At 48.7% G+C, this 143231-nt stretch overlaps 1 protein-coding gene and 2 long non-coding RNA genes across 18 annotated transcripts; 2 read left to right on the top strand and 1 right to left on the bottom strand.

The window, feature by feature from the left end:
* The first annotated feature begins 40541 nt into the window (after positions 1-40541).
* On the top strand, positions 40542-131705 carry BCAS1 (brain enriched myelin associated protein 1). 15 transcript variants are annotated; one of them, XM_079127966.1, is made up of 14 exons: positions 40565-40672; positions 49134-49210; positions 51594-51669; positions 63515-64062; positions 87018-87176; positions 88085-88129; positions 90292-90423; positions 95807-96019; positions 102892-102933; positions 109977-110150; positions 116683-116748; positions 121728-121991; positions 128444-128514; positions 131551-131705. In XM_079127966.1, exons 2-14 carry the CDS (start codon positions 49139-49141, stop codon positions 131612-131614), a joined length of 1926 nt encoding a protein of 641 aa, XP_078984092.1. In that variant the 5' UTR covers positions 40565-40672; positions 49134-49138; the 3' UTR covers positions 131615-131705. The 15 variants fall into 15 exon arrangements, with proteins under 15 accessions (XP_078984096.1, XP_078984087.1, XP_078984097.1 ...); XM_079127970.1 differs by lacking the exon at positions 90292-90423 and having other exon boundaries at positions 40542-40672; XM_079127961.1 differs by lacking the exon at positions 102892-102933 and having other exon boundaries at positions 40542-40672.
* Positions 129392-132182, bottom strand: LOC306654422. The gene is made up of 2 exons (XR_013761963.1): positions 132075-132182; positions 129392-130872 (listed from the first exon to the last, which is right to left on the bottom strand). It is a non-coding gene; the product is annotated as an uncharacterized lncRNA (long non-coding RNA).
* Positions 132183-132918: 736 nt separating this feature from the next.
* Positions 132919-135978, top strand: LOC306654421. Of its 2 annotated transcripts, none has more exons than XR_013761961.1 (2): positions 132919-133049; positions 134397-135978. It is a non-coding gene; the product is annotated as an uncharacterized lncRNA (long non-coding RNA). The 2 variants fall into 2 exon arrangements; XR_013761962.1 differs by having other exon boundaries at positions 133042-133058.
* Positions 135979-143231: the final 7253 nt, after the last annotated feature.

Raw genomic sequence — 143231 nt, 5'->3', positions numbered from 1 at the left:
GTTCATTATCTCTTCAATCTTCACGGCCACCAAGCTGTGAGATAGGATTGTCTTCCTTCTTCAGATGAGGAAATAAAAGTTTGGGGAGGTTAGGAGTGGGTCACAGAGCTAATGAGGGGTACACCTGGCCTTCAAATGCAATATTCTATGTGACCCCAGACTATGAGCTCACAACCACTGTGATTTATGCCCTCCAAAGAGCATCTGAAGACAAATGTCAGAGTAGTAGACGCCAGTGACGTTGCAGAAGGGGAGAGCTTTATTTACTGAGGCAGCAGACCTCGTTTTAGACGGTGCTGTGTAGATGGAAGCCTATAATGCCCTCGCTTTGCAGGATCCAGGGGTACAATGGTCTGAATGTTGGTGCCCTGTCACCTAACAGCTGGAGTGACAGTTAGGAGGTAGGGTAGCAATGAGGCCTTGAGGAGTCCATTCTCATGAACAGGATGAGTGAACTTATAAAAGGCTGCAGGGAACCACCATGTGAGGACAGCAAGAAGCTGCCTCTTTGAAGCAGACCAGGGCCCTCCTCAGCCACCAAATCCATTGTTGTTTTATTCCTGAACTTCCCAGCCCTTCAAACTGTACGCTATAAATCTGTTGTTTATAAACTCCCCAGTATAAGATATTTTGTTACAACAGACCTCATGGACTAAGGTGCATGGCAAAGAGAGCAGACATCTGTCACCATAGAGCCACGCAAAGTGAGGGTGCACTTCCTGTCCACGTGAGTGTCGGGCTGCACAAAGCAAGAACTGTCTGCAGGAAGTGGAGGGAAGCCTGGGAGCAGGTCGCCTGAAGTCTTGGACAATCCCAGCCAGCTAGTGAAGGGTTCTCACGACTGAGAAGGTGTCGGCCTGTGGGATCTGCTTCTGGTTCTGAGGTTGACGTTAAGGTCACCTTTTAACTTCCATTTTGTTCAGAGAAGACCTTAAAAATATTTGTACCTGAGTGTAAGACCACTTACAACCACCATTGTGATTCATCTCATATTTTGCACGTGGTTGTGGTATTTCTCAGTGCTGTGTTACAAGCTCTGGGTGCTGTAGATAGGACAGGCTAGAGACAGCAGGACCAGAGACAGTGAGAAACCCTGGGGATGATCACAAGGGCCCAGGCGGGGCTGGGGTGTCCTCACATGCTCCAGTGGTTATTGACGAAGATGGTGGACAGTAGGGTTGGGGGTGTATTCGGAGATCAGAGCAAACAGGATTTGCTGATACCTCTGCATGTGAGGTATGAGAAACAGGGACAGGTGATCTGGGGTGACAATGCTGACGGCTTGGTCTCTGTAACCAGGCCCTGGGGCTCCCTGGCATGACCTCCTACTCCTCACGCCACTGACTCTGTGGGGCTTCTGCCATTCCTGAGTAAACCAAGCTCCTTCCCACCTGAGGACTTATTTGCAACTGTGATTCCTTCCCAGAGAACATTCTTCCTCCAGATCATACTGGCTCCTTCCCATTGTTGGAGTCTCTGGATAAAAATCGTGTCTTCAGAAAGAACAGCCTCATCAGGTGCCCCCAGCCCCCAAAGCTGCTCTGTGACATCATCCTAAGCTACTCCCTGTCCCAAGCACGACCTAAAACTCTCTTGCCTGTCTACTTACTTATCTCAACAAGAGCGCGTCTTGTGGTCCCCCTGGCTCCCTGCTGTGTTCCCCGGCATCGTGAGAGTGCCTTCGCCCTAGTAGGCTCATAAGTCGCCGGGTGAATAAAAGAAGCAAAGGGTGGCTTGGATCTGGACCTCCACCAGCAGTACGAAACGCGAACAGGAAACGCCAGTCGGATCCCAACCGGGACGCTGGTGAGCGGCAAGGGGAGGCTGAGCAAAGACACCTTTACCCTGCAGCGTTCTGCACTGCCAGCTCTGGGAGGCGAGCCAAGCCCCATGAAACTGCACCCTGGCCCTGGAAGGAAGTGGCATGCTGGCCCATCCAAGGACTCAGAAGGGACAGGGAGCAGGTGGGAGGCATCTCATCCTGAGATGAGCTCCCTCCATGTCTACACCACATCCAGTCTGACTCAGAAACACCCATATTTAAGTCTCATGACTGAACACAGCCACAGGGAAAGCCACGTCGCCCGCCCCTGATTCCATAGAACGCAGCGCACATCAAAGAAAATTCCACCAAAACATGAGTGAGCTTGTCTCCCTGACTACCCACACTGCTCTGCGTTCCACCCTAATTGGGACCTCTGAACCTAATAGTAACACTTTACCGGCAGCTAAACCCCACAGCAGCCTCACCCCAATTATGAGTTTAGAAACTGTCAAAACACCACAGTCAGATTTTTTTTTTTATACCAGGAATTGAACCCAGGAGTGCTTTACGACTGAGCCACATACCGAGCTCTTCTTATTTTTTATGTTAAGACAAAATCTCACTAAGTTGCTGAGGCTGGGCTCAAACTTGCCATCCTCCTCTCTCAGGCTTCTGAGTTGCTGGAATTCCAGGTGTGAGCTGCTACACCTGGCAAGGTATTTTTAACCATTAAGGACCAACCCGGGAATGGTTTGGATGTTCTTCCCAGCTGCAGGCTGATCTGTGTCTGCAGTTGTGTGACTTTAGACTTGGAAGGTGTGAAGCCCCAGTCTTCCTCCACGTGTGTCACACAACCCGCAGTGTAGATCTCAGCAGGTCGCAGGGCTGCTGAATACATACTTCATGACACAGCCAGAAAGAGGAGAGACCATGTTGTTTTACTGCTAAATCAGTCGCCCTCCGGACATCTTTCCTCTGTGTTTGTAGTTGTGCAGGAAGGCATACCTTCATTTAAGATGCTGAGTCACTTCTTCGGGTGTTGGTGGCCCAGTTCATCCTGACGCAGGACTTGGAGGATGGAGAGAGAAAGAGGGAAGAGCAGGAGAATGGGAGACCACCACGGTAGACTAGTTAAATAACCCTCTGCTGGCACCATGCTTGGGGTCATGTGCTGCTTGGTCCTCACCGAGTTCACCAATGGCAATCCCCTAGCCTGTGCTGTTCTGGATGCGGGGGGACATCTTTATCTTGCCTGACATGATACGCAAGGAGGACTTCTAGCTGGCTCCTAGGAAAACCTATGTGCTTTAGATGTCAGAACCAAAAGAAGAAATATTTCCATGTGGCTTTCCTCAGGACAGCCCAGGGCTGCACTGGAGGGCCATTCCCTCATTTCTCAGCCTCCTTCAGCGGCCGGGGAGCAAAGCTCAGTGCACACAGGTTTAAGGAAGGCGGGTTGTGGAAATGCAAGGTCCCACTTCTAGATTTCATGCAGAAACCAGACCACGGACCCCTGGTTCAGGCCAAGAAAGGAAGCGAGCTGGGAACAGCAGCCAGGAGGCGCAAGAGCCCTGCTTAGCGCAGCGTTGGCGCAGAACAGAAGCCCCTGGTCTCCAGCATTGGGGGGGACTCCGCCCATGGGTCCTGGTTACAGAGCTCAACTATTGCCCAGGAGTCACCGTCCCCAACAGAGGTGACAGAATGAGTGAGTGAGCACATCAGGAACTTCATGGGGGGGGGGGGTGTCAAAATGAGGAAAATAGTGCCCCACCATGGTGGAGCCAAGTTCCTCACTGTGAACAATGTCACGGGACACATTTCCTACTTCACTCGCAGCTACACCCTCAGCTCACCCTGGATCTGAACCCCTTTGGGAATGGTTTCTCTCATGCTTATATTTTAAGGAAGAACAATACAAATAAACAATTTTTTAAAAAAATACTCAATTGGCCACCAGTGGTAAAGGAAATGGCGGAGAGATTTGAAGAAACGTTCCTGGAACACCAGATATGCCTCTATGTTGAAGACTGTCAGATGTCACACTGATGAGATAAAAGCTACAAACCCTTCTGAAGTGACAGTAATCCTATTTCTCTTGAAGAAAATGATACACCTGGACGTCCTGGAACCTCTGAGGCCCACTTGCTGAAGCCAGCTACCATCTGGAGGGAGCTGAGAGGTCGTGGGTACCACCATGGAGGCTGGAGGTATTTCTTCAGCACAGATTGGAATAATTACAGAATACTGTGGGGCGTCCTGATGCGCCCAAGGAAGGAATCCCTGCAACTAGAACCCACCCCTCCAAGAAACCCACGTAAGTGACTCATGCCTGGCCTCTGAACATCCAAATCCCTTTGTCCCTTTCCTCTCCCGCTTCCCTGGGGCTCAGTAGTATTTCTGTGTGGAGAGGAATCCGCTCTTGACCCAAAGATGACAGGTTCCCAGGAGGAGACATGCCAGATGGGCATCCCTGCACTTTCTCCTCCTCCCACCTCCCCGCTCTGCAAAGCACCATGGGTGACAAGCCGGAACATGACCTACCCTGCTGCAGCCCGCACCGAGGCGGGGGCCACTTTAAAGACGTTTTTCCTTTCCTTTATTCTCCGAGTGCTCTCTGAGCTTTGGGCACACACTGGCAATAATTAGAATACATACATCGACATGTTCTGGGGCATAAAAATTAGAAGGTATTAAGCTGAAGTCAGGCGTCTCCTCCTGTATTCAAAAGTCATCCTCTTTCCAAAATCCAATGCTGTTAAAGACATCACCAAGATACCTTTTCACATTTAAAAAAAAAAAATGTGGCTTGTTTCCTCAAACTAAATATGTGCAGGTCACAAATAGTTGAAGCTTGACTGGACATAGTTACTAGCAATTTAAAATTTCTCTCTCTCTTTCCTTTCCTATGATACAAATTTCTGGGCTACTTATTAAGAAGAGAAGAAAATCACAAAAATCACTTGTATTTTAACTCGAAAATTACAAAGAGCAGAGTGCATTAAAAAATAATTAAAAGCATGAGGTCAGCATGAATCTAAATAGTATTACATATTCAGAAAACTGGTACATAAAAAGGAAGTGCAGTCACCCTGTGAAGCAGATACCTTCATTTCGCAGATGAGGAAACCCAGGCACACGCAGAAGTGACCACGCGGAGATCTGCAGTAGGTGAGTGACGTGGCTACAGTTCATACTCTGGCAGTTGGACTCCAAAGCGACACATAGTGACTACACTATAATGTCCTACCTCAGAGAAGTGGTAAATAAGAGGTTTATTGAACACCTACTGTGTGCCTGGCCCTGTGGTTGGTGGGAGGGAAGGACTCCACCAACATTACCCAACCGGGAGCTGGGCATGGAACTCCTAGTGCCCTTGTGGGGCTTTGTTCCAATCAGGGGTGAAAGTCTCTTGTCATTGGGAGCTGCTTCTAGGAGACCTGGGGATGCTGGATGTCCTCCTTTGAGGATGGCAATGCCAAGAGCACCCGTTTGCCTCAATTTGCGAACTCTCTGAAGCCACACTCCTTTCAGGATCCCAGTGCACATGCAGTGGCCTGTCCATTTCTTTTGTAGCATGTAGATCATGGGGGAGTTCATCTCACCCTCACAAGCCCCAAACAGCCTTGTCTCCAGATACCCAGTGGAGCCACCTGGATTTATCAAGGGTACAAAGTCCAGCACGTAACCTTGAGGATTGTTTAGCTTCAGAACAACCTCAGGAATGAGTTCATTTATTGATGGAGCCATAAAACATGTACCCTCCTAAGGGTGGCTCATATCAGCCACGGTATGACTTGAATTAGGGTCAGGTTTTATCAGGGTCTATAAAATAACTGAGATCTGGGGGAAATGTTGCTCATGTATAAAAAAGAAATGCCAAAATCACGTGCAATAGATATGAACTACGTATCTACAAATAGAAATCTATCTCAAAAATCAACTGTTAAGCAATAATCAACTGTTAAGCAATAATCAACTATTAAGCAAAGCAGTGCTTACATGTGTTTATATATGTATGTGTGTATATATATATATGTTAGTATGATTGATGTAGGATGTGACTGAAATTAAATCTGTTGTGGGATGTTGTAGAACATCCCAGATCTGAGAGGAACTTGAGTTGGAGGAAAAGAAATTTGTGAAAAAGAGTGAGAGAGTCTAAGGTTTAACTGTGTGTTGGATTAGATTTCTGAAGAGCAACCAAGGCTCACCATTTTATCTTTACTATTCATCCAATTTCTTCATATTTCTTTGAATTAATTTATTTTCATTCATTGCCTGAACTTATCTAGTTTAATTAACTGTGGCCCATCCTAATGGCGTATCCCTTGAATCCATGCCCCAGGTACTTACTGAGCGCCTACACTGTTGAGTGACGGTCACATTCCTCTCCGAGGCTTCAGCTTACTCAACATTTTCAAAGCCATTTTGGGTTTGCTCTGGCACCAAGAGCCGGAGCCAGAATCCACAGCGTCTCCTTACCTACTGTCTTTGGCAAGAGGCAACATGACTTGGCCTTCCTGGGGAGGAATGTTGCCCGTGTGGAGCATGAAACAGGCCCAGTGAACCTGGTCACCCCACCCCTCCCGCGGGTCGGAGTGACTCAGAAGGAGACACCCTTGTTGGGCTTGGAGAGTCGGATAAATAGGCAGCTTATCCTTTGATGTGTCTGGACAGAATGATGGAGAGGGCCCTTCTCCAGAGCACCATAAGGAGTGCTGGAAAGCTCGAGAAGTCCCTGACTAGACCAGTCCCTGCTGTGCTAACAGGCTCAGCCCAGGATACATATCTTCTCTCCTGACTCCTTCCCTTCCCTTCCTGAAGGAGCCACACGAACAGTCTCCCGCTTGAAAGATCCTTCCTCCAAAACAAAACTCTGAAGCCCCCTTTAAAAAGGAGCCTGGCTGCTTCCCTCTCCCTGTTTACCTGTTTTTTTTGGTAAAGAGATTTAAGGTGTCCTGACCAGGACTAAGGTGGTTCTTGTAAGTAAACACACTGTTCTGTGTCTCTTTTGGGTGTTTTCTGGAACAGAGAATCCTAACTTGAGGGTGCAGGGAGAACCCCTAAAAGATCAACAAATTGTGGGTGTATGTATGCATTCGAAGGACCAGGTCTGCAGCTTGGGGCTCAGAATGTATCAGCCCTCTGCACCGACTGAGCTCAGGCATCTTGAATTGCTGTGCAGAGCCTCGCACTCATTCAGTCCTCCCAACCAACCAAGTCAGGAGCTGGACCATCATCCTCATCATCTTGGCTTTACCAACCCGAGTTAACCGACCAATGAAGTTGGCAAACCAGAACTCTACCCCCGGGCTCTGCGGTCCCTGCCTCCAGCTGCCTACGGAACGTCCCTGAACACAAATCTGGGGAGACCATTTCTTCCCTTGAGACTCTGATAATCACCATTTTATCTTTACTCTTCATCCAATTTCTTCATATTTATTTTCATTCATTGCCTGAACTTATCTAGTCCACAGATGTCTGATCCCCTCTCATCTTTTCACAGAGAATACCTGCTTTCCGGGTCACACAGCCAGCAATATGTGTCTCCATTGTCCTCGGCTCACAGCTCATTGCGATGCGAGTGGAAAGCAGACTCAGGTTACGAGTTTTGCTACACCTGTCCTGGTCATGGGAAGAGGGTGAACCTGAATTGAACAACCTCCTCTGCCTCACTCAACAGCCAGAAGCAAGGAAGTGACAAGGAGCTGGGCAGGGCCAGCCTCAGTGGCACCGGCTAGCCATGCACAGGCCTCCGGTTGGTGTGTGGGATCCCCTGCCAGGAGCACCCAGCGTTTTATATCTCTGTACCTTCACTGCGGCTTTTGAAGGATGCTCTGTCATGGCCCCCGCTTTGTAGGTGAGGAACAGAGGAAACGATATAAATGGGGAAGGTAGCTACAGCTTCTCAGTGAGCAAAGCACAGAGCTAGAAATGAGGTGATATGGTTGCTCTCACCGAACACCTGCCCACTACCTGTGTCTTGGAAATATGCATGCGTGTGTGTGCATGCGTGTGTGTGTGTGTGTGTGTGCACACATGCTCTGTGACTTGTGAGCTAAATTTTAATGGATGAAAATTCAGATTTCTCTCCCCATTTAGCAAATAATAATACATTTTCCTACTTAAATAGCTTGAAGCATGATAACATTTTTAGTATTTCTTGAAATGATGATGTCTGACCTTATTAATTCGTATTTTCAAGAAAAGACGTGTGTTCACCAAATAGGAAAAAAATTGAGTCTGGGGATGTTGCCTGGTCTTAACGGAAATATCTTCACCTGAAACTGAAGTTCATAGTCACAACTCAGATCTGACTGGTTCTCCTGGTGTGCGTGGAAATCTGGGAGAAAGACTTATTGTCAAGCCAGGTGTTGTGGTGCTTTTTCACTTGTTGCATTACAAATGCTCAAAAAGAATCAAGAAATAGAATCAACTGGGCATAAAAAGTGGAATTAGCCTCCTGGTCCACACTGTGTCCCAAAAGCAGAGGCAGGAAAAGTTCCAGCGGCTGTGTTAGTCAGGGGCACAGTAGTATTTGGCATTAAACATTTACCAAATCGTATTTTTTAAATTCTATTTTTGGCCTCTGCTGAGGAAAAAAAAAAAAAAGTAAAAAACCTGCACCTTATGAACCTGGACTCTGAACATCCTCTTTCTAGTTTACTATAAAAAGAAAATTCTTTAATAAAAGATAGTGCTGGCATGAGAGTTTAAAATGTGCTTAACTCTCAACAGTTCCTGAATCTCTGCTGAGTAAGTACGAATTGGTGAATGGTAGCGAGAAAAGAGGTAAAACACACTCTTCCTCTAAGTTCACGTCAGGATGAGGAGGGAAAAACGATCACACCAAGGACGTAAGTGGGAACCGCACACCTTGCCAGGAAAGGCTAGGTTCCAGAAGGTTCTTTATCACAGGTCACAGGCTGGCAGTGGTTCCCTATCAAATGTAGACGAGGCTTGTTTGGCTTGCATGGTGTGTTTCAAACTTTTGAATTCATCCACGACTTTTAAAGAGCTGGAGATTTCATGTTCAGAACCGTGGATTTCCAGCTTGGCACAAGAGGCTACAGCTGGGTAACCGGCCAGCCGGGCCTCGCTGGTGGGTCCAGCCTGTGTTTCCCCTCGTCCTCCTCCCATCCCTTGCCTCTTCGTCTGCATACGGGATGTCAGCATGGCTCTCGTGCAAGCTGGCTTTTACTCTGGTCCCCATTTCATTGATCTCTAAAATGCAAAAATAAATAAATGAATAAATTTTAAAGTTTGATAGAAATAAAGGCCTCTGAAGATCTCCTCAACAGTAAAATCCTATGAAAGAAGTATTTCCCTGCATTCATGAAAAATCTCATGGGAAAGGTAGGAAGAGAAGCTTGGCTCATTGTCCTAGCATTTCTGGGTTTAGGGATCTTCTAGGGACCTGGGATTTGCCCAAGTTCTGCGTTATCTCACTTCACCCTATCACACTTGACCCTTCAAACAGAATCTCCGTTCCCTGGAGGCTGCTTGGTCCCACTTAACATCTTTGTCCTGCCTTCCTGCTGACATCTCCAGGTTTCCAGATTGACCTCTCCAGTCACTCAAGGACCCAACTGGTCGAACAGTCCTGTTTTGCTTCCATGAGCCTCAGCAGAAAATGACAGGAGCTGGTCCCCAAGAGCAGCTCCTCTGAATGCCACCAGGGCTTACATTACACAAGGCACTCAGGCACTGTCTCCACCCTGACCTCTTATACAGAGGAGGCCATAAATGACCACAGGGCCTCATCCAGCAGACACATAGCATTTGGCTCATTTTGCATTTTAAGAAAGTATAATCTGTTGTTAGCATTAAAAAGTAACATTTCACATGAATTCTAGATTTCAAATGGGAAGTGTGAAAGGAGATGAGATCAGCATATCAGATAACTGCATGCTCATGTTTATCGCAGCACTATTTAAAATAACTGAGGTATGGAAATAATCTCAGTGTCTATCAAGGGATGACTAGATGAAGAAAATGTAGGTGCATACATACAATGGAATATTATTTAGCCATAAAGAAGGACAAAATCATGTCATTTGCAGTCAAAGGGATGGAACTCAAGGACAGTAGGGTAGACAAAGTAAGCAAGTCACAGAAAGACCTTTCCCATAAAAAGTTGATCTGCAGGTGGACTAGTAATTACTAGAGGTTGGGATGGGGTGAAAGAAGAATGGACACAGGTACCAAAACCCAGATAGATAGGAGGAGAAAGTTCTGGTGCTCCTCAGGGCAATTGGGCAACCATAGTGCACAGTGGCCTCTCATTTATTTTGTGAGGCTTTGGGAGAGAGAAACTCAAAGAAATGATAAGGAGATGGATGTGCTAATCACCCCGGTTTGATCCATGCACACTGTATGCTTGTGCTGAAATGCCACACGAGACCCCATTGATATCTGCGGTTATTACATGCTAAAGAATGAGATTGAGAAATAAAATGAATTAATTAAGGGGAAGGTGTGGACGTCAGGGGTGCACTTCCGGTGGGCAGGGAGAATGGTAGTCCCCCTCGGTGGCTCTGCCCAGGTGCCACCCGGTGCCTCCACTCGTTCTTGCCACTTTCTAGCTCCAGAAAGCCTTGGTATCTATCTGATCTGCAAGTCCTTAGGTCTGGCCTCAACCGGGGACTAAACTTTAATCGCAGGAACTCAGTGAAAGGTCACAGCTGGGGAGCAGAGACAGTGGGGGTCTGCCAATGATTGCCAGCTAAACCGCACCACCTCCGCCACTTGCTGGGGTCACTCGGTTCACGTGTTGCAACACTGAATCAGGGGAGCGCTCTCAGGTCCTTCAGCCAACAGACAGCAAATGCCACTTGCTCCCCAAGAGCTCCCAAACTCAAGGAAAGACATCCCCAGCCACTTGAAAACTCCCGTGTGCCTCGGCAGGCGTCGCTGGTCACAGAATAGTTAAGAGTTCTTTTTATAAATTTACTCAAATTTTTATTTATTTTTTCTGAAATCGAGACTAGAGAAACCCAAGAAACCCTGAGATTAAGAAGTAGTCGAGTTCAGCTGTGTGTTCGGGTTCGTCCAGGGGGGATTCACAAGGAGTGACGGAGAGGGGTGACCGGGCGATGGGCTCATACTCCTGCTGGTGTGGAGTCGGCAGAAGCGGCAGCCCAGGGGATGGGCGTGGAGCAGGGGAGACGGGCAACACCCCGCAAACTCCGTAAGGCCCAGAAACCGTGCCACTCCTTGTCACCTCTGATCTCAGGCGTGTAAGTGACCCTCACGAGCAGCTCATGTCTCACCGGTTACACAGGGGCCTGGACCAGGACGCAAAGACCAGAAGGAGTCGCCCCTCAGGGGACTCAGGAGCTGTGGTCAGAGCCACTGTGGGTACCAGTGAGGCCAGCTTGCAGAACAGGGACGGCTACCGGGGGCCAGCAAAGCATTGGTTCTATCCTGGCCTGCGGGGTGCTTAAAAATGCCTGGCACCCCAGCTGGGAAACGTGGAGCAACACCAGGGCAGGGCATGTGGCCCGCCTCAGCCAAACAGACCGGGTGGTGGGCAGGGCGGAGCCCCTCACCCGGCACTGAGGTGATGGACGCTGACGGGCGGCTTCATCAGGTCACCCCTCACTTACAGATACTGAGGGTCCCATCTCAGGCTCTGCGGAGACGGTGGCAGACAAACCCGGGTCAGCGCCCTTGAGCCTCTGGGTGCTGATGGCCCTGCTCCCTCTCACCTCAATTCCTCCACAACGTTGCCAAAGTGATACTTTTAAAATACAATGGCCCCAGCTCGCAACCTCCCTGTGGCTTCCTAGCTCACTCGGGGGACCATCCAGTCTCCTCGCCATGGCCTGCGGGGCCTCCGTGGGGTCCCTGGCCACCCCTTGGTCCCTGTTTCCTCCTGTTCCCTCTGTCCCCTGCACTCCAGCCACGCCCTGTTCAGGCCACCACACTTTCACTCCCTTGCTGCAGCAGGCCGGGCCTCGGGGCTGCTCCTGGCTCCTCTGCCTGGGCCCCCTCCCCACCACCTCTTCATTTCCACCCAAATGTCACCCACTAAGCAAGGTCCTGCCGTCCACCCACACACAGAACTCAGCCTACCCGTGCATCCCTCTTCCTGGCTCTTCTAGCCACCTGACTGCTCCGTGTTATCCGTCTGGGTCCCCCTGACCTCCCCCTGCGGGGGACATTCCAGGAGAGCAGGGGCATAGTTCTGTGGATGGTGACTCTCACTGCCCACTCTGGCCATTCTCTTCTTTTATTTCCATCCCAGCGTTTGTGACAACCTGGCACTGACTTCCTATTGACATCACGCTCATTGCCTGTCCCTGCTCACTAGGACGCTGGCCCTGGGGGAGCTAGGAGGTAGCCTGACTGCTGGCCCCATGTCCCTTGATGAGGGCTGGCTGAGACCTTGCCCTCACGCAGCGTGAAGAAGGGCTTCCCTACCTGCACCGAGCAGGCTCCATGCCCGTGGAAGCAGTCTCGGCAAGAGTTCATTCTGGTGGATCGCATCTTAATGTCAAGGCCCGACCTGCGTGACAGGGTGACATCCTTACCCCACCGTCCGATGCGCTAAGGGCACAGCACTGTTCCTGTCGTTCCTCTGTCAAAATGTTTCCCTGGGATCTAATCAGGAGGGAGCCATCCGAGGAGCAAACCTGAACTGAGAACCAGTCCATAGAGCAACCAGCCTGGGCCCTCAAAACGGCCGACCTCAGAAGAGGCAGAAAAGAGCCAGAGACCCAGCCTCGCAACGTAAGTCCCTGGATCTTGGATTGGAAATTAATCACATCGAATAGCATTTGGAGGAAGAATTGGGGAGATCTGGATAATACCACAGTATTGACTTATACAATATTGAAATATAATAGTATTGCTCCAATGTCAACTTATCTGATTTTGATGGTTCAGCCTAAGAGGATGCCCTTACTCTTAAAATATACTTACTGAAATTTTTAGGAGGAAAGGGACCTGTCTGCAATTTACTTACAGATGTTTTAACAGAAAAATCACATATATATATATATCGTATATTATACATATTACAAAATAGAGAGAAGACCAATGTGGAAAAATGTCAGCAATATGGAGAATCTGGGTGAAGGGTAAAAGGATGCTGGCTCTTGCTATTCTTCCCACTTTTCTGGAGTTTGAAATTTTTGAAACAAGAGGTTGAAAGTTTTTTCAAAACGCCACGGGGTCTGAAGAACACCAGTGGCCTTCGTTCCACGGTGAGACACCTTGGGCCAGAGTCCCAGACTGGATCCCGAGCTTGGCTGGCAGGGAGCAAGGGACGGGCTGGCGGTGGGTGTGAAGGGGCTCAGAGCTGGGGGGCGTCACCCTGGCAAGCACCACACCAAGCCCAGCCTCCGTAAGGAGAGAAACCCCGGAAGGAGCAAAGCAAACACTCGAGTTAAAAGTAGAACATTCAGAGGAACCGCTTCCCAAGTCTTGCCTGGCTTTGGAAATAGCAAGGACACCCCAGTTCCCAGAAGGATTTCGCCCAAATCTGACAGAGGTCCAGGTGCCAAATGTATCCGTGAATTTAAGGCCACTCGGCCAAGGATAACACCTCTCGGCTTCTTACTCAGGCAGGGAGCAGACCCTTCCTCTCAGTTCACCTGCTGCTACCTGCATCCTCACCCCTGAGGCCCCGACACCACACATATCCCTCAGTTTCTCAAGACAGCTGCTCTCTTGCCTCCCTGGGTGGAACTCTCCCCACACCACCTGTGGGGAAGAACCAGTTTGCACATTTTTGCTTGGCTTCACTTCCAACCCACCAGCACAGATCCATGATCCATGACTGGTCAGTAGTGTGTGTCCCATGTGATGCCCTTGTAAGTCCACTGAGGGATCCATGGATCACCCGGGGAGGTCCTGACACTGGCAAATGGCCACCCAAGATTTCAACACTGCAGCTCTGTAGCTACCTTGATGTGGACTAGTTATGGGCGGATTGCAGACAGACCCCAGTCTGTGGGCTGCCTTTGTAAAGTTTTACACTGTGGGCCACGTTTGTCAAGTACAGCTCTAGAGATTTTTCTTTTTCTTGCAGAAAAAACTCATACCCATCACTTAGATCTCCGCTCAGCTCTCACCTCCTCCAGGAAGCCCTCCTTCACTTACCCTAGTCTGGTGCTTCTCAAAGTGTGTTCCACAGAACAGTCCCACCAGAATCCTTTGTGGTACTTGTTTACAATGTATCTGGGTCTCAGCATAAAGATACCTTATCTATACCACTGAGAGTGGGGACCAGGCATCTGCAGGTTAACAAACCTTGCAGGAAAAGAAAGACTCTCTGAGATGCAATGACCCCTGCCCAACACATGTGTGCCTGTAGGTAATGAGAGCATGTGGCACAATTAAAAATCTGCCAGGAGCACAGATCTCATGGCAAGTATTCTTACTAAAATAAAATAAAATGACCCGCACCACATCTGGCTTCCTGGGAATGGTGCTCTCAGAGGGCTGCACTCTCCCTCCTACCTTCGATGGCCATAGAGCCACATTTCATGAAGTGCTGAGCTGGGAACTTGAAAGACAGCACATTCCTGTTATTTGCTTTAGACTTAGCGTGTGTGTTTCAACATTCCGTTTTGGCTGTTCCCGCACACGCCCGCGCACGCCCAGCCACCCTGCTGGACTTGCTCCCGTTGACACAGATCTCATCCCTGAACTCAGTGCCCCTCGTCCCCTTGGATGAAGTCACACTTTAACAGGAAAGTTGCAAACATCCTGGCCTCTCTGAACCCTTCTTCAGTAGGTCAATGATCACTCCGGACACACCCGATTTCCTCCTCAGCCCAGTCTGGCTGTTGATTAGTTGAAGCAACCGCAGAAGGCAGTAATTGGCAGGAGGGATTCTGTGGCCCAGCCCAGACCTCCCCTCTGCACCCCAGCCATCCAGTCCTGGGCTCCATGAGCTGGACTCCACGAACTCAAAACCATCTGCAGAAGGCTTGCAGCTGCCCCCCCACATGCATCAGTAGCTGTCCTTATTTCTCTGTTCAGTATTTCTATTCGTTAGGAATACCATTGGTCTGGAGTTGGGGCTCAGTGGTGGAGCGCTTGCCTGGCACGTGTGAAGCACTGGGTTCCATCCTCAGCACCATAAAAAATAAATAAATAAAATAAAGGTATTCTGTTAAAAAAGAATGCTACAAATAAAGATTAACATTAAAATGGAGAGCAAAGCTTGGAAGCCTTTGCTGTCACTACGGTTTTGTTCTAAGGCCCGTCTGGTTGTGACGGCCACAGTGTGGTCTTGCCTTCTCTTGATCAGTGCGGGATCAGTGCTGGCTTTGAGGTTGGCTTGTCTGTGACCTGCACCGCAGGGGACATCCAAGAGCATCGCCACCTTCCGCTTGATTCTAAAATTAAGGGTGGGCCTTTTAAACGCGCAGGAACAAAGGGCCCTGGTAAATGCATATCCACCCCAAAGTGGGAACATCAGCAAATACCTGCAGATGCTTCCAGAAGAAAGAGTCACGGGGCTTGGCTTTACCTGCCACCTGAGGTCATGGTTCGCTGTCCTCTGAAGGACCGGCCCCTCAGCGAGACCAGAATACGGGAATCACAGAATTGCAGGTTGAGGGAGCTTCAGGGCTGACGCGATAGAAGGCTTCCAAAGTGTCTTCCACTCTGCTGGAACACTCTGCTGACACCATCCAGAAGTTCCTCCACATCCACGGCACGTCAAGGCCTCTGAGAAGTCCCACAGTCACGCTAATGAATCATGGTCCGCGTGATCTTTAGAGCCTCCTTTCCCTCCCTCATGGTGTCACCACATGCTGTCGTATTAAGACCCCTGTGTCCATCCTCGGGGACCGACTGATCTAAAGAAACTTACTTCAACACCCGAGAACCCGGAAGCCTGCAGATGAGTGTCCGCGGGTGAACAGGGCCCTCCGTGGGAGTCTGGAGACGTCTCCACCAGCGCCTGCAGTTCCCTCTGGAAGACAGGAGCTACCCTTCCCCACCACCGCCCAGGGCAAGCAAGTCACATTGCTGGCTGAGGTTGGCCTCCGAGGGTCGGATCCATTGCTTTCTTCCTCTTCTGCATTAATGAGGATGTGACAGCCACCATCTGCTCAGCGCCTCCTAAGCACTGAACTTAAATCACCAATTTGATTCTTACCAGTCAGAGGTCATTATCCCCATTTCATAGATGAGCTAACTGAAGTTTAATGAGAAAACCAGCAGAGCCGGCATCTGTCTCTACAAAGCCCTGCTCTTCCTCCACGTGGCAGGGAACTGGCTCAGCCTGAACTTCAGTGAGTCGGAAGATTGACAGAAGTACTCTGGAAGGGACAAAGGACTTTACAGTGTTTATCACTCGTTCTTCCAGCCAAAGTTACGGCATCTCAGTGAACAGACGCCGTACCAGGCTAGAGAGCGTAACTCAATTCCGGGGTGTCACAAAACGTACGGGCCCAGTGACTTGCATATAACTCCTGCTCAAAAATACCTCCTGCTGCGCAGCAGGGAATACTTAAACCACCTCGTGGCCATCTCCGAGGCCAGTTCTTCGCATCCCGCAGTGAGAACCCCTGGTGTTTGGTGCTAGCTCTGGCATCCTGGTGCCATTGTGTCCTGACTGTGTGCCCTGGGGTGAGCTGTGGAGCCCCGAGGCTCAGTTTCCTCATCTTTCCAAGAGCACAATGTGCAGCCCTTGGAAAATACCCGATGCTTCTCCTCTCACACGCCCGGCGATCCTTGCCTCCTCGTCCCCCCACCTGGCTTTGCGCTCGGGGCCCTCCCAGCTGGCACGTCCCTGCACACGTGAGCACTGAGAAAGGGCGTGCCTCTTCTCTATCAGTCAGACCAGTCACGGGCTGGAACACGGTGCCACCCACACCTCAACCACAATGACCTGGAGAAAGAAATTGCCCCAAACACTCGGTGACCCTGTGGAGATGTGCCATGCTCCCTGCTGCAGCACATCAGGAAAGCCCACTGACCTCGTGACCACGCTCCTGCAGAAGGACAGTCAGACTCCGCTTCCAAAGGCCACAGCTGTTCAGTGGTTTCAGGTGCTGATCATGCTTCCTCGGGAGTTGCGTGCTGGAATTTTCAGGAAACCTGCCCTATTTTATATTTTTATTTAGAGACAGGGTATCACTGAGTTGCTTAGTACTTTGCCTTTGCTGAGGTTGGCTTTGAACTCACTCACGATCCTTCTGCCTCCACCTCCTGAGCCGCTGGGATTACAGGCTTGCACCACTCACGACTGGCCCACCAGTTTCTAAGCATATCCAAAGGACGCATGCTGAGGTGTCCTGTTGGTCTCCTTTGCTCTCAGTTTGCTCGGCTTGAAGCTCCCTGCAGATATCACCATGTTCAGCTGCATCTCCACCTGGGGGTCTGTTAATCGGACTAGTTGTACAATTGCTAAGCTTTGCTATGAGAGGGAACTGGGGATAAGGAAAGGGGAGTGGTATTTACAAAGTGGCACCAATGGGTCTCTGTGCCAGGGTGTGTGACATGGGCAATCCTCACATTAACCCACCAAGGCAGGTGCTACTAGCTTCATTTTGCTCAGAAAAGCCAAGTTAAGTGTCAAAATGTGCAGCTAGTACCAAGCGCACAGGTAACAAGCAAGGATCCGGGATTTGGCCCCAAGTCCATGTGGCTCAAAGCCAGTGCTCCCCGTGGACGACCAGTATCAGAGGAGGCCATTTATGAATCGGGGCCTTACACTGAGATGACGGGGATGCTGGAGCCCATACAGGGGAGCACTATTCAGTCATGACCCTGTGGCTCAGTCCACAGGAGTCACAGGACCCCAGATAAAACCTGTCAATTGAGGAAAATTCTTTTTATACTTCAAGGGTTTTTTTTATAGCAAATGTCTTCACCACAACACAGTGACATGCAGTCATGACACCTCTTCAAAATTCCCTTTTACTTTCTCATTCCATAGTCACAAAACGCCACCAGTTCCGGACAGCTTCCTAAAATACTCCACTCGCTCCTGGTCCTCTTCCCAGATCCCGCTTCCTCTTCCTGCTCCCAGGGATTCACTTTGAAGCTCCACCTGGTTCTGCGGCTGCCATCACCGCCTCCTCCCACTCACACGGCCTCCTCCTCGCTGAGCCTCTCACCTTGCTTCATGAAGGCTAAGAGCAGCTCCGGATGCCATGCACACCCTCGCTCGACCAGGCACATGAACAGACGCTGCTGAAAGCACCCAGGACACCTGCCAGCTCCTGGTTCTCAGGCCAAACCTGCATCCGGGCCTCCTTCCTGGAGGCAGGCGGTCCCACTGCCCAGTGTCTGAACCGGCTGGTCTTGGGTTGGGTGGGCCCAGCAGTCTGCATTTCTAACCAGTTCGCAGGTGATGATGGGTAACCAGTCTGAGACCCAGGGATCTAGACAGAGGAGCAAACCCCTGTTCTCATGGGAATGACTGTGTAGTTAGGAGATACAGGTGAGCACAGGAACGTTTAATACACTGTCAGGTAGCCAGAGTGCTATATGGAACGACGGAGCAGGGGAGAGGGCAGGAAAGCTGGTGACCAGAAGGGGACATGACTGGGCAGGTGGCTGGTTGCAGAGATGACATTGAGCAGAGGCCTGAACGAAGTGAGGGTCGGAAGTACCTGGGTGGGAATGTTCCAGAATCTAGGCAGGGGGCTGAAAACAGAGGGAGGAGAAGAAGGGGGGTTTCAGGTGGGGAAACTCAGCTGGGAATTAAAGGTTTGCTGGGACAGGCGGGGCGGCGGGAGGTGGTGACCAATCCCACACCCCTGACCTGAAGCCAATCTAATTTTGAGAAGAAGGAAAAAGAAGTTTTATTGCTCTGCAGGCAAAGGAGAAGCACAGGGGATTCCGGTCTCAGAGGCTGTGATTCTGTTCATCAGGGACCAGGGTTGTTTTGTTGTTTTAAAAAGAGGTGATTCAAAGGCTACCTGTGTTCCTCAGAGTTGTAACTCACCAGTTAATTTGGGAGAGAGCCATTTCTGAGACCATCTAGTGCCACCCCAGGTCCGAATTACTCTGCTCCTATGATGGGCGCAGGCTCCAGGGCAGATAATGGCCTGGGCCTGGGATGGGAAGACAGGTAAGCCCGTTCCCGGAGATTAGGGAGGGGGTGAGGGAGGAGCAGGGAGAGAGGAAGAGGAAGAAACATGTCCTTTTAAAATTAAGTCAAGGTGGCAGAGCAGCGATGACGATGGCGCAGCAAGACCTCCAGAGCCCCAGCTGGGTGGAGAGGGCTGGAGGCAGGTCCCAGGGCCCTCCCTGCTGAGCATTTGCTGGGATGCTGGCGCACCCTCACCGGGAGGGGCCAGCCTTGCTCTGCAGGGCTGGGTGGACAGGCTGCCAAGCGCCCCTTGTGGGGTGTGTGTGTCAAGAACTCTCATTTGCACACACAGAAATCTGCACCTCACGCAGGCTGAGCAGTCTCCATCACAGGCCCGCCTGAGCTTCACGCCGGGCCTCAGGACACCATGCAGGGGACTTGGGGTGAGGCCCTCTTGATCCAAGCTTTGGTTTTCCAGGAAGCCCCACAGACTGGGGGTGCAGGGCTTTCTAGTAGGACACCGTGCCTCAATACAGGATGTGTCTCCGGCTTGCTAAGTCTCTGGGCTGCCCTTACACCCGGGGCCTCTCCCCAGGCACACTGGGCAACCGTACAGTATCCTGAGGCCACCTCCTCTATTTAAAGGGAGGCGCTTTCTTAACCAGACCAGGGACACCAACCAAGCTGAACCAGCCTTGACTGAGGGCCCAGAACTCCACAGATTTTCCAATCACAGATATTATCAATAATGTAGAAGAACACTCAACCCTCAAAGCATAAACCAGGGGACATTTGTCTTTTACTTAACAAAAGTAGTCTGGAGCCAGCTGCCCCCCCCCTCAGGAGATGCAGAGAGTGCTGATAGAACAAGAGCACTAGCCAGTCACCGGCCCCTCCCACACTGTGTGTGTGTGTGTGTGTGTGTGTGTGTGTGTGTGAGTGAGACAAGCAGAGCCTGTATTTATACCAGATGCTGATAGTTCTGGGTGTTAAGAAAGAAAAACAGACTATCATCTATCTATCCATTCATCCATCCATCTATCTATCTGTCTATCTATCCATCCATCTATCATCTATTTATTTTTCTTTTTGTTTCACAAAACCCCAGGCTGGAGGAGCAGGCGGTGAACGTCCCAAACCTAATCCCACTCCGCCACCTGCTGGCGCCTTTGGGAAGTACATGTGGTGTCCGAGCATCCCTGTGAAAAGAGCCCTTGCCAAGTTAACCCTGGCAACAGAGATGCCAGACACTAACCATCATCATTCTGTTTCTTTGGGGAATGAATATGATTTGGGTGGTGGAACTCAGTGCCATTGTTCTCACCTACAACGGGGCCTGGCACATATTAGCTAAATTAATGGCTAACATTTGCCATGTATCAGGAGTTCACATTTTGGTCAATAGATAGGTGTGAACACCATTTTCCCAGGGACACCAGGTGCAGGGAGTTTAAGTAACTTGCCTAAAGTCAGGCAGCATAATAAGCCAGAACTCTTCCCCCATTGTCCCTGTTCTAAATCTCTAAGCTCTCCTACCTCACTAAAAGGAAAAACTCGTGAGAGGAAGTGCCCACTAGATAATTTTTGATTATTTAATACACCTCTTTCAGAGCCAGCTCTAGAACATGCTTCAGATGAAGACTTTCTCATCCCATTTACTTTATAAAGAAAAAAATGAGGACACAGAGAGATGATGTGGTTTGCCTGAAGTCACACAGCAAGTAAGTAACAAACCAGAGAGGGTACCTGGACTCCTTCAGCCACACCAAACTTCTGCCACACATTCTGTGTATCTATGAGGTCTCCAGCACTGGCTTGTGTCCTGTGGGTAAAGCATAACAGTGACTGTGCCCTAAGCAGTTAGGGATTCTGCTTGTTCTGGGGGACTATGATTCCAGAAATAATGAATATACCATTTTTTAAAATATATTATCAAGGACCCACCTCTTTCCCTATCCCACAATTTAAAAACTGTCTCCTAGTCATTCAGATAAACTCTTAAAAATTTGGACAGGTACTGCCTGAATTATAATTTGTGTAAGATTTCCCCTCTCACCCATGTAATTTGCTTTTATTACTCCTTGCTCCAGGTTGTAATGTTTGCCAAATTGTGCGTATGACTTTACTTGATAAATTTCTTAGATTCGCTCACGTAAAACACATGGAATTTATTTGTGTGATGTCCAAAAGCATCCTATTCTCCCCAGTGACATCTCCCCAGGCTTTGGGGAGAAGTCAGGGCCCTTCCTTGCTCTGGGACCCATGTGTCCCTCTTGGCAACAGCATGTCCACGTGTGTGACCTGGCGCTGGTCACTAACTTTGCTCAGGCCCGACGTCACCATCTGAGCAGTGAACTAAGGTCAAGTCCCATCTCACATGGTTATGATGGGGACAGGACAAGATGAGCCCTTGCAGAATGACAGGAAGTCCTCCCCAGCAGACGTGGCCAGACATCATAACGTATCGTTTTAAATGCAGAGCCACGAGTCTCCAGGTTAATCATAAATTTGGCATTCACCGTTTCCTTTGAAAATCTGGACCTTTCTCTGGAAGAGGGTTTTCTCACCCATTTAACAGCCAGACACACGGAGGGTTGCTAAGCAGTCATCCAGCCGAGCTCCCCAAAGCCACTGCACAGTCCACGAGAACAGGGCATTTTTACATCCAGAGCAGTAAAAGGTGTTCATTCCTGTTTGCCACCTACATATGTGGAGTGGGGGATGCTGCTGCTAAGTGACTATTTTCTTCCTTATCAGGGAGCAAACTAACCATGAATTCTTAATGCTGCTGCCTGGGACGGAAAGGGACTCTGCCTCTCGGAGGGCGTCTCCTTCATCACTCATGAAGGGCAGTTCTCTAGCTCTAAGACTAAACGGCTCGTGTGGAGAAGCTGCTTAGAATTCATAAATTCTTCCTTCTATTCAGAGGAGGAGATTCAATTCGATTATATTCTTTGGGCCTTTTATGGCAGATATGAGCTAAGTCCCCACCCCCAATTTCAAGGTCGACCTCATGACCCCGGGCATTTAAATAATTACACACAAACAGAAAGCGGGATTATTAAAGCAAATTCACATTCAAGCCATAAAGCTGGCTCAATGAGGGTATTGTTCCTCTCTCCTGGAGGGAAGGCGCAGGGAGAGTGGACCGTTCCAGACAAATCGGGAAAGTGCACTTCATTTTTTCCTCCACAACCGGCTATGCAGCGGAATTACAGCCTCCTGCACCCACCAGGGAGGAAGGGAACAATCCTGCAGTTGAAAGAGCGCTGTGTCTTGCACCATGCTTGCTTTAATAATGTCTGTGTTTCTGCTTGTACATATTGTTTAATCTTTGGTAATAAATGCCCCAGTCAATTAGCTAGCCTGCTTTGCAATCTCAGCCCAGAGAGAAGAGCAAGTGGGAGGCTGATAAGGCTTTTTCCCTTCAGAGCTACTGTCTCGGATGCACAGCGAAATTACCCGGGGAAACTTAAAATCATAGGGTACCACCACCAGGTCAAATCCAGCAGGAATCTTAATTGCTGGGAGGAAAGCTGAGGCGACTCCATGCAGCCAGCACCAGGAATCACTGAGTAAAAGGCAGATGGGTGGAAGTGACAGCTGTCCATCATAAAGGAAGCTGGGCTCAAGCAGCACACGGGTTTGAGCCACCTGCCCCACAGGGGTGCATTGTGGGAAGCAAAAGGGCATCGGGGTCAGCGCTAAGGCATCAGAGGAGTCACTGATCAATTCCAGTTCTAGCATGACTGCTTGGGTTTCTTTAGTCCTGTCCGTTACCTCTCTCAACGCTTTTCTCCCTATAAATTGAGAATACTAATTAATCATGATTCCTGGAATTAACATTGTGACTCAAAATAAATATTTTTATCAGATGAAAACTGGATACAGTAAAATGGAATCAAAATGGAGAGTGACACAGAGTAAACAGAAGCATCATTTGCCGGTGTGTGAGTCTGTGTGCGTGTGTGTGCACGTGTGCACTCTGTGAACAGAGTACGTCCTGTTACTTTTTCCTGCTCAAACCTACGGGGTTTCTGTGATGTTCAATGGGCTAACACCACGGGGCGTGTCAGATGGAGTACCAGACAGGTAGAAAGGTGGGTGAAGAGATGGGGAGGTCATCTGGTTAATCCGCAATGTGGCTAATTTGGTGTGCAGGCGACAGGACAGCTGGATACAAGTGTGAGGCCTTGGCCCCGGGTCCTTGAGCAGCCGCCTTGGCAGCTTAAGAGCATGACTTCCACAGGGACTTGGAACGTCAACCGATTCCCTGCTGTGAGGGAAGGGAATTTACTCTATGACATTGAGAGTCAAATGTCACACCTCTTCTTTTCTCAATGAAATGAATTCAGCTCCAAGACATCTGCAACCCGCTTGCTGAGAAATTCAACTTCAGTTTCCGCCCTGTGATCACGCAGAATTAGAAAGCAACACTAACCGTGTCATAGCTCTTTATTTATCGTGTGCCAATACTAAACTAAGCGCTTTTCAAAGCATATCGTTTATTCCTCCTTACGAGAGAGATTCTCTTATGACTCCCATTTTAGAGGTGAGGAAACAGACTCAGCCCCAGGGATTCACGACAAGGTCACATTGCTTTTCTGCTGGTTGTCTCTGTTCCTGATAGGCCCTGGCACCGTCTGCAAAATCTGGATGCTGTGCAAGTCTCCGAGTTGCCCTGCTTGGCGGACTTTTCCCAGGACGTGGGCTCAGGTCCAGCCCTGCACTTCTGCTCTACAGCCTTCAATTCAGAAGCTGGATCCCTATGGCCTACCACAGCTGACCCCTCTAGGAATACTGAGGGCAAAGGGGGTGCTGACCTCTGGACCTCATGGAAACAGCAGCCCCCCCCATTAGAAAGGTTGTCCCTTTGGTGGTATTGGACATCACCCTGTGTGCCACAGTGGACTCAGCTCCCACATTCCCTCCTCTGAGCCTCTGTATACTTCCATCCCCCAGGAAAAGCCTAAATGTTGTCTGTGAATGTTCGGAAACCTCTGTCTTTGATCCTGAGACATAAACCCTGATGTCAGGGAAATGCAAACCTGAACAAGAAGGACCCTCTCCTTGCGACAAAACTCCTACATCGAAGCAAGTGTTTCAATACAGATTCTTACCGAGGCAACAGAGAGCTGGCTTCCCTCTTCTTTGCAAACAGAACGCTGTTTATTTTTCCAGGCAAGGATGCATCTGGCCCCAGGGGATGGGTCTGGCTTGCCTCAAGCCAATGCTAACATGTGAGGACACATTACAGTTGTCATTAACTTGTCTGCAGGTGGGCAAGGAATGCAGTAAGTCCAGGTGTGACCATCAAGAGAAGGAAACGCGGTTAGGTTTCTAAGAAAGACTCCTTCCTGCATCAGAGAGAGGGACCAAGGGACCTCCTTCCTGCTTTGGATTCTGTCAGCAAACAACATTAGATCAGTGGCCACCATGGCATAAGGACAAGAGCAAATGCTGAGCTCAGTTCCTTGGAAAGGCAGAAAGGTGTTCCCTCCTGGATAATGTCACCAAGTCACAACTATCATCCCGGGTTGCTCATCTGTGGACTTCTTCAGAAAAAGATAAGTGGCTTTAAGGTTTAAATAACTATTTCTTTGGGGATGGGGAGCATTCTGCTACTTGCGGCCAAGAGAATGCCCTACAGACACATAAATTTTTCAGGCAAAGTGGAGAAAGAAATCATTAGAAGGGAAAACAGAGCAAACTTCAGGGTGCCATCGCCCTTGACCTAGTGTTCTGGTCTTTTCTGCCTTTTATTATTTACTCATTTCAAGCCTGACCCTCAACTAGTCTAGCTCCCCAACTCCTTCAAATTTAAAGACTTTGAATAACATGCTATTGCCTCTACAACGCTCTGTGATACTCTGGAAACTTCAGAGATTTGTACAGCATTCGTTGTCTGCACAGAACACAGCAGAGGATGTCCGGCAACGAGGTCATCAGAGTGCATGAGATGCTCTTCAGTCCTCAGGGACCTGACTAGCAGAGACGGGCATGGGAGGAAATAGTCTCAAATCTCACAGCAAGTGGAGAAACGTCCTAGCAAGCAGAGGAGGGAAGCCCTTCTCAAAGTTCCCATTGAATTCCGCGGGGAATTTTAAATATGGCAGACCTGGTGAGGCAGGAAGGACATGTCCCACCCTTGGTACGGACCAAGGAAGAGATTTCCCTGGTGTCCCTGCAGCGCAAGAGGGGAAGGAGAATATGTTTTTGGCTGAAAGGAAAGGCATTGGAAGTTGTCTGGGAATTCTCTGCTCTGTTTCAACAGCCCCCTCTGAATAGAAGCTACAGTCTTTCTTTAAAGCCCCACCAGGCAAGAGCATGGAAAGCCAGCATTGGCTAGAAGGGGACACAGGGGATTGTGGGGCAAATAACCATATATTATAAACAGAACCTTCCAGAGCCCAGGATTCCCCACTTACGGTCGCCTCTTTCACAACTAATTTGACAGCAGTTATTTTTTAATGACTGGCCTTTGCTGAGGTTCATTCCCCCAAAAGAACTTAGCTGAATGTTCATTGATGCAACACCTTTCTTTATTCGGGTCCTTAGAGTTTGCTGAATTGTTTATTTATTTGAAAGATCACCAACAGGTGCTGCAGGCAGAAGCAGACAACTGAGTCCTGTTAAGAAAACAAGATTCAGCTGGGAGAAGGAAGGGCACCCAGCGGGTGGAATCCCCACCGCCGGTGCGGCCGCCCCTGGGGTCCTCTGCTGGACTGCAGGATGTGCCCAGACAAGAGTCACATGTTTGCAGATGGGATGGAGATGTGCATCCAGTGGCCCTGTAAGGAGAGATGAATAAAAGATCCGTCCTACCTGAGTCAATCATTCTCTTATCTGGGCTTTTCAATATTCTTCCTTACAAAAACGGTGTTTCTTAGATTGCAAGGCAGCCTGGTATACTTGTTGTTTTAGAAGGTTTGTTCAGTTTTCATTGGCACCTGGAATCGCTAGCTCAACAGTCGATCAGCAGTATGGTTGGTCGTATAGGACCAGCTTCTCCAGCACCTTCCAATGCAGGCAGCTCACTGGCCTCGACCCTCTGGTTGTCCTTCCTGGATTTGCCCCACCGGGTCTGTTTTCCACCCATCTCCACCTGCCCTCTGCTTGCCCTGGCCAACCCGAATAGAGCTACCAACACACAGGATGCCATCTTTAGACCTTGGGCTTCCCACTGGGGATGGCCAACGGGGACCCCAGGCAGGAAATTGGAGGACGGGCAGCAGCTGAGGGTCCTCAGGTTGGCAAATCCTTCAACAAAAGCAACCAGCCTCCTGGCACTCTCTCCAGGTGCAGGGCTGCCAAGGGGGCTCTCCTGCCACCCTGTGTGGGCACCTTGGCCATCAGCCTCTCAGGAAGCGGATCTTCCTCAAATCACCTACTCACCCAAATGTGCCATTCACTTCCCTTCGACCCTCGATGAGATGCTGTAGGACAGCAACCTGGATGCCTTGCTGGCCAGCACCACAGCCGTGGGCGGAGGAAACACCAGGGGGGATCCAAGTCCCCACTAGCCCTCCTTTCAGAGTGGGTGTGCCCGAGAGTCCAAAGCCGCCCTGCAGAAAACAGACCAAGGGCATGCCAAGGGCATGTGGCCACCAAGAAACTCCTCGCCAGGCTTGGTCCCTGAACAGCTGTGCCTGGTGTCCCAACAGGGCGGAAAGAGTTGACGCCCTATTCCCTGGAAACCCACAGCCATAAACATGCCACCCCCCAGGGTGTGGGAGGACGGGAGAGGTAGATCCTGGCTTTGGAAAGGCCTGCTCTGGAAAGCAGGGGGGCGCTGAGAACCTGTGGACTCTCGGGAGCGGTGGACACTGGGGTCGGGCTATCAAAGCTGTGCCGCACTCCCCTGGCCCCACAGGGCCCCACTCACTTCCTCCACTTGACCTTCACAGAGCCCTCAGCGCAGCTGGCCTTGCTCCCCCAGTGCAGATGAGGAACCTGAGGCTGACGGAGCTGAAGTGACTCAGGACCCATCAGCCAGCCAGAGGGTCACACGGCGAGGATTCCAAAGCAAGTTTGTCAGGCCCAGGGCAGGGCAGGCAGGACCAGCACCGGGCTTCTCTGCACACAGCCCGTCCCTTGGTGTTACTCAGGTGTGCAGCAGGGTTGGATTTGCAGGAGTCCTGGGTCTCCCTGCTTTTATACATCTGATTTTGTGATTCTTTGCTTTGGCCAACCAGGTTGGGGCACAAGTTGAGGAATAATAACGATGCTCAAACCCACCGCCATTTGTTTTATGGCAACTCTGTGCCAAGAGCATGCCCTTCCTCATCTCAGCCCACCATCCTGACAGGGATGAACTACTGGAATCCCCACTTGAGCAGAGAATAAATGGAATATCAGAGACCTTAAGTAAATGCCCAAGGCTGCACAGCAAAGAGATGGCCGAGTTCACATTAGACCCCAAGTCTGCCTTGTTCCTACACATTTGCCCTTAAGCACTGCATATACCCCTTTCTTATTTTTGTTGTATTTAACAAATATTTCCGTGCTTACTCTATGACAAAAAGTGTTCTGTATACTTCAAACATTACCTTTTATGCTCTTAAACTCCAGAATTTGGCTACTCTATCATGACCAATGTTACAGGTAGAGAATATGGAGGCCCAGAGACGTTAGTAAATCCAAACTCACTTTCTGAGGTTTACAAACAAAAACCAATGCCAGAGACTATAGCATTTTGAAAGCAACACATCTGGATTGCCTGCAGAGTTGCTGATGGAAATAATAAGTCCATCACACTGTAAAGTTGTGGGCTTCTCAGGGTTGAAGGAAACAGATGTTGGTTTTCCACCCTCAGCCTCAACAGAAAAAAGTGGAGATGGATAATGACCTTGGAGGAGATGCCCAGAAGATATGGAAGAAACCCTACACGGTTCACCTCGGCTTCCTCAGGAGCCTCCATGCTATTTGTCTGCAGGCAAAATTCCCTGGCACGAGAAGACTACCAGCAGCCAGTCCCGGGCCAGGAGAAAGCAGTCGGAGGAAAGCCCAGGCCCCTGCCCACCTTGGTGGGTGGATACACTGGGCCGAATACTAAAGGTTAATTGCTCTGAGTAAGATTATGGCATTTAATCCTGGTGCCAAACAAGCTGGGACAATATTGACCAAGAATCAGCCAACATCAGAAAGCAAACAGAAAAGAAAATCCAACTTCTCAGGCAGGAAGGCTCCAGCGAGAATCTGAATATCCAGGGGGTTGATCAGGGCCAGGAAGTCCCCTTGGAACCTGCGACTGAGGGCACTGTGCCACCAGAAGTGCTGTGTGACCAGGCCTCTGCCTGGGCAGCTCCCTGTGCTGCGGCGACCTTCCTCCCTGTGAGACCTGCCGTCTCCCCGACCAAGGCCGTTGTCTCATTTACTAACTATACAGGGTGTTCCTCGGACCTTCCACCCCACCCAGGCTGCAGTAGGACGGCTCCTCCCCAGCCTCGGAGTCCCCCTGGGTTTCCTGCTATTCGAACTTGTTGTCTTTTCAGTTATACACAATCTTTCTCTCTGGAAGCCAGACGGGCGATGGACTCTTTTTATCATTGTTTCCTTTTGCACTTTTAACACTTGGTACCTGGCACATGATGAGCACTTATTAAGTGTTGGAGGAAAAGATGGAAGGAAGTATGGGTGGATGGTTGAGTGGATGAGTGGATGGGTGAATGGGTGGGTGGATGGCAGTTGGATGGATGGGTGGATGGGTAAAAGAATAGGTGGGTAGGTGGGTGACTGGGTGGTTGGGTACCTGAACGGATGGGTTGGTAGGTGGATGAATTGATGGTTGAGTGGATAGTCAAATGGATTGATGGACAGACAGAGAGATGCTTCTAGGAAGCAGTTGAAAAGTAACAGGAACATCCATATTCTGAAGTTCAAAGAAACCCAGGCTTCTCCAACTACCATTGGTCCAGATAATTCTGCAAATCCATCATTGGAGAATAAGGAGTGAAACACACTTCCCCTTATTCAGAATGTAGGTTGTCTTATTTCAGGCATCTTGGTCTCATCAAGATAATCCTTTTGCTAATTAATCAAATTTCCTCTGAGAAAAATGTAGTTCAGTGCACATCCCATCGGTAGTTGACACTGAGTCTGAAACCACACTTCCCCTGATTGCTAGACAAAAATAATCCAAGGCTAGTTCTCTGCCAGGAGAAAGTACGGAAGCCCCAATTGCTTCTTAAGCTTGGGGGATTGGGACCAGAGGGGCAAGACCTCAGTGACTTTGATCTATTACAAGTGAGGTCAGAACTTGACTCGAGTTTTAAACCCAGCAGTTACTAGTTGTGGAAACTTAGCTCCATCTCTTGGGAGCTTCTCTAAGCCTTGATTTCTTCATTTTTAAAGTGGAGAGTAGGATAAGTGAAGATACTTTGAATAGCTCAAAAAGTTGTGTTGAGATGCAAGAAAAATAGCACAGTGTAGAGATTGACCCCAGTGAGAAGCTGGCACAGCCTCTGCTGGATGGAATAACCAAGTAGAGACGCAGACATTCTCGATTCAGGTGACAAATGGTCAGCTGCGCTCCAGGGCAGCGTCACACGGGTCCTGAGATACTCAGCAACGGCGATGGAGATTTCTCACATGGTCCGTAGAGTGAGGGTGGATGATGGTGAACCACCCCACAGGAAAGGGGAAGCACATCCCTCTGCGATTTCCTTTCAGTGGCCAACCCATGTTTCTGACCGTGTGAAAGACAAAATCTGGGCTTGAGGCCAGAATTCCCTTAACATCTTCTTCCCGGAGTGAGCTGGGCTCTGGCTCTTGGGCAGGCAGCAGAGTCTAGCAGGTACGTGAGAGCTTCCTCTGATGTCACCGCGGGTTTGTATTCTAAGATCACTTTCTAACTGTGGGAAAGAATGCCGTTTTCCATCTATGGCAGTCGTGTCCAATTTCTTTTTTAAATGCACAAAACAGAATTGTGAGCCGACTTGCACAAAGTCGTGGCTTGGGTGGCAGGGGGCGTGGCTAAGACTGCAAGTGAGTAAGTAAAGTTTGGGGAGCTGCGTGGTGAGGGACACCAGGAGAGATCTCTACATGATACCGATGCTGGGATGTTGGTAGCGATCAGATCCACCTGTGAGAAACTTGCCATCTTTAGTCCAAGCTCCTTCCTGGGTCTGTGGGAGCAGCGCAGATTAGTCTGATCCTCCGCCTTCTCTGCTATAACTTTTGAGAGAGGCTAAGATAACCCAGCCATCCAAGCTGGGGAATCTCCTTCTCCCATGGGGAGCAAGCACACTGCAAAGCCAGCCTAAAACTTGGACCCAAGGACTTCAGGAGGATGAATGGACGCAGGTGGGCAGACTTGTCAGGACTCACAAGCTCAAGCGTCCGTCTACAGGGCTCTGGAAGGCACAGGGCATGTGACGGAGACCTCGGCTCTGACTTTCCAACCAAAAGACCTGGCTCCCTAGGTTGTTTAAAGGTTATTTAAAAAATCATAGTAATAGAAATGTATTGGATGAAAAATTCATGCTTCCTGTACCGTATTTCGAGTATATACAACTACCTTTATATTAAACAGTATAATTATTGTGCTGCACTCAATATGTAGCATGTGTGAAACAGATGTAGTTTTACGAGGACACTTTTTTTTGGCACTAGGGATGGAACCCAGGGACACTCAACCGCTGAGCCACATCCCTAGTCCTTTCTGTATTCGACTTAGAGACAGGGTCTCACTGAGTTGCTGAGGCTGGCTTTGAACTCTCAATCCTCCTGCCTCAGTCTCCCAAGCTGCTGGGATTACAAGCATGTGCCACTGCACCCAGCTACAAGGATGCTTTTGCATTTTCACAGAGACATGGAATCTTTTTTCATACTTTTGATAGAAGTTTTCATACTTTTGATAAGTCATTGAAGATGCTTGTAAATTTATCCCCAAAAAGAAGATAGCGGAAGGATAACTGACATGGGAATGTGGGCCAGGGGGCCCGAGCTAAACTGAGAAAGAGTGTCCCTTACAAGGACACCCAGTTCCCTTTTCCAGTCGATTGTGACGGGAGAATATTGCCAACCCCTTTTACTTCTTAATGAAAAGTTAGAATTCTGACTTTTTATATGAGGTGCCCTAATTATTAGATATCACTCATTAATCCCTTCTTTGTAAGAACACTCCCCCAGTAACATTGCGGAAGATTCCTCACAGACACCTGGCCCTTCCTGCCCAATCTTTCTCTCTGGCTTAGCGCAGTAATGAGAACTGACCCGTAAAGAGGCTGAACTCTGAGAGACAAAAGGATTTGGTGTCAAGACTCCATGGCTTTGGCAGTTGACACCCCAGTAGAGACAAATATCCAAGAAACGTGTGACCACATTTTCAACCTCATGATCACCAAGGAAATAGAAATTACAACAGAAATCTCAGTGGGAGAACTTTTATAAATTAGGCAAATAAAAAATAAATTTTTTACTAATGATGCCTAATTTTAACCTGAGAACCAAGAAACTCACACATTCATCCATCCATTCCTGCACCCATCCATCCACCCAGCCATCATCCGCCGGTGACAGAGACCCCACCTCTGACCTGGCGGAAGCCAATCAGAGGGAGGGGAATTGGGCCACAGGCACCCAACGCCTCTACAACCTGGTTCCTCTTTGACCCAACAGAGTAACATCTTCCAAGGGAGAGAAGCCAGCAAGTGACTTCCAAAACAAGGGTGCTGGTCTCCGTTGTGGTTGTGACAGCAGAGGACATCAAGCAAATGCCCCGCAGGGTCAGGTAGCTAGTTCATCTGGGGAGCTTAAAAGAGCTCCCAACCCCTATTTCAAAGGACATATTTGGCATCACATATAGCAAGAAAAAAGATATTCTGGTTTTAAAGCAGTATTTTGGAATGAGTTGTTGTGACTTATATTGACATGGAAGGAAAGAAATATTAAAGAGAGTGCTTCTTCGTGACAGGATTACAGATTATCATTCTTCTCAAATTTTTGTACATTTTATAATGAGCACCTATTCCTTCCGTAATGAGGGATAAGAAGCAGATTAAAAATTTTGTTCTCTGGAGCAAACACCTCTACCCCATTAGGAGTTCCTGAAGACCCAAAGATCTTCTGCTTATGTAGAGTAGAGCTACAGATATTCATCATGCTGGAAATTACAACAAAGAATTTTTAATTTATATTTACAAATTAAATTCATTTTCAAAGAATAAGAAATCCATGTCATGTTTAATAAAAATAATATTTTATGAAACAGAACTATTTTTCCAATGGCCTTCCAATACAACTATTTGGTTTGTCCCCAAAACAGAAAAAAAAAAAAGGGCCAAAATATGGGCACAGATTTGCATCTTTGCGAATCTCCCGAATGATGGTCTTATCAGAGGACAGCTGGAGTCTCCTCCCTGCCCTGCCTTCAGTCTGTCGCTGTGTATTATTCTGCTAAAGCACATCAAGAAAATCCAGCCTCGGACAGGTGTGTGGCTGGAAAAGGGAGAAGTGTTTAAATGGCCTTTTCAAGTAACTGAACACCAAAATTTGGTATGCAATATCCTTGTGGTCAGCAGCCACATGTAATCTGAAATTCTGGCAGATCTTGTTGTTCTCTCTACCCTTGAAAGAGCCAAGGGAAACGGCAGGTAACACCAGAGAGTGATCGTGAAGATTAATCGACCTCATGAGCCCTCTAAAAGGTCAGGGACATCCAGGGACCCCTGGACCACTATTTGAGCATGGCTGTCTTAAACTATTCACAAGCAAGCATGGAGCTGTCAATCAGGGAAATGCAGATCACAGCTGCGCTGAGATTTCATCCCACGTCAATACCAAGGCTGTCCTACTCCTTAGTATTCGTCCAACAGATCTAAAATCGTAGGGATGCATGCAGACCAACGTTTGCAGCAGTGCGGTTCACAGCAGCCACATTACGGAACCAGCCCGGTGTCCGTGGACAGACAGATAAAGAAAGCGTGGCACATATACACAATGAAGTTTGACTCAGGCATAAAGAAGAATGAAGTCATGGCATTTACTGATAAATGGATGGAACTGGAGAACATCATGGTAAGTAAAATAAGCCAGACTCAGAAAGTCTAAGTTGAATGCTTCATCTCATCTGTGGAAGCTGAAGAGAGCTCTAGAAAGGGGGGGGGGGGGGGGGGGGGGGGATAAAAAAGGGATCTCAGGAAAATTGAAGAAGACCAATAGAGCAGAGGCAGGGAGGAGGAGAGGACATGGGAAATGACTGAGAAATGAAATCTGCCACATTATCCCACTTGTAAATACAACCATAATGCACTAATTAAAATCACAATAGAGGGGCTGGGGAGATAGCTCAGTCGGTAGAGTGCTTGCCTTGTAAGCACAAGGCCCTGAGTTCGATCCCCAGCACCCCCCAAAAAAAAATCACAATAGATGGGAGAAGTGCAGGATAGAGGAGTGGATAGGGAAGGAAATGGAAGGTTCTGGGGAAGGAGACCAATCAAATTATGCTATGTGTATGCACGAGTATGACATAATGAATCCCACTGTTATGTATAATTATAATGTTCCACTTTAAAAAAAAAGAAAGTTGGAGTTCTGGGGATGTGACCTAGGATAGACAGAATGGGGGCTCTAGGATTCTTGTTGCTATTTTTTTGGATAATTTTTTCAGCTGTCTATTTCATTTTATCCCATGTGCATTTCCATTGAAAAATGGAAAACCTTTCCTAGGACCATGGCAGACTGGTTTCTGAGAGTGAGACTCTAAGAAGGAGATCTGCCTGCTAGGGGTTTATCTGGGAAACCAGCCCTGTGAAAAGTGGAGGAAGCAATCAGGGCAGAGGGACACGGTGGCCGTGGTCACCTCCACCCAGGCCTCTGACAATCCCACAGGGAACTCTAGAGTCTATTCACTGCAGCAGGGACCAGGTCCCCATCTGCCTGCTTAAACCAGTCACCAGATGCTGGGAAGGAACTTGAACTTGGAAGAAGGCACCAGGCTAGGGGCAAGTTCAGGGAAAGGAGCCAGGTGTCCACAATCAACACTTCTGGAAGCTGGGACTAAGCGCTCCATCCTGGGGGCTGACTGGGTGGCACCCCAGCACCCCAACGGGAGCTGAAACTGGAGCCTGTCCCTCTGGCCCTGCAGCCTCCAAGAAGCCGCTATTTGATGGCTCTTGTCATCGATGCCACCTCTGTTCCTAGATGCTCTATGCAGGCAATCACACCGGATCAGGCCGATCTGAGCACACTTAGTCCCACACGAAGACAGCCACACCCTGCCCTGCTTCTCTGGTTGAGAACACCCACTTGCAAAGACCACCACTGTGCATGGCCATTCGCTTTGTGCTGGCCCGGGTTGCATACTGAGACAGTGGAGGACTTCATGGGATGAGACCAAGCCAGGTGACCGGGAAGCGGGTAGGAACTCAGAAATGAACCTTAGAGAAAGCATCGTGGATCTGAAGCTAATGTGAAAAAAGAGATGCATTTGGCATCAAAATGCCCACAGCTATCATGCAAGACCAGGCTGCTTCTGGGGCACAAGGCCTCTCACCCACGGGGCCACACTGACTGCAGAGACTATCCCTCCCCTCTGACGCAGTAAACTTTACGTCCACATAGAAAACTCTCCAACAGGCTTCTGTGCCTCGTCTGTGCTCACACCCGGGGGAAGAACTGAAGCTTTTTTCTGTTGCTGCCTCGTCAGGGGACTCTGCATGACCTCCTGCAAACAGGAAAAGAAAATGAAACAAACACTTGCCAGCCCTAGAGCTTGTATTTTCTGCCTCTTACTCCATTCATCACAGAATAAAAACATCATGAGAATTCACATGATGAGGGAAAGTTATTAGCACCTCGTCAGACTGGATTTCCAATTGCATTTGAAGAAGTATTTGCAGATGCTTCTAATGTAAAACAGCTTTCTGAAGAGTCTCCCTAGAGCAGGGAACGTGGACCACATTGCAATATTTATACAGGTTTATTTTGCCCTATGTTCTCCAAAATGAAGTCTTGGGACCAGCCAGGAAAATGGCAGAAAATAGATCCCTTCCTCATCCACCCTTGGCCAGGCCTGAGCCATCCCTGCTGGGGGCGTCTCTCCCTGCAGATGCTGCATGAACACAACGGGCCAGACTCCCCCTTGAAGCCGGTCGGGGAGCTGGCCTTGACAACTCAGGTCTCTTTACTTAGGAGAGTTCCCTTACCCAATCCAACCTTGAAAATTCTAGTGTCTCCGAATGGAGGCTGAGAACCGGGAGGTCAAGTTCTCCTTTCTCTGACAGTTAAAGCTCATGAGGTACCTTCTTTTCCAACCCTGAGCCCAAAATGACAGGGACTCTAAGTCAAATCATGTCAGATATGCAAAAAAGTAAGCCACCCCAATACGAATATCAAACATTGATTAGGACTGATTTAAGTGCTTTGCATATGTGAGCTAACCTAACCATCCTGACAGTGATACGAAGCAATTCTATGGCGTCCCCCTTTTATAAGAGGAGAAGGTGGCTGCATTTTTCCTGGCCATCAGTCTTCTAGGTTAGAAAACTCCTAAGATGCTGGGCGCAGTGGCGCGCACCTGTAATAACAGCAGCTTGGGAGGCCGAGACAGGAGGATCCCAAGTTCAAGGCCAGCCTCAACAACATAGTGAGACCCTAAGCAACTTAGTGAGACCCTGTCTCCAAATAAAAAAATTTAAAAAGCTGGGATGTTACTCAGTAGTTAAGCATCCCTGGGTTTTATCTCTGATACCAAAGGGATGGGGAAAAAAAAAAAAAAAAGGAAGGAAGAAAAGAAATCTCATAACCTGCTCCTCTCTCTCCAGTGAGCATGCCTTCTCGGTTCTCCTTCCAAAGCATTTTTGCTTGGCTATCCCTCTTCCCCAGTCCCTTCCTTTAAGTTAGTTTCCCTCCTTCTCTGGACAGCACCGTGTTAGAGCTGCCTGCTAACCTGCGCACGCCTCTCTCTTTGAAGGCGGGACCATGAACAAGCTGAGCCCCAAGGCCTCCCCAAAAGGCCTGGTAAAAGAAGGTGCCCTGAGAGCATCTATGGCTGAATGAACGCCTCCTGGGCGAGGTGCCCACAGAGCGGTGTTGGCCATTGTCAGCCATTTCCCACTGTCCATGCTAAAGAACAAACCTGGACTTTTTCCTTCAGCCATGAGTTTGCCCCACGAGAAGAATCACGATTTGCTTAAATGAGCGACTCTTCGCCCCGACACTTCAGAATCACCTGCATTATTCAAACTCCCTGTCCCAAAGAGTGTGTGGGTTATGCTCAGCCTGTTCTGACACAGAATTTGGAATCACTGGAAAAAGTATTCATTATTTTATCAGAAATTCAAGCTTTAATGAGGCATCTGGCATGGTAATAAAATAGGCATAACATAAAATTTACCACTTCGATGGCTTTCAAGTGAGCGCGGAGTATGTTTAACGTTGTGTGATCGATGTTGTCACCCAGCTCCACAGCTCGAAGCCAGCCAGGCTGTGAAGAGGCCTCCGGTTCCAGGCCCTGCTCAGCACCCCCAGCTACCCTGCCCTCCTAGGCAGCACTGGTGACAGAGAGCCGGGTGGCGGGAAGGGGAAGTGACGGCAGCAGACCCCTCTCTCCGGGGCTGGGGAGGGGATGGGAGACCACTCTCAGCCGAAGCGTCCCCGAGCTGCCCTGGCCCGGTGTTCTCACAGCCCAGGGTGAGCTGGAGGGTCGGACCAGCTGGAGAGTGTGAGGGTGCATCACCGCAGTTCCTGAACTATCAAGTTGCAATGGGATGCAAAGCCAGAGAGCTCAAACGTCGGCCCTCAGGGCAGTCCTGAGTGGGCCCCACTCCTGTCCTCCCCAGCTGTGCGCTTGTGTGCCTTCTGCTCCTGCGGGTCTGTGTCTGCTGCATTTTCGTGTGCGTACTGAGCTTCTTATGGGGGTGCCCGTTCTGAAGCCAATGGCACGTGTTTAATTCCCAACTCTGTCCCTTCGTGGCTATGACTTACTGCTCAGGCTGAGTGCCGGGCACCACGTCAAGCATTTTTGTGAACTGTCTCACTTCATTGCCACAGCAACTCTATGATGGCGCTGCTGCCAGTAGACCCGCTTTATACATGATAACACTACAGCACAGAGAGGGCAGGCAGTCTGCCCAAGGTCACACCGCTCATCTGCAGTCGAAGCCAGAATTCTGTGTTGGGCTGAATGACTCCAGACCCTTGGGGTTCTTCCCCGAGACTGAGCCTGGGTTCAGCCTTGAGAGGTCAGAGCCCAGCACTAGCCATGGTTTGAAATGAACAAGCCATTGATCTTCTTTGAACTTTTGTTTCATCCTTACTCAGATACTTAAGTCATAGGATAATAATAAGGAGCACATCAGATAAAGTGGAGGAAAGTAATCTGAAAGATGCCGGGGACGAGAAAGGGACGCGTCAGGTGTCCTGTCTCAGTTGGAGCAGGGTGGGCTTCCTGACCCAGCAGCTGTCTCCCAGCCTCAGGCCACCTATGCATGACCACGCTGTAGCCTCTGGGGGTGCCCCTCGGGCTGAAAGATGGAAAACATGGTTGATGTTAGCTCAGCGAGCGAGGCCCCAGGTCTACGAGGAGGAGATCGGAGCATGAGCAGAGCACCCAGGGACCAGCCTCGCAGAGCCCACTGGGGACTTCAGAATTCCACGACCCCCTCCACTCCACCAAGGGCTCCAACCAGAGGCCCAGGAAAGCAGTTTGATAAGAGCAACTGACGGCTTCATGAGTTTGCCAATATTTGAAGCAGGGCAGAGAGGGTAAGGCAAGCAGGGTAAGAGGTGGACCAGATTGGGGCGTGATGGTGAGCCACTCAAGCAGGGGTGCAGAGGGGGCTCTGTGAGGGACCCCGCTGCCGAGGCCACACCAGGAGGCAAGTTCTCCCCCACATCTGCACTCTGGAGACTCCACCGCCTCCACCAGGGCCTGGTCTTGGCCAACCACGCTGCGGCCACCATCTTGAGATTCTCACTAGTGCTTTCTTTGAGCCTGGATGGTGAGAACAACTGATGGGGCGTTGACCGAGGGCGTGAGAGGCTCACAGCACACAGGCCGGTCGGCCCTTGCCACGTCCACACTCAGCCTTCATGATGCCACCAGCACACAATTCCAGGGGGTCTCCATATGGGGCGCTGAGCAAACCTGAAGGCAAGTGAAAGGCTCAAATGTGACATTAACAACTGAGTGTGTGGGGCACCCAAAGCCCTGAGAGGCCACACTTCCCCTTCAGTCAGAAACGGTCTCCAGCATGGACGAGGGCAAGGCACCCAGGAGCCGGCCCATCCTTCCTTTCTCCCGCTGCCCACTTCTGCTGACCACCATGACTTAGACAGAAAGGGACTGGAAACCCAGAGGCTGCTTCCGCCGGGCTCCCTTAATCATGCAAAACCCAAGGCAGACAGTGTGGGTGGAAGGCAGGGCAGTCTAGGAGGGAAGGAGAAACGCCGCAGCAGTCTTGTGTGGCACTGACGCTGTTTTGTAAGAGCAGAATACACCTGTGCGTGCCAGCCTGATGCGTGGGCCAGCCTGATGCGTGGGCCAGCCTGATGTACCAGTGGTGATGGTGGTGGTTCTACACGGGAGTTCAGGGCAGGTCAAGTCAGCAGTGCATGTGGTAAATGCAAACAGAACACTTCATTCTGATAACTTAAATTTTTATTTTTTATTCCTTGGAATGACTTAGAATAACAGAAATGTGAAAAGTACAGAGGGCAAAAATGTGGACTAAAGAGGAAGCTGCTTTGCATCTCTCAGTAGGACCTTCCCCTGTGTTTAGAAGAAGGGGCTTGTCTTTTTGATTTTGCACTGACTCCTACACAGCCTCCACCTCTGCTCCCAACTCCTGCAGGTGGTACCTGGTGATGGTGTGCCACCTGCCTGACACACTGCTAAGCGCCCTGCCTGGACAGTTTTCTTTCACTACCTAATCACTCCTAGCCCTGAACCTCTTATTTCATAAAGTGGGTGCAAGAAAACCCCAATTATAAGCATAAATGAGATGGATGGATAGATGGATAGAGGATAAATGGATGGATGGATAGATGGATGTATGGATAAAGGATGGATGGATGGATGGATGGATGGATGGATGGAGGATGGATGGATGGATGGAGGATGGATGGATGAATGAATGGATGGATGGATGGATACTGAAGATTTGCAAAGAGTAAAGTGACAGCTCTTGTCATGTGTAACTTGAGAGTGAACAGCCAGTGGCCCAGAGACCTACTCCACAGCAGACAGATCACCAAGCTGGTTTACAGTGAGTCAGAGACGCAAAAACAGGTGCAGAAGAAACACAAAGGAACTCCCAGCCTGGGAGCTAACAGAGACCTGGGGTTCATATAACCTGCTCAGAATCACAGCTGCTCTTGTAAGAAGAGGATCTGAGCCCAGAGCCAGGCCCAGCTCCTGAACCTCCAGGCCGGGCTTCCTCCGAGGCTTGCGTTGGCGCAGTGCGTGTACACATCCAGCCGCCTAATAATTGCGTTTGTTACATTCCAGCTTTGAGTGCACAGCGCTGAGCTGGAGTCACAATTACAGCCCTAATTTCGGTGCCTGGTCCTGACTGGCTTCTGTCACTGAAATAGTATTTCGCCCCGTAAAGTCGGTTTCTGAAAGACGCCTCCTCCTCCCACGGCCAGGCTCTTCCTTCACCATGAGGACGATGCTCTGCCATGTGTGTGTGTGCGCGCGCGTGTTCCATGACAATGCACCCAGGCCGAGTGGTGACCCGCCTCCCTGACTCGCCTCTCTTTGCCTTGGCCTATGGACAGCCGGAGGTCCCCATGTCCTCAAGGTGAGTGTTGGGCTGAGCAGGACGCTGGGCAAAGCCACGGTAATTACTAGCTGCACTTCCCTCCGATGTGTTCTCGAGGGCCGAGCAGTGGAACTGACCATGCTTTCCTTTTGCTTTGGCTACTAGGAAGCTCAGGTCATGCTGTGCAGCCTCAGGGCAAGTTTGTACTTCAACACGTAATTTATTTTTGATCCCGTTCCCATTTGATGTCCCCAACTTGTGTCTCTATATTCTTTTGCTTTAATGTTTGGGGTGCTGGGGACCCTTAGGGTCCTATGCATACTAGCGCTCCCCACTGAGCTACACCTCCAGCACATTTTAGTTTTTTTATTTTGAGACAGGGTGTCACTAAGTCTCCCAGGCTGTGCTCAAATTTGCCATCCTCCTGCCTCAGCCTTCTGAATGGCGGGGATTACAGGCGTGCACCACCGCACCCGGTTTCTTTTGCTCTACTTTAATTTATGCTTTCATGTTCTCTATGTTCTCACAAAAGCCTTGAATAAACATCCTTGATGAAATTAAATTGATTAAGTAACCTGTCTTGAGCTTCTGGCCTGCAGAGAAAAAGAAGGCCACCCTCCAGGTCACCTGCCTCTCAGTGTCCAAAGCCCTGGAGGGACACAGATTTCAGACCTAGTGTGCAGCAGGATGTTATTTCCTTCCACTTAGGGGTCAGGTCAGGGTGCAGAGGGTGCTCTGGGAGACAGGAAGGTTCAAGGCGGGCAGAATGGCCAGCGCTCACGGACCATGTTTTCCCAGGTCCGATCAAGACCCACAGCTACTGGGAAAGGGAATTAGCTACCCAAGTCTACCTGAGCATCGTGGCTGGCAAGGGGCTCTGGACAAGACTCTTGCAGTGCCAGGGAGGCATCAGAGTGTGAGAATTCAGAGCATGTTGTTCTTGGAGAGGTGAGGGAAGCTGAGTCCAGGAAGAGCTCCTGCTTCTATAGGACCTGCAGGGGAGGGGACGACTCCACCCAAGCCTGTGTTTGCCTGCTGTGTGTATTCAGCAGCAGGCCCCAGCAGACCAGGAAGCAGAGGGCTCACCTGCTAGCCTGGTTTTGGGCAGCACCAGCTGGAGACGCAGGACCCAGGGCAGGAGAAGCACCAGGCGACTCCCAGAGACTGAAGTTACTCCCACCGCGGATTCCACAGGTAACCCTTGCAGAGCCTGCAGCAAACACAGGAGGATCTGCTGTTTGGTGATGGGTGGTAGACTGTAGAGGTGGGGGCTGGGGGCTGAGTTTGACCCCTGCTCTGTTGCTTATTTACTGCGCGTCTTGGGTACGTGGCTCAGAACTTGGTTTTGCCATCTGTGAAATGGTTTCAAAGACTGCACTTCCCAAACGTTTTAGTCTTGCAAGGACTCAGTGGCAGCGTGAGCAGAGTTGGGCCCATGGCTACAGAAACTGCTCCTATCTGCCTGGAACCACCGAGGGTCGTTGCTGGACACGGGGCAGGACAGCAATCAGGAGGGGAGGCTGTGTAATTTGGGGGCCTCTGTCAGGGCAAGAATTACCTGGAATGAAGCCGATTTTGAGTCTGCACCTGTCTAAGAACCAGGGGAGACAGGAGAAAATTCAGTGTCTCCTGTCAATCTGGTTTTTTCTGCAAATTATCTTAATTGCCTTCAAGATCAGCCCGTGAGGCAGGAGCTGGTATCAAACCCCAGCTGCGTGACCACGGGTGTCTGCATTGGCCTCTGAGCCACTTTCCTACCTGGAAGAGCCAGAGCGAGGAGATCTGGTGCCCTGGAGGCAGACCTCAGGATGCCAGCCTCAGCCCCACCACAGCGTGGCCAGGCGCCTGGGGCAGATTCCTTCAGCCCTCTGGAGGGCTCCTTGTACAGTTTCCTCATCTGTACAATGGGTGTAACGTAGGACTGAGCGACTAACGCCAGGACTGACACCTGAGCCTTAGTAACTTCAGCTGCTGCTTTGGTTCCTGAGGTCACCCTCGGCTCCATCTTATAATCAGGAGGAGCAGGCTGGGCTGGGAGGGTGGGGAACCCGTCCCGGGGTCTCCTGGAAAGGAAGTTGTGGGATCCAGTCAGGCTGGTGGGGAAAGGGAAGCAAGCAGGCAAAACTGAAGAGCCACCAAAAAACACAGCCATCAAGATCCATTCTAAGACAAATCTACAAAATAAACGTTAATGTCAAGCTATCCATGATGAACAAAATCTTAGTAAAAATAAGATGAGTGACAACATGAATTTTGATTTGCACCCACCTCTGTAACTGAAGTGCTGGGCACTCCTTCTGTGCCTCACCCAACCCCAGCCCTGCTGTGCCCCAGCTGGCTTGAAGCCCTGGTGTTTATGTACACCACGCCTTCCCCCTAAATAAAAGACAAGACAGGTGCAACCTAAAGTGCTTTCCAGTTTCAGGAAGAGTGGAAGAGACAAACCAGTGCCCCATATCACAGAGGATTATTTTTTCCAAAGAGGTCTGAGACCCCAGGATCATTTTCTCTTTAGAAAAAGGGTCTGTCCTTTGGGAAAGGAGAAGGCCTGTGCACCCCTTCCCTCCTGGCTGAGGTAGGACAAGATGCATTGTGAGAAGGGTGCACAGGTTTTCGGGGGGCCTATTCCCTGTTTGGGCTCCACTGTCCTGCTGAGTGTCCAGTGTGTGCTGACTATCAGGGCAGCTTCTCTTGCTCTGTCAACTGTGCTGTGGGTGGTTAAAGGTTAGGGTTTGAGTCCAGAGGCACGAAGTCTCCATCGCTCTCTGCCTGATGTTCTTCCTTATCCACTGAATTGGCGAATGGGATGCGAGGACTCCTGTGCCCGGGCAAGGCACTGCCCTCGCTGCCTCAGTCTTTCCATCTAGGGAATGGGGTAGTGGGCTTCTGTAAGGGAAAAGGAGCCCCTGCACCTGGCGTGCCTGGCACCAGGGCCAGGACGAGGGTGAAGTGAGGGAAGACCGGAGGCAGACAGTAGAGAGGCGCTCACTCTCCGGGCTGATTCTGCTCCTTCCCCGTCCCAGAGGGGTCTTGCACTCTGCGTCCTGCTCATGGGTCTGGCCCTGCCCGGCACAGGCAGGCCTTCACTTGGTGCTCACCTCTGTCAAGATTAGCTTAAAGATGTCAGAATCAGATGGAGAGGGCCGAGCCTCCTAGGATCAGCCACCATTTATGCTAGCACAGTCTAGGGTTCCAGTAGCTATGAATTCATCAGCAGGCGTTTCCAGAGTGCGCAGCAGACTCAGATGGAAGCACCCCTTCCCTGGGCTCAGCACTACCCCTCCCAGGGCTCAGGGCTGGAGGACCCAATGAGGGCTGCATTTCAGTCCTCTGCACCCCCGGAGCAGGAAGCAACCTGCTCCTCTGAACAATTGCCACCAAGTTCCTGGTTCTGTGCTGTGGCTCACCGGGCCACAAACGCAGGACGCAGGCCCTGGCAGAGTGGATCTGTTCTCTACTCATCCACATGCTGACCTTGCCCTGGGGCCAGTGGGCTGGTCTGAGGGGCGTGCCAGCCTTGCCATGTTGGCATGGCCTCGGCTGGGAGGGCCCACGGTGTGCCTGCATTCCGTCACCTTGACGGAAGGTGTTTCCTGTTTACCTGGTGACTCATTCTGTCACCTTTCCACCCTTCAAGAACCTCCTCCTTCCACTCGACAGTCACTTAGCCGCCACTGAGGGAGCTTGGAAAGGCTCTTTCTCCAGGCTGGCTTAAATGGCACTGGTCTGCTCCCAGGAGGATGGCTGGTTGTCAATCTATAACTGAGGGGACAGAGGCACCCCCACTGGTGTGGAAGAGGCGGGGCTCCAGGCGACTTCCAGAGTGGCAGATTGACTCAGGAATCAAAACACCAAGGTCTGATCATAAGGCTACCAACAGAAACAAATACTGCTAGCGATAGCTAACGTTTGCACATCTGTCTCTTGCCAAGCCCTGTGTCAAACATACCATCACCAGGGAACTTTCCATTTTGCCTTCCTCACTTTAGATCATACCATACTCCTGGATTAGTTATAATTTTCTTATCACCAAAAAATGGATATGCCATGAATATTTTATATTCTATGTTCTACTGTATTACATGCAAATATTTTAAATTGTTACAGCATAATTTGCATGCAGGAGAAATAGGAGAAGGGAGGAAAGTGAAAGCTGAAAGTCTGGGACCAGGTCCCAGAGGTTTAGGTCTTGACTCTCCCACTTAATAGCAGATGGTCAGTGTTAGTCTATGGGGGCTGCAATAACAAAAATACCGTGGGAGGTAGAGGGATGAGAGGAGGTTTAAACCACAGACATTTACTGTGGCAAAGTCCTGGAGGCTAGAAATCCAAGATCAAAGTTGGGTCAATAGGTTCTGGATGGAGGCCCCTTCCTGATTTGCAATAGCTGCCTTCTAGCTATGCATTACCGTGTCAAAGAGAGAGCAAAGGGGAGCCCTTGGGTGTCTCATCTAGGGACACTGGTTCCGTTGGAGGGGGGATAATTTCATTCCACTTTGATTGACTGGTTACAGGCTGGACCTTCAAACTCAGTCACATGTGCGTTAGGTACACGCCAGTCTCACCTAACCCTCCCTAAAGTACCATGACATTGGAGGACAGCATAGGAAGTACCGAAACCTTTCTTGCCTCAGTTTCTTATCAGAAAATTAGGAAAATAAAGTAACCCAGAGGGTTACCCGGAGGACCAAGAGAAGGCACACCTGGAATCGGGACTGCATGCACCTAGAGAAGCTCCCCCACACACGCTCCTGTTGCCACCATTTTCCACAAGGAAGGAGCAGAGCAGGACTGCTGGAGCCAGGCAGCCCGGCTTCCTCCCTCAGGGCCTGTCCCATCTCTGAAGCAGCAGCTGGAAGGGCAGAGGCCTTGCAGTAGGCATGACCCACATGCCCGCCCTGGGTGGAGGGAAGCAGAGGCGGATGTTTCTCTGGGTTTACAGGCTGACAAGATGGTGTCCAGAAACACAGTCAGCTAGAAAGGTAGTAGTGGATGTTTCCAGATGCCCAGGCCGGCCACAGTTTGTTGTCCTTGAAGGCCAAGGTCATTATTCCTTTTGAGAATCCCTGAACCTGGCTCACTGTGTCAGGGCAGGCAGCATTTAGAAAAGAGCTCTAGCCAGGAGGATGCTTGCCTGCTTACCCTCAAATGTCCACAGCAGTGACAATCAACCATAGGCACCAGCTAGAGAGCTTGGTGTGGGACCCCAGGCTAAGAATCCACTGCACTCAGTCTGACTGAGGCCTGGGCACAGAGGCCTCAAAACTCCACATGCAGGTGACTCTATGTGCTGCCTAGTCTGAGCACCAGTCCCAGGGGGAAGGGAAGAGGCTTTTTCCCCTGAGCCTCAGTAGTAGCTTTAACACACTCAGACATGGATCCAATTTCAAAAACCAAGCGCCACCATTAGGTGACTTACTGGGCTGAATGTCAAATCAGATTATAAAATTGAAACAATGCGTACCATTGCTTCACGAGGAAAGTGCATTTAAACATCACACATTTAATTTGCTCTCTCTCTCTTTCTTTTCAAAATAAAGCCAGATCTTTCTATTGAATAAGTTTATCTGAAAAAACTCACTATCTGGTTTATTTTTCTCGTTTTGGGGAGGGCTGGTGAGAACTTCATCACAGATAGGAACTATCGTCTAGGCTGCCTGTGTCTCAGTTTTCCCACCTGTGTCATGGGCATAAAGAGTGCCTGCCTCACAATCCTGAGTGCCTCTTGTGGTACCCAAGCCATTCTGGTTTCCCAGGACTTTGTGGTCTTAGCAAGAAAAATCCTGTAATCCCAGAAGGTCCTCCTTCCTGGGTCAATCTTGAATACAGTCCCCATTCCTGTATGGTCTATAGGTAACTGATAACAAGAATCACTGCAGCATTTGCTACAAGTACATCTTCCAGGACCCAACCTGACTCGGGTGAGAGGCTCATGGGAATCAGAGATGCTGCCAGACTCCTCAGTGGGTTCCTACTGCCAGGGAACTTTGGGGCAAACTGACTGGAAACCACAGCAACAGTAACAACAATAATACCAGCACTTGCAGGCCTTGCTTGGGGCAGCTTGTGTATATTAACTGGCCTAATTAGCACGACCCCTTGAGATGAGGCCTATTCCATTTTACAGAGGAGGAAACTGAGGCCCAGAGAGGCTCAGAAACTTGCCCAGCGGCACTCCTTCAACATGTGGTCAGCAAGGATTCCAAACTCCGGAGCCCAGATCTCTAACCTTAGTCACACTGTGCTATACCAAGGGTGTCCGGCGGTCCGTGGGCGGCTCACCATGCCCATCAGCTGTGGTGATCATTACTGCTTTATTAGGCAAAGTACCTTCTGGCATCAGAGGACTTGGGGTCCTCTTGCCAAGGGTTAGCAGAGGACATAATTGCCATTCATCACCAACCCCCTCCCCAGGGCCCACCCCATTCAGTTCCACCGGGTAAACTCATGCGTCTGCCAGTAGGTGGCAGCAGCAGCCCTCTACTTTTGTCCCATATAAATCCTGCTCTTTAAAAACTGAAGGTGGGGCAGGAGCAGTTTCCCAAGTTGTAACAGTTGGTGAGAAGGGGTGTTACCTGATTCCAGGTGATCCCTGCAGAAGATGTGGGGCTGGATTCTCCTTCTTTTGGTCCCCTTGGCCCTGAAGTTGCCGAGAGGCTACTTAAATGCACAGTGATCAGGATTATGTAACCCCAGCTCTGTGGGGGGAAAAGTTCTCTCCTACCTGCAGACATTCCCACCTCCCAGCCTCAGGTACGTCATAACCTTAAGGAAAGGGATCGAATTCAAATGAGTAACAAGAGCTTATAACACTTGTAGGCTCATTGTTAAGTAATCACGTTTAAACTTGTTAAAAGCTAAGTTTAGGTGGAGACACTTGTGCGTATAAATATATTCTTGCATGTGTACATATGTACGCACTTGTTTATGCATGACCTTGGCTGAAACATTTAACCTACAGGCCTCAGTTTCCTCATCTGAAAATCCGGAAGGATAATTCTGCTGCCTTGCTGATTTGTTACAAGGTATAAATTAACTTTACCACAAATGAAGCTCCTGTCTGGACACATGGCAGCTCTCAGCAAATGATGTTGCTATTATTGTTTTATTATGACTATGCTTGCTAGAGTTTTCCTGCCATTATTTTTGTGTATGGTATGTTTAAATCCTGGCCGGTCTTACCAAGGGCAGCACTTAATCTCTCAGATATCTCACTTGATCCCCAAGGTTGATCCTGAGCAGGGTCAGTAACCTTTCTGGAGAGGACTCGATAGTAAATACTGTAGGCTGTGAAGACCACGTTTTTGGTCATGACTTGACACTTTTGTACCACCGTAGCATAAAAGTGTCCTAGACAGTGCATAGATAAATGGGCAAGGCCGTCTCCCAATAAAACTTCACTTAGGGATGCTGAAGTTTGACTTTCTCATGATGCTCATGTGTTGCACCTCATGATTCTTTATCTGACTTGTTTCAACCATTTATAAATGTGAAGCCCATCCTTAGTTCATGGGCAGTGCTGGAACAGTCGGTAAGCTGAATTTGGCCACAGCTGTTGTTTACTGACCCTGGACTTGAGAGTTTGGCATTATATTCATCGTGCCCCATTTATAGATGGAAGTGATGGTCCTTTGTAAGTATGCACATTGTGAAGTTTATAAATGGGAAACGTTGCAGAATAACAAGATGCTGTGAGTTCAGCCGTGCTCCGCTGTGTGACATGGTGTGATTAGAAGACACATAAAGTCCCCAGATGTGATCATGTGCCAAATTCCCCTGAGAGAGCAGGTGGAGGGATCCATGTCCCTTCCTTAGCCTCCCTCATTTCCGATTACTTGATGCATCGATTAACGGGAAATAAAAACTCATGTCCAGAGGAAGAAGTCACGGAATCCTCGTGGACACATTGACTGCTTTCAGTCAGAAACCAAAATTCCTGCTTTTTATTCTGAAAACCACTGGAGCACATAAGCCAGTGCCCAACTTTGGAGAAGGGCTTACTGGAATCTTTGCGTGTGTGAAAAAGAATGTGAGGTAATGAGACGGCAAAGTGGGGCGGGGAAGGGCCCCTAGTTCTAGGATCAGCCCCGCAGGGCCACACCGTGGCTGTGTCCTTGGTAAGCTCTGGGGCTCGATTCCCTTCTTTCCAAGGGGAGCTAATAATGTGCAGAACATTCTGGAGCAGACAGCACCCATTTCCTGCCTCTACCCATTAGCTGTGGGAAGCAATTTAATCTCCTTGAGCTTTGGCTTCCTTATGTCAAGAATGAGATGGCGGTGATACCTGTTTTGCAGGTCTCTATTGGCCTCGTTGTCTATTTGCTGGTTGTCTGTCCACCTACCAGAGCTCCGGGGCTCTGTAGGGAGGAATGAGCCATGTGGGCCAAGCACTCGGAAACCACGCTTGGAGTCCCCACTGGACCAGTGGGTTACATCGTCACTACGACCTACCAGGCTCTGAGGGGTCGGTGATGAAGTGGCATTGCCTGGGTCAGTGTCTGCCCCAGGGGACGGTGGTTCCTTCCTCCAGGCAACTCACAAATAATTCCCAAGCTCCTAATAAATGCAGACACGCTACTAGAAGTAGGAGATAAAAAGCCAGAGAAGGCAGACTGAACCCTGTCTTACGGGTACACACAATGTATTGAGGAAAGAGACATAAGCACACCATTTAGCACTCCAAGACTGGACTGCGACCACACCAATAGCCACTCCAGAACACTTCTACCCTATGCGGCCACCCCTGTCCTCTACCTCGTAACGCTGATGATTTGCTCTTACTCATAGCATAGGACCCTGTGTTTTTGTCTCTTAAACACATGTGTATGGTTTATTATGAGCCTGACAGTGTTCTAACCACTTTACAAGCATTAACTTGTTGAGTCCCTGTGGCAGTCTTATAAGGCACAGAGACACTAACCAACTCTCCCAAAGACCCACAGCTAAAAGGGCAGAGAGGACTCAAGCTGGGCAGTCTTGCGATGAACTCTACCTGTAACCAGTACAATGACCTTGTGTGTAGACTTACTGTCTGTTTGCTTATTGTCTGCCCAGCAGATTTCAACTCCGTGACGTCAGTGAGCCCTGCCTGCTTGATGGGCAGCTAGAGGCCCTAATGCTGGCTCTGCTCACTATCTAGTTCTTGAATCAGTAAATGAATGAAAGTTTACCCAAATAAATATAAAATCACCAGCAGCGCTAAGTGCTGCAACACAGAAATGCCAACACTAGGAGAGGTTTTAATGGGGCTCGTTTAGTGAGGACCAGAGGAAAGTGAAATCATAAGTATTAGTTCAATTAGTTCAATCTTATTCTAAAGTCTCCTTGATAGAATAGCTGGAGTCCCACGACAAGCGGGTGAAAATGTCTTTTGCCCCTGACACTTTGCATGGTGATAAATAATTTTCCCCAGCAAGGAAATGCAATTGAAAATGAGGGCTGTATTTGACTTTAATTCTGTTGTTCACGAGGGTCCAAAATCTCCCCTCATTCCATAAGCAAATGTAAACAGTCCGTTCTAACCTGGGCTGATGGTGATGTCCCCCAGCAACCTGTTGGGTATCTGCTCTGGGCCTCCAAGTGTCCATATAAGATTTTGGTTTGGTTTTGGTTTGATTTCTTTCCTCTCCCCTGTCTCTTTCTTTCTCTAATACAGGAACGATGGGTAACCAGATGAGTGTCCCACAAAGAGTCGAAGACCAAGAGAATGAACCGGAACCCAATGCTTACAAGGTACAGAGCCATTGCAGACACAGGGAAACTGGCCACTCACTAGTAGGTAGCCGGGGACAGAAGAAGCAACGGGCTGCCCAGTGCTGACCACAGGGCAATGCTGGAGGAGGACTCCTGTCCTCGTTGCTGTTCGGTTAGTCAGACCTCTGGAGTTGGTTAAAAATGCAGATTCTGGGGCTCCATTTAAGACTCAGTCAGAAATTGCAGCGATGGATGCCTCTGTTACCGTGTCTTTAAGGCCACACACAAGGGTCCTGAGGAGGCCAGTTTGGTGCCTACTCCCAGCCGGGTTCTCAACTGTAGTATCTTCAGCCACCACTCCTTGCAGGGACACCTATCAAGGTCTGGAGGTATTTTGGGCAGTCACATCTCAGGAAGGTGTGGTTCTGGCACCTAATACACAGAGACCAGGGCTGTTGCTACACACGCTACAATGCGCAGGCCTTCCCACTCTATAGCAAACTGTTACCTGGCCCAACACGTCCCAGGGGCAGAGGGCTTACATCTGCGCCGGTGGTTCCAGATCTCAGCTGCACGTTAGACACCCCTGGGCAACTATTAAAGCTTGCAATGCCCGAGTTGCCCTCTATACCCGTTAAGCCAGAAGCTGGGGAGCTGGGCAGGCTGGGGGCTTTCAAAGCCCCCTGCTGTCGGAGTGTGCAGTCAGGGTGGAGAATGCTCGCCAGGGATCCCCTTACAAGGCTGCTCTCAAGAGCTGAGGCCAAGGACATTCAATGTTTCTCCTTGGATGTTGGATCTTCTACTTCCAGAAAGTAAAGGACCTAAATTTCTATGATCAGTGCTTTTTACATCAATTCAGCCTCAGACAGAGAGCCTTGCTACATGAGTCCCTCCAGGAGAAACACCCGCAGATGCAAGTTGATCATAGAGGAGGGGCTTCCTCCTCAGAGCAGAAGGCTGGACTGGAAGGAAGCCTGGGCAGGAGAATGCTGACCGCACGGGACGCAAACCTGCACGCGTGTTAGCACGACCTGGGGTGCGCGGAAGCTCCTGATGCCAGGCCCGCCTGAGGCCACCTGACATCGTGATCTCTGGTTGTGGGGCGGGCACTGGGGGTTTCTCAAGTTCTCCAAGTGGTTCCAAGTTCAGATAAGCTACTTACCTCCAGGAGCCAGGCCATGAGAAAAGCAGCGTAGCAGGGCGGTGGCCGAGGAGCACTGGAGGCCGAGGCCCCCGAAGACGGGCCGGCCAGTGCATCCCCAGGATGGCCACAGCCCCACACAACGCACACCGTCAGGACGGCTGGCATCCTCAGATCCTTGTTCTTCATTAGGAAGCAGTAAACAGGGTCAATGAACTCTGCTGATTTTAAAAATTGGCAATTGATTCTGAAATACTTAAAGCAGACTATTGACTCAATACACCAAATTCACACAAATATGAAGCTGGGGAAGCTGGTGGCAATGTCTGGGCCACATGGTCGAGGCTTTCTTGGTATGATAATGATGAATTTGAGAACTCAAATTAAACAATTGTTACCATTACCAAACATAAATGAAGGAAAGCCTTCTGTCTCCCCCTCCTGAGGAGGAGATTCCTACCTTTAGAGTTGGCATTTAGTCTTTTACTTTCTGTGTTTACTAACATATGTTCTTCCTGTTAATAGTAGTAACAAGACACTAAGTTAAATACTTATCATGAAATCAAAATTCACCTGATATTAATTATCAGGTTATAATTTAGATTATTAGATCACAAAATGGCATTATATGACTCGTTTGCAACTCTTATCTTCCCATGTGAATATGAATGTTTGTGTGTACACGTGTCTTCATAATCTTTTAGAGTTTCTATACTAAATAACAGAAGAGGAAAATAATCAGGGCAGGGCCTGTAAAATTAGAAAGTGTTTACAACAGTGAAGATGAAGAGAGGGAATATGGAGAAGAACACACAACACACACAATACACAACACACACAACACAACACACAACACACGCAACACACACACAGAGCAATGAATTTCCTGTACCTGACAGGTTTGTTGACTAGAGTCCTGGCTGATGGTTGTGTTTGTGTGCCTGGTGGTAGAGTGAGCTAAGCCCCCAGGTCTGGGAACCTGGATGTTAAATTCTTGCCCCACCCTGATTAGGCAAGTGTCCGTGCGCCTCGATGCCCCTCGGCCAGTGCCTGCCTGGCTGGGAGGCTCGCTAAGACAGGCATAAAGCAGAGAGTGCATGTGAGGCAGGAATCCAGGCTGGAGAGGTGGTTTCGGTACTCTGAGGCATGACAGAAAGCTCAAGAGTAGCTAGAAACCGCCCTGAGGTGAACTGGACTTTGTGATGTGCTCGTCAGACTCTTCCTTGCGAGCTTTCAGCTTCCCCTGAAGATCCTCCCATAACAGCCACCTGTCTGTTCCAGGCATCCGACAGCGCATGCGATCAGAACGGGATCCCAGTGATCATATCGACCCGCACGGTTCAGCACTATGATGAAGGTCAGTACCCCGCTGGGTGGGCTGCACCTCTCAGTCTGGGGCATCTCAATCCCATTCACAGCCAACAAAATGGAAGGCGGAAGCCGTAGGCCCCCGTGGGAAGCCCACCTGAATTCCTTTCCTGGAGTTGCTGTAACAAATTACCATAAACTGTGCCACTTAGCCAACAGGAATGTATGGTCTCGGTGTGGAGGCCAGAAGTTTGGGACTGAGGCACCGGCAGGGCTGGGGTTGGGGCTGTTTCAGGCCTGTGCCCTGGCTTGTGGATGCATCCTCTTCCTGCACCTTCACCGCACCCTCCTGTGGTACACTTCTGTCTCTGTGGCTGAATCTCCCTTTTTAATAAGGAAGGAATCATGCTGGATTAGGACCCACCTTCATGGCCTAATCATCTGCAAAGGCCCTGTTTCCAAATAAGGTCACATTCACAGGGTTAGGACTTCAGTATCTTTGGGGGGCGGCACGCAGATACAGTTCAACCCAGAACAGTCCTCACCTCTTCTGAGTAGATATGACTGACAGCTGGAAGAGCCCAGGAATCACAGTAGATGAGGCAGCAGAGGAAATGCTAGGAGTTTGGCTTTGGAGGCAGAAGACCTTGGTCAGACTCCCTGCTCCAAACGTGTGACATGGAACCTGTCCTTTCACGTGGGTGACGTGTGAATCTATTGCATCTTGGTGACTCAGGCCAGCTTGGAGGGGACCCGCCTCGCCCGCTGACCTGACTACAGGGCTCCCAGTGTGTGTTCACATGCAGACTTTGGGAACTGAGAAGGAAAAGCAAAATCTCTAAAGGCCCAGAAATCCCAGAGTTAGAAGACAAGAAACGTGCTGTCCCTCCCCCTCCGCCAGGCCAGACCCAATTAATCATCCTACAAAGAGAACACAGCGTTCCATTTAGAAAGCCGTGAGCCTGGAGAGGCCACAGCCCCTGGTGACATTCAGCGATCACTTTCTGGCCCCATCTGAGATGACAGCCACTCACCTTTCCACCTAAAGCTAAAGGGAAGAGATAAAGACTAAGCCTGGATATTTCAGGGAGGAAATACCCCAGAAGGCTTTCATCTCCCAGAAGATAATTGTTTTTCAGCTTATTTTTACAAAAGTTGCCACACAGCCCCCTGAGAGCAGTATGGCAAGGATGAGCATAAACCCAACTCTGAGTGAGAAGATAAAGTTGCTGTGATGGAGCCAGCGTTTTTAGTGACAAAAATATGGCCACTGAGAGACTTGGAGTCACCTTCTCCTTCAGGCAGACCTGAGGAGTGGGCAACAGGGCAGAGGGGACCAGGTGGGGAGGACGCTGGGCCTCACAGGAGACCTCCAGCACTCAGGGAGGCAACGCACTGAGAGCTCACGGGACGCTGCTAGCCACATTGAGGGGCGCATCTGGGCTCTGTGCACAGGAAGAGTACGATTCCTCATCCTCCCTGAGACCCCGTACTTGTGCCCTTGGGATCACCAGCACCCACTGAGCATGTGCACTGGGGAACTCGGCTTATTTATGCAATTTCCGTATTTATGAGGCCACGGAATGTGATAGGTGTGGGACATACAGCTAGGCCACTCCTCCTCCCAGATGACCACATCTGAGCTCCAGAACCTGCGACTGTCACCTTAGAGCAAAAGCAAACTTTGCAGATGTGATGTGCAGATCCTGAGATGCGGGGATGATCCTGGGTTACCAGGTTGGGCCCAATGTCCTCACCAGGGACTATGAGGAGTGAAGCAGGAGGGACAGAGCAGGAGAAGAAGAGGTGAAGAAGGAGCAGATGTCACACAGAGGCTTAAAGATGCTGCAGTGCTGGTCTTAAAGACGGAGGAGGGGACTCTGAGCGGAGGAGTGCAGGTGACCTCGGATGCTGGCAAAGACAGGAGGCAGGCTCGCCCCTCGAGCTTCTAGAAGCTGACCCATCTTATACTTATGACCTTCAGAACTGGAGGTTAACTTATCCAGATGTGTTCAGACACAACATCTGTGGTCGTTTGTTACTGTAGTGCTTGGAAGCAGCAGAGTCTGGTGGACCTGGACACGGGTCCCTGGACGTGGACCTGGACAGGGGTCCCAGCTCTGCCACTGACCCCCCAGGTATCCCAGGCAAGGTTTTCATGCCATCGAGAGCCATCTGGAAACGGGAACGATGACGTTGACCTGTTAACCTCGTAAGGTTACTCTGAGGACCGCAGCTGCACGGGGTGAAGGGGATGACACGCAGGAGCCAGGGCAACCGTGAGCAGTCTGCTGTCCCCCCCGCTCTCTGCTCTGAGGTCCCTGGCCTATCACCCACCAGACTCCCCGCCCTGAGTACTGATGCCAAAAACTTCTCACATCTTTACAGAAATGCAAATGCCTCCAATTTTTTTCTTTCTCTATTTCTTTTCTAGCAAATCCAAGGTGTTGGTCCCCTCTTGGGGAAAAAAAAAAAAAAAAAAAAAAAACTGCCCAGTGCTCACTGCTAATGGATGGCAGAGACTAACGTGCCATTTATCTGCTGGGATGCCGGGACACGTCATTTTTCAGAAGCAGAAGAATGTCTCTGTTTCACTGGGATAAGAAGTCTCTAAATTAAAATCTTCCCTTTTGTCCACAATTTTTTCTAAAAAGAAGAATTGCCTGAATTTACTTTTAAGATTCCATATATATACCTATGTGTGTGTGTGTGTATGTACATACATATATGGAATTTTTTAAATTGCAACTTCTTTCTTGAGCAAAGTGCTCCTGCTGATGATATAATGAGTGAGAATAGATGCAATTCCCATTTGTGCAAAGTGTCGTGGGAGACAAAACATCATAAATCATTGCTACATAGACAGGGAAAACTAGGGGGCAGCGTCTCTGGCCTGGATGGGAGCAAATATGTGTGTTCTCTTAGCATCTGCTGTTTCCCCTATTTGCTCTCCTGTTCTTGTTGTTGAGACGGAGCTTCTCAATGTTGAAGATACTGGCCTCGGACTTGGTATCCTCCTGCCCCAGCCTCCCTAGTAACTGGAATTACGGGCGTGTGCCACCATGCCTGGCTGCTCTTTAAAAAGCAAACCAAAAACAACAACAAAACAAAACTGTTTCCACAACTCAAATAAAAGGAGTGTTTGCATCCTTTTGTTGTAGCGACACAGAACTCAGCAAAGGGTATCAGATATACAGGGCTTTGGATGGCTCTGTTCCCTGAACCCCAGGGGACTCCGAGGCTGCTCACCGGTGCTGAGAAGCAGCACTCAGCGCTGTGGAGGTTGCTGCCTGTTTCCAGGCCGCTCCAGCCTCGGCTCTCCGTGAGAATCCCTTAGCAGATAACGAGGCTTTCAGTGACAGCCTGATCTAAGAATTTATTTTAAATTCCCCAGTTCTAAAAAGCCTCCACCCTGTGCCGGCCACACTCAGTGCTGTGACATAAGCAGATCTCACGGCTGGTCCCCTCTGATGTTGCCTTGTTCCTCCCGCTGCTGTACACGGATCAACAAAGACAGCTTAAAAAAATCACCCCATCACCCTCAGGTTACCGTAACTGGAAGGAACTAGCCTGATGTTCTGTGGCCAACTCCAAGTGGGCTGGTGGGGTGGCCGGGCTCACTGGACATCCTGCCCATCGTGTGCGCTCCTCGTGAATGTTTCCCACCACCAGAAATGGTGGACACTGCCAGAGGCTGGCTGGCCTCACAGCTCTTAAGTCTCATCCTACACCATCTAGCTGCCTGCCAGGTTCCTGCGTTGGCCTTTTAGAAATGACCTCTGGGGGACACATTGCTCCAAGTAACTTGAACCATTCAAATTCCTGAATTTTCCAAGCACAAAACCAGATGCTGGAATATGGAGATGTCCTCAGGGCCACTGCACTCACTCCAGGACACAAGGTCCACATCAGGACTCCGGATCAGAGCTGCCTGCTCATTAGGTAGAGCTGCCCCTGCTCGGCGCCCACCTCGGAAATGCAGGAAATGGGTCAGCTGTTCCCTCTGTCGGCTTTGGATCCTGCCTGTCCTTTCTGGAAGTCTCTCCTGTTACTTTGTTCTTTTCGCTATGTGGACGTTGCTTCATGCCACGACATGCCCTGGGAGCAGTCCAGAGAAGCCCTGAACGGTCTCAACAACAGACTCCAGCGCCAACGCCCCAGCCTCGCCCCAGGCGCCCTTGCTGAGCGGGACCGTCTTCTCAATCCTAGGGCAGTGCTTGGGGTTCATCCTGGGGCAGCCTGTGCCCGTGCTTTGCCACTTGTTGGCTAGATAATCCTCCATTCCTTGGGCCTAGTTTTGTCTATTCATCCTCCAGGGGTTGGAGAGGGGCTTGTTTCCTCTCTGGGCTGTCATGACAAATTCTACACTGAACTTCCGCGCACAGTTTCCCCCCGAGCGTGTGCGCTCATTCTCTCAGGTGCACCCAGGATGGAAGCGCAGGCTCACACTGGGTTTCACTCTGAGGACCAGAGCGTCCGAGCCCTCGCGTTCTCACCGGCACTGTGTGGGGGTGCCGCGTCCCCCATCCTCACCAGCACGGTCGCTGTCTGCCTATTTGGTTTGGGCCAGCCTCCTGGGTGTGATGTGGCACCCTGCGGTGGTCTTCTCTGCTCTCCTGACGAGCAGCCATGCTAGGCCCCTTTCTACGTGTCCATCAACCATCTGTGCCTCTTCTGTGGAACAGCAAGGCCATCCTGATGTGGCTGCTCCCTGCGCTTCTCCCCGGAGCCCATGCTCATTCTGTCTCCTGGCCAATTTGGCAGTCTTCTTGCATCTTCACCAGACAGGGGGCCCCCTGTCTGCAGCTGGGGGCTCCAAGAGTGAACTGCTTTCCATTTGAAGGTGCTTCACATTGTGTCAGTGGGAAAGAATACACCGTCGAAACCTGCTGGAAATGTGAGTCTCTAGAACCTTTCATGAAAAGTAATCTGGCTTTTTTTTTTTTTTTTAATTATCTGCTCATTGCTATAGCAATTCAACATTTCTGCCTCCAGTTTATAGGGAGGAAAACACCAGTTTAGAATTTATGAACATGGAAGCCCATTCCAGCACTGTTGGTAGTAAACTTGAAAGGAACAGTGGAGAGAACAGAGTATCCACGGATCAGGCAATGGTCTAAATACTTTTGGTAGATCAGGAAAATTATGCAGCTCTTAAAAAAGAAGATGGATTTGGCAGGTTGACTATGAGGAAAAACTATGATGTGAAAAAGCAATTGAATATATTTCTCACATGATCCAATTTTATAAAAATGACAATGACAAATACAACCACCATATATGAATGCCTTGAACCCTTGTATGCATTTGCACATCCAAGTTTGATAAGGCACTTCAGGTTGATTAATCATTTTCAGTAGTAAGCACATGTGTTAAATGGGTATTATTATTATCCAAATTATTAAAAAGAAAACCCACAAGACCAACTCAAACATCTGAGTGTCTTTCACGACCTCTGCTCATGCTGAGCAGAGGCTAGTTTGAATTAACTTTGCACATTGCAGATTTTGGAGGCATGTGAATGATAGTGAATGCGTACGCCAAGAGGAGTGGGGACCAGGCATGTTGCTTTCACAGTCCTGACCCACAGTGACTGATACCCATGGCCGCCTCTAGCACGTCTGTCTGGACAGAGTGGGTGAGCTGTTACCCTTCACTCCCGTTCCATTTTGATCCAGCATTTTCTTTCCTTAATATCCAGATTAAGCTGATAGTCAGGAATTCTTCCTCCTCACCCAAACCAATTCCCTTCTTTTATTTATGGTAGAATTTCTTGGCAAAGACAACTCGGCTTTTAATATTGAGTTGAAAAGCATGAAATGCGATCATTCAGTGAAACGTTCAAACCCAACGCCTTCCTCCAAGCCCTGAGCATCTCCCACTTGAGTCCTGACTGAAGACTTACAAGAGCAGACACATTTGTACAACACAGAAAGCCACAGCTGTTCAAAGTGTCATTTGACTCTTGCAACATGAGCGCAGAAGGGTCAGTTTGCAAACTCTTTGAGGTCTTCAGCAGTCTCCCCAAGGGCCTATCAGAATCCTTTGATATTCAAATATCAAATTCAAATAGAATTCTCTTCTGAAGAGCTCATCACGACTTTCCCTTGGTCTTGGACTAACTGCTCTCACACTGCCAGATCTTGCCCAACAGTGGCTCCGTGTCTGATCCCAGCAGCTCACCAATGTGAATTCACATGAGTCTACCAACTCCTGTGTCTTTTGCAAGATTTATAATTTCCCTTTGCAGTGAGCGTATGGGCATTCAATCCTTTATCCTGACTGATCTGTAGAGTGACACATAGGACAGTGTAGCATACAAGAGGACTTTAGGGAAATACTTTTCTCAAGTAGACACCTTTTTTTGCAAATAAAATTATAAGTTTCTGCTTCCCGCTTTTACCTTCAGAACCAGGAGGATCTGGACAATAAGTTCTCAGACAAAAAGAAGCCCGTCTCCAGCAGCACCCTGGTTATAAGGGGGGTTGTTTCTGTGGTCCGTGGCCACGTGCTTGTGAGGCTATGCTCTGGGTTCTCTGCCCGCTGCCTCACCACCTTACCTGACTTAACCCTACTGCCAAGCACTGCTGGGGGCACTGGGGCTGTAATCAGGATGCACCCAGGCCCTGTCCACTTGGGGCATCCGTGCGAGTGGGGAGGAAGCAGGGAAGAAGGAATTCCAGTAGCACTTCCTTATCCATGGTGACATGCTCTTTGATCAGTGGGTTCCTCAGCGGGTTCCTGGAACCTCCCATAGCACCAAATCTGTTATTTCCCGTGCATGCATACCTATGATGAAGTTTAATTTATAAATAGGCACAGTAAGAGAGTAAGGATAAAACAAGTACAACAGCATGCTGTACTGTAATGAAAGTCACGTCAATGTGGTCTCTCAGAAGCTATTTTAATTTCTCATCGCACTGTGCTGTAATCATGTTTTTGGACTGCAGTTGACCATAAGTTACCGAAACCATGAAAATCAAAACCGCAGACATGGGAACTATAGTTCTGAAATCAAACCAGAGAGCAACGGATGTTCTGTGTACTCCAGAGAATGAAGGAGGGTGAGCAGGTGGCTTTCTTCAGGTAGGCGGTGGAGGAAGGCTCAACCTGACTTGAGGCCTGAGTGACTGGGAGGGAGCCGTGGGAAGCTCTTGGGGGACAGCATTCCCGGTTGGAAAGAACAAGCAGCATCCGAAGAGCTTCAGGTGGGAAATGGTTGGAGTGCTAAATGTAGGAGGAAGAACACGGTGTGACCTGAGGTTCTAGAAGCTGGGGCCCAGGGGTGTCAGGATTGGATTTTAGGCAGGGTGAAGCCCTCTTTGTATGATTTTTGTGCAGGAAAATGACTTGACCTAATTTCTGTTTAAAACAAAAATCCCATCCCAGTATTTCCTGGATGTGAGAGTGCACAGCCCCACCTCCATCCAGGTGGATAGCTTTCTTGGAAAGGCACTCATCTGCTCACCAAAAAATGAGCTCACTCATCAAGTGGCTCACTCATCAAGCCACTCTGTCTGCTTCACCCTCCTGCCTCCGTTCTCGTTCTCCTGCCTTCCTGCTCTTGCTGCTGCTGTCCCTTGTCATTATGAGTTTGAACTTGGCAACCAGGCAAGCGTGGGTCTAACCCTGACTCCACCCTTGTGAGCTGGACAATGTTGAATACTCGTCTCCTCAGGCCTCAGTTTCCCCACCTGTGCAGTGGGAGAGCAACAGCACCCAAGCTGTGGAGATGCAGAGGTGCTTTCGTTAAAGGCCTCTTCCTGCGGCACCTTCAGGTCTGGTTGGCTCCCAGGGCTCACAGAACTGGACTCATGGTTTTGCAGCTGCACGGAGTGAAAATTTCAGCTGTGACACATGAAAAACAGCAACGACAACAGACAAGCCTTCCCCAGAAGTTCTGAACACTGTAAGACTAACGTGTGTGTAAATGCACCATCAGAGCGCGGGTGAAGCCCGATGTCTAGACAAAGAAGACCCGGTGCCGGCAAGTGATGGGAACATTCTGGAAACTTCTGGCTCAAGAGTTCTGCACTTCTGATTCATATCATCTTACTCTTAAAAGTCTTTCCAGACTTTTCAAGTTTGCAGGTGAAGTCACTTGAATCATTTCTCCCCTTCTGGCCTAGATTTAGAAATAGAAAATAATAATCATAGTAAGAGAATAAAAATAGAACAAAGACAACTAGTGATTCCTGAACATTCACCACCCACCAGCGTGTGTCAGGCACTTGATAGGAAATAATTCACTTAATTCTCACAATTGGCCTTTGAGGAAGGCTCTCTTGCTTTCATGCCCATTTTATAAGAAAACCAACGGAGGCATAAAGATTCGATGTCACTTACCATGTCACCTAATTCATGAGTGAGGGATTGAGAGTCAAAATCATGTCCCTCTGATCCACAATCTAAGTTCTTTACAGTAACCTGAAGATGCTCCTGGAAATGTTTTCAATCACACATCTAGATAAAATTACTTCCTTTAAAAGAACACATGCACAGTACAAACTACTTTTTCTGCACGAAGGAGGTCAAATTTTTCAACTCCATCTTCTAAGTATTTGGGAGCCGCCATTTGCAAGTATTCTTACTTGATTTCCTTTAATCTTCTTTAAACTCTTGTACTTTTTTTTCTGTGAAAAGTAAAATCTCTTTGCTATGTCATCTGTTTGTCTGCTTCACAAGCGCACTCTTTATTGAAGCCAGATTTAAAATGAGTTTCCCCCAAAATTTTTCATAGGAACTGAAAGCTTAGCTCCAGTCTTCTAGAAGGAACGTACTCTTTCGGTGATAACGTGGGGAAGCATGTCAATAGGCCCCATTTTGGCAAAAAGACAGTCTGTTATTCCAATGGCTTTTCTCCCAACTCAATGCACACAGTTTGGTTGTGTGTGTCTGAGTGTTTTAGAATCTATTTTATCCGTTTTTAGAGTTTATCCAAGGTCTCAGATGGCTGTGATCTCTCCACCATGGATTTTTCTCCCTCAACTTTTATTAAGATGAAATGTTAGTGAGTGTATTTCCTAGACTTCCCAGAGCTCACCCATTCCTTGCTATCTTTCTCTGGTCCCAAATGCCTGTGGGACACATTTGAAGAGCTTGGAGATAGTTCCCCTGGGGGAGAGTTGATTCTTACTGAATAACAAGAGAAACCGGTACTAACCAGTTCCCTGAATTTCTCTCCAAGTCACTGAGCATGTGCTCAATTTAAACTAGCAAGGAGTGGGGTGTAGGTAATGTTGGCTCATACAACAATAAAATCCAGTTTCAGGCACAGCTGGATCCAGATGTCTAAATGATATCATTTGACATCTACTTTCTGGATCTCCCGGCTCTGCCTTCATCTGTGTTGATCCTTAATTGTTGGTTACCACCCCAATGTTGTGGTCAAAGCCAGCACCACCTCTAGATGTATGACCTGGTGGCTTGCTGACCCCAACACAAAGGGTACAATTCTATTCTAGTAGGTGCAGCAAAAGTTCCCATTTTTGTTAATTTAGCTTAGGTCAGGTACCCACCTGGGACATGAGCATCTTAGCAAGGGAAATGGAAACCTGGGTGATGGACTGGGGTGTGCATCCCCAAGGTTGGAGTTGGCACTTCAGTGGTCACGGAACGAACCATCTAAGGACACTGAGTTCTTATAAGTTATTGAAAACACTTTGCCTGTTCTCTGATACCAAGAGGTGTTGTCTACATCTGCTAACATACATGGGATTCGTCCTTTGGCAAAGCAAAATTCTGGCACTTTTTTAAAAAGTCTATCCATGAGAAGTTGGGTTTCTTTTCCAAAGACTTTTTCTCTGGCATTAACACGCTTACAACCAGTTCTTTGGTTCCCAGCCAGGGGGCGAGGCGCAGAGAGAAAAGCCTGAAAGGAGTCAGTTGATGCTCTTGGCATTTTGAAAGTCCCTTCCTTGTTCACAGCCTCTCCCTTTTTGTCAACTGTTTCCTCTGCTCCTGGTGTGGCCGTGCCCACAAGTCATTTACATCCTCTCTGACAGGTCAGCTGCCCCCTGTGCTCCCTGCGTGCCCTGCGTCTGTCTGTCACTCTTCCTCTCCCTCTCTGCTTCCCTCCCTCCTACAGCACTTACCTCCAGCACCAAGTCCTGGGCCACAGGTAAAGGTGTGACGAGCCAGAGGAGAGCAAGGGGCTTTGAGGCTGGGGCGCAGCACTTGGCAGCCCCTGGCCTGGTCTTGAACCACTTCCTGCTCCTCAGTGTTGAGGGAGGAGGCCGCCAGGCCCAGCAAGACTCCAGCTCTGTCCTCGTGTGTGTTTGCTCCTGTCTTTAAACACTGTGGGATACTAGAGTTTGGTCAAAACAATTGCCAACGAAGGGCAGGGGGAGGGAGGCGGGGGGGGGGGGGGAGAGGGCGAGAACGCTGATCGCCACAAATTAATGTGCAATATAAGCAGAAGAAGGGCATCTTCCCTTCCCTCTTCCCTTCCCTCTATCTTCCCTCTATCCTTCTCTGACTTCCTACCAACATATTAAGAAGTGTCTCCTTACAAGTGTGTCATACACAATGCTCCGTCGAAGGAAGGGGAGGAATCTTAGTGGTAACCCGGCCATTTGTCACTTTCGTGTACAAAAGGCGTTGGCCAGGTCCTTCATGCAAAGTTCCCCGGGCCTCCGTCACGACAAGCCTGTGAGGAAGCTACTAATGTTCCCATTTTACAAATGAGGAGACACAGCGAATTTTAGGGACTTGCCCAAGATCACACAGTTCCTCAGGAGAGGATCCAGAAGATCTTTAACGGTGATTCCAAAATTCTCAATATCCTCCTCCCCGCCCCACCCTCCCAAATCACACTGCTTTATGGAAAGGGTCTGGGGAGGGGGGAGGCCACTCAATTAAGTCAAGGCAGAGGGCAAAGCACCAACAGGCGGGTGTTGGAAAGTGCGCCTCCAGGCGGAGGTGGAGCCTATGTCCACTCACATGGTCTCCCCAACACCAGGTCTGATTCCACCGTCCACCGTGCCTTCCTGGGCAGACCCCTGCTTGGCTGGCCTTTAAAGAGCAAACTTTGCCAGTATTTCTGGTATCAATCTGCAACACTCCTAAAGTTCCATGCTAACATGAGAAAGCAAGAGAAAGCAATGAAGTTAGGAGCCGATTTCTGCCTGTGCTAGGCTTAGCTACCTCCTAGCTTGCTGGTCATCCATGGGAAGGTGGATCAACCTCTCTGGATGTCAGCTTCTCACTCCTGAGTAATGACAGTAGCTAAGGTTCACATCATTCATGGAACACTTCGTCTAGTCCAGACGCCCTCCTGTGTACTTTACAATATTATCTCATTCAATCCTCATAACAAAATTATAAGGCAGGTTCTATTATTTGCCTTATTTTGCCAGAAAATAGAAGCAGAGAAAAATGAAATAACTTGGATTTAAATAGAGTCTAACTCAGTGGTTCTCAAACATGATCGTCCCCCGCCCCCAGGGGACATTGGGCAATATCTGGAGATGTGTTTGGTGGTCACAACAAGAGTACCCTGTGATGGATCCCCCACGATAAAGAATGGTTGATTCCAAAAGTTAACATTACCAAGTTCCAAAACCTGATCTATTCTGCAGTTCCAAGCTCTTAACCACTGTCCCATAAATGCTTCTTCTCGCTTCCTGTGGAGATAGAGGACAACTGAAGCTGAGTGTCACTCATGCAGTGCCTGGCAGCCAGGGACTTTGCCTCCCCGCCAACCTGCGGCCCCGCTCTCGGGAAAGGCAGGTCAGTGGACATCTGGATGGCTAACTTCTGCTCCACAGCGCAGCTGGAGAAAGCGAGGTCCTGGTTTGCATCGTGGCCTTTGTGTATCAACAGTTTGGAGTCCATTATTTATCCTGGAATTTCCTGGTTTGCTGAATAACCTCTGTTTATGTTTGTGTTTACAGTCGATCTGGGAATAAGCATCCAGAAGGATAATGTGACCACTTCTTCCCCCAAGACAATGGAGATGGGCGCTGTGGCCGATGCCAACGGAAAGAATCTTGGGAAAGAGGCCAAACCCGAGGCACCAGCTGCTAAATCTCGTTTTTTCTTGACACTCTCTCGGCCTGTACCAGGACGTACCGGAGACCAAGGCACAGATTCATCCAATGGACCCGCGAAGCTTGATGTCAGCTCCAATAACGCTCCAGGGAACAAAGACCCGAGTGAGAAGTCTGCGCTTCCGGGCGCAGCTGCACCCGGCGGGGCCGCGGATAAAACCCCAGGGCGGACCCCCGGCCCGGACCAGGCCCTCTCTGCCCCCGGGGCACCTGAGTCAGGGGCGGCCCCCGCCAAGGACTCCAGCTTTTTCGACAAATTATTCAAACTGGACAAGGGACGGGACAAGGCAGCCGTTGACATCCAGGAGGAAGCCAGGAGGGCCGAGTGCGGGGACCAGGCCGAGGAGACCCCTGGATGCCCGGGGCAGGGCGATGCGGTCCCTGCAGGGAAGGTAAGAGCGCGCCAGGACCCCGCGCCCCAGAGCACGCGGCAGCAGGCCGGGCCAGGACGGGGGCACGTGCGTCACCTTGCTGTCACCCAGTCCTAGCCGGGGACCAAGCCGCACACCCCCCTAGGACAAATAGCGGTGGCAGTGCAGAGGCTCCCGGGGCAGAAACATCTGCTGTCAGAACAATAACAGCCGTGACATCTGTTTTATGTACAAGAAAAGAGGAGGTGAGTTACATACAGATGAACCCGTCCCTCCATTTATCAATGGCGAGGGAGACAGGTTGCATTTATGATCAGTGGAGTCTGGACAGAAAGGCATTAGTGGAATAAAAATGGTTCCTAAAAGACTTAAATCCCCTGCCTGGTCTCAGCAGCGTGTTTGACATACGGTGTGGTTACAGGCATTAGCTGGGACACATTTCATGCCTTGCTCAGAAGATCCCGGATTGATCTTTAACTATCTTTTGCGCGAAGGTGTAGTTTACACTCTGCAGACTATTTTATGTATTGGTTATTTTCCAACAAGCTAGAGTAATACTTTGTAAAAAATAGATTAAAAAAAAAAAAGCCATATCCTGAATCAGTTCCTTTCTTTCCCTAGCAAAGAAAAGCAAGCTTTTTTAGACAGTAAAGAGAGCATTTAACCTTGAAAGAGTCTGTTTGTATTCTGAGCAGGAAAATAACTCCTTGAATGTGAAAGGAAATAGAAGTTGATACACTGTATTTTTAAAACACTCCTTTTCTTGGTTAACAGATATTTTAAATAATAATTTTCAAAATTTAGACATAAAGTAAGAGCTTCTAGTTAAATCTAGAACAAAGAAAAAATTAGTTTTTATGACATGGTTAAATATCGCCACTGTCAATATATTTGTCTTAATGACCATGTAATGATGTACGGCTAAGATGCTAATAACACTTGCTTTCATCTTTTTAGCACTTAAAATATTCCAGGCTGTGTTCTAAGCACTGTGCATATATTGTTTTTCTTAGTGAAAATGAGTGTCACATTAATCAGTGGTTTTAATGCATCTGGGGTGACGTCAAGAATTATATTGTGCCTATTAGACACCAGCCCAAAATTCTGGACAGTTGAAGTTGAGAAAACCTAGTAAAGCTCACTGTGGGGGCTCTACTCTCAGCATTTTGCTGTCTCTATAAATTTGGGGGGAGGGGAGCAGTATTGAGGATTGAACCCAGGACACCGGAACACTAAGCCCTTTTCATTTTTTATTTTGAAACAGGGACTCGCTAAGGGGCTGAGACTGGCTTTGAACTTGAGATCCTCCTGCCCCTCAGCCTCCTGGCTGGGATTACGGCCATGTGCCACCATGCCTACTTCCTTAAATTTTGACCAAAAGAAGTTATTTTCAAAATTTTTTTCAGAAGTTTTTTTTTTTTTTTTTAAAAAAGTCCCTTCAGATGGCCACTTCCCAAGCTGTGCCAGTTCAAGGAGTCACTTGAATAGCTTTCGTATAGTAAAGAGTAAGTCTTCAGATGTGTCCAGGAGCAGCCTGAGGCACAGAGCCACCGTGGTGGATAGGGTCAGGGTTTTTCTCCCTAGGACCTGGTTGTCCAGTGAGAAAACACGGCTAGATAAACCTGGGATTGCTGGGCAGGGTGCCCGGCGCTGTCCAGGGGAAGCGGGGCTGGAAGGGTGCCTGACGCGGGAAGATGCGCCCCACTGAGCCAGGGAGCAGTCTGTCCGGTGGACATACCAGGGTCATGCTAAGTTGCTGAGGCTAGCCTTGAACTTAGGAAAGCTCAGCTCAGCTTCCTGAGTTGCTGGGATTACAGGTGTGTGCCACCACACCTGGCTCCGAGTTGTGCTTTATTAACTCAGCCTCCTTTATTGAAAAAACCCTCCTGGGGACAGTGACTCTGAGTGGATTTCAAGGTGAGATCTGAGTCCAAAGGTGGGACTTGTGTTGGAAACATGAAATCATAGTAATCTCTCAGGGTACCCCAAAATCGTAACCTGCTTTCCTTTCTGGATAAGTGAGCTAACGCCCTTCGATTTACCAACAAAGTCTCCATCGGCTTCTGTTACAATATGCTGCAAATTTCCACCTTGGGTTGGTGGTCATTTTGAAATATTTTGTGCCCAACCTGCATTATGTACACATAAAACATGCAAATTAATAAGAAACAGGCATTTCTCCATCGACCTGGGAACTTGTGGATTTTCAAATACATACGTCTGTGAGAATGTTTAACCCCCCAAATCGGCTTCTGATTTGTTAAGTTTTCTCATCTGCTCGCTGGCTACACGGTCCTGTATTTGGGGGAAACCGATTGGTCTGTAAGTGCATTGAGAGAACACAACCCTCAGACAGTGAGGTGAATAAAACTTCCCAGTCAACTCTGGGTGGGAACACTGCACTGGACATAGATAGGCAGCGATGTATTGATTCGGAATTCTTAGGGTAAATTATGCCCTGGGCTCATCAGCTGTCCCCCTCCCCCTCTCCCCTGCCCTCCCCCTCCCCCACTTTCACCACTTGCTCCTCAGTGGATTGGAATTCCAGCCACAAAGCCACAGCGCTGTGAATTGGGAGAGAGATGCCACCATTTCATTCTGGGGAAAGCACACAAATCTTCTGTGTTTGCAGAATGACAATCTTATTTTTGTGCCTCATAAAACTACATTCAGAGCATAGCATCATTAAAACAAGGCAAGAATTCACAAACAAATGAAGCCTTTACTACACAGACCAAAGAAAAGATAAATTATATGCCTGAAAGATTCCACTGAGCTGTGACTCACACAAGCCAACGTGCTGGCAGAGCTGAGGTTTTCCCCTCTCCCCTACTGAACCAGGGCTCTAAGATAAGCATTTAAGAGAGTCATCATGCGTGCACACAGTGACCATGTCATGGAAATTTGACCTTTGTGGTTAAAAAGAAAAAACACACTCAGTTTCTTTTTCTTTTCCACGTGGTCCTTCCAGAGGTGTCTGTGCCCGGTAAGGGTGCAGAAAATGTTGCCATGTATCATTGGACAAAATTAAAGAGAATGTTTCTCTTTTTAAAAAAATATTCTTAATCGTTGTTGATGAACCTTTATTTATTTATTCACATGTGGTGCTGAGACTCAAACCCAGTGCCTACACATGCTCTACCACTGAGCGACAAACCCAGCCCCAGAACACTCCTTTTCTTTTAAGATTTTAGCTAAGTTCTGCAATTGTTATTTAAACGCCTACCTTGTGCAAAGCATGAAAGATAAGTCACATTTCTAGTCCTTCAAGAAGCATATCACCTAAAAAGAAAAATCATCTCTTAAGTGACAGATGATAAGCACGTTAGACCTCAAATGCGCTCAGACCACGGATATGAAGAGCAACACTCAATGTTCCTGCTTCCTCTTCTCTTTTCTCCCTTGAACACACTCCATTCAAGCTTTGGTGGAGCCTCCCATGATGCTGCGCCTGCCCCCTGCCCTCCCGGCAGCTGCCAAATCCCGAAAGTCTCAGCACTTATCCCAGAGGATCCAATGTCAGCTGACTCTCTGCTGCAGGCCTCGCCTTCCTTCCTGAAGCATCCTCCTCGCTTGGTTTCCAGGTCCTCCCCCTCCCTGGCCCTTGCTCCTGGATTTCCCTCTCAACTTATCCCCCAATTGTCAGAGCTCTTCGTGTTCCTGTTCTGGGGTGCCTTCTCTAACTACACCCACTTCCTTGAAAATCCCCTGGGTCTCACTGGTCTGAATGCCCTGACCTGCTGACAAGATCTACCCCTGAAGTCGGACCTCTGTATCCAGCCGCCTCTTCTGTCCGTCTGCTTGAACTTCGGCACCTCCCTGTGAATATGCTCTGCAGCCCGAGCTGCACTCACCACCCACAGCAGCTTGCCCTGGGCCTGGTCCACAGCCTTGCTCATCCGAGTCAGTGGCAGCTGCCCCCACCACTGCTCTTTAGTGGTCCAATGGGGATTGAAGGGCCAAGGTTCCCAGGGTCCTTTTCCACATGGGATTTAGTACTGAATTAAAATGTAGGCACTGAAGTCAAGTAACCTGAGTGTTCTCTCTGTCACCTGCTGGCTCCGCAGCCTTGGGCAAACTACTTAACCTTTCTGGGCCTCAGTATTTTTATTGATAAAGTGGGGATCATGATAGTTTTTAGCACGTTTTCACATGATTCACACTTGCGCACATTAAATGAGATAAGTTATATATTTAGCACAGAGAAATTGCAGTTTGAAAAGGAGAAAAGCTATTATTAGTATATGGGTTTTCTCCCTGCCTACTGCTCCATATTTTATACGTGTTACCTTTCATGTCTGCAGTTCTCAACCAGATCTCTCACAATGGGATCTAATCTAAGAGCTGTTACTAAATGCGTGAGGCTAACTGGGGGTCGTGAAGTCACTCTGGAACTTGAATGCCCGTACACAAAGGCCCAGTTCCCTAGTCTGACATTCGGGTGTTTCCACGACCTTTTCCTGTGCCCGTTCTCCCAACTGTGTTTTCCCCTGGCCCCTTGAATTTCTCCAGTCACTGTGGCCAACGAAGGACTTGGGTGGTGGCATCTGCTTCCCACGAGTCTCTCTCCCTTGCTTCCCTTTTCAGTTAATCAAAAATTTACTTCAGCTTCAAGTATAAAGTTCTTTATGAAGTGACCAGATGTCCCCATTCCCAGCTGGGTTTTGACAATATGAAGCCCTCAAATATTTTTCTTTCTGCTCTATGTTAAATCAAATTCTGTGATAAAAATCTCTTTGAAGGAATTGTCTCATTAACCTATCAAAACTTACAATAAAATCCCTTTATTTTCGCCATTTTACAGACAAAGAAATCAAAAGTTCAGAGAAACAAAGTCACTCACTCCAAGTCACACAGTTTTAGCTAGAATCACCTAGTTCCAAAGTCTGTATTCTTTTTCTTTCTTCTTTCTTCCTTTTTTTAAATACTGAGGTTGAACCCAGGGATGCTTAACCACTGAGCCACATCCCCCGCACTTTTATTTCTAATTTTGAGGCAGGACCTTACTAAGTTGATTAGGGCCTTACTAGGGCCTCAAACTTGAAATCCTCCTGCCTTCGCAAAATCTGCATTCTTAAACACCTAACACTAATGCTTTTACTAATTATTTGAAATTTGTGCAGTAAGACTTCAACTTATACAAAATTGAATAATATTAATTTGAGGAAGTGTGATTCGAAAAAGTTAATATATGCGAAATTGGAAATGCCAAGTTAATCCCAAGTTTAAAAATTAAAAAATGAGTCGCCTAGTTCCCACATCAGAAGGCCAAGTGTTATATATTGTGGTTTTTAATTTGTTTTGCTTTATACCGTCTGGCCACCAGGCTTGACATTTTGATGAGTAAAGAAAACTATTCATCTAAAGATTCATCAGTGCAAAAGGAAAGTCCGTCTTAAATTAGGCAGGTTGGGAGCAAGCAGAGCCTTCTGCATAACTCTATAATTGTGATGAATTTAGCACCAAGAAACATTTTTTCCCATATTTTTATTGGTGCATTATAGTTGTGCCTAATGGTGGGATTTGTTGTTACATATTCACACATAACACAATAGAAAGGTCTAATTTAACCGATGCCATCCCCAGCACCTCCCCCCTTCTCCCTCTCTCCTCCCTTCCCCACCCCGTTCCTTTCCTCTACTCATCTCCCTTTGATCTTCATGAGATCCTCCCTTCCTCTCCCTTTTTCCTCTCTAGCTTCCACGTAAGAGAGAAAACATACATCCCTTGACCTTCTAAGTTTGGCTTATTTTACTGAACATAATGTTCTCAAATTCCATCCATTTTCCAGCAAATGACATCATTTCGTTTCTTACAGCTGAATAAAGTTCAGTATCTGTACCACATTTTCTTTATCCACTCATCCACTGATGGACACCCAGGCTGGCTCCATAGTCTGGCTGCCGTGAACTGTGTGCTGTGTAAACATGGGTGCGCGTATCCCTGTAATAGGCTGACTTTAATTCTTTAGGATAAATACCGAGGGGTAGCATAGCTGGGTCACGCGGTGGTCCCATGCCATCTTTTGAGGACCCTCCATACTGCTTCTCCGTGGTACCTCCGGGAAACCTTAGATATGAGATTTTCCTGCAGCAGAGGTGACGTGGAAATACTGGGAGCCGAGTGACCTGAGCAAGTCCAAACTTTACCACCAAATGTGGTGGAGTTGGTTGTAATTGTCCTTCTGCTTCAGAGTTTGTAACTTGCAGGCTGTGCTGCAGGCGCTCTGCACCCGTTGCCTGCTCTGAGCCTTATAGCAACGCAAGGCAGAACTTCCGGACCCAGCTTGGTATCGGGAGGTCATTAAATGCATGGAGCTGCTGGAGCCCCCAGGAACAGCTCCAGTTCCCTCCCTAGACTAGCTTCCACCATGAGCACGGCCCTCAGTAAGAAGCAGTTGCCACTTCTTCACCTGATGCACACGCACGTGCACAAACAAAGGGTCACCAAGTACTTCCACTTGTCCAGCATGTGACCCAGGCTAGTATTTTCTAATTTTTCTGCTTTATTCTGTTTGATTTTTTTAATGCTGGTTTTGGCTCACTAAATCATTTTCCAGTCCACTAATGGTAACAATTTAGAGTTTGAAGAATGTTGTTCTATCATAACAACCCTTTGCACATACCCAGATGGTGATCTTAAGGGGTGCAAGTGTCCCTTATGCAGCTGGCGCTCCCAATGGTTATTACCTTTTGAAGAACATCAGGCTGTGCTATTGGAATATTATGTTTTGCCTAGCATAACTTTAAATAGAAAGTGATTTCAAAATACATGTATGAACAAATAAAAAAAGATATGTATCCAATGTGTGTATATATATATATATATATATATATATAGAGAGAGAGAGAGAGAGAGAGAGAGAGAGAGAGAGCGCTCAAAAAAAATGCATGTATGGTATATATGTTTTCCCTGGGATTAACTGCCCTCATACATTGGAACTCTTCATTTGATCTTTAGCCTGTTATGGTGTTGACCAAGTTGAAATCTAGTGAATTGAGTCATTTTTCCCTCCAGGGTTAGCCTGTCTGGCTCATTCCTTCAAAGGTTATAATAATAGTGAATTTATAGAGTTCACTAAGTCACAGAAATGTGAAATACCTTGAGGGAGATCATTTGACTGGCAAGTGGCAGAGATGGAATTTGTTACCAGTACCCACATGCCTAACCACTGTGTCTGGAAATTCAAAATGAGGAAATGCCTTGAAACTTTGGAAATATCATATATCTTTTAATTTTTCTAAAGTCCATATTCCCCAGAACCTCCATCCAATGAGATTGGCCAAGAAATAGGGCTTCACCACCAAAACCTTTCAGGAAATACTATTTGCTTTCCTCCTGAAGATGCACAGGAGACACCAACCTTCTAAAAGCTCTGAGAAGTCCTGCAACAAGCACATCTGTTTAACTTCTCACCAAGTGTTTTCAGACTTAACTACTCATTTGAGCAATCTAACAAGTAGAGCAGACCTTCTGGGGGGACATTCTAGCTAACACCAGTCAGGCATTGAGAGCCAGCTGGGAAGTGAGTCTCTTGAAATGGCATATTTACTCACCACCTCACCCAAGTCCCCACCCCTCCCTAGTGCTCCCTAACAGTGCAGCCATTGACCCGTCTTTTATTACAGCATTCAAATGTGGTAGAGTCAAGGGTTGAGTAAAATACATCCATCACAAACTATTTCCCAATACAGCTCACCACAAGGTGAAGCTGCTTAGGAGCGTCTACTTACTAGCCTGCAATTCCAGCCTGAACAGCCATCCATCAGCAGATGTTCAACAATAAACAGGAGGGGAGTACTTTCACTTAGTCATTCAGCAAACACATGAGTGCTTTCTTTGTGTCAGAAATATGAACTCTAGATTCCAACATGGGCAGGAATTCAGTGCAAAGTTCAACAATTAAAAAAAGGCAATACATGAGCCAAAGAACAGGAGTAAAATAAAGTAAGTTTCAAAATAGAACACAGAGAAAAGAGGGGAATATTGGCTAAAATTGGTAGGGTGGAGTCAGGAAAGAGATTTACCTAAAAGTGCAGGGAAAGGTTGTGATTTCTTTCTCCTTTTGCATCAGGCCAAACAATTCTAAGGAGGTCTGCAGCCAGATTCTGGCAGCATTCAAAGCTGCTTTCTCGCTATTGGGAAGTGTTGGCTGAACAGAAGGGAAACATGTTCTAGCCGTGGGGAATTCGCTTTTGTTTTTTGAGGCAGCTTTTTAAAATGTTGGGTGTTTTTCCTCTAATAAAGGTACAGGCCTTTGTCAGTGGCTGCAGGTGTTGGGCAGAGGCGTCTTCCACAAACCCTTTTGGCCAGTGTGGGCCATCCTGGGAATCCCTCTGGGCCCACCCCTTGCCAGCAGCAAATGTATAATTTGATCCTACCTCAATGGACCGTATTCAAGAGTGTGCTCACTCATGTATCCCGGAACATCCCCCAAAGTAGTGACTGCTGCCACAAAAGGGGGCACAAGAGGGACATTGCCTGATCAAGTTCTCTAGTCACTTTCTCAAGTCACTGTAAGTCAGCCCCTCAAAGAGGGAATGCTGAGAGAGGACATGGAAAGTCTAATTCCTAAGGCGTGCAAATAGCTTTCTTAGACAGATACTGTCTGTCTTCCCCCGTGCCCACACAAGCAACTGGTTTATTTAATCCTACAAATACAACCTGTCCGTGTGGGTTGATGAGGACCTACCCTGTAGAAGCCCCAAGCTGGACTTCCGCTGAGAAGATATGAGATGAGTTGGGGTTTTGTTTTATGATCAGAGGGATTGAACCCCGGGCCTTCCACATGCTAGATGAATGTGCTAATGAGTTTCGGTGCACTCAGACGAGGCCTACAGAGCGGTAAAATGGCAGTGATGTGATTTACAACAAAGAGCCCTGCTCTGGGTCCTTCAGCCTGTCTTGGCTCAGTGAGTGCAAGAGGCTACATTGAACAAGATCGTGTCTCTCCTCCCACAAAAGAGGAAGAAAAATGGGTAAATGGAAAATCTTAGATAATGTGTTCTCGGCTGTAAATTCCCTTCTTAGAAAACATAGCAGAGGGCAATGAAAAATCTAGATTTTATATTTTAATATTTTATTTAAATTTTCCCTGAAGTTTCTGATAATTTCCCAGTTAGTACCTGGATCCCACTGGGAATTTCGTTTCAACCACGGACTTCACCAATACAAAATTTTAAAGTTTTAAAACACACATGCTTCTTGACTGAGACAGTCTACACTTTAGAGTGGACTGAAAAGTTAAGCAAAATGTTGTCCACAAGGCCAAAAATCAAAACAGCAAAAAAACCCACTTCTGTATTGTTTGTAAAAGAAAATGATAGGGCTTTCCTGAGGGTTACGGTGCACCATGCGTCAGACCCCATCAACAAGGCTGGCGAAGAGACTGAGGCTGACGTGTGAGTGCAGTCATACATCCCAGGTGCGACCTCTGGGGTCGCAGCAGCCTCTGCCCGCCTGCCTGCCCACGTATATCCACGCTTCCCCCCAGGAGGGGTGTGGAATGCAAAGTTGCTAACTGTTAATAGCACTTGTCCTTCCATAATGGCATGATGGATACACTTTCCCACTTTTTATTCGTGGATATTTTGTCTCATTTCTGTAAAAGGAGCCCCGGAGTGGACCATCTAAGCCGAGGAACGCGCCCCCGTCTAGGCGATTCCCCGACTCCGCCACTGGGCGGCGCTGTGAGGCTGACACATCCCGTAGCCCCAGGGACCGCGGGCCTGGTCACAGTGGCTCCGACGGGCTTTGCCTTGTCTCCGCAACGCCCAACCTATCGCTGCAGAGTGCGCGCGGCAATTCCTTGTCACAAATAATGCTAACCCTAAAAATCACGTTGATGGCTGCTGAGAAACCATCCCCAAGAAAGGGATCCTGTGCCGGAGGGGCGGCTCGGGGACCGCCCTCTCAGTTGGCCTCTGCTGCGGGGGCACGACTCGTGTTCTGGGCCTGTCCTGGCCATGGGCTTAAGAGACACCGTCGCATTAGGTGGGCACAGTGGGGAAAGTAAAAGTGACGTCGCCTACGTCGTACACGTTCACTGACGCTCCTCAGGTGGCTTAGAGCTTTGTATTAAAAAAAATGTGAAAAATACTCTGTCTGTTTAGGAAAGGTTGGGATTCCACAAAACGCTTTCAGCGTCTGGTCTTAGGGTCCCTCCTGCTTGCTGACTTCCCTTCCTTTCTAGGCAAGCTGGAGGACGGATTCTAGCTTGGAGAACTTACAGAACTTTCTCCCTGAGTCTGTGACAGTGCTCTGCATGGAGTAAAGTGGAGCCTTAGTGACCACCAGCCACCAGGCAGGTCCAACCCGGACGTCCAAGGGGGAGGGAGAGGAAACAGACCCCTCTTTCCTTTCATCCCAGAAGCATGTGATTGGAATTTCCAACAGATGCAAAGGAGGGTCGGGGGACTCTGCTCTTCAGATGCGGGCAGTCTTGGCCCCATCTTGGTCTGTACTCTGCCCTCGGGCTAAAGGTCCAGAGGGAGGCGGTGCATAGGAAATCCAGCAGGACGTCCCAGCAGGCCCAGACAGGCGCTTCAGCCTGGATCCCCACCTTCCCTGTGTTTTCAGGCTGCTGGCCTGAGGCCCTGCCTGACCCGCTCAGTCCAGTGGACCTCCCTAGCTGAGTTCCACACGGGCTGCATTAGAACCTCACATGGTCAGGCAGCGCTCTCTTTCGCATGACAAGCTGTGATCACTTAACCGGCGTTCCCGTCTGCCTGCTCTTTGAAACCAACAGAAAGAAAAAGAAAACACATGAGATTCTTAGAGAGGAAATACAAATTGACACCAGAACTCCTGCATCCTCAAAAGGAGTTTCTAGTATTTCTTGAAGAGCGTTTCTGCTTCGTGTGAGATTTCTGTTTGCTGAGAATGATCTGAGGACCCGGTGAGACGAGCAAAGTCACGTTATTTGCAGTCAAGGACAAATAACACTTTTTAAGGTACAGGCTGCGAACGGGCAGACTGAAGACTGGGTCCTCCTTCCCACTCTGTTTAGCTTGGCCCTCTGGATGTTTTTAGATTTTTTAAATTAGCCATGCACATTCTGTTTTAATTTTAATTTTAGTAGGTAGTGCATTCACTTGAATCAAAACAAGAAGTTAGAAAGCGCTATATTTGTCCATGCGCATCCCTCCAATAGATAATCACTGGTTTATATTTTTTTTAAATGTATCTTTCTAGGAGTTCTCTAAGCATAAACAAGGAAATAAATCACAAATTCTTATTCCTTCTTTTTACACAAACGATGATATAACATGCACTCTCTTCTCCTCTGTTTTTTTTTTTTTTTTTTTCCCAGTTAACAAGACTTTCTATATCTGCACATAAAGCACTTCCTCACTGGTAACATCTCATACTTCACACATATGAATTTAGGTACAGCATCAACTCTTAGAAGTGGAATTGCTGGGTAGAAGAACACATCCTCTTTAATAATGTGTGGGGCAATGCAAACTGCCCTCTTTCAGGACTGAATTAATGTGCGCTGATTCCCCGCCCGGGAGTGTTCTCCACCCACCTGCCCGGTGCCCAGCACGTCTTTGTGTAAACATTTCCTATCTTCTCCTGACTTTCAGATTTTGAGTCATAACTACAAAAATCTTCTCAATTCAAAACTATAAGACTTTCCCCATGTTTTCTTGTAGAATTTTCCTTCGTTTGGATTTTGTCCTGGTGTAGGGTCAAGTTGACACCAAGTTAACTTTTCCCCCAGATGGCTGCTCTGCTGTCCCTACATTTTTATTAAAAAGTCCTTCCATTCCAAACCTTGAAGGTGTCATCTCTATCGCCTATGTTGGGTAAAATAGGTTAGAACGTTCATGGTAACAATGCGGGAAAGTATTGAGCTGGGCAGAGGGAGGGAGGCTGGGAATTCATCGCAGAAAAGCTCCCAGCAAGGAGGTGATGGGCAATGAGTGTCGGAGGGCAGGGACGTGAGCTGCAGGGTAGCGTGGGTCTCACCAGCCTCTCGCCTCTGGGCCTAGACTCTGCCCCCAGATTGCTCTGCAACCTCAGGCAAGAATATATTCTTTTACTTCATCAAGAACTAAATGGGCCCAGTCACAGTGGCCACACCTGTAATCTCAGCAACTCAGGAGGCTGAGGCAAGAGGATCGAAGGTTCAAGGCCAGCCTCAGCAATTTAGCAAGGCCCTAAGCAATTTGGCGAGACCCTAAACAATTTAATGAGACCCTGTCTCAAAATAAAAAAAACAAGGAGAGCCGGGGATGTGGCTCAGTGGTAAAGCACCCCTGGGTTCAATCCCAATACCAAAAAAAAGAAAAAAAGAACTAAATACCAAATGGGATCCTTTTTACCTAGCTTAGTGTTGAGCCCAACATATAGTTTGGTCGTTTTTATTATCATGGACACTTTCCCCTTTCATTTCACATTCCCCAAATGATTCCCAGCTGGCCCGTCACTTGGTGGCAGGTTAATTTTACCTGTTGACACCACATGCTAACTTACTGAACTACTCCAGACTTCTGGAGTGGCTCTTCACTGTCGCTCTCCCGGCACAGTCCCATAAGGTTTCTATTTAACTGTGTAATCTCAGCGTCATTGCAGACTCACATGCAGTGTGAGAAGTAGCACAGAGAGAGCCTTCTGTCCACTGTCACCCGATGGTAGCGTCTTAGAGACCCGTGGCGCAGCACCACGACCAGCTATCGAAGCTGGCACTCACCGCCGACACCACCGGGGACTTCTGGGGCCCTGCTGTGGGCACATCCACTCGCCTCCAACCTCCGCCTCTTCCTGAGCCCCAGTACCCCTGGTACACATGGCCTCCATTCCCGCTCTTCCATGGAGGTGTGTAAATAGATGGGACTGGGGCAGGTCACTGAGTTCATCAATAGAGACTGTTCCCTTCCTTCCTGTGTCATTGCTGGGTGGTATTCCATGCTTGGACATCCCCATTCCTTTAACCTCTCATCCACTGCAAAGCATCTGGTTGTTCCCACGTGGGGCCTGTTACCGACAGAGCTGCTGTGAACATTAATGAAGAGATTTTCTGTGAATATAAGTTTCCGTTTCTCTAGGAGAAATACCCAGAGTGCAATTGTTGGCTTTTCCGTGATTGCATGTTTAGCTCTTTTTTTTTTTTTTTTTTTTTTTTTTTTTAAGAAACTATTAAGCTCATTCTGTCCCAGCCATATCACTCGCTTTTCTACCAGGAACCTACAGGCAATCTAGTTTCTCTCGTCCTTATCAGCCTTTGGGATTGACGTTATTCTTTATTTCAGTCTTTTCTAAAATCGTGCAGTGATCTCTCGTTTGGTTTTATTTGCATTTCCCTAGCGAAGTCAGAAAGATTCCGGAATGCACTTGTTTGCCACCTGTCTACATCCCCTGCCATGAGACGTCTCTTCACATCACCTGCCCGTTTTCTGACTGGATTTTTGTCTCTGGTTCTGCTGCTGAGTTTTAAGTGTTCTTTACATACTCTAGGTGTGAGTTCCTTGCCAGATCCATGGTTTACAAATATTTCCTTCCACTCTCCAGATTGTCTTTTCATTTGTTGAACAGGATATTTCCCAGAGCAGAATCTTTTAATTTTGATGAAATCCAACTCACGAATTTCCCCTTTTAAGGATTGTGCTTTCAGTATAAAATCTAAAACCTCTTGCCTTACCATAGAATCCTGGAAATTTTATCTTATTTCTTCCTAAAAGTTTTATGTTTTTCATTGTACATTGAAGTCCCTGGTCTGTCTTGAGTTAACTTTTGCACAAGGTGTGAACCGGGTCAAATCCTTTCTTTTACTCTGTGGCTGTTTGGTGACTCTAGCGCCATTTATGGAAAAGAGCCTTTCTGTTTTGATTTTTTGCTGGTGTCAAAAACCAGCTGGGCATACTTGCCTTGCGTGGGTCTCTTCCTGGGTTCTCGGTTCTGCTGCTTGCTCTGAGTGCTGGGAGTTCCCTAGCTTCCTGGAGTGCCCCTGTCTTTTACCGAGAACAGTCTGGGAGGCCTTGGGGGACTGGCACACACTGGTGTTTCCAGGTTGCCAGCTTCTTTCGCTCCAAGTCCAGGATGCACAGAAGAGGACTCAGGGTCTCCCTGCTGGGTGGCTCCTCGGGTCCCCAGCTGGTCTGCCTGCTCCTTCACGTCTTTCATTGTCCCTTGTAGGAGGAGCAGGAGAAACTGCATATCCTCCTCCAGAAGGCTTCCGCTGCTGTCCGGAAGGCCAGGAGAAACCACTGCAAAATAAAGGCTCAGGTTTAAGCTGAGAATTTCAACTTGAAGGGCCCTAACACTTTCACCCAGGAGGAGCCCAAGGCACTGAGCCAGCAGGTTCTCTCCGTCCTCTGTTGTCCAAACCATGAGCCAGGGTGATGGGTGGGCATCAGGGAAGCACAGGGGACCCCTTTAGAGGGATCTTCAGAAGGTGGCACAGGGTAGAACATGAAGTTGGGGGCCCTCTGTCCCTGGGCCTCTGTTCACCGTGTCCTTTCCGGTCAGGGTTCTTGGAGGTGCACATCAACCCACTGTTCAGATGCTCCCGGCTGCAGCTTCCTCCTGACAACTGAGCCTTGCAACTCATTCCCGTTAGTCAACTTCACTGCCTCCCATTTTACTCCCAGGAGGTTTAGTGACTGTCCCTGTGTGTCCTGCCCTGGGATCACAGAGAAGAATCCCTGCTTCCTGTGACCTTAGGAAGGTCCAGGTCTGGGCAGGAGCTGGAGGCAGCCTAGGTGAGCCCCTTCCATTCTCGGTGACACGTGGTGGGGAGCCTGTGGAGGGGACAGAGTGGCTCAAGCCGTGGACCAGCCCACCCCAGCTTCCTACAGGACTCAGCACTGTCTCAAGTAGCCCGCAGTCCACGGCCCTCCGTTCCCTTTGCCTCCGTTTTCCTGGATCAGGCCTCCCACCTGGACTCTGCTGCACTTACTGATTTATCTGTATAAGAGTCTGGTTGCGTTTCCTCCTTTGCTAGAATTTCGCTCCCAAGCACAGGAATGTGCCACCCCTCTTCCCAGTGCCTAGACCAAGGGGGTCTGTATTTGATAAATAGCTCCTCTGCTCACCTTCCTGGTACCATTGCAGATCCACTTGCCATGATCCCAAAGTCCAGCACATCCGACGTCAAAATGTCACCTTCGCGTGCATATTGACGTGGCTTCCAGTTCCTTCTGGAACCAAGCCCTGGCCTGACCAGGGGCGGGAGCTCCTGCCCTTTCCCTCCTGTCCCTCAGGCCTGGGGCTCCGGGAGGAAGGATGAGGGGAAGGACGAGGGTCATGTCTCCCTGCCTTGCCGGGGCTTTCCCCTGACTTCGGGCCCAGCTCCGTGGTGCACACCCACCTGGGGGCTCTGGGGCACAGCTGCTCCACTCGAACCTCCCTGTGCCATGTGCTCTTGGGCCCAGACACCTCCCCCAGCTGGCGCTCAACACCTCCTGGGTCCAACTCCAGATTGTCCTTCCAGCCACCTTGCCTTCATACCCTGTGGCTCAGCTGCCCTGAAGACCCTGCCCCCAGGACCCCCGGCCCCCAAAGCCACGCCTGCCTGTCCTCTCCACATTTGTGTCACGCCCCTCTCTCTGCCCCACCCACCTCTGCACGTCTACACCATCTCCGGCTCCACGGCCCAGGAAGGTGCTCGGTCCACAAGCTTTCCCTCGTCTGTCTAGTTCAGTCATTCTCAACCTGGGTGCACGCTGTCCTTGCTTCCAGTTTTCGACCCCAAAGGCTGGGGTCCTTTTTCCATTTTGGAATCATGGAGCAAAACAGAGCAGCCTTTAGGCAAGGAAGGAGCCTTTTAATCCTGGCCAAGGACAGAAGTGGGAGATAGACTCACAGAGGGACTTCCCACCCCTGGGAGTCTGGGAGTGATAGGTACAGGGTATAAGAGATGAGGAGGGGTAGGCTAATAAAAAGGAGAGACTCTAGGCATCTAGAGGGGAGGAACATCTGACTCTTCCCTGCAAATCTCACAGGGCTCAAAAGAGTGCGAGTGGTTAAAAATCATAACAGCTAACATCTATTAAGTGCCTACTGTATGCCATTCATGGTTCTAAGTCCTTGATGTGGATCATCCCACTTGCTCCCACGGCACCCTTAAAAGACAGGTGCTCCTCATTTCCCCACTTTTACAAACGAGCAAAGGAGCACAGAAGTCAGGACACTTGCCAGGACGGCACGGGGCTGAGTGGAGGCGCAGGGAGTCGAGTCTGGGCCAGCTGGATGCTCAGTCCTGCTGAGGCTGTGTGGCCTCTGCACAGCTTGCACAGAGCTAGTGTCCCACGCAGGTGTGGGATGAAGATGCACGACGGATGGTCGGGAGCGAGGTGTGTTCCCAGGGACACCTTAATCAGGCCCCGGGGGGGGGGGGGGTGGCTCAGCGCAGATTTATTTCTTGTCTACTTCCATAATGGCTCATTTTCAAAACACCTGTTCAACTATACATGATATTTTTATTTAAAATTTACTTTATACTCAGCTTCACTCGAGCAAACACGTTCATATTTCGGAGGTTTGACGCTAGAAATATTTTTCTGATGCCCGTTGCCTTAGTTTAGGCTGCTGTCAAAGTGCCGTGCCTGAGGAATAATGGAAACCCATTTCTGCTGTCTTGCAGGCAGGAGGCCTGAGAGCAGGTGCAATGCGGGTGGGTTCTGGGGAGGCGCCCCCCTCGGCTCGCAGACTGACGGATTCTCATCGTCTCCTCAAGAGGCAGAAAGAGGAGTGGCGAGGTCTCTGGGGTGTCTTGTTGTCAGGACCCTAATCTTATCCATTCCTTGATGTGGATCATCTTCCAAAAGCTCTATTCTTCCTAATGCCGTCACACTGGGGGGTAGGATTCCACCATGTGAATTTTGAAGGGACACAAACTTTCAGTCTGTGACACACAGTTGAAGAGTAACCAGAGGTGTCCATGTACCACCCAAAATAAAGCGGGGCCCACCAAGCCTCATCAGCTCTCCACAGAAGCGTCAGCATTGGGTCCTAGTTACGGCTTGTAATTAGAAAAAGTGTAACTCCCATTAGAAGCTGTTTTACAAAAGCGCCTCTCTTCAAGCAAAATGCTCCTTGCACGGATTTAACAAGAAAATCTAAAGAGACCGTCAAGGCCCTGGTTTCTGTTTGCTTGTAGTTTTATGACGCTCCGCCTGTGTGTGAGGCATTTCACAAGAAGTACGTCTCCATCTGCAGCGGGGCTCGGAGCTGGAGGAAGCCCCGTGGAACGCGCACACTGGGATTGCTTTAAAATACTCACCAAAGGGCGCTTCTGTGTTTTGTAGCACAAAAGCCCTGTTTTTAACGCAGACCAGCAGCAGTAGGCTGGCCGAGGTGGGTGAGCTGAGTGCCACGTGAGTGCAGAGGGGACAGTGGATGGCAATTCAGAAAGGAGACGGATCACTAGGGGTGGCGCTGCCCACTGGGCTTCCCTGGGAGGAAGCGGGAGCCAGGGCTGAAGGATGGATGAACACAGGTGTGGGAAGCCAGGGAAGCCAGAGGAGGCAGCACGGCGGGGAGGCTGGGGAACGTCTGCCTCCAGTTACAAGTGTTTCTCGCAGATTTATTTTGCTTCAGGAACTTTGCAGGTCACACAGAATTTTCACGTCGTCGTTTTAGCTTTTATCCAACACTGTTAGGCTGAGCTTTGTGGGAAGGAATGCACATGCATTATTTCTCATGAAAACTCAGAACAAAGTTGATAAGGTCAGGTTTATTATCAGTCCCATGTGAGATCAGGAGACTCTGTCCCAGAGAGGCTGAGACCCTGGCTGGGCCGGGTCCCTCAACTTGCAGGAAGTGGGCCAGGTGACAAGTCCACCTGGGTTCGAGTGAGTGCTTCTGTGGACTTCTTAGTCCTGCTGTGAGGAACTCAGGCAGGGTACCAGTCCTCTGAGAGCTCCCAGTCCAGCCAGGAGTGCTGACCGATCACCCCAGCTCCATGAGCTGGTGGTGCTAGGGCCCAGGCCCCTGCACTCTTGTTTCCAAATTTCCTTGATCAACCCCAGTCCCTGGGGGAAAAGGCAGAACCAAAACACTGACCACTGACATTTTTCATCTGTTCATGTATAAATAGTGTCAGTAGCTGGTCCACGATTGACAAAAGCAGAGTAGAAGCTGTCTGCCAAGGTGTAGTGACAGGAACTGGCCTCACCCTCCTGCCTGGAACAGAGGGAGCCTGGAACCAAAGACAGCTCCCCAGTCACTGGGTATCGGGCAGCAAGCCCCAGGGATCTCTGGGAGTCAGGAACCAGGCATGCACCCTGACCGCCCCTTCCCACTGCTCTGAGAAGCCCAGCAGGGTCCCCGAGACCAAGCTCTTGGTAGTTCCTGGGGTCACACTCAGGAGGAAGAGACCGCGCAGGCAAAGGCCCCTGAGGAGAGCTCCTCCCTCCACTATTGTGCAGAACCAGGAGCCAGCCAGGCCAGGCCAGAGAGCCTGGTTCTTCAGGAGGCCTGGGAAGGCTCCTTACCCTTGGAATTGCCTTCTCTAGACCAAAGCCAGGGGGCTTTGGTCCTGCCTGACCAATCTTAAATTCAAGAACTGAAAGAAGATGCTTTCAACTATTTTAACCATACCCAAAACAAAGCTCAAGATGTTTCTAGAAATGCCAACAACATTCAGAACCCAGTCAGGTAAGATTCAAGTTATCGAGCATTCACCAAAAATCATCAGGGAAGCAGAGAAGCAGGAAAATGTGTCATGATTCGAGAAAAAGTCAACTGAAACCAACCAAGATCTGTCTCGGGTGTTAGAACTGGAAGAAAAGGACATTTAAAAATCATTATAAATGTATTCTGTGTGTTTAAAAAGTTGAGTAGAGGCATCGAAGATATATTTTAAAAATCAAAATCAAACTTCCAGAGATGAAAGCTGCAGTGTGTGAGGTGCAAGGCCCCGAATGAGACTCACAGCAGAGGAGAGAACGCAGAAGACTCGAGATTTAGAGGCACAGCAGCAGAAGCTGTCCAAAAGCAAACGGGAAGGATTCCAAGAAGAAAGAGACATCAGTGAGCTGGACAGCGACTCCACGCAGACTGACTTACACGGACTTGGAGTCCTTGAAGGAGAGGAGGGAAGACAGAATATGTGAAGATGCAGCGGTAACAGCTGCAGACTGCTCGTCTCATTAGCTTCATTCATTCATTTGTAATTACTGAGCCTCTGCACGTGCACGAGTCCAGGTGTAGGAGACACACAGGAGAGAAAAAAGAACAAGCTCCCACGGTCATCTGGTTTTCTATTGTGGGAAAAAGCAATAGAAAATGAGCATGTGAATGTTTTATTCAGTACAGCCGCCGCACCCTCCAGCTGTGACAACCAACATCTCCAACACTGCCAAGGGTCCCCCGGGGGAGGGGGACCCGTGACACATTAGAAGTAAAGTTTGCTAGGAGAAGAAAAATAAAACGGTGGGCACCAACAGGGCCTTCTGGGATGGAGCTGTGGCTATTTAAGGTAGAAGGTGAGGGAAATCTTCAACAAAAATGTGGCATTTGGGAAAGACTTAAAGGACGTAAGGTAGAGTGCGCCAGACAGGCAGAAACTCAGATGCAAAGGCACTGTGGCAGGAGCCCGGCTGTCATGTTTGAAGAACTGCAAGGAGGTTGAGGCCACGGGAGAGTGACCCTTAAGACCAGGTCAGCAGAGGCTTGGACTGGGAGGAATGGGGACCGCTCCCTAGGGATGAGCAGGGTCCTGGAGTCACAAGGACAAGGAGTTCCAGGTAGGCAGAAACACAGTCACTAATTACACCTGCGAGGAGTGTGGCCTTGAACATGCTGTTACTCCTCTTTGGGCCTAAGTTTCCTCATATGTGAAATTCCCTTCACGGTCTCTGCAGAGAGTAAATGATACAGCAGATGCTGGAAGGCACCTGATCACTAAGACTCTGAAATCATAAAGAAGTGTTGTTTGAGAAATCTGGACAATGGGGTTTAGACAATTCTAAGTGTTGTACTTCTTGGGAGACTTAAGCTATGAAAGTCCTTCTGAGAATTTATGGATTTAGTGTGAACTTGCGTATACTCTTCCTGAAGATCTTGGTTTCCCAGCACCTGGATTTAATTCACATGACACTGAAGATTACTGCTGTGCTACTCAAGTTTTGCTAAGTTGACATGCAGGGGAAAATGGGTCATAACACTTCAGATGTTCAGTTCCAACAGTTCTGAGTTCAACTCCAAGTTCGCCTCTCTCAGACAAGTCAAAGAACTTCCCTGAACTTCATATCATTGTTGGAAAAACTATAAATTGTAACATTTATCTTAAAAAATTGTTGTAAAAATTTTAGGTTTAATGCATTTGTTTGTAGAGTGGCTTGTATACTGTGAATGCAAAATATTTGACAGTACATATTATTCTATAATAGATAACAAAATGCTAAGATTAGATGACCTTGTTTTAATTATATTACCTAAAAGACTAGAGGACACATGTACTGCTTCATGATTTGTCATTGCTTTTAAGTTAATTGTTTTAGTGGTTGGGTAGTCAACACATATCAGTTTATCCTGGGTTTCTAGAATCTTCCAGGAAGTTTAACAGCTGGAATACTGAGGGCAGAGCTGCCCCCCTCCACTCTCCACTGTTGGAGGAAGTAGTCAACATAGACGGAGATGCCAGGTCTTCTGTGGGCTTTTCACCTCACACACTGAGCCCTGTTAGAAATCCCCATGCAGAAATGAAGAGCTTCCCTTCCTTTCTCCTTAAAATCAAGGAACTGGCAGCAGTGGGCATGGGACATGGCTTGGGGAGGCTAGAAGCTCAAGACCTTGGGATTAAGGACAGCACTGCCCAGGGGTGGGAGGGGGAGGATGCTCAGGCCAGGTGAGAGTGGAGTTGGCCTCCCTCACTCCACCCACCCGCTGACCAAGCGCCGCTGCCAGACTACAGCCCCCAGGGCGGCCCCGGCCACTCTGGATGTTTGAGTATCCCTGCTAGTGCACCAGACAAATAATCAGATGCAGAGACATACCTGCAGGAAATCTTCCTAGTAAAAGTCTTCCAATATTTTTTGCAAGATTCTTATCAAGTTATACAATTTGCATACCTCTTGACCCAGAAATTTCACGTCTGGCAATTGGCTCAAAGAAAAGATACGCAAAAAGGATTAAAACTAAAAGTGAGAGATGCCTGTGTTAGCACTGCATCTGACACCCTATACGTGAAATTATGAATACTGCAAATGCCCGTCAAGGAGGCTACTGCACAACCAAACCAGAGAATGAAAGCCACGGAGACATACAGAATGGAACCCGTCTCACGGTGTGGCCGGGGGAGAGGCCTCTGCTCTTTAATCACGAACGAAAGTTGGTACCGAGAGCCCCCTCTCGTTTATGCAGAATTTCCATTTCCTCCTTTTGTTTATTCAGTAGTCAAATAATACATATCGATGAACTGCCTTCTCTGGGCCCGGCCCGCCTCGATACCTGAGAAACCCGTCTCTGCCGTGTGGCCTGTCTTGCGTGGTGTGGCAGACCAGGCGATGTTGACCTAGTGAGCCATGCTGGCAACAGTGCAGGTGGAAAAGATGGGACAGTGCAGAGGACACTGCAGGGAGGGAGCTTTATGTGGCTGTTCAGGGGCAGACTCCCAGAAAAGGAGCCGCTTAAGACTTGAAGGGTGAATGGGAATTGCTGACAGGCACACAGAGGACAGAATGTTCCAGACAAAGAGCCGTGAGGTTGGAAATCACTTGGAGTATTTTATTAGTCAGGGTTCCCTAGAGGAACAGAATCAACAGGAAGTATGATTATAAAAAGGGGTTTTATTAGATTGGCTTACACGACCAGAAGCTGGATAGTCCACATGGCCGTCTGCAGCTGGAGAGCTGGAGGAACCAGCAGCTGTGCAGTCCAAGAGTCAGAAGCCCCAGAACAAGAGGGCTCAACGGTGCTATCGTAGTCTGAGACTGAAGGCTTCTGGAAACTCCCTGGACTCTCTGGCAGAGTCCGCTTTGGAAGAGTGAAGGAGCCAGAGTCCAATATCCTTAGGCGATCCAAGCAGCCATCAAGAACCCGTTCAAGAAGAATGGAGCTTGCATCTGCATCTGCCTCCTTGTTCTTCAGCTTTTACTCTATCCAAGCCACCATCCTATTGGACAGTGCTGCTCGTGCTTAGGGAGAATCTCCATTTCAGTTTGCTATCCCACATGCCAATCATTCCTAGACATACCCTCATGGACACACCCAGAAGCCTCTTAATCTTCGGCATTTCTTAATCCAATCAAGTCGACAATTCATATTAACCATTGCAAGTATGTTTGAGAAAGTCCTCAGTGAATGAACGGGGAGGGAAGAGCAGCAGCCAGTGAGTGAAGTGGGTGGACTCCGGCATGAGCCACACCTTAAGACATCCGGCAGGCTGTGTCAGCTGGGCCAACTCCAAGGCCAGAGGAGGCCACTGGAGCAGAGAAGGTCTGGAGGATAGGGCCTGGGACATGCAGACGGGGTGGAGGGCACCCAGAACCCAAGCAGACAGGACCGGTGGCCGTGGCAATCATGAAGTGGAGAGATGACAGGGTCTTGCCCAGGGATGGGGAGACAGAAAGGGGCAAGGAAGTTGGATTCTGAATGCATCCTACCCTTCTGGCAAGTCAGAGGAGAAAATCTATTTACATGCCACATCCCTGGCACCTATAAGCTCCCAGATCTGTAAAGCTAATGTACACATCCTGAGTCAAGGTGACCACAAAGGTGGAAAGCATTGGCATCTTATACAGTCTCCTTGCAGAATTGGGAAAAAAGGGTTTGTGTTGAAATGTGTCATATACTGCTGTGTTTATTACCCTTTGGCACCAAACAGTCTCCCTCCAACCAACTGCAAATGCTGAATATGTCGGGGAGAGGGGGAGGGAAGGAAGAGGGACTCTCATAAGCTCCTGATTGTTCTGCACACCCGTGGGCAGAACAAGTATGGCTGGAATTGGGGGTAAGGGAGAAAAGGAATTGCTTTGAGAGTCCACATTCAACAAGTCGCAGCTGTGAAAACTCTGTTCTGCTCCTAGGACATAGTCGACAGCAAGGAAACAGAAGGGCGAGAGATTGAAACCTTGAGTTGCTCTGTCTCTGGGGACACAGAAGGACTGGAGATTGCAAAGGACGACTCACAGACCACAAATACAACTGAGAATAATAATTCCATCATGAGTTTCTTCAAAACTCTGGTGAGTCATTTGCTCATTTCTATTGCCCAAAATTTGGGTTACTTGTTAGAACAATACACCTTTGAGTGCTGCTGTACCGAATGCATTACCATCAAGGCGCAGCTGGAACATGAGAGAACGCGGAGGAAGCGTCTCCTGAGGAACCATGTCCATCCGGCTCCTGGTGAGAGAGCCCTTGGAGTTGGGAGCCCAGACCATGTGACACGAGCTGTACTGTAATAGAATCTGATTGCAATTGAATGTCTTATTGTCACTGATCATAAAAATTATTAGAAAATACTGCCTTGAGCTATTGACCTATCAAAGCAATTTTGACACTCAAATGGCAAGTAAAATACTGTAGAAATTGCTGTCCATCTTGTGACATCTACCTTTATGGTTTTAATTAGATGGGGCCACAGACCATGTCTTTGCATTGCTTGCTCATCTCTGACCCCCCCCAGGGCAAAACTCTCTGGCTTGGCATATGCCAGATAGTCAAAAAAGAGCTGAATGGGTGAGAGATTCATAAAAAATAGCCACAGAAGTGTTTGGACTCTCTGCAGATATCAAGGCTAGTTTCAAAAGACAAAAAGAAAGCAAAATGAGCAACAGTAGTGCCATAAACACCAACGGGTTGCCCTGGGTGTGGAGTGTGGTCACACCGTGAGAGATGTGCCCTCCAGGAGGTGATTTTGAATGTGGTCATACTTGTGGTGAATGCATACAATCTGATGCATTTCATTATCAAATATTAATTTGTTAACATTTCATTACCCAGAGGTCCTTCTACTGAACTAAAAGTGCTTCTTATTTCTTGCTTTGGCAGTGTGGTAAACTGGACCACTCTAAACAATAATGTAATTATGAAATTAAAGTCACCCTCAAGAGTTATGATTTTTAACATTCGATTTTCTCAACCTTTTAAGGTGTCACCTAACAAAGCTGAAACAAAAAAGGATCCAGAAGATACGGTAGGCCCTTTAACGTATGGGTTTGTGCACAGAATTGGATTTAGAGGGTGTCTGCTTATTTGTTCTCTGTATGATGTGTGTCCATGTTATGTTTTTATACATATATATACATATATATGTATAGACACATGTATGGACATATATAGCTAGCAATTTAGTGCTGTTGAATTGTCTTTTAAAAATTTCATTTAGGTTAATGCTATTGTAATGAAACTGTAGTGAGAAACTTAAATCATATACCAATTTTGGTTAAATAATACCACAATAAGCAATTTCTTTTTTTCCCACATTTTTATTAAGTGCATTATAGTTGTACATAATGGTGGGAATAACCAGTTTCTTATATAGAACAACTAATCATTACACTGCCATCTTCATCTTTTTAGTTATGTGTAGAGACCCAGGGAATATAGTTTAAGAAGACTCCATTAAAGTAGACGGAAGTTGCTATAGTTTTGGTTTTTTTAAGCAAATGTGTTCTTTGTTTCAAAAAAAAATTGAAAAAAAAAAGTCTCTACTGCGAAGACCATTTTGAAATAAAATAGTTGCCACGGGATATAAGCCAAGTGGAGAGCCGTGTAGGATTCAGAAGGCTGGAATTTCCGTTGTCTCCCTAGAAATTCAGTCAGTTCTCCTAAAAATGAAGGTGTCTTGGAGCCACTATTTTCTTAGTGGTGTTTTCCCACTGCACCTAAGAGGACTGGTCACCTCTGGTAGGGCACATGGTTTAAATTTCACGAGGAACCTCAAGGGAAGGTTACCTTGGTAACAGATAACTGTCCTGTATCCTTTGAAAGACACTAGGACCAAATAAATGGCTTAGCCAGCCCGCTACATCTGTTCCCTATATTCAAAGGAGCTAAGCTGTGACAAAGGCAGGCTAGGTCTGGCCTCAGAAGACCTGTTAGCGCTCCAGTTTTGCAACAAGATAGTGGTGTGATCCTGACCTGGCTGGATCAAGTCTCCACGTCTGTAAAACTGGAACAGTAAAAACTCTCTCCCAGTTCCAGGTACTGAATAAAGGTGTGACAGGGGAGCACTCTATTCAAATGTTGGTGACCCCTGCTCCCGTAGGCACCGCCAGGTTGGACGGTGTGATTACATTTGTATCATACTCATTGGGTTCCTCTAGATTTTTTTCTCCTGTTGAAAAGTAGATTTCCAAGGCATCTACATGCAGTTTCCTTAAAATTATTCATTTGCTACAAGGCAGCTAGGGTCAAGTTCAATGAATGATTGGGTCAAAATGTTTCTCTTTTGATTCTGTGTTTTGCTTTGTTGGAAACTACATAGTCAGCAGAGTGGCCATAAACGGTTGGGAATGTGGGTGTGTTGTGTGGTTCCCTAAGTGACCTAAGATACTCATTCTCTTCAGCTCCCCAGGCACCAAGACCCTTCCACCACCCAGAAAGCTCCCAACCCAGCATGGCTGGCTGATGCTCCAGAGGGCTAAGGGGTCCCTGCTGCTGGAACTGGGTCTCAAATGAGGGCTCTTCACCTAGGTTGTCCAAGATGCCCACAAGGAGACCTCTTTCCTAAAACCCGTTCTTGTACCTTGCCCTTCTGACATCATTTTCTGCTCAAGTTCTTGAATGTGTGCCTTTGAAAAGTGTGGTATCTTGTCCCATTTGGTTCTGGGAGATTTTCAGCACTCTAAACACATACAGAAACTCCTACGCTGCTTATAACTTGAGTCAACCATGTTCAATGGCTGCAGCAGGTCTATTTTAGTCCTTCGCATGTGACTACAGCATTTAGGTATTTAAAGTAATTAAGTAGGGACAACGTTATCTTTTAAAATTATTAATTTTTCATTTGCTATTTTAAGTCCGTTCAACTACCCTGTGACTGTGTTTAGCCAATACAGATGGGGCAGGGGGCGGGTAGTATAGTTTTGGTCGTAGGGTTTTTTTGAGATGTGTTGATCTGGGTCATGTAAATAGGTCACTCTGTTGAAAAACAATGCGTGCCTGAAATTGCCTGTGAATGTGCTGTTTACCAAATCATCTTAAAAAGATAACATTCTCGTGTCTTGTGGGTGGATGACGTCAGTAACGTGCCGGCAGTCAACTGTCACATGTATTAATACTCCTTAAAACAAGAGAAAACTAGATTTTGTTTAAAAGCAAAATTCTAAGCTGCTGACTGCTGTTGCCCACAAGGCTTCCAAAGCAGAAAGCATCTGCGATGGGCAAGCGGGTCAGAAGACGTCTGAGGCCCGGGCGAAGGGCAGCAAGAAGCACCTGGGGAGCCCCCGGTTGGGCCTCGCCTTTAGGAAATTCCTTAGACATAAGGTCTGTATCCCGTCCAACTAGCAAAAGGAAGAACCCTGGTCCTCGCCATACCAGGCGCAGGCACCCTGTGCCCACCCTGTGCCTTAGTGAAGACAGAGCCTCTGATGGCTGAGATCCTTAGGGGTATTGAAATGTCGGGACTCAGCATCAGTGAATTGTTTCAAGTTGCCTTCGCTCTAAACATTGGCAGGCTGAGTTTTGCTGAGCGTGGACCAGGGTTCTGCAGCTCCTCTCGCGCCGTGTTTCCCAAATGCCAGCCGCATGCTCACTGCTTTTGACCCTCTGGTTGGAGGTCATATTAATCTCTTGATATTTTTAAATAGAAATCGAACACGGGCTAGTAAATGTTCCTTCAAAAGAAACTTTGACTTCCCGCATACACGGGAACCAGAATCCTCGCCTAAGAGGAGGGTGACCTTCAATAAGGGTCCTGAAGTTCCCGCTGCCTGGTTTCCAGGGAGCTCTAACACAGTCCCCTCGCTAGCTTAGCTAGAAAGCCACTGGCCAGGGGAGAGAATGTGAAGGCCACACCAGCACCAGCCTGAGCTGTCTTTCCCTGGACTGTTGTTATTAGACAGAGATGAGAGTGGGAAAAGTACACCCACTGTTCCAATGCTGTCTGATGCCCTGCTTCCACGCAACCTGACTTCACCACCCGCCCAGTGGTAGCAGGCTGCCTGCCTTTGGGAAACACTCTTCTAACCTGAAGATAACAATGTTACCTTTGTGTGGTCTATTCCATCTGTTTCCAGTATTAACAAAGCTTACACTGAATTCACATAAAAACCCAAGCAAGGAAAAAAAAAAAAAAGCAATGAATGAAGGCAGAGTCATTATTTCTCCATGTTCCGGGAGGGGAGAGAATTGGAATAAATTGAAGCCAGTTTGGGAGATGGTACTCTTCTAATGTCCAAGAATATGCCAGTGTGTGCCTGAAACCATCAATTAAAAAGATCTCTGCACTGGGTCCTCAAGCTTGGAAATTTATATAAAATATCAACCATTCTCTGCCAAGTTGAATGAACTTATTAAAAAACTTCCCCAGCTGGATGTGATAGTCTCAGGATTGTGTATGCAAATAAAAGTCCCACAGAAAGTTCTCGTAGCTGAATCTATATTTGCATAAGCAAACCACGTTATGAAGCCGCCCTTCAGTTTCCAGACAAGCTTATTTTGTTCAATAAAGAGAGAAAGAGGGGGAGCAATAGATATTGCATTGAGGGAGGGAGCTTTAGACAGTGTTAGGGCCACTTGGGCATGTGAGAGTTTAGTAACTGCCAGTGAAACACATCACCGACTTCATGCCAAGGAACCTAATTTAGCTCCCACTTGGAGTTCCTGTGGAAAGTTTAGGGAGTGTGTGTCTCCCCCCCCCCCAGATCTGTATTGCATTTGGCCTTCACTCTGTGCAGTATCTCTCTCTACCCATAAATGGATGGCCCAAGTTCAATCTTATTACTCCTAGGGTTCTCCAGTCCTTGGCCTCGCATCCTGCCCCCGAGATACGCTGGGGGTAGGACAGGATTCAGGACTTTGGGGAAGACATAGGGGACATTCTTTTTACAGATTCTATAATACAGGCATGCAGACTTCAAGTTTTGCCTGGAGCTACATCCAGTATGTTTTTTATGTAAAAGTGAATTAAAGTAAGAGGACTATTCCAAAATGTTCTGGAATCTCATTTATGCAGTAGTTTGGCTTTCACCTCTATTTCTTTACATCTTTCAATTATTCTATTGTACACAGAAAACAGGGTTATTAAAATAACCAGCCAGGTCCTATGCATGACCCCTGTTGCATGACTGGAAGAGGAGAGGTACCCTGGGGTTCCATTGGGTGGTCCCATTAGAGAGAAGAGGGGAAGCCAGGCAGTGGAGGAGAGAGCACTACCTCCTAGTCTTGCTGTGAGAAATTGGGTTGACTTCTGTGTTCATTTCCCCAGTTCAATTTTCCTTCCTAAAAAAATACTTTTCTTGGTTAAAAAAAAAAAAAAAAAGTAGAGAAGCTGGAATTAATAAACCAAAGGTTTTCCTTTTAAACCAAAGGAAAGCAAAGCACCTGCTTCCCTTTGCTGAATCAGAATCTTTGTTCTTGCCTTGGTTGCATGGGAAGCCTCAGTGACACAGTGTCTTGCGTCCTCCAAGGCTCAGTGACAAGAGGCACGTGAGGCAGGTGTGCTTTCAAATGTTCTTGTGCTACCTGGGAACGCTGTCCCCCCTAGCCTTCTCGGGTGCCCTCAGTGAGGCAGCAGGCTCAGGGGACATACGCTCTGCCACTCGCTCATTGTTTTTTGTAAAGTCTCCCCTTTCCTAACACCTCCTCTCCCACACCTCCATGTGTGAACAAATTACTGAGAATTTTCAAATTACAGAGAGGGTAAAGTCACTTAATGTCATCTTCAAATCTGATCCGTTAGAATTCCCTGGGTACAGTTACCAGATCAACTTCATGGAGTGTCCCATGAAATTCAAATTTCAGATGAACATTTTTAAACAAATACAAATATGTCCCATGAGATCCTGGGGACATATTTAAGCTAGAAAATTTTTCTTTGCTGATCTGAAATTCAAATTTAATGGGGTAGTCTATATTTTCATTTTTATTTCAACTCTGGTAACCCCATTCACGAGATTGCCTCTGAAAACATGGTTAGAATTTTTGTAGCCTCTTCCATAATGCACACGAAGCCCTTGATTTGGCTAATGACTATTTGAATGGACACCATTTGGGGAACTTCTTTGGGAAGTAAGGGAAGGAGCAGGCAGGGATGGAAAGATGAATGGACAATAGACCCAGGAAGCCGGGCCCCGCGGCCCCCTGTGGGTAACTCTCTCTGTCCTCTTTCATTTATTCTGTCAGTGAGTGAATATCTATTTTGTGCCGGATTCTCGTCCTGAGTGGAACTAGGGGTGTCATAGAGATCAAGACCCTCTTTCCCCCAAGGGGCTCAAAGTCTAATAGGGAGATTCAGAGTCAACCAATGATTATACAAATGCATCAGCAGTATTGTGTTACAGCCAGAGGCAGTGGTTCATGCCTGAAATCAGCGGCTCGGAGGCTGAGGCAGGAGGATCAGAAGTTCAAAGCCAGCCTCAGCAATTTAGAGAGGTCCTAGCACTTTAGCGAGGTCCTGTCTCAAAATAAATAAGGGTTGGGAAGGTGGCTCAGTGGTCAAGAGTCCCTGTGTTCAATCCCAGGTACTCCCCCCAAAAAAAGAATTATTATGTTACTAGGATTATAATGCTTGCCCAGGGTCTCTGTGCACCCCGTGGGAGGAGGGGGCCACTTCCCAGGGAAACCCCTCAGGGTAGCGGTGTTCCTCAGTCACCCCCCTCCTCAGCTCTCTCATGAAGGCCTTTAGACATGTCCCCCTAACCACCCGTCTCCCAGTGGAATTTAATACCAGACACACTGTGAATCTGCTTATGTTCCGGGACCCTCCGCACCACAGACCATGCGAATGTCCAACCTTGATAATCACCCCCAGAAAAGTGGTCCACTTGACAGGGACTGAGGGCAAGAGGGCAGCTCCTTCCAGCCACCTCCAGGGAAAAGCAGCCATCCCTCCTGAGTAAAGCCCTTGTGATTGTCCCATGTAGCTCCAGCTCTTGCTTTAAGTCTTTTAGAGTGCTTTGTTTTGTCCTTTGGTGGCACCAAATCTTCCTATCCCTCCAGCGCTTATCCCATTTGAAATTTGAGACCTATGGAATTGTTTGCTATCAATCTCTCCCCGAGGATCCGTAACCCAGTACCCAGCATACATCATGGCTCAGGGAAGAACAGAATGTGTTTGTTAATGAATAAATGATATTTTCTTATATTTTCTAAAACAGAAAACAAGCTGCTTAGGAGATGGGAGGGTGCTTCCCCTTGAACTTAATGGCCATCGAGGGCTAAAATAGCACCGGGGGCCCAACACCTTTGAAGCATTCTTAATGCTGAATCGTAATGACAGGTTCATTCTCCATAAGATGCAGAAGTCATTTTAAATTCTGGCCTTGGCCTTATGCCCCTTGCATGTCCTTAATGGAACTGGGTTATCCTAATACTGACTGTTTCTACCCTCCAGTTCTTTGTCCCGACTTGATCTTAGAGTCTGCTCAATAAGCAGCTCAGAACCTCAGTAAGATGTCGTGTCCTGCACCAGATAGAAGACTCACGTTAGTGCACACACACTCCAGGGAACACACGTGCTGTGCGCAACGCAGGGGCGAGGGTCCGCGGTCCAGACGTGAGGACAGGCTGTTCCCTGGGCGGGCCCAATCGTAAGCTTTGCTTTTCTTATCTGAAAATTTGATGTCTGGGCCAGGTGGTCTGTAAGACTCCGTCCAGTACCAAAAACACTTCGCAACTTCCTATATTTGTCCGCACCCTGTTTTCACTGCCAGACTGTTTTTTTTTTTTTTAGTCAAAAAATGTAGCCAGAGATATGACAGCCCGGGAATTTAAAGGGATGGAGTCAAATCCCCCCAGATCCAAAATCATAAAGTGAAGATGTTTAGGATGGAGAAGTTAGGTCAGAAATTAAAGTTTTTAATGCCAGTATTCACTCATGTCCAGAAAAAAATGTGATCATAAATCTTTATCTGGTGACTCAGTGGGAGACAGAGCATAGGAATTAATAGCACCTCCCTGCAGATATCAGACGTCTTTCGCTCGGACTTTAGCACAGTCACTTGGGGAGAAAGAGGTGAGGGTGTGAGAGGATGGGCAAGGAGGGAGAGAGGAGGAGGGAGAGGGAGGAGGAGGGAGAGAGGGTGCAGGGACCAAAGGAATAACATGGAGCTGAACCTAAAAGTAAAGAAATCCTTTTGTGGACACTTGCAATTCAAAACCCCTTCACCAAATTCCAGGCTAGCTGCCTCACACTTCATAGCTGGATCAGTGATCTCCAAAGTAGAGCGTGGGGAAGGACTTCAGAGGTTCTGTTGCAATTACATTTATCCTCACCTTTCTTTAACTTCCCATTTGGATTAGCAAACCAGCGCATGATTATAAGATAATTCTCAACAAATATGCATGCTCTGGGGTACGTCCATGAAGAGTGTCCTGAGGAGAACATGATCAAAAGCACCTGGAGCTAGCACCCACATCCTGGCAGCAAAGTGCCTCTTCCTGTCTCCCAGAGAGTCACTCGCAGGAGCATCATGCATGATGCTTCTCTAGTTGTTTTCCAAAAGGAAAATAGCCTGACCTTTTTTCAAGATTTGCATACAAATTCATATTCGCAATTGAAATTTGGAAAATACAGGAGATTATAAAGAAAAAAAAAATGACCATTATGCACCACCCTAGCCCAGGTGTACAAAGAAGAGATCTTTCACTTTTGAAATGATCGAGTCATTCTGAATTCTTCCTTCTGGCTTTTTTAAAAACTCTACAGGGTGCTGAGAAGTCACCCACCACTTCGGCCAACCTCAAATCAGACAAAGCCAACTTCACACCCCAGGAGACCCCAGGGGCAGCCAGGAGCCCTAAAGGCTGCAGCCCTTCAGGTCCTGGGCCGTCTGTGACAGGGGCTGAAACAGCAAAGGAAGGCGGCAAGGAGAAGTCGGGGCCCACCTCTCTGCCTCTGGGCAAACTGTTTTGGAAAAAGGTAAGTCGGATTTTTCAAGATGTGCAGTGTCCTTGAGGCTAGGATGACTTGAGAAACTATTTCTATTTGTCCAGTGGCTGTATTCAACATGTGTAGAGGCTCCTCCTCCCCCACCTCCTCCTCCTCCTCCCTGTCCTTCTCTCCTCCTTCTCCCTCTCCTCCTCCTCCTCCTCCTTCCTCTCCTCTTCTCTTCTTTCTCCTTCTCCCTCTCCTTCCTCCTCCTCCTCCCTCCTTCCTCCTGCTTTCCTCTCCAAAATGACAACTTGCCACTGAGCCCAGGACCCCGCCGTACTCATAGGAAGAATGAAATGCTTATTGTGTCATGAACAGGTGCTTCGTGAGAAAGAAACAGAAATGCACAAGTAGAAGTTCTCATTCTTTGAATGACTTGGGTTCCTGAGAGTCGGTTGTGGTCTTTCCTTTCTCTGTGGACGTCTAAAATCTTGTGCAGCCCCACCTGCCTCCTGCTTTCCCCGGGGGCTCTCGCCCTGGCAGATGAACGGCCTGGGGCTCCTGGTCATCCCTTCCCAGTCTGGCAGGGTCAGTCATCGGGAGCCACTCTCCTTTTGGAAAGCCAGCGTGTCCACCCGGTCACCAGCAGGGCAAGTGCAGACTGTATTCTGGGACAGGAAAAGTCAAACCACTGTCTGACATTTCCCCTTTCTGAAATTAAGGTGCGGGGCTGTGTGCTGTGCCAGGAAGTGGTGGGCAGGCTGAGTTGTCCCCAGAGCTGTTCCTGTCCAGGACTCCTGCCTGGCTTAACTCTGGTGAAAGATGAGCAAGAAGTTGGGGGTGTGGGGAAGTGGAAATTCATAGAGCTGAAAACCCCAACTTAGCAGTTTCGTTAAAACATCTGTGTCGCTTGGCACCCTGTGCAAAGCACACCATAGGTCCAGATGTCTCTGTGGCGTCGGTTTCACCCTGTTGTCCAGACTCCAGCTGGACTTCTGAGCCTCTTTCCAGTCTGTTTCCTGTTGTACAGAAACCTTCCTTCCAGGTTCTTCTCAGAACACAAAGTGCAATAATCCATGGAAACCTTGGAAGAGGTCAGCTGACATTCTGTTCCAATCCTTCTTTCTCTTATTTTTAATAGTCTCTTAAAATATAATGCAGGGAACAATTTCTAATGTGTTATATGCATATATTGGGGACAAGAAAGATGATCTAGGTGACCCATATTTGTACATTTAATTAAATAATTGTCATATTCATTCACGTCCATATGTGTCCCTATGCACATGTGTGTATAGGTGTATGCACACACACACTCGTGTGTATCACGGAAAATAAAGGTAGCAGAATAAACTTGTGATTTAACATGCATTTTGCTCAGGGAGAGAATAAATGTATTTAGTTTAAAGAGGAATCCAATTAGCCAGGTGGGGTGATGCACGCCTGTAATCCCAGCGGCTCAGGAGGCTAAGGCAGGAGGACCTTGAGTTCAATGTCAGCCTCAGCAAAAGCGAGGCACTAAGCAACTCAGTGAGACCCTGTCTCTAAATAAGATACAAAATAGGACCGGGGATATGGCTTAGTGGTCAAGCGCCCCTGAGGTCAGTACCTGCTACCGCTCCCCCCAAAAAGGAATCCAATTAAAGGACAGTGTTATATAATAAAGACTTTAATATTAGGTAGTGGTCCTTCAAGAAGCACACACCAAGGCAGAAGTCACATATAAGAGATTGATTGGAAGAAACCGCCTTCGATGGATCAAGGAGGGGGCAGGAGCATGGATACCACCCTGAGGGCTGTCACCTGCAGGGGACAAGAAGGAAGGAGGGAGAGGACTGGGTGGAGGGTGGTGCATCTTGGCCCAACCAGAGGGAATCCTAGAGTCCAGCTGCCCACACGGAGAGTCCACCCTGGCCAGGTGGCTCCGTAGGCCACCATGCCCTGTCTCAGGAGAACGTGGTTGGGCGTCAGCAGTAGGAGCTGCCGTCATGTCAGGGCAAGGCTGTCCCCGCTGGAAGCCTGAGCAGCCCACTTCCATGGCTTGCCAGACCACCCGTGCCAGACGGCAACCGCCACAGGTGGTGGACCAGGCGGCAAGAGTCGGACATTGGGACAGACCCGGCTTTGAGTTCCAGTTCATCTCTCCTGCTTCCTCGCTTGTGAAATACGAATTAGACCAACACCCTGGTGAGAAGTAAAGTGAGAGGCAGAAGCCATGCTGAAGTGAAGTGCCGGGCACCCGCCTGGCACAGAAGCAGCCAGGGACAGCCGCTGTGGCGGGTCGTGGTCTCCTCTGAGCAGGAGGGTGAAACCCGCCAACCGCTCCATCCTGTGCCGCCCAGTGGGGAAGCTGCTGAGCTCCTCCTGCATACCTCCTCCTGCATGCCAGAGCCCTGGGGACCAGTGTCCCCATGGGAAGCAACCATCAGGACAACGTGAAACCCTCTCCCAGGGCAGGACCTCTGTTCATCAAGCTGGCGGCCTTTGGCGCCTTTATTCAGTGGATTATTAAACATCATGAACTTGAGAGGAATTAAAACCATTCTCTCGCTTACACTCCAGAGAGCTGCTTCCTCAGCGTCCGGTTCTTCTTCCTGTCTCTGCAGCCCCTTCCAAACGCGGTCCTGTTTGGGAGAGTCCAGCTTCTCTCCTCTTCCCAGCGTACCCACCGCCGTGTGCTCACTGGCAGTGGAAATAACAAATGGGAATCTGCTCTCCTGGCTCCCCCACCCCATAGACTTTCTCTGAACAGACAGAGAAGGGGCAGGAAGTTGCCCAGGCCTCCATTTGTCACAGTGGACTGAGCGTGGAAGGCTTGCTGGGACAAATACAGAAGGAACAGGAGATCCAGGCTTGGCTCAGAGACCTGTCTCCGTGGGCATGCTGTGACGCATGAGTCAGCTTTCAGGAGAAGCAGAGATGCACCTGAGACCTCAAGGGGAAGGAAGATGCTGGGGTAGGAGCAAAAGCTTCTAGATGCTTCCGTCTTGACTAATGGCCTGGAACACATGGGAAGCATTGCCACCTAGCCCCACAGCGTGGGTTGCCATCACTATTTTTATCTTTCTCAGTAGAAGACTGTCTTTCTTCAGTCTGCAGTGGTGTCTCAAGCATGCTAGTCCAGTGGAGGGGTGCAGGCCACTGAAGAGAGTCTATTAAGGAGGAAATCAACATGGCGAGGAGCTCTCTGGGACCTGATCTCAGTCCTGTTGATTTTTTTTTTTTTTTTTTTTTCAGTGACTTGGACAAAACTAAACTAAAACACACTCTGATCAAATTACAGGTTGGGTGGGCTCCTTAGGGCAGCCCAAAATATACACAGTAGAGATCTCAAAACACTGCCACAATGGGCTCCAGTTAGTGTGAGCTGGTATTTTTATTTCATACCAGTCAATGTGCCATTGTGAGAGTGAATCACCCAGATGGTAACTGAGACCCACATCATTCCCTACCCCATGCCAACTGGAACTGAAGCAGTGTCAAAAAAAAATATCTGTTCAGGAGGGTTTCAGGAGCAAACCCACCGCTGGCCTGAGCAGACCTAAAGACTTTCCAGAACAACACAGACTTAATCAAGAGAAGTCTTAAGTGTAACAGACCTAGCTGATGTCACTTCGTCCCAGCATTGCTAACAATTGCCACCATTAGTTGAACACTAAGTGTAAGCACTCACTGTGCAAAGTGCTTCATAGATACAAAACAAACATCGACAGTCTTCATGATTCATAAATAAACCCATGCCCCACTCATCCTGTCCAGGAACCCTGAACTGTGAATCAGTCTGGGCTGCCATAGGTCTCTGCGGAATGATCACCTCAACCACACCACTGCCATCAGAGCCACCAAGGAAAAGACGCGTGCCAACTCACCACCACCCCCGCTGTTACCCCTGTTGGGCCTCAGCGGCCAGCCAGAGCTCACTTGCCGCTTGCGAGGTAGCAGGAAGAAAGCACAGGCCCACGTCCCTCTCAGCTGGGGGAAAGCCCCCTGCAGCTGCTCGGGCCCCAGAGAGACACCACGTAGCAAGACCATGCTGGGCCCTTCTCTCCCCAGACATCTCAACAGCAGCTGAGCTGGCCTGAGTGGCTCTGCCAGCCACCAGCTGTGCTGCCCTGGAGGGGATGGGTTCACCTGGAGTTCTTAATTCCACGGGTAAATTCTCCTTCTGGGGCCGATTTCCTAAAATCTTTTTGCCTTACTTCATACACTCTGGTTTCTAGAAGAGTCTATAGAAAACCGAACCCTAATTATGGACGTCACTCAAGTTGTCCCCCGTCCCCTTCCAGGCTCTCCAGCCCCACATAAACAAGGTCTTCTTGTGAGGCTCGGGAGGACTGTGTGGGCTGGACCCAGCCAGCGTCTCACTCGGTTCACGTGCTGAATGCTTATTCCTGAAACATCCCATGACGGGAAACAGGCTCACAGTCAGCCTTTGGGTCAGTGGGCGTGGGCTCAGAGAGGTGCGATTACTCAAACCAGGTCACACGTCTGAAACTCGCAACTTACACCTGACTCCCAGGTGTGGGTTCTGAGCAGATTTCCTCAGATGAGCCACATGCTAAAGGGTGACCAGAACCTGGACTCTCTCTACGTGAAGTGCACCTGTCAATCACTGCTCGCCTGCAGGTTGTACCTGAAGCCCAGTTTGCAAATGTACAAAAAGATCAAAACAATGTGGGGCAGTTCTTGGATGTAGTACAGTTACCTCCTTATTCTGTTCTACTCCAGTTCTTCTGGTGATGTCAAGAAGAATGTCCCTTCTTGATATTAGTAGGCATTTATCACTGTGTTAGCACTTGCTGGTGTCCTTTTATACAGACTTAATCTTATTAGAACTTAATAAGTGTTTTGTTTTATTCATTGTATTTATTTTAATATAAATTATGTACATATTATTATTACAGCAAATGGTATTATATTTGAAAAGAAATCTTATTATCACAATAAATGTGCTTTATTATCTAGCTTATTATTACCATCAATGTGTAATAAGAAGTAATATAAGAAGCAACAATAATATTAGTGTGATACCATTTAATGTTATAATAAGAAACTTTCTTTTCAAATATATTTAAGTAAATATATAATGTGTAGATAATATCAAGTGACAATATGCTATGAAAATTATTGCCGTTTGATAGATGCTCAGACAGACGAATTCACAAAATAAGGAAGGTTTTACTGCTAATATAACTTCTAAAAACATTTGTTTGGGACAGTCAATATTTGTATGCCAGTTTTCAAAACGGCAGAAACATCTGGAAGTCTGAAACCATAATGAAGATGGAGGAAACGTGAGAGTTCAGTTCGAGTCCCTTCTACTCCTGTCTATCACCTGCACCAGGTTCTCAGGGTCCTCAAGAACACAGTGAGAAAGCAAAAGCTAGGGACTTTCCAAACAAGGAAATCACAGATGCAAAGAAGTCTCAGTACAACTCGCTAGGACAGGAAGGGGGTTTGAAACCCTCGCTGGTCTATTTTTAGAGAGTGAGAGGGTTTTTCTCAGTCTACCATAGACCGTCTATTTATTCCTGAAACTTCTGTGGGTCAGGCTGGAGAAGGTCTGGCTTTAAAACACCATTTAACTCTGTACCTGTGTGTGGTGCTAAATAGTGTCCAATTGGGGTGAAGTTCCAAGAAAATAGCACTCCTCACAAATTTCTTTTGTGCATCCTATAATTTCCTGACAGTCAGAAGCTTCCAGAAATGTCACAGTTCTTTCCAAGCACGTGTTTGTACCCAGGCAAACATAGAAAAATAAAACAATAAAAAATACCGTTTTGTCCTTAAAAAATCATGCTGGCAAGAGAGAAACATGGCTTCTGGAAACATCGATTCCACGTTTTTCGCTGTTTAGCCTGAACAAGGGACTTGGCCCCTCTGTGCTGTTCTTGAGTACTGTGTGAATGGACGCCTCAGTATGTGTTCTTTGGAGGCATTTGGGGGGTAACGAAAGCAAGGTGCCTGCTGTGAAAGACATCTGTCAATACCACTTCCCTGGCTTGGCTCACACCCCACACGTTACAGGGGAGGGCAGGTCTTGTACCAGCAAGATGCAGGGAAGAGTTCTTGCCCTAGAATAAAGAGGAGAGGTGCAGAAAGTCTACGAATACCCTGCAGTTATTTAGAAAGTGCTTTGTTTATGGGGGAAGAGTCCAGATTTACTAATTGAATCTCAAAGTCGCCTGAAACCACTAACACTCTTCCCATCAAAAGTTTAAGAACCACCAAGAAAAGAGGCAAAGAAAGCACCAGAGTTGGAGCTTTGGAATAGAATGGAGACGCTGAGGACAGGACTGGATGTGGAGGAATCAGTCCAGTGAGCGCAACTTCCTGAGGCTGGATGGGTCAGACCCCAGCCCTCCGCCCTCCTCGGAGCATTTGAACTCCAGCTCAAGGACACCAGTCCAGACGCAGGGCTGACATAAGATGCTGTGGTCAGGAGAAGGCTGAGGACCTGCTCATGATGGGACAGCCGTGGGGACCTGAGGACCACACGTGCCCCTCTCAGCCTGCTGCTAGAATGTTCCTGAGCAGCTCATTTGCTTTCACCTAACAGTGACTGTGTATGGAGCCCTTTAATAATCATTCCTCTTTTCATCAGCTACTAGGAAATGTGAAGGCCAAGGCTTTGCCCTCCCGCAGCCAGGGCTTCGTGGTTTGAGTTTGCTGTGGCAGCCCCTCTCTGTGTTCCGTTTGGTCCTGGCTGTGTTTGTAAGCTTATTGCATTTTAAAATGCATAATCTGCATTATCCTGTTGTACTGTTTGCATTCGTCAGCCTCTTCCAAGTTCTTTCTGGAATAAGATCTAGACGAGCATTTCAACACAGAGAACTGCCAGCCCAAAGAGCCCTTTGCTTTTGTGTGACTTTTGGGGGGATAACATCTTGATTCTCACTTTTGTTTTTATCTTCCTTTAGTCAGTTAAAGAGGATTCAGTCCCCCCAGGTGCAGAAGAAAATGTAAGTGAGACATTCAATGAAAGAATCATTCCACTCTCATCTCTGGCCTGTTGGATGATTGGGCATTTCAACCCTGGGATCCTGTGTTCCTGCATGCTCAGGTGTCATCATCTGCTCTAGACTCTTTCACCCTGTCTTGTGACTAGAGACCAAAGGGGAACAACACTGGATGAATTTTTTTAACTCCCATTGAATTGATGCAAAATAATTGCAGAATACGAGCACGCTGTGTATTCATTTGTTATCATTTGGTGGTGAAAGAGTCTACTGCACACACGAATGGCTTTGCACTTCCGTAAGGGATAACGATGCTGCATCTTCTGCTTCTGCCTCGATTGCTCCTTCACCTTCATCTCCATGGTGATCCTGATTCTTACTAACGTTGGGCGGTACCCAGGACAGGCAGTTGAATCAAGCATAAGAACATCTTGCAATGGTAGAAGCTTGTTTTAGTGGGAGAGGGTACTCCATGGGTCTGCACCTGACAGACAGGGGGCGCTCTACCTTTACCCAAGGTCAGACACTCCTGCCTTGAAAGATACTCAAAATTTTAAAGATAGCACATTCATGTCCAAAGAGATAGTGACACATGAAATGCCACAGAAAATTGTCTTTTAAAAACACTTTCCAGGGAGATTAATGAATGGGCCTTATGAGTTTCAGACCCAAGAGAGCAGCTCTCGTTCCTGAAGGAAGCACAGTCTTTGGATAATCTTAGAAGTGAGGATAAGTAAATCCACAGTTCCTTAAGGCAGAAGCAAAACATCTTCGTTTTGCCAAAGCAAAATATGTTTGGATCCTTTTGGTGTCTCTTGTTTACTGCCACAGATAGGGTGTGCACTTTCATTTTTATTTAGTTACTGGAACTGAACAGATGTTGAAAATCCAAGCACATTCCAGAAACACTATCCGTGACATGGAAGGAAAATCAGAACTGCTGTTATGACTCTTTTGAGGAGAAAATCTTTTAAATCTGCTTGTTTTTGCTGTGTATTGTTACTTTTCTCCATCCTTTCTTTTCTTTCTTCCTTTATTTCTTGAGCCAAACATAGTAGCTCAGCAAAGCTCAGGCTTCTCATGATTACAGAAAGTTCTCATGAATTTATTGGCTATTTTCTAGAGAGTCAAAGTCTCTAGACCCTCAGGAACCTACAATGAGGAATCCCACAGGCCTTCTCTCCATGAAGTTTAAATGTTAAAGCTTCAGATTGGATTTGGAACATCAGTTAATGCTGAGGTTCTGTTTCTGAAGAGAAACTTCTTTGGGGATGTTTAATGTAGCTGCTCATCTCAGGATGTCTGCAGTAGCTCAGATGCTAAAATGCAGAGTTGATCTGAAACATGAGGTATTTCATTTTCTAGTGTGAAGCTTGAAACAGTAGTATAAATGTGAATTACAACGTAAATCATGAATACCAAAAGATAGCACAAAGCTGATCAGGATATGAAAGAAAGCAAATAGTTTCCTAAGTAAACAAAGAAGCACCATAAAGTTTGTTTTAATGTGCTTAGCCCTAGAAATTACTTTTCTATTTTTAAAGTTCAATATTTCATCTTCTAACTGCCCTTCCCCCAGAGGGAATGAAGTTAAATAGTAGTAGCGATATGTGGGCCACATCATCTCCTCTTGAGTCTCAGTTTACCCAATGGATGACGATAATAACGTTACCAGCACTTCATGATTTTGGAGAGACTTAAGCAAGACAGGGCATGCCCAAATCTCAGGAAGCACTCAGGAATTTAGGCATCAGCAAACTGTAGCTCCTGGCCAAGTCCAACCCACTACCTGCTTTTGAACAGCCTATGAGCCAAGAATGGTCTTTACATCTTTGAATGGTTGGAAAAAATGGAAAGAATAGCATTTCATGACATGGGAATCTATATACAATTCCAATCTCAGTGTGTGCTGATAAAGTTTTATTAGGACACGGTCACACTCACTCCTTCCCATGTCGCTGTGGCTGCTTTGCTGTTAGGACAGCAGAGCTGGGTCCGCAGAGACCACGTGAGTGGCAGGACCTTTGTGGGAAAAGCTGGGTGCCCCTGACATAATCACAGTGACCAGGCTGGAAGGCTGAATTCGAGTGCTTCCCAGTCATCAGGTTTAAACTTCTGAGTGAAATGACATGTTTCTGAGCTGCCTGGGAGTCCCCGTGAAGAGAAGGGGTATGTCTAAAGGAATACGTTAATTTCCACTTCCCAAATGGGAGAGGTGGCATCCGTCAAAACACCATGTGGCCCTGGAACCCTTGGCCACAGAGCAGTCTGATGCGACTGACCACATCACAAGGGGACGCTCACTCCTGGCTTCTTCTGGGTCTAATAGAATTGAGTTTATTGTTTCAAATTTCTCTACACCCAACTTTCCAAAACCAATCCATCAAACAGAAAGCCCCTCTCATTTCTGACCAAAAACAAGTTCGGTGATTTCAATATTCCCCAAAGTTTTATGAGAAGAAAATGAAGTCTAGACGCAGATGGAAGTTCACTATTTTTCTTAGAATGTGATTCTTGTCCTATCAGAAATATTATCTATCTTGATTGTAGAAATTATCAAATCTCTCCATGGTGATCTGGAAAGGTTTGGGCTGTTTATTGACTGAGTTAACGTTCTAACTAAGAAAAGCAACTTCCTTCCCAAGGCAACAGGCACTTGCTCCATTTCCCTCTAACTAAGAGAACTTTTAGTCACTGATGAAACCCAAGCACAACCTGGATGAAAAAGAAAGGAATTCAGAATTCACTGGCCCTCATCGCTAGAAAGTAGAATTGGTTTCAAGTAAAGCTCCACTCTGGGCTCTCCCCTGGCCCAGCCTTCCTGGCCTGGGTGCCTTCTCAGCGTTCCAACATCACAGCACCCAGCTCGGAGTGAAGGAGAGATCTATCCGGGACCAAGCCCATGTGTCCTGGAATTGTTCTCCTTCATTGGCTCAAATGTGTTCATGTGCTCTGTTGGTCAGCTTTTGCCAGGTTTTGCAGCAGTAACAACCAAACCCCCTATTTTAGTGGCTTTCAACAGCTAAGATTTCTCTCTCTCTTTTTGTTTTTTCACTGATGCTACAAGTCAACTGTAAGTTTGCCACAGCTACTTCACGTGGCCTCTTTCTGCTGAGATCTAGCGTGAATAAGCAGCCCCTCATCAAGGACCTGCCTGGAGAGAATAGCGCCATGGCCGAGTCTCCTAAAGCCTCTGGTCAGGTGTGGCAAACATCTTACTCATGTTCCTTTCACTGAAGTGAGTCACCTGGCAAGGGGCACAGGTGTGTGGTTCTTTCACAGGAAGGTGGAGTGAATCATTGGGAAAATTATTCTCTGCACCACCACCACCACCACCCCCGCCGTGCTGCCACCCCTAAACCAATGTGCTCAGAGCTAGACCAGCTTGGTTGGCTGAGACTTTTTCAGTTGACTTCAGCCCAATCACATAATCTGACCTCAGGGAGGATCACTCCCCCAAAGCAAAACTGGCTGCTATAAACTGATGAGGAAAAAAGATTTACTGGGCAAGAAAGAAAATCTCTAAGTCTTTGTAACCAAATAATCACATTATAAATCCAATAAAAAAGAATATAAAATAAAAACCTTAAATTCCAATATTATTATGTGGCTATTGAAGTTTTAAGTGGAGGATATCTGTTTTGCTATAAATTAGTTCCCAAATCTCACAGCTCTAGTAAAAACCATACAAACAAGATTTCAAAAAAATAAGAACGGTATAAAATTTGAGGTAATAAGTAACACCCTTTTCCAAAAGGTATATTTTATGTGTTAAACATACTGGCCATTTCTATACAATGTATACCTCTTCCCTATTGAAGTTAAGCAAGGGGGATTCAATTCTAAACTATAGCACAAAAAAGTAAAATATAGCACATGATTTTAATTATATCTATCAAACCCAAAACTAAAATGTACAGATGCAGTCATATATTCTAAATAGGGAATGACTTTTTCCAAAGCTCTAGCCTGAAAGGAAGTCAGAAAACTATCCAAGTAAAAATTGAATTCTTATGTCTGTATATGCAAATTGGATTCTTACTTAGTCCAAATTGTTCTGGGTTTCCACACCGGATGTCAGTGGATTTTCCTCAGCTACTGAAAGCCAACTTCCTGGCCTGACTTCAAAGCTAATGGAAGTTTCTAGAAGCCCCATTTGTTTTGCCTACTGAAACGGTTGTGTTTTGGAGAATGGACTTGTGGCCTAGGATTTATGAGCTGACACCGCTCAGCATTTGGAAAGACCCCGTGAGGGAACCACTAGCGTTGGAACAAGGTTGGTTTACAAAGTTACTGTCATACAATCTGTCATTTCATTACAGAAGTGACTTTCCCTGCAGGCCCTTACACACAAAAAAAGGAACATGCTGTTTCAAAGGAAGGTCAAATAGTTTAGAACGCAGGCTCAGCAGGTCAAGCTGCTCATTACCTATTCAGGGCTACTCCACTCTTCCACCCTCTCACCCTTCATTGGTCTTAGTCACCAATCCCATCTCTTCTCCAATAATTAGTCTAGGGATAAGGGAGTGACCTAGGTATGACCAATGAGATTTGTGCACCCTGCACCAAAGCATCTGAATTCCAAAGTTCATTTCGAGCACATCTCTTATGGGGTCCCTCTTCCATCTCAGGACATTGATGTTGGAGCTATAACAGCTATTTTATGACCATGAGGTAGCAAATAATAGGCCAAAAATGTAGCATGCTGAGAATGGTGGAGCCAGAGGATCGGACGATCCTCAGTCCTTAGAGAAATACAGAGCTGCTGGACCAGTCCCAGAATGACCTGCTTTCAAACTTCTTGCATGTCCTTATCAATTGGTCCACTAGTAGATAGTCAGTTACTGATAGAAAGCACCCTCCTCCTTGAAATGTCTTCTTCTCTGTACTGTGGCTTCAGCCAAGTCATCCATTCATTCACGTTCTTCATCTCTAAAGTGGGGTCGTTATCTTTCCTGAGCTGTTTCTATGACTATTTCCTGAGGTTATGTACAGAAAATACCTTTCTCAATGCCAGGCACAGTGAGAAGTAGTTATTAAAATAATCATCCCTAAATAATGAACATGTGGTAATGGCGATTCCAGATAATTCTTGCTCATGGAGTAAACAGGTGTGAACAAATCAGAACCCCCATATTAATTACGACCTGACATGCATTGCCCGACTTAATCCTCAGAACGGCTTTCCAATGGGTACACTATGCCCACCCAGAACAGAAAATGAAACCCTGACCTTCGATGTGGCCTGCTAAGGGGTAAAGACAGGCCGGCAGGTTGCCCAGTGCCTGTGCTCTCTGACCACGTTGTGGGACAGCTGCATTCCAGACTCAGCCCATGGGATCTTGTGACTGATGCTCATTTTCCAGAAATGCAATTGGATGGAACAGGCCTAAATGCAGAAACCATGTCCACGTTCAGACTCGCAATGGGCTCCATTCTCATCCTGGCTCCCTAAAGCCAGGCTGGGGTCAGAAATCAGCAGCCAGGTGGGCAGCCTGCCCCGAGCGTGTCCAGTGCTTTTATCTCTTCATGTCTTCAGATGCAGAGCCTGGCTTTGCTCACCGCAGCCCTTGGCACTGTCCCCGTACCTGATCCATGCACGTGGACGCCCCTGCCTCGCCTACTGAGGCCTTTTGAGTTACAACACCTGAGCTTAGACATTGCTTAACAAAGGGATAATACCACAAATCATGTCAATCTTTTAGGAAACGTGAGGAACAGGTAGACCACTGTGATTTCGTTGCCAAATCCCAGGGTGCTCTGCATGCTGACTTGTTGATGGACAGCTCTCTGCCTCTGTTGATTGTATGAAGATTAAAGTTCTCTATTTGGAAAATCTGGCTTATTTGCAAACCAGGAGTGTATACTACGTGAAGGAAGCAGAGGTGGTTTGTCCATAGCATTCAGTATTTTTGGAGACAACGCGATCCGCTTCTCCCACCCGGACGCTGAGAACAGGACTCTGAGGAGGCTGGTGTCTGGCTCCGCAGGGACAAACACAGAGAGGCTCCTGGCTCTGCAGTGCTTTTTTTGGAGACAGAGGATGGAAAACCTGGGATGAAAGGAGCCAGAGAGTCAATATTTTAGGATTTGTGGTCCATTTTTGGTCTGCATCCCATAGTTTCATCTTTTAAAAGTTGTTTACAACCCTTTGGACATGTAAAAGCCACCCTCAGCTCAGGGGCCACGCAAGACAGCACGGGGCTGAGTTGGTGGGCCTTTGCCAGGCCTGCCTGGGAAAACACAGGAAAGTGAAACTGTCCCCTGGCCAGTCAAACCTGTCCTGCCCCAGGGGCCACTCCAGAGGTAGAGGCTGCCCAGAAGTGACTGAGGCCACAGAAATGGCATGTGGCTATGCAAAAGAACAAAGTTGGGGCCAGTGTGCTGGTCCGCGGGTGTCCACGTGAGCCCACTGCTGGCCACCCTTCTCCCCAGCAGGTGGTCACCTATACTGCACAGGGGCCGTCACCAACATAGCCGCAGCTCTCTTGTCAAGTTCGTTTTTCTTCTGAAAGCACAAACTTCAGTCAAGTACCAATGCCAATGACTAGAGACTGGGAAATAAGTTAAGGAGGACATTGAGTCCAGTAAGTCAAGTGGCTCCGACACCTTCCTGCAAGGACAGTTTCCCCCACAGTAGCAAGGGACAAAGCCTGGGGAATGGCAGGTGTCACAGACACCGCCTCTCAGGTGGAACTTGAGGAAGTGACGATTCCTGATTTCTGCACAGGCCAGGTGTGATTTACCACTGTGGCAGACCAAAGAGGTGGCCTCAGTGGAATGGAAGAGAGTCCCCAGAGGGACCCCTCTATGCCCTGTAGATTCCGGGAAGGGAACCTGCCACTTCCACATCAGTCCGTTAGCGATTCAGAAAGCACTTTAGACAGCAGGAAGCTGTGCCTGGGTACAAATGGTCAGAGGTTCAAACCTGTAGCTCCCACGTGGACAGGGACAGCCAGGGCCCCCTTATAAAACATGTTTTGGGCGAATGTATTTTCTGTTTGTTTTGTTTTCTTCACTTTCTTAATACCTGGCAAAATATCCAGGTGGTGTGTGAGTCACCAGTAGAAATTACAAAGTTTGAGAAAGTAGAATCAGCCGTACAAACAGTGGATCTCAGTGAAGAAGAAGAGGCTAAGCCTGAACCCACGGAAGTAAAGCTCAGAAGAGAAGAAAGCAAGCCGCGGAGGGCCTCCCTAAGGGCACTGTTCAGACAAATGGTAAGCCACTTTCTTCCCATACTGCTGTGAAATGCCTAGCGCCGCTTCCCACAACACAGGGCAGTGCCCGCTGGCAGGAGACACAATGGCAGGTGATGTGGATGCAATTTCACCCGCTGCCCTCCGGTTCAGTCGCAGAGAGAGCCTTGGTGGATTGCTAACGTTCTTTAATGCTGGCCGATTCCTTTTTTGATAAAGAGTGAGCTGGCTTTGGATCCTTTAACACACGACAGCGTCCCCCTAAAAGTTAACTTTATGGCTTGCTTTTGATTTTTATTTACATTTTCATGTTTCCTTCTGTTGGTGGCAAATGATGCTGCTATGCTCAGTATAGTAATAACATGGAGTTTCCTTTGAAAGTGCATTTATTTACATAAAGAACACGAGGCATATATAAGTATTAAATACTAAATAGTCCAAGTCATACATGAAGGGGTCAAGGATTCTGAAGGTGACATGTGGGTGCCTCAAATTTAGACAAAGCTGACATGGAGGATTCAAATATGGAAATGATATCATGACATGGTCATAGTGAATATTTATAGATTAGTTGGTAAATTTGCCCTACTTTTTTTTCTTTGTATACAGTGGAAAGAATGTAGACAGATATCTTTGGTGCCTGTGAAGAATCATGTACTTTCAATCTCTAAAGAGCCAGGAACTTAAATAATATAATGAAACAAAACCCAAATCAGTTGAACAACAACAACAAAAAAAAAAAAAAAAAAATCAAAAACTCATGTAAAAGGTCATTGACTTAATTCTCTTTTAATGAAAAGTGAGAATTTCATTACAGTGTGCCTTTATTTGGGGGAGTATTTGGAAGTTTAATCCTTTGAGAAAGCAATTCTCTAATTTCACAAGATCAGCCTGTTAAAAGAATTCATTTCAGTCCACAAAAAATAAAAACAAAATAAAACTCTTGTCAGTGGGAGTTGAGGCATATTAGAAATAATTCTGTTAGAAATTGTTGGCAGGAATCATTTTATTTTCCTACTGGATTCTCCTGGAGGAAAAAAAAAAAAAAAAAATCAGCATACAGAGTAGACAGCCCATGAGTATTGCTGAATCCCCATCGATATTGCTGATCATTTACTCTGTAACTTGGCACTAAAAATGGAGATCAAGATCTGAGATTCCTAAACCAATTTTCACATGATACCAAGAAAGAAAAGAACATTGAGTCTGTCTCTGGCAACTCCTCTGCATGTCAAATGAGATCTTCGAGCAGCGCATCATAATATTGAGGGTGATAAACCTTCCTTTTCTGGGTACAGCTGGGAGTTACAGGGGGAAAAGCAGCATACGTTTGGATTGTTGGAACTTCCCCTAGAATCCCAGACATCCTAATTATTGTCTTTTTTCTGTTTTGTTTTCATTAGAAAATCGTATTGCCATTGTGACTAATCAAATGCATGGAAGACATTCAACAAAGAATCTTTGGGTGACCACACTCTTCCAGGCACTAGGGACATGAGGGAGAGCATAGATAGGCGTGGTGTCTGGCCTCAGGGGAATAAAGCCTCGTGAAGAAAATAGACATTTTTAACTCCATCGTCCCAATCAGTGAGCTTGCTCTGAGCACAGCACACACAGGATCTCAGCTGCTTCCTAAGATCCTCAGACATGCACTTTTATACACATATTAATATTCCCATCAGGGAGATTCCTGGAAGCTGGCTTTCTGGCAATACATTCATGGCTTCCAAATTGATTTAAAGTCTTTGGGTTTATGCAGAGGAGGAAAAAAGAAAAACGTTCCTGCTTTAGGAAAGGTTTGAAATAAAGACAGTATCTGGCCTACGATTAAGGATTCCAGGAGAATATTTTGAGCCACGTAAGTGAAGTTTCCAAACTAATTTTACATATTCTTAGCAACATATGGATTTTTAAAAAGATTTAATAGAAAAGAAAATCCAATGGCAAAACCTCTGTTTTGTGTTCGATATCTCCATTCATCAGATCATTGATTTTTCACTTCCTAACCTGTTTCTTTCAGAGAGCACATTTTAGTATCCCATGGCAAATTGTCTCTCAGTTGAGTTTTTTTTTTTTTTTCAAAATAAAGGCATTGCCCAATTCATTTCTAAAGAGGCCATTTTCTTTCCAGAAATTAACCTCTCATGAAAATAAAAAATAGAATATCATTTTCCAAATAACTGTATTTCAAGTAAATGAAAACAGTAATAGAAGTCCTAACATTGCATTCAATGCATGTAGATGTACCACTTTGCAAAAATCCTATCAGCTCCTACAGGATTTCAAAATAATTGCAAGGAACATCTAAGACACCTGTCATGCCCTAAATAGAAAAAGATTCTTATACATATTAATTCAGCTGTATGTCAAGAAATTGAATATCTGAAGCACTAGTGTATTTTTATAAAATGAGTGGGCCGAGTTTGGTATTCATGTATCCACAAACCAGGTAGGCAGATTTGAAACCAAAGGTGGTAGACAGAAATGGATAGATTTTGGATTTATAATTTGTCAATATAATAACACCCTGCACTCGAAAAGTGCCTTCCTCCTCCAAACTATTTTCACATACATTATTTCATTTAATCTGCCTCTTGGCACTTTCTTTGGACCATTAGTTTTATATGAAAATCTAACATTCTCAGGCTCAGAGAAAGACCATGAGCTTTGATAGTGGGCCAAGCAAAGGCCCTAATGAGGAAAGAGTCGAGGAATCAGAGCTCTTCATTGATTACATGCCATCTAATAAGCTGAGGGCCACTGAAATTTACTCTCTGGAGGGAAAAGATGGTTTGCCATGGTAACTATGATTCAAAAAAAGCAGAAGTCTTCTGGTCAAGGTTTTGCTCTCAGATTTTCCTGAGTATTAAAATGTTAGTACTGATTGCTCTTTAAGAACAGGTTTCTGAAAGAAGCGACTATTGGACAATTCCTGTTTCCACCAACTCCAACCCTCTCAGGGCCACTACCGTGGCTGGGCACTCCTAGGTTACTAGCGCAGCTGACAACTCTAACAACCGCCCCTGTCCCGCCGATGCCCACCACAAGGCGGCGCTGTGCTGGGGCTCTACCGGCCTCCGTGAGCGCCGGGCATGACAGGGTTCAGCTTAGCTCGCCGTTTCTCGGGTGCCCCCAGCCTTCCGCAGTACATGAGGTTTCTTTTGTGTGTCCGTCCATGGTGTTTTCTGAGGAGAGATCGTTTTCCTGTGTTACTGCTCTTACCAACAAGGGCAGGAAGGTGAGGGAGGAAGGCTTAGACACAGGTTTCCTCCGTGTGTCTGTCACGAAAAGGAAATCTACCTCACTGGGCTGAATATTCCAATTGCCTTTCATGAGAACATCTTGATAAAGCATGGAGGTCGGACGCATAACCCTTGTGGACCCTGGAAATTGGATTTGTTCTTTGGATTTGTGGTAATGAGGTTGATCTAGTAAAGAGCATTGCTGATATTCTCATCGTACATTAAAATTTCATCCCAATTTTTCTTCTTCTAAACTTCAGCTCTGGTTGAACTAAATTGTCATCAAAATACATTTCCATCCCTTTCCAAATGTTTCTGCTAGAATTTTTAATATCTAACTCTGTGTATGGGAAATGGTTCAGATATTCCTCGGCATTATCAAGCTATCCGAATGCAGGACACAGTGAAAGAAATAAAAAGTGACTTCATTAATATGCAGGACTTGGATGCCACAGCTAGATTCCCTCTCGAAACTGCAGGCCAAGTGCCCTGAGACACTTCCCTGTGGATTCTCAGGGACAAAACAACCCTGAAAGAAAGTTGCTCAGTGTCACACTGGAAAATTTTGGAAATTAATTTAATAGCCTTCAAACTGTTCTTCAAAGTGCTAAATGGTCTCCGAAGGACTTTTAGTCTCTTTAAACGGTAACTGTGCTATTTTTGACAGCTGGAAAAAATAAGCCTGTGTGTTTCTGGCCCCTCCAGTGGCTGAGCCCAACCTTGTTACCCTGAGTTGCCTTTGAAAGAGGCTCTGCCAAGAGTGAGGAAGGAGCGGTGAAGAGGGAGGGTGGGGGACTGGGGACTGTTAATATGACAGCCATAGATGACTTCAGATGCACTAAATAAGACCCTGAGTCACAACGCCGCCATCGGTCGGTTTGCCCACACGGAGGTTTCTGTGCCTCCAAACGGGCAACAGAGAGGGACCACTGAAGTGCTGGAGGCAGCCTCTCCTATTTTTCTCATAAAGAGGCTAAACTTTGCCATGATCTTCCCGACAGCCTGAAGGTCTGTTTTCATTGCTGCCAACCTCGCATGATTTAGATTCAAGACAAACTCTCATCCAAGAACCATCAGAGAGGGAGAGGAAGAGAGCAGATTGAATCCTTAAACCAATGCAGGACCTAACGAATACCAAACTGAAACAACTGATGGGAAGTTCAAAATCCCTCCCTCTTTGGGGGCAAAGAGAGCTTTATTTTCAAGAGGAGGGGGGAGGGCCGTGCCTGCCTCCTGACATCCATTCAGTTTTTTGCTTGAAAAACTATGAGTACATTTGGGGGGTTTTTTCCCCAGAGGCCACCTGACGTGGACATGCAGGCGTGTTCCGAGGACACCCAGGAATGTGTCCGTGCAGGCAGCACACCCTAAGGATGCAGCCGGACTCCGGGAGGCGGCAAAGTCCCCACCGGCCAACCCTCGTGTGTGCGGAAGGCTGAGGGCCACACCCAGCAGAGGCCGTTTCTTCTTCCAAACCTTCTCCAGCAGGGCGGGGCCTGGTGGAACACCGGGGAGACCCAGAGCGGGAAAGCGCTTCCCCTGTCCACGCATCCAAATTTTATGTGGAGGACAGAATGATTCTTATTTGCTTTCGGGATGAAAACCTCCTCGGGAATCCCACAGTGCGGTCCCCAGGGAAAGCGTGGGGAGCTGGCAGACACCACTTCTTCCATCCCTCGACAATCAGAGGCGTGTCAGGCTTCTGCCCTGCGCCCGGCTCTGTCAGGGTTGCTCTGGGTACAGACACAGGATCGCATTCACTGTCACACCGTTGACGGTCCTGGTCTTGTCTTCTGAACTGGAGAGCGGCCCCAAGAAGAGTGCTGTTGACCTTGGACAGGGGCTGGTCCCACAGGTGCCCTTCGGTGAGGCTTACCAGCTCCCTCTCGTCCAAGCCCTGATCGCGTGGCTGAAGCTAGCGTGACCAACTTCACAGCAGATGCTCATTACCATGGTCGATTGAGCGGTGCCTGCTGGCGCGCGGTGACAGGGGAGGGATTTCGAGTATGGAGCGTGAACCCAGTCTCGACCCTGCTAGTTCCATGGCCCCAGGTGTCTCTGAGGTTCCTTTATTTATTTATTTATTTATTTAGCCTAGAAATTGAGGGATGGAAATCATCGCTCCTCTCAAGGTTCTGATGTGATGAATGAACGATGCAAGGTGTTCTCTCGTTTAGCACCATGCCTGGTACTTAGAACCTGGTAAAAGTTAGCCTCCGTAGGTAATCCTGCCATTAGCTGTGAAGATCGCGTGTCAGCTCAGGGGAGGCCATGATGCTACTCAGTCCAGGTGCATCTGAGTGTCTGCCACGTTTCCAACTCTTCTTTTTGCGTATATTTTGGATTCCTGCTGTCCACTAAGAGCACAGCCAGGGTGACAAGAGTACAATCGGAGGTTTTCCTGGCCCCAGTCCCTGCCCTCCCTCGCCAACTGGAGGAGGTGTTAAGCACTGACCAGATATTCAGGGACAAGACCTGAGTCAGTGTTGTTGGTGAGAACTGAATGATTCCTTTTCAGATTGATCTAGCATCCATAATAGGGCATTACTAACTGCACGGTTAAAATTCCAGACCCAAGGATTGGTCTGAATTCAGTTGTGGCCAATTAGCTTAAAGTGCTATGCTCCAATTACCGCATTATTCAGCACCAAAGAGGTGCTGGTGAGATGGTTGAGCCCTAGACCCCGAGTTTCTGATTCAGTACATCTGGAGTGGTCGCAAGAGTTCGCACTTCTGAACAGCTCCAGGTGAGGCTGATGCTGCAGGTGCTGGAGCCATGCTTCTAGAAAAATTAGCTCAGAGCTTGGGGTTTAAGGAACCAGGGCTGTGGACTCGGCCCCGGCCAGCCCTGTCATGGGCACCACTGGCTGTAGGGGCCACTACAGGGTGGAAAGCGAACGCTCAGGCTAACTCGAATCTCTATTTTAGTTACCCCGCCACCCCAGTGCTGCCAGTGAAGGCTGCATGGTTGGTTGGGTTGCTCCTTCGGGGATTCCTTCTTGCAACACGTTCAACCACCTCCTGGTTCTGGCACTGGTATGGTTTACTTGCCTCAGAATGACTTGACCCAGGTTTGAGAGCTTCTCTTGTTCTCTTTGGAGGCTGACAGCTCGGATCCCATCAGACCCTGGTTGCACATATGGAAACCCATGTGTCCCAAGCTCGCAGGTTTCCCGTTGGCCTTCCATTTGTCTTGATCCGAATCTCAATAATGAAGGGCAGAGGTCATCATTTCAGAACTCGCTCGCGATCCCCACGTTTGCGGTGTTGAAAGCGGGAGCTGAAAGGCCCTTGTCTGTTTGTTATTTTAGTCAGTGAAGGGGGATGAAGGCAGCCCGCGCGCAGAAGAAATAAGTGGGAAAGACTCCGGCTGCCAAGTAAGTGACCTTGAACTTGGTTTTGGTGGTGGGTTAGTGGTGCCTGCTCTTCTGCCCGGCCTCGCTCAGCGCAGTTCACAGTAACTCGCGCACCAGCTGCCAATGAGGCGCCCCCTGTGCGCCAGGAGCCGGGCTGGGCTCTGCAGACCCACCCCGGGCCCTCTGCACACGGAAATCCCTTCCGGTCCTTCAAATCAGCAGAAGTGTCACCTCTTCAAAGAGCCTTTTGAGCCCGCCAGTCATCACGCTCTGTGTCTCTGCCTCACCCTCCAGTCACAAATTGCAGTGCTCCGTGGGTCTGCCGGCCGCCTGTCCCTCCTGCCCCTTCGTGCCGCTCATGGAACATCTGCGAAGCATTCGCTTCTGTTTCCCATCACGTGGCAGGGTGCTTGGCACGTCGTGGGAGTGAGAGACATGGGGTCACGGAGTTCGTTTCCATCGTTTCTCTGTTCTAAAGAAACAGCTGTGACATTTTTACAATCTCGGGTGTTCCTTTAAAAAAATGGGATCATGCACAGCATCCTATTTTACAACCGGCACCCTCCTTTTAACTTAAAAATATACCTCTGAAAAAATGTCACCAATACTCTCGTATTAATTTTAGCTAGGTAACGAAATGCTTGAGAGCCTGAGGTGTAGACGCAGACTGCCCGGGTTCCAATCCGGGCACAGACATTTTTTAGCAGAGTGGCTTTTGGCCAGTTACCAGATCTCCCCGTATCCGAATCTCCTCATCCACAACGGAGCTCGATAAAGCAGACCCCACAGGGCGTCGCACTCAGAGGAGTCAGCGCTCACCCAGCCCTGAGAACGGCGCCAGGAACAGCTGCCGTGGCCAGAGGCTGGGGGCTCAGGCGACAGCTCTGGAGGAGACGGGAAAGGCCCAGGCCAAGTGCCGGCGGGCTCGGTCCCTGGGGAGGGCGCCTTTCCTGGCTTGCGGGTGGCTGCCCCGGTGCCCTGCCCTCCCTCACGCTGCAGAAAGAGGAGAGGGCCGGGCAGGGAGGGAGAGCCCGCGGGTGTCTCCAGCTCATCCTTGAGAATCAGAGCCCCAGCCCGTGACCTCGCTTAACCTGAACGACTTCCTTAGTCCAAACACAGTCACACTGGAGTTGGGGCTTCGGCACTGGAACCCGGGCGCACATTCAGGCCGCAGCGGTTGCTGTTTTCTCACCCTTGTGCTGCTCGGGGGGACCGGCCCTCCCGCCGCTGAGAGCACTTTTAGTATTTCTATTTCCGTAATAATCGGGGGTTTTTTTCATATATTTCACACTTGTTTTTCTTTTTCTTTTTTCATGTACCTCTCCACACACCCCCACCCTCCCACGAACCGATAGTCTTAGAACCCAAACTTCCAAGTTCACACATCGGAAACATGATACTTACCTTATTCCAAAAGAAAAAAAAAAAAAACTTGATCTGGAATCTTCCATGAAACCACTAGGCCAATTTTTCTGGTGGTTCTAAAACTGTGATGGGGGCTGGGAGTGTTGCTCAGTGGTGAGCTTGTGCTGGGCCTGCTTCAGAGCATGGCTTCCACCCCCGGCCCCAAACCAAACCAAACACAGAAATGGAATGCAGTCCATGGAAATCCGCTCAGGCTCACCTGTAAAGGGTCTCGAGAGTCCCTCTGAGAACTCTGTCTTTGGGACCTTGAATCCAGACTAGACAGATGCTTGCTCACTGGGAGCTAACAAAGGCTTGTTTAGTTTTGAGGGGTGGAAGCAGTTGTTTCTCTGCTCCTTTGTGATTCTCCCCTTTAAGGTTGTAAAACCCTTCGTTGATGCTTTCAGGGGTGGAAGCCCAGACCCTCCTGGCTAGTTGGGCCTCCAGAGTCAGAATCTCCTGAGCATTGTCCCCTGACTTCCTACCAGCACTGCTGGGGTCCAGGAGGTTCCAGGAAAGGTTGGACCAGACAGCTCAATTGAGAAAATGCGTGTACATTTGGAGACAGAGTCAAAACCCAAGCAAAGGTTTCGATCTCTTCATTTGATGACAAAGCAATCCTCGCACGGTGTTGATTCTTAGCTGACCGCATAGACAAGGAGACGGTCTATTACAGTCTTCAGAAGTTAGTTCCCAGGTCATTGCAAAGGACCTGGCAGGGAAGGGGCAGTCATGTGGAGGAGGGACCTCAGCTCTTAAAGCTCCCTCTTGGTCCTTGTGCTTCCCACCTCCTGCCCCACGGTGACCTGGGACGGTCCATCCTTTGGAAGCATTTGGAGGGTGAGTTGCTAGCCACTCATTCAACACATTGTGTTGGAGACCAACTCTGTCCCAGCACTGGAATGAGTCCCCAGGCATCCATTCCCCAGATACAGGCAGTATCAAGTGAACGAAGGCCCCGAGTCCCTGTGAGTGTGAAAAAGCAATGCTGTGCTCCAGGAGAGGGGACCAGGCCGCGTCCCCCAGGAGATGCCCTCAGAGCTGAGACTTGGCAGGAAACCCTGGCAGCAGACAGGGCAGAAGTTGGAGGAAATGCAAAGCCCTGTTCTGAGAGGAAAGGAGGTCTTGTGGCTGAGCAGGGTGAGCAGAAGGGCAAGGGACAGGGCAGAGGCGAGAAAGGCATGAGCGACCTCTGTCATGTCACGCTCGACAGTTATTTACGGGTGTTCCCTCTGTACAAGGCACTCAAGAGCCACACGGCCTTTTAAAAGAGTAGCCCTTACACAAATGGTACATCTACACGAATCTACATCGTGTACAACCATAGACACGAAAAGTTGTACCCCATTTGTGTACAAAGGATCAAAATGCAGTCTGTAAAAATAAAATTAAATGAATTTTTAAAACAGAGTAACCACTGGGGATGCTAAGCCAGTGTGACCCACTTGTCCCCGCTGGGCTGGGACTCTGCTGGTTGTAAAGCTGTCAGTTCCCTGTCCTGGAACCTCCTTGCTCCAGGACAGACAAAGGTGACTCGCTGGTCATCTGTGTCCTGGCATTTCACCTGGGCTAGACGCTGGGCCACACGGGCCTTCCACCCATGGCTAGTCAGATCCTCGCCACTCCTCAAGGTGCCTTTTCTTTTAATTTTCATACGGACGAGGACACTGAGAGGTGGGACCATGTAACCCAGGTCACAGCAAGGATGCGATGGAGCGATATCCACACCAGGTCCCTCTGACCCCGAACCAGAGCCTTAGCCCTTCCTAGATCTTGATTCTCTTCAGCCCAACAGAAACGACTAAGAGCTTGGAACAGGGCCACTGGCTTCTGACCTCTGAGGAGCACCGAGTGGGCGTGCTGTGTCATTCTGAGGCCAGGCCTGCCCTGGGCCGTCCCTGCTGCACAGACATCTGCGTCTCGGCACCAGCTGCAGCCCGGCCACTGGGCTGGGGCAGGGTGTGCAGGCCGTGGGGGGGCAGCCCGGCTCCCCAGGCGCTGGCCCTCCCTGCTTTTTCCCCCAGGGGCTTCTTTGCCCTGGAGGGTGGTCACCTGAGGCCACCTTCAGGCTGGGGTGCTCATCTAACTGGTGTGCATGGCTCACAGGTGCAAGATGACAGTTCTTGGCTTGCGACCTCCTCAATCCAAGCTGCAGCTCTGCTCTATCAGGGGACTTCTCTCCTGGGGACAGTGCATAACTTGATGGATCAGGTTGTGACCATGTATTCAGTGGCTCCTCTTGTTTGCTGCGACCAAGGCTTTAAACTTCTGAAGTCAGTATTTTAAAGTGGACGTATTTTTCATTTTTAAAAGATTGTTTCAAGGTTCCATTGAAAATTCAGCAGATCTGACAGCAGCGGGCCCACAAGCCCTCCCAGGGCCCCCGCTGGGATCTCTTTGTCCAGGACATGCGACTTCCAGTTTAGCGCAGCCCCCGCTCCAGCTTGTCTCCCCACCACCAAAACCAGTGTTCCTCGAAAACTGGGGCGTTTTCTCACACTGGAGAAATACTTCTTTGACCCATGTTGCTTGTAAAGCGGGGGAAATAATATCTCCATGTGGCTATTCTACCCCTTGCTGCTGCTGCTGCTGCTGCTTTTATTTTTTTATTTTTATTTTTTTGCATTTCCATTATCTGTATTGCCCTGGCAGCCATTTGCATTGAAGAAAATTATTCAAGAAGGATTTCTATTTCCTAACTTTTTTGGTTTTTGAACTGGAATTCTGGAATTTGCCCACCCTTTTCTAGACTCTATAGCTTCGTCCCTCTAGACGGTAGGAACCACATGCAATTGTGACTCTCTTGTTGTGGCATAGGAGAATGTACATCAAGGCTAAAAATAAGCCTGTCATCTCCTTTTGCCACCATTTCATGAAGCAAAAGGACAATTTCACAACAAAAATTAAGGTAGATATAAAGAAAATAATGGGCATCCCCAGGGGGGAAATGTCCATCTGGTTGTAAGCAAGGAAGAACCTTCCCAAAGCTAGTTTAAGCCCAAAGGGGCCTTCAGGAACAGCTGGATCCAGGGGTCACACATGATTCCATCAACACCTTGTCTTTTTCTCCCTCTCTCAGCCCTGCTTTCTTGCCTCGATTTCCTTTCCAGGCACATGTACCCTAGAAATGGTGTTGGTTCTGGACCTCACAGCTTCAAATCCAATAGAAAGGGACTGTGCCTTTCTCTTGATTCCCAAAGCCCTGAGAGCAGCTCAGCTTTTGTGCATTTGGCTCTCCTGAACCACACAGTGCTCCAACTGGCCGGGCCCATGTCACATGCCCTTGCCCGTGGGTAGAACTAGTTTTCTTAGACCACACGAAATAAGGGAGAAGGCTGGTTTCCTGAGGAAAATCCAAGTTCTGGTACCAACAAAGGGGGAGGAGTGCTTCTGGGAAAGCACAAAATTCATTCAGGATTAGTGGATAAGCAGGTGTCCCCCACCACGCCTGGCCTCGCATGATTTCATTTCACCAAGACTTGTGACCATGCAGACACCACCCCACATTTGCACATCCTGCTTTGCCACACTCCTTCCCCTGCTTCTGAGAACTGCCTTGCAGTCACTAAGAACGGCTCTGTCTGAAATTGCCATAGACCTCCAACTCCACGGAGAAGCCCGTCACGCCCCCGGAGCCGGAGCCCTTGGGGTCGGCCCAGAAGGGCAAGGAGGGCTCCTCCAAGGACAAGAGGCCAGCAGCCGAGACCAGCAAGCAGAAGAACAGCAAGCAGGAGGCCAAAGAACCAGCCCAGGGCACGGCGCAGGCCCCGGCGGACGTGAACTCGCTGCAGAACGGGGGCAAGTCGCAGAAGAGACCCGAGAAGCCGCGGCAGTCCCTGGGGGGCTTCCTTAAGGGTCTGGTAGGTGGATCGTTTTCCCTCTTCTTTTAAACTCTCCGGCAGGGGATGTGGTTTCCATCCCCCTGCGGGGGCGGGCTGGCTGGACCTCTGGAGCAGGAAAGAGGCATGGCTGTGGCTGTTTCAGCGTTCAGGGTCACAGGTGCAGGAAGGATGGGTCGCCAGGTGCTGAGTGTGGTGGCATGGAGCGGGGCAGGTGGCCCGTGAAGGAAGGCTGAATGGGGGGGCTGGCCTCGGGTTTGAGGGAGGGACAGGGCGGGTCTGCAGGTGGTTCCCATCTCAGGCGGCCCTCGCCTCCGCCGGGAAGCAGGCCAGGCGGCCTGGAGGCACGGCACGTCCTAGGTGGGCGACACACAGTGCGCCGGTGTGCAGTCCCTTCTTTCATTCTTACCCGTGCCATTCCATAGATACCAGGGGACGTCAGTGACCGCTAGCATGGAGTCAGGTGGGTGCGCTCTCGCCCCTGCCCTGAGCGTGGACCCCAGAGCAGCATCTCTGGGGAGCTTGTCAGGACCCACATCTCGGGCCCTAGGTTTAAGGTTCCGTGGTGAATGTCATCCTCTCGCTATCCCGTGCCTGTACCCTCGAGTGTGCAGGGGGACCCCAGTTTGGGGCGATGTTAAGAACCAAGATTTGAGGCTGCCTGGCAGTGTGAGCCCAGCTCTCCCCTGCTCCTCAGGCAAAGCCCTTCTGGGAACGAAAAGAAGCTGTCGGTCACAAGGGGGCTGCGTGAAGGTCGCCGGCCGCGGGGTGGTCTTGCTGGAGTATCTGTCTCCATTCTGGGCTCCAGCTTCTCAGAGAGGAGCTCCCCTTCCCTGTGCAGGGATCTGGGGGACCCGTCACTGCCAAGCTATGGCACTGGGTGGGGCCCTGGTGCCTCTGAGTCCACTGCCAACTTCCTCTTTCTTGGTGGGTCCACGTGTCTTCGGCCAGAGACCCACGAGGAACCCGCGCTCTCTCCTTATCCACAGAAGCCCTGGCTGTGGGGAGGGGGACCAAATCCAAGGGTCCTTAACCAGGAACGATTTGGTCCCCAGGGGACATTTGCCAGTGCTCAGAAACAAGTTTTTGACTGTCACAGCTGGGAGTTAGTCCTCTGAGATGTTGTCAGTGGTGACCAGGGGCTAAGTGAACGACAGGGCACAGGACGGTCCCCACAACAGAGAAGTGACCAGCCCAGAGTGTCCACAGGGCCAAGGTGGGGGAGCCTTGTTTTGACCCAGCAGCTCAGGACAGTGGACAGCAGGAGGACTAGCCAAGAGCCTGTGTCTGGACGTCAGTGCCAGCCACGGGCCGAAGTCCTATTCCCACTAGGTCCTGCATGTGAGCTCAGTTGAACCGCCTCCCCAGGTTTCACAGACTGAGCTCTCCACCTGTGAAACGGGGCTCATGATAACAGCTCATGATAACAGGTCCTGATCCTCCTGTGGGAACCGAATGGCCCAGAGCCCGGCACAAATCAGGAGCTGGGTAGTGGATGTCGCCATGTCTGCAGGCTAAATTACTTGGTCCTTGTGTGGGGACGTGGGTCAGACCCCCACAAAACTGCAAAGCCCGGTGGTCAGACTGCCCCACGCAAAGTTGCACATTGGCGCCTCCCGCTCCAGCTCCTCCTCTGTGCTGCCCGATGTCCTGCAGGTGGCAGGTGCTCCGGACGCACGTTCCTGGAATGACCGTATAGGGACACGAATGCGTTGTCAGCGTACCCCTTTAACGTCATACCACCGTGGGGGTGTTACCAGAAAAACGGTATCAATTAAAGTAAAGAGAGTTTATTTGAGCAAAGAACAACCCACACGTCAGGCAGCATTAGAACCAGAAGAGGTTCCCAGATCTCCACTCGCGGCATGAGCAGCGACCTCACAGACCTGACTCAGGGCAGAGTGCAACATTGCCCGTTGGCCTGTTGGCCACGGGGACACCTCGTCCCGTCCCGCAAGGCTTGAGGAGGCACTTGCCTTCCTTGGGAGGGATGGGCCTAGCTGACAGCCCGCACCTGCCAAGCTCAGCTGCTGCTGATTGGCAGAAACCCGGCTCCTCGTTATTTATAAATTACACTCCCGAGTAGGTTTTGGTTTGTTTGTGCACCAAGCGAGGCTGTGGCTTGTCACATTGGAACTTAAAGTAAGGAGGTAGCCTCAGGCTAAAAGCCTCCTGTTTATTTAATTTAACAGGAAATAAATGCACAGTTGGGTCCCCTGGCTGAGGGGGCAGTGGCTGCTGATGCAGAATTCCCTTGCACTGTTTGCAATTTTAGGCAGACTAGGGGGGAAGGTATTTTGGATTTGCTTACTTCAATCTCCCCATAAAAAGAACTCCCCCCTCCACCACCAGGCCTCAGCTCTCTACAGCAGGGCTCCATCTTTTGGGGTCACGGCTGGATCCCACTCAACTAGACTAGGACTGAGCCCACCCCGGGCACCCAGGAAACAGAGGGATGAGCTGGTAAAGTGAAAATACAAAAGGTATTAAAACAGTCTGCCCAAAATAGAATAAGTCACTTGAATCCGTTACCTTTTAATGGAACGCCATCCTCAGCTTAGCACAGTGAGGGGTTCTACTTACATGTCTTGAAGTGTCCACTTCTCCATGGAGACTCCGAGGCCTGGTGTTCTTCCTGGTTTGATTCACACTTTGAAACTATTCAAATTCCTTCCTTCCTTTCTCCCTCCTCCCTCTCTCCCTTCCTTCCTTCTTCCATGGTGTTCTACAAATTAAACGAAATTGGAAAACAAACTAGCAGACAAGAATGTAAGTGTGGGCCAGGCGGTGGCGCCCACCTGTAATCCCAGCGGCTCAGGAGGCTGAGGCAGGAGGATGGCAAGTTCAAGGCCAGACTCAGCAACTTAGCAAGGTCCTGTCCCCAAGGAAGAAATGACAAGGTTGAGGATGTAGAGCCCCCTGGCTTCAAACCCCAGTCCCCCAAAAAAGAAGAATCAGTGGTGAGCTCATTGAGGAAAGTGAGCAGGATGGCAAGGAGCTTGTCTGGTGTGGGCGAGGGGAGTGCTACTTTGAATTGGATCCAGAAATGTCTCTGCAGAGATGATGTCTGAGGTGAGGTGACACCGGAGGGGTCAAGATGTCAGACAGCAGACCAGCAGGGCTCTCCCTGGAGGAGCAACAGCCATGGCAAAGGCCCTGGGGTGGGGTAGAGCTCTGGGAGCCCAAGGTGTTTGAAGAGGAGACAGAGGTCTGAGTGGCTGGGGACCCAGTGGATAGCAGGAGGTGAGACAGAGAGTGGGCGGGGACAGAATGTGGCCAGGGCCCCGTGGAAACGGGAGGCTACAGAGTGCTGAGCAGGAAGAGCGGGACCTGTTCAAGCTGGGAAGACCACGCTGCCCAGGCCGAGGAGTGGCTGGAAAGGGCAACCCCAGGAGGAGAGGCCGGGAGAGCGTGCCCTTGTGAGCCCAGAGGCTGCTGGCGGTTCCACCTGGTGACGCCTGCAGACGTGACCAGGTGGACGCAGCTGAGACACTCGTTAGAGCCGCAGTCACTGGCCCCTGCTTGGCACCTGGCTTCTCTGTGGACGTCATCTCCATGACGGCCACATGCCCTCCCGGTGGGAATACTTGTTCCCACACCTCGGATGCGTCAGCCCGGAAGTGGTGTCTTCTACTGGGCGTCCAGGGGCAGAGCAGCTGGGATTCACCTCCTGCCTCCCAGACCCCAGGCCCTGCATCCAGCCATTGCCGGGAGACCTGCAGCCGTGGTGGCGGAAGGAGGAAGGGATTGCCGCCGCTCTCCAAAGATCAGACCTCCAAGACTTTTGAGCTGGCACATCCCCCGGGTTCCTGGCCCCTTCCTGAGAAGGGCGGGCTGGCCGCCAGGACTGGCACCAGCAGGGCGCCTGCAGCCCCTGTCGCCCAGAAGAAATGAGCTCCTGGCGGCCCTGCCTTAGACCATGTGTCTGCCAGGCCCTCCTCGCGTCTGCCCCACGTGTTCCTCTTCTCCTTCCGCCTCCAGCTGCTGGCATTCTCACCCAGGGCAGCCAAGCCGATGTCACCAAGTCAGGAAGGAGCTGGAAGGAAGCCCTGAAGGCTCAGATGGCACCTCTGCTTGTATTTCCTTTCCTTTTGGTGCACAGGGACACACACACACCTGATCCAAGTGAGCTACTCTGATTGGTGGAAGACTGGATCCCACATCCCCCACGCCCACAGACTTCCAGTCCTCCCCACCTTTCTCATATTCCCAGGTCCCCAGAGTTCTGGAATTGTGTGCAGTGCGACCTGCAGGTGTAGCAGATGCACAGAGACTGGCACTGGAGGACAGTCTCTCCACCGGGCCTGGCCCAAGGCTTATGCCCATCAGCTCTGCACTGTGAGAAGCTTGGGATGGAGGGCTGGGAAGAGTGGATGGTGAGCAGGATTGTGCCCGGGAGAGGTGAGCTGAGGTCCAGGTTTCCAGTCAGGGCAGCCTGGCCGTCTTGCACAGTCCAGTCCCGGGTCCTTGGAGCCTCAGTTTCCTTATCAGTCAAATGGGGTTAGTGGTGGCTGCCCACCTCATCATGTTGGTGAGCGGACAGAAGAGAGAGTGGCTTTGGCGTGGTGACGTGCACTCCTGATACACAAAGCAAGACATATGTGACTCTGACATCCAAAGCCCAAGCCCCGGAGGCAAAGGGGAACAGGGCAGGAGGGAGCTGGCCCCACCCGAAGAGCAAGTACCCATTTAAATAGCACCACCGCCAGCCGTGTGTATGAAAGCACCTAAGTTTTAAATGTCAGACTTAATTTTAAAATAAGAGAACATTTTCTTGTCGAAGTCCACTGGGCCACCTGAATTTGTTGTGTTCAGCCCATTGGGACCTGAGGTCATGGGACTCCTGAGGAGGAAGCTTTGACACAAAAGAGTGTGCGTATCAGGACACCAGGGAGGTGCACCGGGCGCAGCTGGCTCCCGGCTTAGGACCTAGCTGTCCCTCTCAGTGGCTGCGGGGCCTGGGGCAAGTTGGTGCCTTGAGCTTCAGGTATCTATTCAAAGAGGCTAATAGTACTGACGTCACAGGATCAACAGGAAGATGACATGAGATAATGTAGTGATGGGTGCGTTAGAAGTCTCCACACTGCGCTGTGGATTATACAACCCTCTGTTATACAGCGTAGACCACATCCAACCACACAGCACTGTGCACAGGCTGGATCATACGCTCCCGTGACAGTGTATTCCACCACCCTAACCAACATTGTCCTGCACTCTATACGTGACGCGATGCTACATATACAAGGCAATACTGCCATTTACATAATGTGTTATAACACTACGCTGCATTATGCTATCTTTAGTACAATAGGCTATGCTACGTGTGTATTCCGTGTTTACTGAATATTTTCCACATATACCATGTAATCTACAGCACCTGTGCTGCACTGTCTGGCTCATTACACTACCTTCCCCACCTACATACTCCATGCAGTCTTTGCTGCATTGCACGACTCTCTACTTACTACCCATGTGCTTTCCTACATATGCACTCCGGGGTTATACTGCACCAACCCTACGCTCCACTTTGGACCAACAATGCTGGTACCTCTGACCTTGCCCAACCTGTGTGAACCTCAGATCCATCGTGACATGTGAAAGAAGCCAGGCTCAAAGGCTGTGTACTCCAAGGTTCCTTGACATGACATCAGGAGGAGGCACAACTCTGGAAGGGGAACCAGACGGGTGGCTGCTGGGGTCCAGGGTGGGTCTGGACTGGGTAGGGCTTAACTGCAAAGAGCACCAGGTGGGGTGGAGCAAGCGACGTGTTGGTCTGGGTGATGCACACGTGACCCGATCGGTGTTGGTCCACGCTCATAGCACTATATAGAGAAAGGGCTAATTTTGTAAGTTCTACTGGACAGAACAGGTAGACCAACAATAACCACAGTCTTGAAGGCAGCTCCCTCTCAGCGTTCAACATTAAGGAGCACCCAGTATGTGCCAGGTTCTACCAGGCACCAAGGACTCAGCAGACAGAACCCCAGAGCTTGCACACTGTGAGGAGGCAGATGTGAGACTGATAAGACAGATAAGAAGCTCACTTCGGATGGTGACATGTTCTGGGAGAGAATAAAACAGAGTCACCTCATGAGTGAATAAAAGGGTGATGTGCCAGACAGTGATTGGCAAGGGGTGGCCAACGTGGGCTAGAATTGAGGGGTCTACACCCCAGGAGCTGTTCTAACTGCATTATAAGTATGAACTCGCTTTATGTTGGGAACAAGCCTCTGGGATAAGTTTTATCATTCCCGTTAAGTAATATATACAAGGTCTGGCAAAGCTAGAAAGTAATATAGCTGGTCAGTGAACCTGGACATCTGAATGGAGACCATTCTTCTACCACCACTCAGGACTCAGATACATTCACTTAGCACAGCACCTAGCACAGAGTATGTGCTCAGTAAATGGTGACTTTTACTGTTACTATCACGCATCTTCAGTGGGCTATACCTTCTTTGTTTCTTTTCCAGGGACCAAAGCGGATGTCAGATGCTCAAGTGCAGACAGACCCGGTATCCATCGGACCAGTTGGCAAATCCAAGTAAACACATCACCATGGTCCCCACCAGGGTCTCCCATCACCAGGATGCTTTCTCCCATCCCATGTCCTCCCCAAACACACTTTGTACATAGATTTTTTTTTTTCCCCTTCTCATGGCCATCCAATGAAATTCTGCCTACAAATTAGCCTGAGCTGTTGTATATTGAGGTGTATTATTTCTCTCTCTGGTTCAGTCTTTCCTAGCAAATCACTGTAAGGATGGGCTCGCAGGTTGAATCCTTAGGTCAGCAGCGTCGGGTGCCAAGCAGGGCAGGGAGGAGGTTAAGGCCTTGGTTAAGTTATGAAAGATGGCTTGACTAGGAAGTCCAGAAGAAAATTGCCTGCGAGGAGAGAAAAAAAATAGCATTGTAGCAAACACATGTTCATCCTCCAAGTTTGAAGAGGGGAGAGGAAAATCCATTTATTTAAGTTCACACTCGAGGGAGGGAGAACACCGGCTGTGTTGGGCGGTTGCCAATTTCCTGAAATGGAATGTGTGGGGTATGAGAAAGGAATGAATAGGAGTGGGTTTTCAAATAGGGTCCTTGAGAGTTATTGACGGGAGGGAAACGATTGACTGGAGAGGGCTTGAAATGATTTGGGACAATTGTTCTTTAGGCTCAGGGACAAGGAAAAGGATCACAGCTTCAGAAAACAAAAATACATGAGGTTGCACGTTTGTCTTGCAACACAAGGGGGCGCCAAGGTCTCCCTTTTTATTCTGCATCCCGCGTCCCTAACAAGGATCTGGTCTCCGCAAGCTTACATTATTAATGTCTCTCAGATGGCTGGGGGGCTTGCTTCATCTGTTCCGTCTGACGCTTATCTCAAGTCTGTCTGTAATTTCCTAATGTTCTCGGGATGTGCTCTCATAAAACCCTCCCCGTAACACCAGTTAATAAAAATTTACAGAAGGGTACTCAAATACCTGAGGTTTTTTTTTTTTTTTTTTTAATCCTTGTACAGAAGACTACATAGGACGATGAGTCTGTTACAATGTAATTCAAAGCAGCATATATTGACCGACAGTCATGTATACTGTATCTTTCTTTTTCTGATTTAATAAAAAAAATTCATTTATTTCTCAAGTATCCTTTGATGTTCAGCTTTTAAAGCAGGGCGCTCCTACTCTGTTGGACGGGGCTTGACCTTCCCCAGTGTGAAATCAATGTACTTCCTCTTTGGAAGATCCTTCTGGAATCTTTGGAAGATAATTCTCTCCCCTCTGGTGCTCCTGGATTTCCCTGTGTATGGGGGCACACAGAGCACGTGCACACACACACACACACACACACACACACACACACTCACACGTGCATGTGTATATTAGCGTGTGCACAGTGCACATATGTAAAAATGCTGTCTTAGGCCGGATTACTGGGAGCAGAGCTCAAGACGGGTTCAAATGCTTTGTGGTGCACAGGGTGGGCAGAGGGAAAGGGGATGAGAGAAAAGAGAAGAGCTGGTCTCAGCTGGCCTGTGAATGGCCCCGGCTCATTCCAGCCTCAGGGAGGAGGCCAGGCCTGCACCCTGGAGGTGAACCCCCGCTGTCCTGGGAGGTGGTGGGTAGCGAGCTGCTCCCATCCAGCTGAGAGATGGGACCCCAAGCAGCCAGAGGATGTGCGTGGGCAGCGTCCACTGCAGTGACATGTCCAGAAACGTGTTTATGCCCACCTCTGCCCATGCGTGTTTACAAGCAGAAACGTGCAGGACGGAGCATCGCAGGCACGCACAGCTCACACCCATACCCAGTGCACACACAGTGCACGCAGATCCACACGCGCTCCCAGGCTCTCCAGGTCCATCCCATGCTGATGGGAACGGAGCCCTGACAGGCTCTCCTGACAGGGACCAGAGCAGCCGGGCCAGAGTCTTTGGCAAACCAGCTTCTAGAGCAGTGTCCCCAAGCCACGTCTCTCCCAGCACCCAGACTTGAGTGGAGGGTTTGCCGCAACACCGCCAGCAGCCCACCAGGACTCTAGCTTCTAGTAAAGACCAGAGGCCACTTGCTTCAAGCTGGACTGGTTTCTCCAGTCCTCCTGCCTAGACCTGGAGAGGACCGGTGTCCTCCACGCACACTGCTGACGACTCGCAGGCCACCTCAGTCTGAATGCTGCTCGCACTAAGCAGGAAGAGCCCCTTGGGGAAGCCCTTGCTTCAGGGAGACTGTCCCTCTGCTGTGGCCATCTGAGAGCAGGAGATGGATCCCGGAAATCAGGCAGCTGACTGCTCCTTTGTCCCCAAGCCCCTCTGGGTTTGCCTGCTCTGACCTTTGGTGAGCTCCTGGCGGTTGTCCATTGAGGAAGGTGACAGTATCATTTGCAAGTTTCACTTCGTTGGGCACAGGGGGGTTTTTGCCTAAATGAGAAATGTCCCCAGCAGGAGGGGGAGAAAGGGAAGAGTGAGTGACCAGGCTGGGTCACTAATGCAGACTGACCCCCACTCCCATACCTCCCAGAAACAAAACAAAACAGGAAAAAGAGTTTCTTTGACGAGACTCCATGAAGCATGCCAGCTGTTTTTTATAACTGGCGTCCTCTCCTCCAGGGCCAAAGAAGAGAAAAATCTTTTAATAAATTTTTCTTTCTTTTTTTAAGGCAAGAACACGTAAACCACAGAGAACTCAAAAAATGCCTCGCGGGGGGCTCTAAGTCCAGCTGCGGTGGAGGCAGCGAGCTGGGGCCCACCTGAGTTGCATGTGTCCTGTCCTGGTCTCTGGCTCCCGCTTGCTGCTTGTTCTCCGTCGCCTTCCCTTCCCTGCGCACACTAATCTCCACTCCGAGGGTAGAAAGGGCAGGGATTCCGCAGGGGACTCAGGAGAGCCCCCAAGGACACAGAGGATTAGGACTCAGGAGAGACTGGTTCCTCCAATGCTCAGGCCAGCTGTGCCCCCGAGGGGGACAGAGGCAGAGCCCAAGTGGCCACAGCTTATCACTGCAGCCTGCCCTCCAGGAGACAGGGCCATGAGGCCACGGGAGGGCAAAGGTGGCTCTTTATGAGGGCGATTCATTGACTTCTGTACTGGTTTATTTTTAGGTGCTCAGGGAAGTGTATCTTCTCCAGTGCCAAGAAGATGTGGCCTTTCCAGGAACGGCACTAGTGACCCGAAATGGCTGCCCCTGCACACGCACGTGCGCGTTCACACACACACACACACACACACACACACACACACACATACACACAGGCTCGCGCAGCTCTCACACTCTCACGCATACACACTCACACTCTCACATGCACACACACACACAATCTGCTCTCCAGTTCCAGCTAACGGTGACTTTTGACTGATATCCACAGAAGAATTATTCAAAAAAGCAGCTGGTCCCGGCAGCCCAGGAGGCCCCTTGGAATCCATCTTGGGGAAGGAGCGACATACCAGGAGCTGCGGCAGAGGAGAAAGGAGAGAGCCAGGGAAGTTCTCGGGTTGCTGTTTGTCTTCCCTTCTTTTCTAGCATGTTGTCAGGGGCTTAACCACACCCCCTCGGCCTCTGTGACTCTCACACACGGGCTGTCCTCTCTCCCTCTCCCTCACACACACACACACTGGCCTGCCTTACTGTTTGCAAGGCGTCCTGATGCGCTGGGGTCCCATTAAATTAGATTCCAAGAGGCCCGAACACATCCCTCTGGTTCCTTCTCAAAGCCAGTGGAAGAGCAGATAGTGCCCCAGGACCCGCAGCCTCATGCCTTGTCAGGTGGCCCAGCGTCAGCCCCTGCTGTCGCCCTGCGGGAAGTGTGCCAGTCTACCTGCCCACACGGGGGTGGGCGGTGCTTCGAGCCACGTGCGGTTGTGGGACTGGGCCTTCCCCATCCTCTCAAAGCCCCCTTAAGCCTTTTAAGAGGGCGATTTTACACGGTGAGTAGAATTCGGTTTCTCCGAGGTTAAGATTTTGTTTGCTCTATCAGCGGACATGAAGAGGCACCGGCCCCCTGGAAATTACAGGCTGCGTTAGGAGCAAAGAAATTATGAGCAGCAGATTCTACACACGTGTAAGGCAGCTCTGTAGCCCAGGCCCAGAGCCCTGCTCCGTCAGGGTCCAGCCCTCAGCGCAAATTGATTTTCTGGGGAGTTAACTCTTTAGCCTCTCTGCCCCTTCTCTTCTCCCGGGCAATTTCACAGGAGTAAGGAGAAAGCATTACAGTTTACAAAATGTTTTCTGCATGCATCATCTAATTTAAAGCCGAATGTCCCTAACCGAGTTTAATTGCTTCCTTGGTTGCATTTCATTGTGGGGGTGACTGGCAGGCGCCAGTGTGAGTTTTGTTGTTGTTTTTCAAACGAGCACTTCTGGACAAAATGGCCCCCAGCTGCGCCTCTGCTAATGATTGCCCAGGAAAGTCATTCCTTACCGCTGACTGTCCCCAAGTCCAACCACACGGGGGCGCTCCAGGACCTGGGGCCTTACCATCTCTAACTAGGCCTCTTCCCAAGATCGCCTGACCAGGAAATTGGGCCAAAGCAGCATCTGGAGTGTGGTGTTGATCAGCTTCTAGAAAGCAATCAAGTTTATGAGAAGAACCAGAGCAAGGAGGTAAAACAGGCAAGTCAATCACTTCCCATGATTCCCAGCCCTGCAGACAGGACAAGTTGTGTGGTTGGTCTTTCCATTCTTCTGTGCTCCATCCTACAAGGCATGGCTGTGAGACTGAAACATTCCAGTCATCCTTACTCGTCCATCATGCCCCACAAGCCACCTTGCCTCTTGCCCTCCACACCTGCCTAGTGGGCAAGCTCTGTGAACTCAGTTTCCCCCTTTGCCAGTGGAACAGCAGCAGGGCCTGCATGCGGGTTGGCTGTGCGCAGGGAGTGAGATGCCCCAGCCTCTTGGTGCACGGCGGGCACGCGAGGAGCATTTAGTGAGAGCCCTTCTATCAGGGAGCATTTTAGTACAAGTAACAGACAACCCCAAGCCAAGTTAGCTCATCACGATGACAATGAGGATCTGTATCATTTCACACGTAGGGTTGGGTAACAGCCTGGGCCTTCGCTCTGAGACTCTGCTCTGGCTAATGGTAACAACAAGGAAACGTACGTTACCTACAGCAGGTGTCAGGTCCCAGTCTGCCTCTGGTTCCCTGAGACCCTGCCTTGCTGTATGGTTGACTTCATCCTCAAACTGGTGGCCAGGTGATGGCCGCTGTTCCAGGCCAGGGGAGTGTGGGATGGACATTGTCAGGTTCAGCTGACCATTTTGGTGAACTCCAGTTGTTATGAGTACCAGTATTTTTAAGGTGAGCCATTTCCCAACCAATTACTCCTTTTAAGTTCAGATTGATAGGCCCTGGGTAATGATGAAGCCCCTCCCTCAAAGCACGGCCATTAGGCTGTGGGCTCATGAAGATCGGGGAACCTTCTTGCCTGTCTGGGGGATTGCTCTGTTCTCCTCTGTGTCTAGCACAATGCCTGGAGTAGCAGAGGCTCAATAAATGTTGGCTGAGTGGACAAACTGATGGATAAATACTCCACAGAGACTTCCCACTGCCAGTGGGTTGCCTCATATGATGGTATGAGCATGTTTTAGCTCCAAGTGTTTGCTCACTCTCATTCACCTCGGCGAGTGGCCAGCTCAGTGGTTCTCAAAGTATGCTCCCAGGACCAGCAGGATCAGCCTCACCTGAGGTGATATTAGAACTACAGATCACAAGCCCTACTCCAGACCCACAGGATCCAAAGCTCTTGGAGCGGGGCCTGGTCCTGTTGTAAGGAGCCCTCCATGTGGTTCTAACGTAGGAGAGAATTCAAAACCCCTGGTCTCGGAAGGGCCGCCCCTTCAGTGAGCACTCCCAAACATGCACAGATAATAAAGGCCCACTCCCAGCTTTGCCATCGCAGGCATTGCACACCACACAAATTTCCGTGTTTACTGATCATTTTACAGATGAACAAACTAAGGCTGAGAGAGAAAAAGCAACTTTGCCCAAGTGGAAACCCATCCTCAGCTCTTAGAGGCTGCTTTCATGTCTGCGGAGAGACAGGCGGGTAAAAAATTGTGGTGTGACGCCGCCGGACATCAGGACATCGGGGGCCCAGAGCAAGTCATGGCAGGAGACTACCTGGAGGGCAGCCACCTGAGACAGTGACAGCCCGACTGACAAAGAATGGAAGAGAGCTACCACGGAGACCCCAGAAGAGCAGCTAGTGCCAGAGCAGAGTCCAGAGAGGGCAAGGCAAGTAGCTCAGCAAGCCAGAGCACGGTGGGCAGAAGAGGCCGGAAGAGGCCCGGCCAGGTGGGCCAGGACACGTGGGAAGGAGTTCGGTGTAAGAAGTTTAAACTGTGTCGGGGCTCAGGATGTAGCTCAGTGGCCTAGGGTGTGCACAAGAGAAAAAGGAAAGAAAGGAAAGTTGTCTATGGAGGGTAGTAAGGAGCCTGGTAGAGACTTGAGCTGGAGAGTGGTAAAGTCAGATTTGTATTTTGACAGCCAGTAGGATCCCATCCCAACTAAATTCAACTAATGTTCATGGAGTGACTATCTGCCGGATACTGATTATGAAGTGAATCGTTTTACTTTTAAGATTCTTTTAAGCTATTAAGAAACGCTCACATAAAATCTAAGTGGCTTCCGCTCTTAAAAGGACACATAAATGTCCACTTCCAAGCATCGCAAGTGTGGACTTGGAATTTGACCCACCCATCCTCCCAGATGATCCAGAGCCAAGGTCCAAGGCAGTAAGGTCTTAAGCAAGTGACTCTGCCTCTCAGCCTTAGTTTGTTCTTCTCTAGAATGGGAATAATAAAGACACTTCTCCGAGCCAGCGGACTGCTGAGGAGAGTTAACGAGCCGTTTAGGGTGCTCCAGTTCAGTGCCAGCAGCTAACAGGGGCACAGGAAGCCTTCCTGCTGAATGCAGGTGACACCTGCCCTGGGAGGACACAGGTTTCCTCTTTCGTGGGCCTGAAGGCCGCCAAGTCTTTAGCTGCCTGGTTCATCCAAAAACAGAGAGAGAAAGGAGGAAGGAGAGGAGACGAAGAAAGATGCCATTTCCCCAGGGCAAAGTGGAACTTCTGGAGGGTAGTTGACTTTCCTCCATTGCCCCTGCTGATAACGAGCCAGGTTGCCATGGCAGCAGAAGTGGCGGAGGCCCCACCCCAGGGCTCTTCAGCCCACCGCTGAGGAACTTCCCAGAAGCACCGGTAGCTTCCCGCCTCAACGGCCCCGGCCTTCTCTTTCCTTTTTGGCGGCTTCTCGTAGGGGCAGCCGGAGCTTGTTCAGTCCATCTGCAGGGCTTTCTGGAAATAACTGGGACCTTCTGCCCCCAGGGACCGCCCTCAACCAGGAGGAATGGAGATGACACAGGGAGCTATCCGCTTCCCCGACTCTTGCAGGGACACACTAGAGGTCCTTCTGCGCCTCCCCACAGGGTCCTCAGCAGGACTGGACACAGCCGCCGCCCCCCTTGGCTTGTGCTCCTGACCCCACCCTCCCCACTCTGTCTTCCCCAATAAACAACTGCATCACCTGCCCGTCTCAGAGTCTGCCTCTCACTCAGGGTCCTCAGGAAAACAGAACCCCCGCCGTGGAGTTGAGGGAGGGAAATGAATGCAGACCGGCGTTTTAAAGATGCTAGAGGAGGCCAAAGGCAAACCTGGGGCAAGGGAGGCCACAGAGGTGAGAAACAAGGAGGCCGGGCTACCCATAGACACAGAAGAGCAGGAAAGAGGCAATGGTCCTGGAGCCGGGGAGCGTGGGCACTGGGAAAAGTGGACAGCCAAGTGCATGGCAGAAGGCTGAGGAGGCCGGGGAGGCTGAGGAGGCTGGGGAGGCTGAGGAGGCTGGGGAGGCCGAGGGGAGCTGGGCCAGCAGGTCTGCTACAAGAGGGGCAGGAACTTCATGTGAACATCGGTGTCTCCCACTGGCCTCACCCAACCAGAAGCCAGTTGGCAACGGAACCTGGGAAACAGTGTGAAGTGCAGTTGGAAAGAAGGTCCAAGAACGTGCGCACTAATGCCCAGCACAGTCAGAGGGGGAAATGAGGGAGTGGCCACGGTTAGGGTCCCAGTTCCTACCCTGGGTCTAAATCAGTGAAGATTATATGATAGTGCCGGTGACGGGCCTGTCACCTTCTGCATCCTCAGAACAGAGTCGTGGGAAGGGACCCAAGCTCTGCTCCAAATGGCCTTGGCTGGACTCCCAGCTCTGCTGCTTGCTAGCCATGTTGCCTTGAGCAAGTTCTCGACTTCTTCAAGCTTCACTTTCACATCCACGAGCTGGAGAGGGTGGCCACGGCCACCAGAGCGGGTTGCTGTGGAGCTGAGGGGCTGTGCTCCCGCAGACACCCCAGCACCCTGCCCCCCAACCCCAGGCCTGATAAATGTTCGCGCTGCGGAAACATTTTGAGATTCAACAGCTCTTTGAGCATCTGTCGGCCCATTAGCATTCCTGCTAGGACTTGTTTCTCCTCCCCTCCCCACCTCAGTGTCTAGAATCTGCCCCTAGATGTTTTACAAACATCTTTCCGCTTTCACAGAGGTCCTGCCAGCCCTGGGGAGGAGCCCCCTCCTCCCCGCTGGCGCGCAGCCCTCCCTCCGCAACCCCCGCCCCTCCCTATCTTTGCTGGCCAGTTGCGCACAAGTAGCTTAGCAGTTTCGAGAATACAAAAACAGGAAATTATGCCCCAACCCCAACTGAGGCTAAAAAACTATGCACAAAATCCTTCAGTGGACAGATTTCTTCAGCTCTCAAAAAATGAGGCCCTTGAAAAATCAGGTCCCGTGGCCAAGATCTCTGGATTTGCTTAATCATTTCCTTTGCAAATTTCTAACCACTTTAACCATGAAGAAGAGATGGTGAGAAAATGGGAGGCGGGAGTCGAAAACGTTTTCAGTCGACCACAAGACGGGACAGGAAATTCTGGAGTGGCGGGGATTCATTTTTCTTTAATCCCTCAGCAGCAAAGCAGCCCAAGATAGCAGCTCTGGAAAACTGCATCTTGTCCAAGAAGTGACCATTCTAACGATCCTCCTGTCCTGACCCAGGGGAAAACATTGCTACCTCCTTAGCTGAGTGGTTTTAGGGAAGCAGAACACGAAAGAGAAATACCAGATGTCAGACTGGATATCAGTGTCTCAGGGGTCCTGGGCCTTCTCTGTCTGGAAAGTGTCCTTCTGTCTCCCATAGTCTCCTTTGGTCCCAGGCTGCTGCTGATCTTCTGGGGTCAGCTCCTCTTAAGTATAGCTACTCCTCCGTCTTCACCTCTCACCCTTTTGATCTTCCTGGGTTTCTTCCCCCTCCACCTGCTATCTCCAACATCAGCCAGAGAAAGTCAAAGCCATTTTCGATGTAAATTCACCTCAACTACTGAATACAACTGCAAAATGTAGACCAAAAAAAAATATCCTAGGACAGAGCACTAATATTCACTTCAGTTGAAAACAGCTGCGAGCCAAACAGTTGATTTTCCAGCAGAACTTATGAAAGCCAGAGAATGAAACGGTTGCAAGGAAGAAAGGAACTAAAAGAAGGAAGAAAGAGGGCTGGGGTGGAGGCCTCGCCTGGCACGTGTGAGGCCCTGGGCGCAATCCTCAGCACCTCGTAAAAATAAATCAATAATATAAAGGAATTGTGTCCACCTGCAACTAAAGAATATTTTTTAAAAATAAGGAATTAAGGAACTGAAAGAAAAAAAAAAAACAAAAACCTGCCAATCTATAATCCTATATCCTGAAGGAAATACCCATCAGAATTGAAGATGAAATAAATGCTTGAAGAAAAACAATAACTGAGTTAATTCTTTGCCAGCAGACACATGCGCACTCACACACAAATTCAAAAAAAAGTCCTCTGGGGAGAAAGAAAATGAGCTCAGGTGGGAGAATAGAAATGTCAGAAAGCATGTAGCAACAGAAGAATAAATTGTCAGTAAGTCTAAATAAATATCAACTGTTAAGATAAAAACAGTATCTTGTGGGGTTTAAAAGATGGTATAATTACACGTGGCAGAGATAGCCCAGAAGGCAGGCATGAGGAGAAAGGAATCAAATATGTCCCAAGATTCTTGTAATGTCTGAGGAATAGTGGTTGCATTTATTTTATTAGTCTCTGAGAAGTTGAAGATAACCCATAGGGTAATAAAAGAAGAAAATACAGTAATAGCAAGCTAATAGGAGAAATAAAAAAATCTAAGAAAGACCTCATTCATTTAAAAGATCAGTAGAAAGGGGGACTCATAACAGACAAAACTACTGAAAACAGATAATGATATATATGACTATTATCTTAGTATTAGTAATTACACTAAATATAAAGAAACTAAATACCCCAATTAAAAGATTTCACACTCAGTGAAAAAATATCCAACTGTGTCTCTGGATATGAACACAGAGAGGACCAAAGAAAAGTCACCACAGCCCTTACAGTATCAAGGGAAATAGAGTCTAAGGAAGAAACAACATAAATAAAGAGGGGCATTTCGTAACAGCAAGAGGTTACCCGCCAGAAAGATAAAGCAATTCTGCCTACAAGTACCTACTAACACAGCCTCAGCCTGCACAGGGCAGAAGCGGCCTAAAGGATCTAAAAGGAGAAGTAAGGAAACCATACTCAGTGACAAGCTGTACTTCCGTCAGTAGCTGACAAGCAAAGACAGTAACCAGTAAGAACGTCAACCAGCACCACACACACGTTTGACCTCACTGACATTTATGAAGCAGAACCACCAACGGCCACATGGTGCATGTCCTTTCTTAAGTACACACGGAACGCTTTCCATAAAGTGTCACAAGCTGGCAGTGGACCAGGTCAATAAACTGCAAAGGATAAAAGCATAGACAATATGTTTTCAGACCACAGTGGAATTAACTAGAAATCAATAACAAAAGAACATACCGAGGCCTCCCATGTTCATGGATTGGCAGAATTAATATTGTTAAGATGGCCATATTAAAAGCAATGTACACATTTAATACCATACTCATCAAAATACCAATGACATTATTCACAGAACTAGAAGAAAGAAAAAAAGTCCTAAAATTCATTTGGAAGAATAAAGATCCAGAATAGATAAATAAATTAAAAGCCAAGAAAGTAATGCTGGAAGCATCACAATACCTGACTTCAAATCATGCCATAGAGCTTTAACAAAAACTGCACGGTGCTGGCTTAAAACACACACATAGGCCAAGGGTCAAAATAGGAGACGCAGAGACAAACCCACACATCTGCAGTCATCTGATCCTTGACAAAGGTGACAAAAACATACACTGGAGAAAAGACAGCCTTTCTAACAAATGGTGCTGGGACAAGTGGTTATCCAGATGAAGAGGAATGAACTAGATCTTCTCTCTCACCCTGCACAAAAATCAACTCAGAATGGATCGAAGACCTTGGGATTGCACCAGAAACTACGCAACTCCTAGGAGAAAATGTAGGGTCAACACTCCAGCTTTTAAGCACAAGTAACAACTTTCATATTAGGAACCTAAAGCCCAGAAAATAATGCCAGCAGTTAATAAATGGGATGGCATCAAATTGAAAAGCTTCTGCACAGTAAAGGAAAAAATTAGGAAATGTAAAGAAAGAACCTACAGGGGCTGGGATATAGTTTAGTTGGTAGGGTGCTTGCCTCACATGCACAAGGCCCTGGGTTCAGTCCCCAGCACCAAAATAAAAATAGAAAAAGAAAAAGGAAAGAAAGACCCTGCAAAATGGTAATATCTAGAATACATAAAGAACCCAGAAAGCTTTACAACAAAAAAAATCAAATAACCCAATTAATAAATGGGCAAGTGAATTAGACACTTCTCAAAAGAAGAAAAGCAAATGGTCATCAAATATATGAAAAAATGTTCAACATTATTAACCATTAGGGAAATGCAAATCAAAACTACACTAAGGTTTCATTTCATACCAGTCAGAATGGCAGCCATCAAGAATACAGAGGATAATAAATGCTGGAGGGGATGTGGGGGGCAAGGAAGACTTTTACACTGTTTATGGGACTGTAAATTAGTGCAACCACTATGGACATCAGTGTGGAGGTTTCTCGAAGGACTAGGCATGGAACCACCATATGACCATCCATACCACTCCTCCGATCTACCCTGAAAAATTAAGGTCATCATACTAAGACAGATGGGAAGGGATCTCATGGAAAACACAGGGAGGTCAGTAGAGGAAAGGGACCAAAAGCTGGGAGGCAGAGAGGGAGGGGGACATGCTGGGGAGTGATATTGGTCAAATTATATTACTACATAGTGTGTATGTACAAATACGTGACAGCAAATCCCACCTTGTGGACAACTATAATGCGCCAATTAAAAATACGGAAAAAAAGAAGAAAGTCGTAAAAAAGAAAACAAACACACAGTGAAACGCCCCTGCAGAGACACAGCACTTCTTCCTGCTGGTCGGCAGCACCCTGTCCACCCGTCCATCCGTCCTCGTCGTCATTCATTCGTTCAATCAATCAACACTGAGAATCTCTGCTGCCTGGAAGTCACTGTCCTAATTTCTTAGAACAGGAAGTAAGCAAAGCAAAGTTCCTGCCTTCAAAGAGTGTATGTGAGTGCAGGAAACTGGTGACCAGAAATGACTAGAGCCAGGATGGACTGCAAGAAGAGGACCGTGCAGTGAAGGAGGAACATGGAGAAGGACCAGGGAAGGCTGCTTCAAGGTGACATCTGACCAACGCTGCGTGACGTCAGGAGTCAATCACGTAAACCGTGAGCAGGAAAGCACACCAGGCTGAAGGACTGTCCTGTGTAAGCTCTCAGTGATAGCTCAAGGGACCCATCCAACAGAGCCTCGCTCCCTGCAGATGATGTCAGAGAGGTTATCAGGCACCACAGAGGCCTCAGAGCCACGACAAGACCTGGATTTAGCCTGGTTTTGATAGGAAGGTGCTGGAACATTTCAATGGCAGGGTCCTCCCATCATTCATAAGACATTTCTTTCCTCTGCTCCTTCAAGTAGATCAATTCATCCACTTTTCTTCCAACGGATTTTTCATTCTGTAATTAAAATTCCATTAGTATGATTTTCCAAAGAAGGGGCAAACTCTCCCCAAAGATGAGCCCTCTGCCCACCTGAATTCCAGGAAGATTTTCAGAGGGCAATTTCCTCAACCCACCCATTAGGCTGTCAGAGAAGCAACAGAGAGAAAGAGGATCAAAACATGGCTCCAGTCTGTGGTTGCTTGACCAGGTCGAGGTGGGTGCCTTTAACTCCACCAGGAGGGAGAGGCAGCTAAAGGAGGGACTGGGAAGGTGACACACCTGGGTGTGGTCTTGCTGTTCTGAACTCTGGCTGCAGTGCTGGCCCGTGGGTGTGAGACTGAAAGCCCAGAGAGGAGATCTAAGCGGAAGATGGGGACTGGGGAGTCATCTGCTGCCCGGCAGTAGAAAATGAACTCACAGGTGTTCGTTCTACAGGTAGTGAGTGCACCCCTGTGTGCTGGGGGTGGCCCAGCAGCTGGGATGCAGCAGACAGCAGGGCAGGTAGAGTTCCTGCTGGTCCAGAGCTCGCACTGCGGCCCGGAAAGCTGTAGGGGAAGTGGAGGAACAGAGGGGTTCTTCTGAAATGTGACCACATCACAGCTCTGCTCAAAACCTTCCCATGGAGGAATCCAGGAGAGGGGCTTGGGGGTGACAGTTGCCCTCCAGTTCTGAGATGGTTGGAACTGGAGCAGAAGGGTGAGATTCTGGATATACCGAGAGGGCGGGGCGGCAGGTGCTGTTGGACTAGATGTGAGTGAAGCCAGAAGTGGGGACAGGCAGTTAGTGTAGAAATAGGGGATCGGTCAAATCGAGGAAATGGAGGCCAGTAAAGCCATCTGCCTCTGGAAGTCGGAGACTGCCCCTGGGAGAATGGAATGTCAAGGATCTCCGGAGCCCACTGATTACCAAATTTACCTGCCCTTATCAAGGACTGCAGGCAAGGAGCTGCTAATGAATGCCCCCTGGGCCCTTGCCTGCCTGAATCACTTTGGCCCTCCCCCTGCCCATTCTCTCCTCACTTTATGCATCTCACCTGCAAAACCAGGCCTAGTCACATAGGCAGGAAGGAGAGATAAAGGGGAAGAGAACTGGAGAACAAAAGAGACCTTACCCTATAAAAGATGTAGGGTGCACTCACTTCTTGGGGACTTTAGAACATCGGCCATGGCCCCCTTCTCCCTCCCGGGAGAAGTCTGTATTATTACTACTTTTAAATAAAACCCGCTTCATATGCTTGCCTTGGCTGCTTCTCTAGTGCTCAGACTTCAACATTAGAGGGAGCAGAACTCGTCACCGGTGAACGGCGGTATCATGAGGTTGAGAGAAAAAGAGGAACCAAGGTTGGTCCTGGAGGACTCCAAAGTCAAGAGTGACTCACTCATGCTGCTGTTCAGCACTTTGGCGAGGGGTGTGTGCGTGTGTGCACTGCAGAGTGTAGCCAGGAGCGTTCACACACGTGAGTCAACCTGGGAGGGAACTACGTCCAACTGAACATGCAGCCATTATTCAAACTTGGATTCCGGAATATTCCCAGGATGAACTAATTTCCTGTTTTTATCACTGCCTTCTCAGTGTAAGTGCTTGCTTGTCTTGCGAGCTGGCGTCATCTGTTTCAGTCTGGAATGATGGGCACAGAGGAAAATCTCTAGGAGCGTCCCAGGGAGCCCACAGACAGCTCTGAACAAATGAGGTAACCAACCCTCCTCCCCGCCTCTTCCGTGAGAAGGATATTGATGGGTTTATTCATCAGCTGACCCGGTGTGGACTGTGAGTCCTGATCTGC

The sequence above is a fragment of the Sciurus vulgaris genome (assembly GCF_902686455.1).
Source record: "Sciurus vulgaris genome assembly, chromosome: 2".
In the NCBI taxonomy this organism is placed as follows: Eukaryota; Metazoa; Chordata; class Mammalia; order Rodentia; family Sciuridae; genus Sciurus; species Sciurus vulgaris.
This window is presented reverse-complemented; position numbering and strand designations above follow the sequence as displayed.

What these genes read in the sequence shown, in the direction of transcription:
- BCAS1 (XM_079127966.1), top strand. Translation starts at nt 49,139, where the DNA reads ATGGGTAACCAGATGAGTGTCCCACAAAGAGTCGAAGACCAAGAGAAT. An exon ending in CGGAACCCAATGCTTACAAG is followed by an intron (nt 49,211 to 51,593) that starts GTACAGAGCCAT and finishes TGTCTGTTCCAG; the next exon opens with GCATCCGACAGCGCATGCGA. An exon ending in GCAAACTGTTTTGGAAAAAG is followed by an intron (nt 96,020 to 102,891) that starts GTAAGTCGGATT and finishes ATCTTCCTTTAG; the next exon opens with TCAGTTAAAGAGGATTCAGT.